Source organism: Macrotis lagotis, chromosome X (genome assembly GCF_037893015.1).
Source record: "Macrotis lagotis isolate mMagLag1 chromosome X, bilby.v1.9.chrom.fasta, whole genome shotgun sequence".
Classification (NCBI taxonomy): domain Eukaryota; kingdom Metazoa; phylum Chordata; class Mammalia; order Peramelemorphia; family Peramelidae; genus Macrotis; species Macrotis lagotis.
Window position 1 is genome coordinate 468,788,756 of NC_133666.1, and position 136,630 is coordinate 468,925,385.

At 35.3% G+C, this 136,630-nt stretch overlaps 1 protein-coding gene, 1 long non-coding RNA gene and 1 pseudogene across 2 annotated transcripts; 2 read left to right on the forward strand and 1 right to left on the reverse strand.

Annotated features, from left to right (window-relative positions):
* The first annotated feature begins 49,709 nt into the window (after positions 1-49,709).
* APCDD1 (APC down-regulated 1) lies at positions 49,710-108,843 on the forward strand. Its single transcript, XM_074208161.1, has 5 exons — positions 49,710-50,400; positions 64,342-64,525; positions 71,952-72,483; positions 99,037-99,358; positions 102,070-108,843. Exons 1-5 carry the CDS (start codon positions 50,343-50,345, stop codon positions 102,519-102,521), a joined length of 1,548 nt encoding a protein of 515 aa, XP_074064262.1. The 5' UTR covers positions 49,710-50,342; the 3' UTR covers positions 102,522-108,843.
* An 8,645-nt stretch (positions 108,844-117,488) lies between these two features.
* LOC141503038 (uncharacterized) lies at positions 117,489-123,796 on the reverse strand. The gene is made up of 4 exons (XR_012472749.1): positions 123,582-123,796; positions 123,194-123,341; positions 118,303-118,453; positions 117,489-117,690 (listed from the first exon to the last, which is right to left on the reverse strand). It is a non-coding gene; the product is annotated as an uncharacterized LOC141503038 (long non-coding RNA).
* Positions 123,797-127,697: 3,901 nt separating this feature from the next.
* On the forward strand, positions 127,698-128,449 carry LOC141497878 (cyclin-G1 pseudogene; annotated as a pseudogene).
* Positions 128,450-136,630: the final 8,181 nt, after the last annotated feature.

Here is a 136,630-nt window from a genome sequence, read left to right on the forward strand (position 1 = left end):
CTTCATTCTAAGAAAACTACTTGGTAGAACCAAAAGTTATATCTTGGTTGTCAATGATGTGTACAACTTGGAAGTTTATTTGAAAATCTGACCCAAGATGCAGATGAGGAGGAGCCAGACTTCCAAAGATTTTCAAGTTGGTTTCAATACAAATAAGAAATCTGCCTTTCAGAAGTTTGCAGCTTCTGGTCACTATCTGAATATTCAGACACCTAATTCCAGCTCCACAAGCTCATTCCCACTTCATGATCTCTCTCAATCTTTCCCTCTGCAACTCTTCTAATTCCTTAGACAAAGGTCTATTCTCTCTACCTTGGACTATCCCCCCTCACCTCCCCAATTCTGTTAATTCAATTCCTGCTCTGTTTATGGCACTGAGTGTGGTCTATCTTAACATCCTACCAGGGGAACTATTTGTGAGCTTCCATGTGGGCTCCAGAATATTTCCTTTTATTCAAAAGAGCTGGGTCTTTCATTCAAATTTGATTTGTTTAATTGAATATACATATATATATATATATATATACACACACACACACACACACACATATATAATTTGTTGAATTTAATATTATCCAGGTCACCCAGTCCTAAAATACTTCATGAATAAGATTCAAGTGGAACTATTTAGAAACTAAGGGAGTAGTAATATCTCTTCAATAATGAAACTACAGATGAACTGAAGTGCTTGGTTTTCATATATGTACCAGGGATGACAGATCACTCTAATAGCAGAATTCATTCTATTATATAGCAGTCTTACTGATTTATTTCATTTTTTGTTGTTGGAAGAATATATCTTGAAAAAACAAAAGAATATATCTTGGCACAGTTTTCTTCTTTAAATCATTCCAAGCTGCTGTTTCAAATTCCCTCTTTCCTCAGTTTTAAATTCTCCTGAGAACTTCCACTATCATGTCACTGACTGTATTTTCCCAACAAAGTAAAATATGGAATTGAGATAATTATCTAATAATTAAAAACAAAAAAATCTTGACCCTGATGACTTGGAAAGTCCTGTGAAAGTAGAGTTTTTCTTTAATGGAAATTCAAATTTCTCTTTCTTTTTATAGACATAATTAGCAGGAATTTAAAAATAGCTTAAATGATTGTTTTCTCTGAAACATTATTTGGGGTCACCATTTGGCATACCTCATTTCAATGGCTTAGCCATGACAACAGAGTTAAATCACAATGCCTGACCTGGTTGATTATTATGAGTAGCTGCCAACTATCTCATCATTCTCCCCCACCCCAACATATCTAGTACAGGACTCCCCTTATTCTGAACTCCTCAAACAATCTCAAGATTGTTGAAATAAAAACAAAAACAAAACCCTGGTGTTTTCCCACAAAAAATGCTGGAGATCCACTTGAATTAATCATTTACTTATCCCAGGTCACTGACTCATTCAAAAAAAATACAGGAAGAAGTTAAATCTGGGAAAGGTCCCTAAAAATCAAACCCCCAACACTTACACTAATCACAAGCTCAGAATCCCTGACACTATTGCATTTTAACCAGTTACTGTATCTTCCTTATGGTTTTTCCCTAATAGTGATTGTAGTCTAATATGAAGGAATTATTGCAAATCTACTCATACTTTGACACTATCCATCATTCACATGCAGAGGAAGAGTTCTCATTACAGAAGGAGCTTGGAATGAAAGAGGATATGAGTAGCCTAATGTGCCATGTAACCTAGAAGCATTTGGTGAAACTGATTTTCTATCACCAAGAGGAAACAGATTATAGTAACCTTTAGAAGAGATATTCCCTTGATTCAACTAAGAGAAAGAGAATGGACCTCTATCATATTCTTGGGCTTGCGGGCTATGTTGAATAGTCTCCTTAATCCTTTTCTTTATTGATCAAAGGATGATAGCTCTATAGATGAAGGCCACTTTAAGATTATCTGACCTAATTCTCTCACTTTTCAGATGAACAAAGAGATCATGGAAGATTAAGTGATTTGCTTAAGTAGCACATTGCAGAGCCAGGATATGAATTCAGGGCATCTTTCCTCCATCCCTTCAAGATGTGGAAGACAATCCTCTATCATGTTAACCCAGAGGCTTATGACTGTAAAAACATAGTTCTTGAACTATTAAGCATCAATTTGACTTTGAAAAATTTGCACAGAGGAGTCCATTTTGGAATGTCCAATGGTAGTTCTTCAACATATTTCTAATTCCATTAAATTCCTTTCCATTTCTTTCATCCATTCCTTCCTATTACTGCTGCCATTTTACTAATCCCAGCCCTTACATGTCAAAATTTGACTATTAAAACTGATTTGCCTAACACCAATCTCTGCTCACTCCAATCCATCCTGAACATATCATCTATAACTGCCTAATTAATCTTACTAAACTATTAGTTACACTGTATTATTCTACTATTTAGAATCTTCAATGGTTCACTATTACTTAAAATAATTCCAAAGTGCTTAGTTTATCATCGTTTCCCCATGAATCTGCAATAATCCTCTACTCTTGGGGGATGTGACCTTGGCAAAATGGAGTCAGTCAGAAATCCAAATACTCTTGTTTAATACTTTAGTTTTACTATCTCCATTCAACCCTCTCTTACTTTTCATTCAGGTTTTTAGTGGCACAAACTATATCACTTTTCCTTGAATCTCTTCTAATCTATGAATTGTTGAGAGTGGAGAAAAAGTGTATTTTGTGTAACAGTTAAGTCAGTGCACATGGAAGAAATGAGATGGAAATTTGAAACAATTTTCCAGACCACTTAGACAAGAGAATGAATTCTTATAGGAAAAGAATAATTCTGCAGGTAGTTATGTCCAGATTGATCAAATACAACAGTTCATTTCAGCAAACATATTGCATTTCTTTTGTGAACAGAAGAGTGTGCTAGGGACTGATGGAGATACAAAGTCTTACTAAATTCCTCCCCTCATGGAATTAGGTTCTAATAGAGACAACACTGATATAACTGACTATAATATAAAATATGCAATAAGTAAATCAAATATGTGTAAGGTAAGACCTGAATAATATCTGATGATGAGGAAAAATTATTATTGACAACAGCCATCAGGGAAGTTGACTTTGGACTTTAAATACTAATGATGTTTGTCCTTCAGTCTTGAAGAAGACTATGATATAAGGGAGGTGAAAAATGAAGGAGGGTGGCAGTGGGAATGAAGAGAATACAGCAATACAGAATTGTGTAAGCAGAGTTATAGATGTGAGAAAACAAAGACCTTGTGCAAGGGGCAAAGATTGACTCTTTATAGTAGTTCACAAAATGTGGGGCTGTCTCAGATCTTGCATGATCCCCCAAAATTTGCATAATCCAAAAAAGTACAAGTGATGAATTGAAAAAAAATCAAGAAAACTTGCAATTTGGTACATAGTGAAGTGAGCAGAAATGGAACAATTTATGCAATAATAACATCATTATAAACTTGAATTCAGCTTTGAATAACTTAAAACTTAAACTTAATTCTGATTAATCCAGTGACTAGCTATAATTCTAGGGGACTGATAGTGAACTGTGTAAGTGATTGAAAAGATTGAAAGATGAGGACTTCAAAATGTAGAGTAAGACACATTTTAGACATGGAAAAATTTCTATTGGTCAACTATGTACATTTGTTAGGTTTTTTTTATTTGAGTATGGAAGGAGGAGGAAATGGATGCCTATTAATTGAAAAAATAAAAGAGGAAAAAAAGTTCAAGGCAAAAGAGATCCACTAGAGTATTTTGAGCAGATGAGGGACTGATCTTATCAGATCACTGGATAATCACCAAAATTCTTCTACATTTCACTTTGCTTATACAAATGCACTTCAAGGAAGATGTTTAATGCATTCACAAAAGCAAGAGATAATGTGTCATTGAGGAGACTGTTTGAAATAGTGAAAATGGATGCTAGATTGAGAGTCAGAAAGTCAGGGTCCAAATCTCAGTTCTCTCATTTACTCCCAGATATAAATAATTTTCTTTATTGATAATAGTAGATACTTAAGGAAACTCAAAAGGATAAATTTCTCTTTTCTTTGGACCTCTAACTTCTCCTACCCCTCCATTTTCTAGCTCCCTTTTATAGGTTCTCTTCCTCCTTTAGAATGTAAGCTCCTGGAGGGCAGGGGCAGCCTTGTTTATATTTGTATCCGTCATACTTATTACAGTGACCAGTATACAGTAAACTCTTCACTATTGCTTGTCAAGCAATTGATTAGATGCTTAAGAGATGATTTGGAGATTTTGAGAAATTCCTTGAAATGATCCTCACTTTTTTCTCAGCAGTCACATGATCTGTACCTTATAGCATAACACCCACTATAGTACTTTGAGATTTACAAGGTGTTTTCAACATAACATCTTTGGGAAGTAGATAATGAAAGTATTACTATTCCCATTTTCCAGGTGAGACACATCAGTTAAGTGATTTTTTTCCAAAGTAATACATCTAGTAAATAGTACTACTACCTCCTCTAACCCTCCTCTGTAGAGCTAGCAAGCTTCTGAAGGTTTAGATATTGATCAGATAAGAAAATCTCTGAGGTCCCTTCTAATTGTGATATTATGTGATTCCTGGTCCAATGTTCTTTCTACTTTAGCAGTATCAGACAGTTGGAAAAGACAAATAATTTGACCATATTCTTCTCATACCATCTATAAATACTTTTTTGTGGTCCTCTATGCCCTTTTTTGAGTCTTTTGAAATAAGGCACCTATTCTCAAGTTATTCCTCCTCAAGAATTAGAGGTGTAGTGAAATAGATTTGAAAATTATTAAAGCGGGAAGCTGATTTAAGGTTCATCTAGCATAGCATCTTCATTTTTAGATAAAGAAACTGAGACCAAGAGAGGTTAAATTATTTGTCTGTGTTATAAAGCTAGTTAGTGACAGAACTGTTTCTCAAATCCATGGAAAGACCTGGTTGCATTTTGAGATGGTCTGATATTATCCATTCCCCTGGAGTCAATACAGGACCCAACTTGTTTTGATTATTTCTGTTCATCTATGTGCATTGTTAAAAGAGAAAAAGTTTATTCTTTTCTCTCTAAGGGCCAACTTAACTTAGGTCAATTAAGCAGCTGCTTGTGATGTGCATGCTGAGGGGCACGAGGACAAATCTCTCTAACCCCAAATATCTTTGCTGCCAATATGATATAAGGGACCAACATAAAGGAAGTATATTCACAGACTCTTCTATATTAGAGCGAGAAAGGATTTTAGAGATGATCTGGTTTATTTTGTCCTTTAATTTTTTCAGGTGAAAAAAACTGAGGATAAAAGAGATTAAGTAACCTACTGAAGTTCTCAGTGAGTTAACAATCTGGGTTTCTGCCTCCTTTTCTGCTTTATACTTCTCAAAGAGGTAATCTAGTATAACTCAAAGAGCACTGTACTTGGAGACTGAGGCCAAGATCCTGGCTCAGCTACTTACTACTTTCATGACTGTAGAAGGCAAGGCATTTCACCTTTTTTAAAAATTTAATTTTAATTTATGAACTATAACAAGAATTTCCATAATATAGAATAAAAGATTTATTGTGTATAACTTGTGGTTTTCTCCTCCTCACCTCAGAGATGGTTACCATAAGATACAAATATTTGTGTGTGTATGTATGTGTGTTTATATATCTTTATGTATAGAAATAAATCATTTTACACATGTTTCTATTTAATCAGTTCTTTATCTGATAGATGGTGTCTTCTTTCTTAGTTCCTTTATAATTTAGTTATTATAATAGTCAAAATGACTTATTTGCTTAAAGTTGATATTAAAACAATACTGCTGTTTTGTATACATTTCATCTTTCTGGCCCTCAGTTACTTCATCTTGAAAACGAGAGGGTTGATTTAGACCAGTGGCATCCAGCTCAAATAGAAAACAGGGCAATTTGTATATAAGTATCCCTGCTGAGCATGGGCTGACTTAGTTTTAAAATGTAACATAATTTATATTTTATTATATTTTTGTTAATTTTATTAAATATTTCCCATTACACTTTAATATGGTTCAGGCTACATGTGAGAGCATCATCAACAACATCCCTAGGCCACTTGTCAAATCTCTTTGGTCTAGAACAGGGCTGTTCAAAATCTGGCCTATGGTCCACATGAGATCTGATTTATGTAGCCTGTCTGTGGGTTTTAATTTTAATGAGTGAAAAAAATAAAATGATAATTTGCATAGAATGCATATTAGATTTTTAAATTCCATCACTAATAAATAATCTCATTAATCTTATCACTTATCCACTTTGGACCTTGGCTTCCTCAATTATAAAATAAGAGAGTTGTATTGGATGGCCTTCAAGTTTTCTTCTAGTTCTAGATCAATGAGAAAGTGACAAACTACCAAAAGCAAACCTTTCCTGTTTCTACTCCTGGACCTATTTGACTTTAATGAAATATATTCCCAGAACATGCATTGCTACTCACCAAAAGGAGAGCCCAAGTCTAAAGAAATTCTGATACCTCTTGATGTTATTCCCTTTCCTCTGTTTATTTTCTCCAAGTTATCAAATCTGTCTTGTTTTTATAGAATTATTTTCATTCATGTTCCCCAGTTTTATTCATTCCCCCATTGAACATTAAGCCACTAGAGGATAGGGATTGTCCTTTGTTGGCACATGGTAGTCACAAATAAATACTGATTGATGGACTGATTGATAAGAGGATGGATGAGTAAAAATTCTAAGAAAAATGTTATGGGAAGAAGGAAGACCAGAATCTTTTTATTACCCTCCTTTTGAGATTGGAGTGCCTGTACTCTTCACCTTGCATTCCTTGCCATTCCCAAGAGGCTCCCTACCCACTCACTGATTGAGTTTAATATCAATTTGTTATGACAGGAGGGGCAAAGGGAACTCGATTTGGTATAGCAAAAGTTTGCTTGTAAGACCTATATTAAGCCCTCTTTAGGCAGTTAGCTGACTCATAATGACACCCCAAATGTATTTTCACTCAGGAATGATGTAAAATTGTATGCATTTCTCAGGTAAATAGACTCAGAGCACCACCCCTGTGCAAACAGCATTCATAAAGATCATGGAGAAAAGACAGTTGGCATCATTAAACTCTAAGTGGAATAGGGATTAATTTCAAACTATAGAGATTTTAAAATCAATATTAGTTATTTTAGAATAGTATACCCAAGGATTGATTAGTAATAAGTATTTAGTTATTAATATAAAAATGTCAAAATTAGAGCACAAACCAGATGTACAAGGTCAGGTCAGCAAAGAAAACAAAAGGCCATCTTTACATCTCTTCATCAGTGTTTCCATGTCCCATGACTTAAATATGGTATGAAGTATGCTGTTTTTGAAAATGGTTCTTTCTACCACCACCATCCTCACTTCTCTGGAAAAGTTAATTATGGCCAGGCATGTATATAGATCTGCAATCTCTGGTACTTGGGAAGTAGGAGCTGATGAATCATTTGAGTTCTGATTTATAATAGCTAAAACTGATCCAATATCTGAATTACATACAGAACCAATATGATGGTTCTTCCCTCAACTCCCCACTTCTCCCACCCCCATCTCCACCCTGCAGTGAATCAACAGATCAAAGCTTCCAAACAGATCAACAGTGAGCTTAGGTCTGAGAGGCTGCTGCATTTCAAATCTGGGTGAGATAAACTCAATCTCAAAAAAAAAAGATAAAATAAAATATAATAAATTCCAAAGACAATAAATTCTCAGACCACACAAAGTTAACTAAATTCTGTCTCCTCCCTATTTTTCTGTATTACCACCTTCATCACAACTAATGCATGCATGAACATACATCTACCTACAGGAACAACTTTGTTCTCCAGGGCAGTCTGATTCTAAGTATAAGAAATGATTGATCATCTGGAGACAGTTATAAAAACTTATCAGGAGACAGGAGAGACAATGTCATCTAACAGTACTGCATTACATTAGGATAGATTATTTGTAGTTCCTTTAATGTGACAAGAGATCCTGGTTCTAATTCCTTCTTTGCACTTTCCTAATTATATAAAAGCAGTATAATTTTGTGAGCAGATTATGGGCTTTGTACTAAAAAAGACATGGGTTCAACTTTTGGCTCCTCTAATTACTATCTGGGGGATCTTAGGTGAGTTCTTTTGTCTCTGAGTTTCAATTTCCTCACCAATAAAAAGGGCATGTAATGGATGACTGACACATGCACAGGACACTATTGATAAAATTTCCCCTATGAAAGAATCTTGGGGGAGCTTGCTTCTAGAAAAGTTGCAATGATTCTCTTAGAATATAATGAAAATGCTTTGAAGAGACTTTGGAGAACACATAAGTCATTCAGTATCTTGCTCTGGTCTGTTAACCATGTGGTCAATGGCAGCTTCTTTCATTGGCTGCAGCTGTGGAATCAAAACTGAGGGAACCTTCAAAAGGCATTAATTGGCCTAGCTACCACTTCCTCCACCTAAATTTGACCCAGCTGCTGAGACTCCTAACTATGACTCTGTTACACAAATCTGTGCCTCTCAACAGCACAATCTTATATGGAATTCATTCAGCTAGAATCCATTAAGTCCTACTATGTTCTCTATACCTAAAAAGTATAAGAATAACTTGGGCTTTTGCCTTCTGAAACAAAGTTGTTCATCCATACAAGGGAGCAAAATCATTATTAACAAATCATTCCTGGGGTGGCTAGGTGGCACAGTGGATAGAGCACTGGCCCTGGAGTTAAAAGTACCTGAGTTCAAATCCCGCCTAGCTGTGTGGCCTTGGGCAAGCCACTTAGCCCCATTGACTTGCAAAAACCTAAAAAAAAACAAAAACCCAAATCATTCCTTACTTTTCAGTGTAGTTAATCAACCCAACTGTTTCTCCATAGAAGCAGAATATGCCAAGTCCTAGAAGAGGTGCTCCCTAACATTGTAACATGGAAAAACTGTAGTCCATTATGGTTCAACCAAAAATTATAGTTGAGGCAATTATACCAAACCACCACACATGTTGACTTGGCCCAGGGAGCTCCAAAAGGTCCATTGACTCCAAAATTCCTTCAGAACATTCAGTGACCATGCTTTCTCAATAGTACACTCCAGGACTGAAATTGAATTCAATTAAACACTTATTAAGCATTATTATATGCAGTGTTAAATCAAACTAGGCCTAGAAGAAACTACAATCGTAATTGAGAGGAATTAAAAATTAGCTATATTACAGTGGAAAGTACACTATATATTGTAATCGGGAAACTTGAATCCAATTCTCACATCTGCTAATGGGTATAACTTTGTCACAGGTAACTTAGAGAAAGTGAGTTCTTGGCAGGGTCTTATTTCTTCATCTTTATAACCCTAAAATTCTCCTCATCATTGGAAATAATGACTCTTTATTGGTGCCTATATGAGACAGTGATGTTGGCAAAAGAGCTTGGGAGAGGAAAGACCTTTTTCCTGCTTTGAAAGAACACACATATGGCTCCAGACCCTCTTTAGGGAGCTTTACTGAAAGAGAACATATTCAGCAAAACAGATATATAAGGGAAAACTGGTTCCCTAACATGTCCCTAATTTCTAGAGTTGGAAGGAAGAAAAATGTCTTGCGTCTCCCAAGTTCTCCCATCAACATCACTGCCTCATGCCAGCATGAAGAATTGAATATCTTCTCTTCATCATTGAGGGGAATCTTATACAAATGTCCAGTCTTAATCTCAAAATCACATCTGTAAAATGAAGGGATTAGGCTAGATTTTCTCTAGAATTCTGGATCCTATAATACTGAAAAGGAATGTTTAGGCTTTTTTCCTACCCTAATTTTTACACAATGCCAGGGGCTCAGGACTTACTGTGACTCTTCTTACTCTAAGTTTTTTTTTTTATCCAAATACAAAAGCCCATACATCCAATCTCTAGGACTAGCACACTCTAAAATTTATCTCCTAGGTTTTAGAAGGACTATCAGGGGACTAAGTTAAACCTTGAGTAGATATCTTACAGCCTTTTACTTTGCACCAGGTTTGATCTAATCTGGGAAGAACCCACACTTGTGGTCTCAATTAGCAATAGCACATGTCTGCTATTAATAATGATAGCAATTTACTTCTGTTGAAACTGAAGGCCTTCAATTCCCTTTGAAAAACCTAAATGCATTTCACATGGCTCACATACATTTTTCTAAGCTTTCCCCTTTGCATTTTTTCTTTTGTTTTTAAAATAAACTTCATCTTCAAAGCCTATGACTGTCATTTGGGGCTCGAAGATGATTTTTTTTAATATGTATTTTGTGTTGTGGTCAAATAACTGGTTCTGTCTTCTGGGGTAACTTGTTAGTGTTCATGTGGATATAATTTAACTGTCTTTTTTCCTTGAATTTTTATTTGACATTTTAAAAGACAGTGGAATAGCATAAAAACAAAGAAAAATCCTTGCAATGAAGAATCATAATTGTTTTCAGGAAACCACATGTAGAATTTTAAATCTATGTTGTGGACTGCATTGTATCTTGCAATGGGGTTCAGTTGAGAAGAACCAAAAACTCCATAAAAAACATTAAGAAGAAAATCTGAACAATTAACTGGCATTTACCAAATACCCAAGAGAGGGGATTGTAGCCACATCAAATATTTCCATTTTCAATAGTCCAATTGAATACATTGAACCTCTAAAAAGACAAATTTTGTCTCAAAAGAATCACCCAGAGCAAGTGCATGTGGAACAAAGAAAATTGAAATCAGTAAAGAAAGGGAATATTGGTAAATCTGAGATTAAGGAGAGTACTTTTGTCCTCTGCCTAGTATTTCCAGAAGAGCTAAGTAATTTGATGCAAAACATGAAGTTTGTTTACATAAAGGCAAACTAGAGAGTTGAAACAATCATCTGACAATTTTAGACTAAAGGAAAAAAATCTTATCGTAGCCATTTAGAAAAGTCAAATTCCCTGAATATTTGCTTTTCACTTTCCTGTAAAGGTACAGGATATGCTCCTTGTGATCACTAAATTATACAATTACTTTAGCCAAGATGACTATCATAAACTCTGAAAGACAATACAATGAGAGCATGTTTGTAATAAGCACTTGCTAAAGAATTGAAGATGGGATAAAATGAACAAATTGATCATCAAATCAAATCAATGAATAGTTTTTAAAAGATAAAAAGACAAATAGGGTCCATTTCTTTTACCCTAAATGAAAATATTCCACCCATCTAAAAGAAAAGTGAAAACTCATAACTATTCCACAACCCTGAAAAGTAAATTATTATGACCAAAAGATTTTCCTTGAGATTCCTATCTTCATACCAGGTAAGAAGGTAAAAATCAATATGAAAGTGTTCTTTTTCCTTTTCCCCTTAAACTTTGTTGCCTGGATCATTGATTACAAATGACAGATTGTTTAGCTATCCCTCTACAATTAACTAAACTTTCTTAGACTCTGAGGACATCTGACTTGAAGATCATGGTAGACAGTTGTACATGAAAGGTAGAAGGAAAAGTACATTTACCTGCAAGCAATAATTTCCTTTGATATCTCTGTGGTCATTGTTTTCCTTTGAAACTGGCCAATGATGCAATGGCAGAGTGATGAAAACTAACCCCTGGAAGTGTTTGTACAAAGATGATAGTAGTTCTTGATTATACCTGTCACCATGGCCCATGAATTGGAGTTGGTATAGGCTTCAAGTATCCTTCATGAAGTCACAGAAGTTACTGAACTTCAGGGTTAGTAAAGATTTTAAAGGCTCCCAAGACTACCCTGTACCTAAAAAATAACTAATTGCAACATACATAAAAAATGTGCTTAAAGACTTTCAGTTAGGGAAAGAACTCATTACCTCCTGAGGTATCCTCTTAACTTTGGGGTACCTCTAATTATCAGAAAGTTTTTCCTTAATCAAAAGTAAATGTGGGGGTGGCTAGGTGGCTCAGTGAATAGAGCACCGGCCTTGGAGTCAGGAATACCTGGGTTCAAATCCGACCTCAGACACTTAATAATTACCTAGCCATGTGGCCTTGGGCAAGCCACTTAACCCCATTGCCTTGAAAAATCTAAAAAAAAAAAAAAGTAAATGTGCAGGTCATCTAGGTGGTACATTGGACAGAGCACTGGCCCTGGAGTCAGGAGTAACTGAGTTCAAATCCAACCTAAGACATTTAATAATTATCTAGCTGTGTGGCCTTGGGCAAGCTACTTAACCCCATTTGCCTTGCAAAAAAAAAAAAACCCTAAAAAAATGTGTTTCTAAAAAGTTTCACCCCTTGCTCCTTGTTTTATCTTCAGAGATAAAGATGAAATAGTTCAATAGTTTTCCCAGGTATCAACACTTTAACTATTTGAAGTCACCACCACATCAACTTCAACCCATTCTTAGCACTTGACCTGATTTTTAACATTGGATTCAATCACTCAATGACTTGTATTTTTAAAAAAAAGCAATTTTTTTTTTGTCAATCATTACACATATTAAAAGGTCTTAAATCCTAAAACATATTAAATTTTATATGTATATTATTTTTTACAAAATATTTTTATAAAAGCATTGTGTAACATATTCAAAGTTATACAGAATATATTTATTGTATTTAAATAGTATTACTACATCTCTCTCTAGGGCCTAGGCCACAATCAGATTGGCTGCTCCCAGAACCTAGTACAAGTAAATGTTTTGTCAATCAAAACAAGTTGATTAAAAAAATGAAAACTTTAAGATAGATGAAGAATTAGGCATTCAAATTACTGACTATTCATTTATCAACAAACCTTTATAACTAAAGTAGGATCATACAAGCCTAGACTTAGAACTAAAAAGGACTTTAGAGTTAAGCCAGCCCAACCCTCTCATTTTACAGATAGAAATGAGATCTCTAGAGCTTAAGTGATTTGCCTAAACTCACACATCGGGGTGGGATTTCAACCAAGGAATTCTGGTTTCAGAATCTACATGCTTTCTACTCTATTACTCCATTATTGACTGAATTCAGTTGAAAGTTAAAAATGTGGTCCATGTCAAATTGAAATGGTGACTCAAAATGAATAGCTGAGAGATTATCTAGTAAATGTGTATCAATATTTACAACCAGAGTGGCAACAGATTGAGTATAAAGCCTCAGGAGAACTAGATTTGGATTCTAAACCTAATACTAATTGCTAGGTGAGATGGAATGGAATACCAGGCCTTAAGCCAGGAAGACTTTTTCCTGAGTTCAAATCTGATCTCAGAAATCTACTACTATGTTAAGGGCAAGTCACCCCTGTTTGTCTCAGTTTCCTCATCTGTAAGATGAGCTGGAGAAGGAAATGGAAAAGCACTGCAGGATCTTTGACAAGAAGCTCCCAAATAGAGTCATCAAGAGTTGGACATGATTGAGCAACAACTGAAGCCTTATCAGACTATTACTCTTCCCTAAAAGTGATACACAATCTCTTGCTTCTGGTCTTTGGAACAATCCATCCTTCCATTTTTGCATACACCCTTCCTAATTCTTGCCTTTTGGAATTTCTTTTGCCCATTTAGCTTGGGTGCCACATTTTTATGAATGACTTCTGTGACCCTCCCAAACTAGTCTTTCTTTCTGATCCTCCTCTTCAAACATTCCTCTAGTATTTTTTCTGCCTGCTTGGCTTCTTTCATTTCTACCTTTTTAGTATTTCCATCCACAGTCAGAACACAAGCTCCTGAAGGACAAGGATTCCTTGTATTGCCTTTTTTTATCTGTCCGTGCTCAGCATAATAATGTATTGCATTTTTTCTGACTTCAAGACCTGGCACTCTATCTACTATATCACCTCACTGCCAAGTTACAAGTTAGCAACTTCTATGTAACTTTGTCTTTGAGAGTTGCCTGAGGTGCTGAGATATTAAGTGATTGCCTCACTGTCTTTGTGGGCCCATTTGGGGTTTTCTTGGTTAAGATCTTCTCCAGCTCATTTTTCCAGATGAAGAAGCTGAAGCAAACTCTAGGATTAGCCAAATTTGAACTCAGGTCCCCTTGACTCCAGGTCAAGCACTCTATCCCCTGTGTCACTAGTTGCCCGACTCAGTTACAAATCTGGTTTGTGACAGAAGCGGGCTTTAAACCTACATCTCTTTGATTGAATAATGTTACTTTTCTATTTGTACAAAGTAGACGATTAATAAATATCTTTTTAGTAAATGAGAAGTGAAAAAAATTCCTCTTATGGAATATATACTATTAGAAAAAATACTTTATGCTTTTTAATAAAGAAAATCAAGCATAAACCCTCATGTAAATGGCAAAAGACAATAGAACAGATCAAGAACAAATCCATGAATGAATAAAACATTCATTGAGTGATTACAATGTACAAAGCACTGTTCTAATACTAAGAATACAACTAGAAAAATAAGATTATTTCTGCTATCAAGGAGCTCAAATTTTTTTTAAAAAGAGACATGCATGCACATATATACATAATAGATCTCTCTCTCTCTCTCTCTCTCTCTCTCTCTCTCTCTCTCTCTCTCTCTCTCTCTCCCCCTCCTCTTCTCCCCTCCACCTAACTCTTTTTATGGAAGGATTCAGTTGCAATTCAGATGGAAAGGTCACATGGTCCTTAGAGTACAATAGGAAAACAGATGGTAATAGCAATATATCCTCTTAGTATTCTTTCCAATAGTGGAATAATATCAGTTTCTGAGAGTCATTTGACAGTGCCAAAGATTTTGGTGACAAGTAAAAAAAATGATGTTGGATCTGATGCTTCCAGAACTCAGAAGATCTGAGTTCAAATTCTGTCTCTGCTACATGCTATTGGCATGACTTTGGGCAAATTACCTCTCTTGGCCTCAGTTTTTCCATGTATAAAATGAGGAAATTGTACTCTTCTGTAGTCTTAAACAACATTTTAGCTTCTACATTTACAGTGATAGGTCAATATAATTATATATGAACTGCATCAGGGCCAAAGCATATTATTAATTCATATCACTTAGTCACATGTGCAGTAATACAATCTATTAGAAAGTTGAATAGACCAATGATAGTGTCCTAAAAGTCTTACTGCAGATTATAGTTTTAATAGCTTAAAACTTTCTGCTTAATCCTTTTTGCACTAAGACTTTGGGAACACCCCTTATTTCAGGACCATACAATTTGACTGATTCAACATTCTTGAAAAAGCAGGAATTACAAATATCTCCCTCTACCTCAGGACAGGTTTTTCCCTCCATTTATAGAGGTTATTCCTTCATTTTCAAAGGAAACCAATGACATCATGGGGTGATTTTTTTTGACTTGCCTGTAAATTGGATTTAAGTGAGGCAGAGTTGCACAGTCATCATTCTCACTCTCTCTTCCATAGTCATGGAAGTCCAGGGACAAGATAAAAGTCAGAATGACTGGTGATGGCCTGGGATGTAGTAAAAAACTTTGGCATCTTCCATGTCTGACCAAGCTCTAGGTATTTCACAGCTCCTGCTTCAGTCACCCTCAAGACTGTTGTTCCAACACTTTTCAGGATACTCTACCTTTGGTAGATGAGTCCACCTTTCCATTCCATTTTCACTGGTGGCTCCAAGAAACTATAGCATGCTTAGTGGCATAGGTAAAACTTAACAAAGGTACTTATACTGTAAACAGCTGATTCTCTCCCTAGTCTTTCCTCCACCCCTCCCTTTTGGAAGTTATCTGCAATTTAGCCTTAGGATAATTTGGAAAATCAGCCCAGGTGCCCAGAGAAAGATAAAAGAAAGTTAAGGGTGGAAAGGATAGGAATAATCATTTAAATCCCAAGATTCATTCAATAGCACTGTCCCTAAAGAGAAGCACACCACCCAGGTGTGAGAATAAATGAGAAAGCAAAAGAAACTAAATTACCATAAGATAGCCAGGAGTATTTTTTTTTAAAAAAAAGATACTCCTTCAAGTGACCCAAGACTTGAGTAAGAGGACAGAAAAAAATGACAACTGGATTTTCAAACTGGAGTATTAAAGAGACACAATAATAATGAATGACATTTATAGGTTAAACACAATAAGTAAGCAAAGCATTTTCATAGTAGTTAGAACCCTGGATTTGGAATGAGATCTAAGTTCAAATACCGTTCTAGGTATATTTGAAATGTTGATTTAATAATAGTTGGGCAGCTAGGTAGTAAAATGGATAGCTTGGCAAGACTGCAGTCAGAAAGACTCATCTGAGTTCAAATCTGACTTATAACACTGGATGTGTGACCCTGGGTGAATCACTTAACCTGTTTGCTTCAGTTTCCTCATCTATCAAATGAACTGAGAAATGACAAATTGAATAAAAATATTAGGATATATTTTAATCTTCTATCAATTCATTGAAAACATCATCATCACCATCATGACTGAAAAATAATTATTTTCATCTTGTTTCAATTGAGTTCATCTATCAATGATTCTGGGGCAAGTTACTCTCATTCTCTTATTTCTTTTATGTTTAAAGTTGTGGAATAAAAGCATTAAGATATAACTTCCTGTAGGCTTATCATATATGTGTGTGTTGTGTGTGTGTGTGTGTGTATACATATCTATACATCATTGTATTCTTATGAGGTCAATTTCTTTTGCAAATATTTCTATATATTAGAAACTTTACCATCTGTTTAGTTTTAAGATTGTGAGTATTTTGTATGGTGTCAACAATTAGACATTTTTTAAGTTTTTTTATCTAGGTAATTATAGGCAAAAGTTCAATTTGTCATAATGCTCTAGCTCCAACGAAATTTATAGTTGAATTCCCCAGAATATTTTGAAATCAATATTTATAGTATTTGTTATCTACCAATCCATGAAAAATAGCATATTTCTGATGAATAATTCTAACCATGAGGTTATGTCTAGCTAGCTATTAAATTTAGTTAGGTGCTAAATTATTGTAGCCTACAGTGATGTGTTGTAATGTGTTGCATTTTCACTGTTTTTCTTAAACTTCCTACTGCTTTGATCACTCAGTTTGGGTTCCTTAATAATAATCTTTTTCTAATCCCTGGAGGTATTGACCTGGACCTGAACTGCTACCACAAATACATCCATATGACTCATCCATTTGCTCACCACTATTTTGTCAATATATGAGTTGGGGATAAGTTCATTTAGATGTAGCCCATAAGGGGCTTTTTGAATCTACTCTTGGACCTTAGCTGTTTGATGACTACATCCAGATTTAAAACACTCAGTCACAGCTTACAAATTCAGTAATATGTCTTGATACCAACCTTTACTAGTATTTGGTGAAATGATGTTTGCTTGTTCCATTTATCATGTTCTCTGAGAACATCTATCAATCTCCCTTCTACTTATTGGCAAGGAAGAATGAGAAACCTGTTTTTTTGTAATATTGTATCGTTTTTGGCTAGGATATCTTCCAAATCTTTTATGTTTTGTGCTGCAGTTCAATGATTATGTTGATAACAATGTTGATATCCCAGCCAAAAATATTGATGCAATCTGTATTAATAGAGATAAAGTGTCTAATAGAGAGATTATAGTATCATTCCATTCTGCTTTAGTCAAACCTTATTTGAGCTAATATATTACATTTTGGGTACCATATTTTAGTATAAAAAGATTTCCTCTAGGTTGTCACCAAAGAAATCAGGATACCACAGAAGGATATCTACTGGTTTCAACCATAAATCTGTCCTCATCTTTATTTCTTCCCTGAATAATTTTATCCTAAGTTCCTATTTGAGGAGAGAGTAGGACCTCTTCAAGGTATACTTGTTAAGAATATTGCAGAAGGAATTCCTGTTCAGATATGGATTGGAATGAGGATTATATAATGGAAAGAGTACTGACTGTCAAATCAGAAAAGATCTGGTTTAGATTCCTGTGACTAGTACCTACTAATAACCTTGAGGAAGTCATTCACCAGTCTGTTTCATTTTTCTTAATTGTAAATGAGGATTGCTCCCAATTGCATATTTAGATTTACTTACTGTAGTAAGTTTGTCAACATAAAAATCCCATGCTAATGCTCTGCTTGTCATTATTGTAATGCTGTGGTGCCTCAATGACATGGGAAAGATTTATATCTAAAAAGCCAAGGTCTCCCACTGTATCCAGACTAACACCAGAAGTCCTCTTTCCTATACTATCAGGCCACTGGGTTAAGACAGTTCTGGAAGAGACAGTGAGAAGGATGTCCTTGCACAAAATTCCCCTCACTTTAATCATCTTAATGTCATCATTTACTTGATGTCATGATCTTCTTCAAGTACAACAATTATCATTAATCAACTCCATACTGGAGTGAATCAACATGTGTCTCAAAGGGAGGCAGAACAGATATCTCTAGCCTTTGCTTTCTACTCTCTTCTCTAAGGAAAATATAATTTCTATCAGGAGGGAAAGCAGGAGGTTGGGATCAGAAGTTTGGCTACTGTGCTCTCCTCAGAACAATATGGTATCACACAGGAATTATATCTGTTTCCTTAAATATAATTCATCTAGGGAATGTGGTTTTCAGTTTCAAACTAACTTCTGATCACTGTTAGTAATATAGGGGTAAGCAGGGCTCTAAGCTTTATATGCACGGCTTGTTGCCCTTCTCACTAAACACCAGTTCCACAATGAACACACTTAGCATGTGGCAAAACAAAACAAAATAAAACCTTATTAATCCAATTACATAGCAAACAGAAATCAGAGAAAGTATACATAGGAAAATATATACTTTGTGAAGGAACTCTGTCTTTGAAAATAAGAACTAAGCTCAATGAAAAGAAAGTCCTTGATCTCATCCAAGAGAAAATTCCCAAAGGAATCTAATTTAGGAAGCTGGAGATTGTGACATAATAAAGATTATTGGTTTCTTTCATGTTGATTTTTTCTGAGAGTCTTTTCCTTCAGCAAACTAAAATAAGGTTGGCATTGTCCATCTTTTACCTAAAAACTGGAAACTAGAAGTGTCCAATGCCCAAGAGTCCTGAAAAGACTCAAGCTCAAAGATAACTAAATAACTCTCCTCTCTTCCACTATTGTTAACTCCACCTTTCCCCTCATGTAGGTACAGGGCATGGATTGCCACCAATGAGCAAAGAGTACCATACTAATTGACTTTGGGACTGGGGTGACACTTTCAGGGCATAGATCTCTTTTTTCTCTGCATCATGGGATGCTTGTGAGGCTCAAAACCTCAAAGCTTATACATATTTTAAAAGCACCATTATTTTTTTTTTATCTCTGAGATAACATCCAACTCTGAAATTCTGACATCTACCACAGCTTTAGGATATCAACTAAATAATTCACAATCCTTGTCTCTTTTCTGCTCACGGAGATTAGAAAAGATCAGAAGTTTGTAGCTAAGAGACTCCACTTTCCAACTACAAGGTCCTCCAGAAGAAAGAGTTGTAGTTTGGGTGCTGCCATACCTTAAAGAGGTTTCAGGGATTATTTACCTATCTACTCTTAGATTCATCATAATGAAGTGGTGCTTAATCTCTTGATCAAACAAGTACCAGAATGTAAGGAGGCATTATCATGTACATGAAATATAAAAGAACAGTGGAATGATTCTGTCATGTGAATGCACCACTATGAATCTAACTAGCTCCCAAACTGATAGAACTCTAGAAGACTGTGTCTATCATATGAAGAAAATACTCAATTTTAGGGACATTGACTGTAGTATTTCACTTAAATTGGGTTTTAATACAGCTAGAAGAGGAAATTCTTAACAGGACTAATGTAGAGATTTTTAACCTGAAGTCCATGGACTGCTAAAAGGGTACTTGGTTAGATTTCAGAGGGGTCCATGAACTTGGAACTTGTAATATTTTGATAACTGTACTTTAATATAATTTGTTTCTTTTGCAATCCTATGTATTTTGCTTTATCCATTTAAAAACATAATTTTGAGAAGGGATTCATAGACTTCCAAAGGAATCCATGACAACAACAAAAAATTAAGAACTGATGTCTTATTGGGAATGGTTTTCTTCCTTCTGTCATTTTCAAGGGCTTAATTAGATCTGCTTTTGTGTGAAATACTGAGTTCACAGACAAAGAAACTGCTTGTCCCAAAGCACCTCTCTCTCTCTCTCTCTCTCTCTCTCTCTCTCTCTCCCACTAAGTTAGGATGTTTTAGGAGAATTTCAAGAGTGTACACCTAGGTTTTATAGATGAGACCCAATGCTATAGGTGTAGACAACCAATATCAGAGAACAGTGACATCACAATTCAAAGCATGGCCCTGCTTTAATAACTCAATCGGTCCTTTTATAGATACTATCACCACATCTTTTTTGTTTCTCCTAGACCATCCATCATTTGCTGCCATAATGATCAGCAGAAAATTTTGGATCATGAACAAAGCCTGCAATCTGACATCAGCTTATAGTCAAAGAAAAGAAGCCAACTGCTAACTTGAGATTCAGGGCAGCTGGGTCTCTACTAGGTAAAACACTGATTGAAGAAATATAGTCTCTCTCTGTACTAGCCAATTTCAGATCACAGCAGGGATCCCAATGAGCCCAGAAGATATGATACAAAGTGACTGGAGGGGAAGTAAAAAAAAATGTTTGCCTGAAAAAAGGTTAATGGCTGTGTGTGGGTAGGGTACAGCTTCAGTGACAATTAAAATCTGTATAAAGGTCTATGGGACTGAAATTTAAGGATCCTTCTGTTTCCTCTGAACCTGGCTGAGCATAAAAACTGGCCATAAGGGCATACTTCCTTAGAGAGGAAAAAAAAATCAAATAATTAAGGCACTCTCTCAATCTCACTTATTTGAAACACTATTTAAATCTTTAATAAACTACTGATCATTTACCTCCACCCATTGCAATCTGAACTCTAGACACAATCATGTTATTTGACCTCCTTATTAGAGGAGAAACAAACATTTTAAATAGGAACAATAGAAAACACTGTCCATTGAATGTTCCCTAAATGCAGACACAATCCTCAGCAGTGCCTTCTCTTGAAATAGATGGTTTACTTCAATTGTTACAAAGTTGTCTAATCTGATGACACCATCTATACTTTATTCATAAAGAAAACTCATTCTATAGTAAATGGTTTTAATTTTTTTTAGTCTCTGAATTTAGTTGAATGTTAAAAGTGCTCAAAGGAGTTCATAGTTGGGCTGGTATTATAAATGTGATGCCAGCTAATTTTTTGTTCCCTGGTATTTCTGAGTAACTATATGTCCTTCATCTGCCTATAAAGATTACTTTCCCAAAACTACTTTAATAGCTTGCTGGTCTGAGTATAACTTCATTTTAGTAATAGGATATAAAACTAACCATTATTTTTCTTTTTCCATATTCAGTACTCAGTTCTTTTCAGTGATTTTTTATGAAATGCATTTTATGCATTGCATTTTATGAATTGCAAATGAATCCCTAGACTCTTGGTAAATAATAAGTTAAAATAAATTTTACTTCTGACCTATAAGTACTTTTGCCTTTTTTTAACAAAGTCAACAGCTTGAAGATGCTACATTTTTTTTAAAAAAAGCTTTTCTAATTTGAAAGAAGCAATAAACAAGAGTGACTTGTTTAAATAAACATGAACACACAGATCATCACTTGGGACAGCTCAGGAAATCCTTTGCTTTTCTCATCAATTAAATCATCACAAACCTTCATGCATTCCAGAGTACTGTTTTCCCATTTAATTTTTTTATCTTTTTTTTTCATATCCTATTCACCCTATTTTTAAAATACTCAAGTCAAATTGATTAGCAGGTGTGAAAATTCTTTTAGAACTGCAGTAAGAATTTTCTGCTGCTCACCTGCAAGAGCTTGTTTATCAAACCCTTTTCAAAGGTTCAAGGAGGTTAGACTTACAGATCAGGTGTATGTTACAATTTTCAAGTTTATATGTGCATATATGACTTCTATTTGCAATAATTTTCACAATGAACTTTAAGACTTATTTTAGTTAAATATTTAACTATTAATATATTATACTTAGATATGTTCATTAAATATTAATTATATTAATGAATAATTATATGAACAGCACAAAGATTGAATAGATAAGAGAAGCCATTTTCTCTTCCCCCAAATAACATTTGTTATTGTTTAGTTGTTTTGCAGTCAAGTCTGACTTGTCAAGTCAAATCACTTAGCTGCTTGCTTCAGTTTCCTCATCTGTAAAATGAGCTGGAGAAGCAAATGGCAAACCATTCCAAAATTTTTGCCAAAAAAAGTCCCAAATGGGGTCACAGAGAATTGGAAATGGCTGAGAAAGAAAAACTACTTACTAAACTGATCCAACCATTTTAGAGAATAATTTGGAACTATATCCAAAGAGTTATAACTGTTCATATTCTTTGATTCAGCAATCCTATTGTTAGGTCTATATTGCAAAAATATTTTTTATATGTAAAAGGATATGCTTGTACAAAAATATTTATAGTAGCTCTTTTTGTGATGCCTAAGAAGTGGTAATTGAAGGGATGCCCATCAGTTAGGGAATAAACAAGCTGTAGTATATAATTGGGACAGAATACAATTGTGCTACAAGAAATGACTTGCAGGATGATTTCAGAAAAACTTGGAAATGCTTGAACTGAAGCAAAGTGAAATGAGCAGAACCAGGAGAACATTGTACATGGTAATAGCAAAATTGTACAATGAAAAAACTATGAATGGCAGCTATTCTCAACAATACGATAATCCAAGACAACCTCAAAGAGCTCATGAAAAGTCTACTAATTTTTTTTAGAGTTTTTTTTTTTTTTTGCAAGGCAATGGGGTTAAGTGGCTTGCACAAGGCCACACAGCTAGGTAATTATTAAGTGTCTGAGGCCGGATTTGAACTCAGGTACTCCTGACTCCAGGGCTGGTGCTCTATCCACTGGACCATTTAGCCACCCTGAAGGATACTATTTTACACTTTCTTTTTTTTCATATGAGTCTTCTTGTAAAAAAGACTAATATGAAAATATTTTACATGATTGCACATGTATAACCTATATCAACTTGTCTTGGACATAATATGAAACTCAAAACTTTAAAAAAAGTTTAAAATTGTTTTAACATGTATTTTGGGGGAAATAAAATATTATTTAAAAAAAGAAAACTACCTTATTTCATGTCTGGCACTGTGCTAAATACTAGGGATTAAAAGAAAGATGATAAAGTTCCTGCTAATGATCTGAGCAAACAAATAACTATGTATTTCAAATAATCTATATACAAGATAAATAGGAAATAATATCTAGAAGGAAGATAGTAGAATTAAGAGAGATTGGGATAGGAGCGGCTAGGTGGCGCAGTGAATAGAGTACAGGCCTTGGAGTCAGGAATACCTGGGTTCAAATCCAACCTCAGACACTTAATAATTACCTAGCCTGTGGCCTTGGGCAAGACACTTAACCCCATTGCCTTGAAAAAGCTAAAAAGAGAGAGAGAGAGAGAGAGATTGGGATAGATTCCTGCATGTGATCTTTTACTAGGAATGTGTAGGAAGCCTGTGAAGCCAAGAGAAAAGGATTATGAGACTAAGCATTGCATGCATGGGAAGCAATCAGTCAAATGTCCAGAGGTAGGAGATAAGAATATGGCATATGAAGAGAAGGAAAGAGATCAGAGTCATTGTACTGAAAAGTATGAGTTATGTAGCACTAGAGTGAAGAATAAGAAGACTAGAAACTTAGAAGCACAGATTATGAATGAGATACTAAAGCAAAAAGGAGGACTTTATTGTCAGAGGACCAGTCTAGTTAAGACTGGAATCACATCACCCAAAATGTGATAGCAGGGTAATGAAATTTTTGGCTATAATAATTTGTAAAGATCTTGTACTGACTGAGTCCTAGAAAGGGGTTCTCTACAGTCCTGGAAGCTGTATGCTGATGAAATCTCAGCTCCTTGAAACATAGAAATAAGTTTATGCATACCACATATATCTCATGCTCTTAACTAGAGCATGAGCTCTTTGATGAACACTTTGGTAAAATGTAAAGGGTTCAGCATAAAGAGTCAGAAAACCTAAATTCAAATTTCACCCTCTTAGTTTGTGTAACCTTTATTGACCTCAGTTAGCCTTCTTTCTAAAATGAAGGTTTAGGTTAAATGATCCTTGAGGTCATTTCCAACTTTAATTCCATATGAAAATAAGACCCTATCCTTCTTCATTTTCTAAAGCTCTTCCACTTCCTTGTACCACTTAATCTGTGAGAATAACAGAAACGCAATCTCCCTCCTTGAGCCTCAGGAACACTCAACCATTCTTCTTTAATTCTTCAAGATTCTTCCTTAAGATGAGCTGACATGATTTAAAGGTGAAAATAACTCCTCTAGAGAAGGAAGATTCAACTGCCCCAGGCAATACACTTTCATGTATGGCATTAAAAGAAGCATAAGAAAATTGCCTGTCATAAGTGGTCACCAGGGGAATCCCAGGCAGTTGCAGAAAATTAACCATTTCTAAATCCCCAATCCCTATTTTTTTTTTTACTTTTGAGGGTTATGCTGATAAGTTTAGTTCTGGCATAAAACCACTGCAATTCCAGGTAATATCTCTGCCCCCAAAACCCCTAAAAATCCCCAGGTCTGATTCACTGACAAAGTTAATTCACTTAACAAGGATTTGGTTCATTTTTAAATGGCTAGTTCTAGAGTCTTATAGACAAAGCCAAACTGTCACCTTTTCAAAGACACCATTGGCAAATTACTATCTTATACCAAAAATGTCCCCAAGATTAGTTAGCTAGAAAGGGAGTTAGGTAGTCCTTATCATTTCAAAGGCCTGTGATACACAAAGACCAGGTTTTAAAGTTCACAGAATAAACAACGTAGAAAGGCAAGAGTGTTCTAGTATACTACCTTGTATCTTGTGCCCCTGCCTTCCAGAAACTGCTAAAGAAGTTTACCAATTGACCAAAGGTTAACAGAAAGAGGATAATACCATGGTATTATTGTATCCAAAACAAGTAAGGAACAGTACCACTCATAAATTGACAATAATTTAAACATCTTTCAAAATGGGTTTCCATTTTTTTCCAGAAATCTGCCTGTCTCCCTCCACACCCTCAAATTTCTGATTTATTTTCACTATAAGAAAGAGAAGAATTTTGCAACCTGATTCATGATTCAGAGAATTTAGATACTGAATTTGTTACACAACCACAAAGACTGCAGAGAGTTAGATTTCAAGACTGACAAGTTAAAACAGAACTTGAAAGCAACTGGCAGGGTCCCCACACACCCCATTTAAAAATAACAAATAAAACACCCAGTATCATAATGTAAATTAAGAAGGTTGGTTTTTTGGCTTGTTCAAAATAAACAGAGAACCCAAATTTCTGCCACTCCCTCCCCACCTTCAATCTTTCAATAGATGACACCAAGTAGTTTGGCATGTACTCTATGTATGCTAACTCAAAATGCATTTGCAAGAGGAGGAGGAGAAAGAATGATTCCCTCCAGATCTTCTTCCTACATATGGACATTGGAGCCCCGTGTGATCCTGCTGGCTTTGTGAATATGGAATATATAATTGTATAATGTTTTCAGTGACTTAGGGGAAAAATACTTCCCTCACCCACTAATACCTAACAATTTCACCATCATGTCTTTATTTGTAAGCCTGCCTAGATACAAATAATAGAAGAGAGGATAACACTTTAAGGCATGTTAATAATTTGTACCTAAATGAAAAAGGAGTTTGTTCAATTCTTTCTAAAAAATATTTTGTTGCTGAGAGAAAGCAATATGATATCCTGGTGCTGTTCTGTGGACTAGGAATGATGGGTAGGGAAGAAAAGGCAGAGGAAAAGATGCAGAAAGGAGGAGGATGAGATCAGAAAAAAATCTTGCATTTATTTCCTAAATAAGCAGGGAAGAGGGAGAAGAAATCCTCGGAGCAGGATAATGAAAGAGTGGGAAGGACCCAGGATGACTTCCATTTGTTTCAATGGTTGGGAAGTAACTTTCATTTATAGATTTAAAGCAACCTAAAAGATCCTTTCCCTAATCCCATTTTCTATATAAAATAGAGCTAATAGAAGAAACATGGCAAGGTATTATTAGGAGAATAGAAGAAGAAAGTTGAAATATTCCCCTCCTCATGGCCATCTTCAAACTATCCCCATCTATTGCATTTTTTAAAATTTATTTGTCTACATAATTGACTTAGTCTATAGATTAGAGAACAGTTTGATTCTGGTCTGAATTACCCAGATTGGTAGTTTAATTCTACATTTTTTTACCTGCATAGACTCAGATTAAGTTAAGAATGACCTTTTTTTAAACCACATCCTCTCATGGACCTAAGTCTTTGTTGGTAAAGGAGTGAGAAATTGCTACCAAATGTTCACTGCCCTTCTGCAGAATTGTATCTCTTTCCCTTGAAAAGGCCTCAGAGACAATTTGCTAGACTGCTAGGAGTATTTTTGGAAACTTCATGGTTTTCAAATCAGTAGTGTATCTTCCAATAGTAAACCCCACACAAGATGGTCTATAATTGTAACTTGTGATCACTCATTTTCCAAAATGTTCTCTTGGATGTACATTGTAAATATGTCTAAATACACATTCATATAAACACATAAAAATCAGAAATAGATTTGTATATAGATGAGACCTGGATCTATGACCCTGTAATCCTCAAACATATATATTCCTATTTATTGTTCAGTTATGTCCAACTCTTTGTAACCCCATTTAGGTTACAATGATACTAAGATCTTTGCTAAGATACCACAGTGGTTTTCCATTTCCTTCTTCCGCTCATTTTAAAGATGTGAAACTGAGACAAATAAGTTCAGGTTATTTGCTCAGGGTCACACATTTAGCAAGTGTCTGAGACCTGATTTGATCTCATGAATGTGAGCACACACATTGACCACTTAGCTAAGTTTTTAAAAATGACTTTAAAAATTCAGCAATTCAGCAATTCAGCAATTCCCCAAAATATCTGTTAAATAGCTACAATATGTAAGATACTATGATGAACATTAATATGTCAAGATAGAAATAATAGTACCTACCTCTAAGGTTTTAATGTTTGTCCTTCATTCTTGAAGAAGACCCCAATATCAGGGAGATAATGCCATGACAAGGACATAAATTGAATTTGAGTGGAGTGCTGTGCTAAGTTACCAGCCTCACTTTCTCCTCCACAGCCAATTGGGTCCGTGGCCAGATATGAATCAGGATGACTGGAGATGGCCCTGAATGCAAGGCCATCAGAGTTAAGTGCCTTGTCTAAAATCACACAGCTGGGAAGAATCAAATATCTGAGGCTTGATTTGAACTGCTATCCTCCTGACTACAAGACCAGTGCTCTATCCACTGTACCATCTAGCTGAGGGGATGTGGGAATGACATAGTCACAAATGTATGAAGCAAACTGAATGCTGGGAATAACCCTCCATTTATGTGTTGGGGTCCTAGAAAATGACCTAGATTTAAAATTATTGATTCATATCCTTTCAAAATCCATATCTCAGTTTCTTCTGCCAAAGACATTTAATTTCACTAACCTGCCAGAGTGCAAAATAAAGGCAACTAATGAAATAACATATTAAGCAAAATAGAAACAGCTGATTTCCTCCAAAAACTCCATAACACTTAAATCATAGAAGCAAAAATGGATAAAGGTGGGAAATGTATGGTATATGGCTACCTTAGAGGCTGAAGGTAGATGTTTTAGGAGAGAAAGGTAGATTGAGGAATGTAAAAACTGCATCAGAAAAACAAATTTGGATTTCTAAGTCATTGCTTAAAATAGAGAGGTTATTGAAAGATCAGTGAGAAAGTACACTTAATGAGAATTGGTTAAAATATTTTTGCCTGGAGTCTTGTGAATCTGATCAAGAGAGCTTTAAAATGTAGAGAGAGGGGAAGAAGAACCCATCTGCCACTTATCTATCTAATCAGATAGCAAATGGAGTTGTAGGTAAAGCTAAATAGAAGACAAATTGTAGAGAAAACCATTAACTCATAAAAGAAAACATCTTAGAAGAAAGTTCATAAAAACTAAGGCCTTCAGATGTCTAAAAACAAGTACATAAAATTGATTCTATAATTCATTGAATTAGAAACAAACAAAACTGCAAGATAAAACTTTTATGAGATAGGGCTCATGTCTGGAATGTGACTTTGAAGGTTATAGTTTATTCAAATGGAATAGAATAGGAAAAACAGGAAAGTGAAATAGTATTATACACTGACAAAATATACACATAAATGGAAATCCAGAAACTGGAAGCAGTAATTTGAATGGGGACTAAAGAAGGGATAAACAAAAATAATTGATTTTATTAAGGAAATATGCTCCAGAGAACCTAGATAGAAGGAAGGAATAATTGAGAAGTTCGGGGAATATGTTATAAAACTATCTTGGGAAAAAATAATAATAAACATCAACTATCCAAATAATCACTTGAGTTCTTTCTACTCAGAGCTCCAAAATACTCAAGAAATTTGTGAAAATCTTGTTCTTCAATAAATGGAATAATAAAAGGGAATTCTGTCTAGATGTAATTATGAAGAACTGCTACTTGGTGGTCCAGTGAATATAGTGTCGAGCTTGGAGACAGGAAGACTTGAAGTCTTCAGATACCTATGTGACCCTGGACTTATCTTTTTTGCCTTAGTTTCCTCATCTGTAAAATGAGGTGGAAAAGGAAATGGAAAACCTCTGTAGTATTTTTGACAAAAAAATCCCAGAAGTCAAATATAAGTGAAAAACAACTAAGCAAGCAACAAAACAAGAGAGAATAAATTGTTGAGTAGAAATGATGAGAACCTTGAAGGGAAGTGATCATTGTACTTTAGAATTAATACTAGGAAAATAGTAAAAAGACAGTCTGAAGTAAACTCTAGCTTTGGGGAGAATGGGTTTCAAAGAGATCAGAGAAAGATTTGATAGAATCTCTTGACCTAAAATGTTAATAGTAGGAACATGCCAAGAAGGGTGGGGAAACTCTTGAGAATGAAATTTCTGAAAATACAAAGAAAAACAATTCAATTAGATAACTAATAGAATAAATGTGCTATAAGAAATGATGAATATGGACAATTCAGAGGAAATAGAAAGCTTTATATATGAAATGAACTAGAGTTTAGAAAGCAGAGATAATCCCTCCCCAATATATAATGATTATAACAATGTAAAAAAAATTGCTGAAAGGCAACGAAACTTGTAACAAACATACAATGTTAGTTCTGTACTATCAAAATTAAAGCATATATTCTTCCTTTCTGTAATTACAAAGGAGTAGTTACATTGTAATAATTGCTGCTTTGTAAGTATCTATTATTTTAAAACAAAATGTATCTATTCTGAAAAAAATAAGAGGAGCAATCAAAAAAGAGACTAATAAAGTTGTGTGGGAAATTTACCCATCAATTAAGATATTATACATACATATATGATATACACTTATTTTACCCATCCTAAATATAGGCCATAAATGCACATATATTTATGTAGATTATTTGCAAATAATTATAAATACCATACATATAAATATATAGTAAATATTGTAACATTATACATAAGCTATGTAATAAAATATATATAATGAATAAATACATCTACATATATACATATATATTTCTAGCTAGCTAGTTATCTGTCTAAAATTTATGTGTATATTAAATTTGCATAGGGCAGCTAGGTGATTCAGTGGATAGAGAGGCTGAAGTCAGGAAAACTTCAAATTGAGTTCAAATGTATTCTTAAGCACTTAATATGTGACTCTAGGCAAATCATTTAATCCTGTTTGCTTCAGTTTTTTCATTATAAAATGAGCTAGAGAAGGAGGTAGCAAACCACTCTAGTAACCTTGTCAAGAAAACCCCAAAAGGCGTCACAGAATTTGGATATGATTGAAACAACTGAACAAAAATAAAATACTTTCTGTAAATATAGACATATATAATGCATGTGTATGATGTACCAAATAGGTATATATATAACTACTTATACTCACACACATATAATATGTTTTTAAATTTTATTTATTTTTGAATTTTACAGTTTTTTCCCCAATCTTGCTTCCCTCCCCCTACCCCCCACAGAAGGCAGCCTGTTAGCTTTTACATTGTTTTTATGATATTCATTGATTTAAATTAAATGTATTGAGAGACAAATCATATCCTTAAGAAAAAAAATAAAATATAAGAGATTGCAAAATTACATAATAAGATATTGTGGGGTTTTTTAAATTAAAGGTAATAGTGTTTGGCCTTTTTTCAAAATCCACAATTCTTTCTCTTGATAGAGATGGTATTCTCCATCACAGATAGCCCAAAATTGTCCCAGATTGTTGCACTGATGGAATGAGCAAGTCCATCAAGGTTGATCATCTCCCCATGTTGCTGTTAGGTTATACAATGTTCTTCTGGTTCTGCTCATCTCCCTCAGTATCAACTCATGCAAATCCCTCCAGACTTTTCTGAATTCCCATCCCTCCTGGTTTCTTAAAGAACAATAGTATTCCATATATATATATATATATATATATATATATATATATATATATATATATATATGAATACAAATTGTTCAGCTATTCCCCAATTGATGTACATTCACTTGATTTTCAATTCTTTACCACCACAAACAGGGCTGCTATGAATATTTTTGTACAAGTCATATTTTTGCCCTTTTTCATGATTTCCTTAGGGTATAGACGCAGTAGTGGTATTGCTGGATCAAAGGGCATGCACATTTTTATTGCCCTTGGGCGTAATTCCAAATTGCTCTCCAGAAAGTTTGGATGAGTTCACAGTTCCACCAACAATGTGTTAGTGTCCCAGATTCCCCATATCCCTTCCAACATTTATCATTGCCCTTTCTGGTCATATTGGCCAGTCTGAGAGGTATCACGTGGTACCTCAGAGATGTTTTAATTTGCATTTCTCTAATCAGTCATGATTTAGAACACTTTTTCAAAAGACTATGGATCACTTTGATTTCCTCATTTATGCCTCAGCATATCCTTTGACCATTTATCAATTGGGGGATGACTTGGTTTTTTTATAAATTTGACTCAGTTCTCTATATATTTTAGAAATGAGTCCTTTGTTAGAAATACTAGTTGTAAAATTGTTTCCCAATTTGCTACATTTCTTTTGATCTTGGTTACATTGGACTACATTTCTTTTGATCTTGGTTACAATGGTTTTGTCTGTGCAAAAGCCTTTTAATTTAATGTAATCAAAATTATCTAGTTTGTTTTTAATGATGTTCTCCACCTCTTCCTTGGTCATAAACTGCTTCCCTTTCCATAGATCTGACAGGTAAACTATTCCTTGATCTCCTAGTTTGCTTATAATGTTGTCTTTTATATCTAAATCCTGTATCCATTTTGATCTTATCTTGGTATATGCTATGAGATGTGGTCTAATCCAAGCTTCCGCCATAGTAAATTCCAATTTTCCCAACAGATTTTATCAGAAATAGAGTTTCTAACCCCAAAGCTGTACTCTTTGGGTTTATCAAACAGATTACCATAACCATTTCCTGCTATTGAACCTAGTCTATTCCACTGATCTACCACTATATTACTTAGCCAATACCAGACAGTTTTGATGACTGATGCTTTATAATATAATTTTAGCTCTGGTGAGGCTAGGCCACCTTCTTTTTTCATTAAATCCCTGAAAATTCTTGACTTTTTAATTTCTCCATATGAATTTACTTGCAATTTTTTTCTAACTCACAGTAATTTGGGGGGATTTTGATTGGTAGGGCACTAAATAAGTAGTTTAATTTAGGTAGAACTGTCATTTTTATTATATTCCCTTGGCCTATCCATGAGCAGTTGATATTTGCCTAGTTCTTAAAATCTGGTTTTATTTGTAAGAGAATTGTTTTGTAGTTGTTTTTCATAGAGTTTCTGAGTCTGCCTTGGTAGGTAGACTCCCAGTATTTTATGTCTGAAGTTATTTTGAATGGGATTTCTCTTTCTAGCTCCTGCTGCTGTATCTTGCTAGTAATATATAGAAATTCTGAGGGTTTATGAGGGTTTATTTTATATCCTGTGACTTTGCTAAAGTGGCTAATTGTTTCTAGTATTTTTTTAGATGACTTTTTTAGGATTCACTAGGTATACTATCATGTCATCTGCAAAGAGTGAGAGTTTTGTCTCTTTCTTCCCAATTCTAATTCCTTCAATTTCTTTTTTCTTCTCTTATTGCTGAAGCTAACATTTCTAATACTATATTGAATAATAGTGGTGATAATGGGCATCCTTGTTTCACCCCTGATCTTATTGGGAATGCCTCTAGCTTATTCCCATTGCATATAATGCTTGTTGATGGTTTCAGATAGATACTACTAATCATTCTAAGGAACAATCCATTTATTCCTATGCTCTCTAGTGTTTTTAGTAGGAATGGGTGCTGTATTTTGTCAAAAGTTTTTTCAGCATTTATTGATATAATTATATGATTTCTGATAGGTTTGTTATTGATATAGCTAATTAACCTAATAGTTTTCCTTGCTCCTCCTGCTGCATCTTGCTAGACATATATAGAAAAGTTGAGGATTTATGAGGGTTTATTTTATAACCTGCAACTTTGCTAAAATTGCTAATTGTTTCCAGTAGCTTTTTAGATGATTTCTTGGGATTCTCTAGGTAGACCATCATGTCATTTTCAAAGAGTGAGAGTTTTGTCTCTTCCTTCCTAATTCTAATTCCTTTAATTTCTTTTTCTTCTCTAATTGCTGATGCTAACATTTCTAATACAATATTGAATAGTAGTGGTGATAATGGGCACCCTTGTTTTACCCCTGATCTTATTGGGAATGCCTCTAGCCTCTCCCCATAGAGTATAATGCCTGTTGATGGTTTTAGATAGATACTTCTAATTATTTTAAGGAACAGTCCATTTATTCCTACTCTCTCTAGCGTTTTTACTAGTAATGTGTGCTGTATTTTGTCAAAAGCTTTTTCAGCATCTATTGAAATGGCCATATAATTTCTGATAGGTTTGTTGTTGATATAATTGAGTATACTAACAGTTTTCCTAATATTGAACCAACCCTGCATTCCTGGGATAAATCATGCTTGGTCATATTGTATTATCCTAGTGATAACTTGCTGAAATCACTTTGCTAAGATTTTATTTAAGATTTTTTGCATCTATATTCATTAAGGAGATAGGTCTATAATTTTCTTTCTCTGTTTTGATTCTTCCTGGTTAAGGTATCAGCACCATATTGATGTCATAGAAAGAGTTAGGCAGAGTTCCATCCTCACCTATTTTGCCAAAGAATTTATATAAAATTGGAACCAATTGTTCCTTAAATGTTTGATAGTGGGGGGGGGCAGCTAGATGGCGTAGTGGATAAAGCACCAGCCCTGGAGTCAGGAGTACCTGGGTTCAAATCTGGTCTCAGACCCTTAATAATTACCTAGCTGTGTGGCCTTGGGCAAGCCACTTAACCCCATTTGCCTTGCAAAAACCTAAAAAAATGTTTGATAGAATTCACTTGTGAATCTATCTGGCCCTGGAGATTTTTTTCTTAGGGAGTTCAACAATGACTTGTTGAATTTCTTTTTTCTGAGATAGGGTTATTTAAGTATTTAATTTTCTCTTCATTTAACTTGGGCAATTTTTATTTTTGTAAATATTCATCCATTTCACTTAGATTATCAAATTTATTAGCATATAGTTGGGCAAAATAATTCTACATTGTTGCTTTAATTTCTTGCTCATTGGTGGTGAGTTTACCTTTTTCATTTATGATACTGGTAATTTGGGCTTCTACTTTATTTTTTTTTAATCAAATTAACCAGAGATTTATCAATTTTATTGTTTTTTTCATAAAACCAACTCTTGATTTTATTTAATATTATGTTTTAAGAATATTATTAAGTATATTAAATATATATATATATATATATATATATATATATATATATATATATACTTAGAGAGAGAGAAAAAAGCAAGAATAGGTTTTTAATTGACTTCCTTTCCTTTTTTTGACAAAGTTACTAGATCAGGGGCAATATTGGAGACAAGATGTATTTAGATTTCAGAAAAGTATTCAATTCAGACTTCCCTCCTTTCCTTATAGAGAGTGTAGCAACAGGTATACTTAGTGATAAAACAGTTCAGTGAATTTGGAACTGGTGGAACAACGAAATGGGAACAGCAAAAATAGGTGGTGCAGTGAATAGAGCACCAGTCCTGGAGTCAGGAGGAACTGAATTTAAATCCAGCCTCAAACACTTTCTAATTACCTAGCTATATGACCTTGGGCAAGTCACTTAACCCTATTGCCTTGCCAAAAAAAAAAAAAGAAATGGGTCGATGTCATTCAAAAGGAACATTCCAGGTCTAAACTTCAGAATTCAGAATCTTTGATTCTTTTCTCAGTCTCATCTCACCAATCTTAGAAAATCAATTGGCAAAATCTGTCACCCTGTTCACACAACCCCCTGTACCTGATCCCTTCTTTCCACTCTAACCCACAACCCCTCTGGTCTAGTACCAAATTTTATTACAGTCTTTGATCTGAATAGACTCGACATGATTTTTTTTTCAGTTAGTTTCTCAATGAACATTTTCTTTTTTGGAGATTCAACAATTATATATCTTTAAGTGCTCATCATTTCCATAGTACTGTACTAAGTTCTGGAACTACAAACAACAAATATAAAGCAATATGATCTTAATGTGGTTGTTTGGGTTCCCTGGTATTTTGAGTCTTTTGAAGGCACATTATTCTATAGTTCATAATCATATGTGGTATTGATGGGACAAATACAACTGTAAAAAAGAAAAGAATTGACTTTCTACAACAGTGAGATGTTTTAAATGTTCCATCATTTCCCTAATGCAATCCAATGTGCTTTCCTCCTATTCAGTTCTGAGTGTGCTCAACAATCATTCATGGTGCTTGTTAGAGATACTTGTACTAAGGGAATTACTTGCTGGGTTGCCTATTCAAATTTATGTTAAAATCTGGTTAGCAGACATTCTCCATTGTTTTTACTCATGCTAAAATTTGTGTAATTGAGGATCTTATTTAGGAGACCCCAAAACTTTCTGGAACTTGGCACAACTGACTGTGATCCCACAAACTGGAGCACCTAAAGAATGTCACCTAATAATGGAAATCCTTCTAGGATTTGGAATTTATACAAGAAATCCTTCAAGATGCCAATGAACATTTTGATGAACTTATACCTTACTGATTTATACTTTGTGAATATTTGTATTCATCATCTCCTGGAAGAAAATGTGTGTCTGAAGGTATATGTCAAGGAGTAATAGAGTGGAAAATGGAGGTTCTCCCTTAGTAATTTACTTATTGTAGGATGGGGACAAAAGTTAAATTTATATCTCAAGTTTATGTTGTGAACTAAGTTCTGGATCTGGAACAACATGCCCTCAGAAGAATCAAAATATCTGAGAACCCAAAGGACCACATTAAGATCACATTGTTTTATATTTGTCTTTGAAGTTCCAGGACTTAGTACTATGTTCTGGATCTGCCTTCTTTTCTGTGTATCTGATACCTTTTTAGCAAAATAAGTGGCCTCATTGCTTGTGGTTTTGAGTCAGTATGTTTTGACTGATATTGTTTTCCAAACGTCAATGATAGCGGTATGGTTGAAGTTGGGGGCATGGAGGTTCAAATAGTGGTTCTGAAATTTATTACTAGTGTGAATTTATGCAAGTCATTTAATATCTCCAGACCTCAGTTTCTTACTCCATAAAATAAAGAGGAGGGTGGATTAGATGATCTCTAATATTCTATTCAGCTAGAAAATCTGGAAATTTTCTGATCCATGCCAAACTGAGTCTGGAATGGACTTGGAAAGGCATTAACAATATTAACTTTCCCCTTACCCTAAGGCTTAGAACTTGCTTTAGTTCCTTCTCCAGGTTCTTTAAGGTTCCAGGATTCATCTGAATTCTACAACTTCAAGACTTTCAGTTGTGAAAAGCTCCTAGTGATTCTCAGATTTGCTTTACATTAAAATGCCACTTTACAAAGGAAAGACAAAAGAAACCAAGGGATTTCTAAGTAAGAATTAAGATGCTCTTGCATTGTTGCTATTTCTATATTTTGTTCTACAGTCTTATCTGGGTCTGTTCTGTTTTTAAAGTAACCTTAAAAGAATGACGCTCCTGAGAATGATTATCAGGATCAGAGTTGGAAAAATCTTGAGAGAGAATAGATCTTATGACTTCTGGAATAGAGATGATACAATATTGTTCCAGAATCTCTTCAGAGAGAAGTCTCAGAAGGAGAAAAATCTAATATGTACACCTTAATCAAGGTAATATCATGAATTATTATAACTATTATCATTAGCTAGGATTCTTATTATTATCAAAACTTTTTAATTCTCCCAATACCATGTCTTCTTTCCTCTCTTCTTCAATCAATTACTAGCTATGTGACTTGGCACAAGTCATTTAACTTTTCTAAATTTCATTTTCCTTTATCTATAAAATGGGGATACACCATAGGGTTATTGGGAGAATCACATGAAATTGTGTGTTTATGTTTGTAGCTTTGTGAGCCTTCAGATATTCTGGAACTGTTATTATTGTCATTACTACCCTGCATGGAGGCTATTTCCTAAAATCTATACATCAAATTGATCAATAATTTATTAAGTGCTTATTAGGCATTAGGCATAGAAAGACAAAAATGAAATCATACTCCTCTGGGAGTCTACATTTGAATGGAAGTAGAAAACACGGACACATGTAAATGTATAGAAAAATAAGATTGTATATTGTTCTATTAGAAACCAGGAAGGTTGGGAATTCAGAGAAGCCTGGAAGGATTTGCATGAACTGATGCTGAGTGAGATGAGCAGAACAGAACCAGCAACATGGGGTTGATGACCAATCTTAATGGACTTGCTCATTTCAATAACACAACCATCAGGGACAATTTTAGGGTATCTGTGATGGAGAATACCATCTGTATCCAAAGAAAGGATTGTGGAATTTAAACAAAGACTAAAGACTATTACCTTTAATTTTAAAAAAAAGTTATTTTATTATGTAATTTTGATCTCTTATATGTTATTTTTTCCTTAAGGATATGATTTCTTTCTCAACCCATTCAATTTTGATCAATGTATAGCATGGAAACAATGTAAAGACTATCAGACTGCTTTCTGTGGGGTGGGGGGAAGGAAATGAAATTGGGGAAAATTGTAAAATTTTTTAAAAATTAAAAAAAAGAAAGAAAATAAGAATATACTCAAGATCACTGCAGTCAGATTGGGTCGAACAATAGTTTTGTCCATTCTACTTTTGTCAATTCACTTCAGTTCAGCACTTTTATGAATTCTGATATTATTGATCTTCATTTGCATTTTCAACCAAGATTAACCATGAGATGGTGCCTTTTATTTGACTTATTGTATCTCTATATCTAAAGAATACAGAAGTTCAAATAATAATTACAAGAGATGCTATTTCTTATATATGTAGATTTTGGTCCATGATCTCAGAGGTAAAGATCTGGTTTTGTCTTTCAATGGGAAATCACAAATGAAACCGAATATGTTTAGCTTTTTTTTTTTGTGGTGGCAAAGAATTGGAAATTGAGGGAATGCCCATTGATTGGGGAATGACTGAACAAGTTACAGTATATGAATATTATGGAGTACTATTGTTCTATAAGAAATCATGAATAGTGGGACTCTAAAGAGGCATGGAAAGAATGAGAGGAATTGATTCTGAATGAAGGGAGCAGAACCAAGAGAACATTATTCACATTAAAACTTACATTGTGATTTGATAAACTTTGATGAATACAGTTCTTCTGAGCAGTTCTGAGAGCTAGGTCAACCCTGGATAAGCTTCTATGGATAATGCCAGCCACATCCAGAACCCCCCCCCCCCAAAAAAAAATAACAAAAACAAACTACAGAATCTGAATGAACACTATGTTCACTTTTTTGGGGGGGGGTTGCTAGGCAATGGGGTTAAGTGGCTTGCCCAAGGCCACACAGCTAGGTAATTATTAAGTGTCTGAGGCTGATTTGAACTCAGGTACTACTGACTTCAGGGCCGATGCTCTATCCACTGCACCACCTAGCCGCCCCATGTTCATTTTTGAAAAATTTCTCCTATGTTTTCCTTCCTATTCCATGGTTTTCTTCTTTTTTCATTAAATGTATTTTGTGTAAACACAAATGTACGTGTTCAATGTTCACGAGACTGTTTGCTGCCGAGGGGAGGGTAATTGTATAACATAAATATTCATGTGGATGAATGTTGAGAAACTTTTATAATATATAATTAGAAAAGCAATCAAATCTCAATAAGAAAAAAGAAACTGAATGACTTTCTAATTCTAGCTTTTTAACTATGTTGAAAAGTGTGCTCCTTTCTTGAGTATAAATCTATCTTGGGCTGTTCTAGAGCTTAATACCATTTGATGTAAGTTGTTGAGGAAATTTGTGTGACTTGAATTTCTTTTTCATCCCTTGACAATTTATGTTACAATATAACCTGACAGTTTTCATTTCCATATCCCCAATGAACTTCTTTAGTTTAGCATAATATCAAGCAAATAATTACCATAATGACAACAAATGAATTCTCACTATGTGTAAGATATATATGTGTGTATATATATATACATATATATATATATTTCTATTACCCCCACACTGCCTTTAAATAATATATATATATACATATATATGTATATTAGGATGTTTGTTTATTTAAAGATAAAACAAATGAAGTTCATCATCTGCTTTTTAAATTAAAAATCTTCTTTAACATACTACCATAGGTTTTAGAAACTAAGAAAACAATATGGGGCAAAGCGACTAAGTGGAGTCAGATCTAAAACTATATTATAAAGTGGTAGTACTAAGAAATAGTTATGAATTAGATACAAAAGATACAAATAAATGACCAGTAATCTACTATCTGAAAAACTCAAAGACTCCAGTTTTGGGGATAACAGCTCACTCTGACAAAAACTGATGGAAAAACTGAAAAATAGTATGACAGAAACTAGGCATAGACCATCATCTCACAATCAATATCAAGATAAGGTTGAAATGGTATGGGATGATTCCATAAGCCAATCAGGAGAAAAAGGAATAGATCTAAAGAGAGAGAGGAGGAGTTTATGATAAAACAAGAGAAAGAAAACATTATAAATTGCAAAATAGATAATTTCAGCTACATTAAATTAAACAAGTTTTTGCAAATAAAACCAATACAACCAAGATTAGAATGAATGCAGAAAGCTGGGATACAATTTTCATAGCTAATGTTTCTGATATAGGACTCATTTCTAAATGAAAACTGAGTCAAATTTATAAGAATACAATTCATTTTCTAGTTAATATGGTCAAAAGATATGAACAGCCACTTTTCAGATTAAGAAATTAAAGCTATATTAAAAATGCAAATTAAAAACTCTCAAATACCACTTTGCACCTATCAGACTGGCTAGAATGACAAAAAAAATTTTTAAAAGAAAATGATCAATCAAACCATCAAGAAAATAGGGGAAAACTGGGACTCTAATGCACTGTTTGTGGAGTTGTGAACTAATCCAACCATTCTGGAGAGCAATTTGGAACTATGTCCAAAGGGTAATAAAATTGTACATATCCTTTGATTCAGCAATATCACTACAAGGTTTGTATCACAAAGAAATCATAAAAAAGGGAAAAGGACCTACAAAGTACAAAAATATTTAAAGCAGTAATGGCAAAGAATTGTAAATTGAGGGGATACCCATCAACTGGGAAATGACTGAATAAGTTATATGAATGTAATGGAATACTATTGTCCTGTAAGAAATCATGAGTGATTGGCGTTTAGAAAAATCTCTAAAGACCATGAACTGATGCTGACTGAAGTAAATAGAACCAGGAGAACTTTGTATACATTAACAGCAACATTTGGATATGGACTCAGCTACTCTCAGCAGTTCAGTGATTAAGGACAATTCTGAGTGACCCATTATGTAAAATTCCATCCACATCTAGAGGAAAAAACTATGGAGTCTGAATGCAGAGCAAAACATACTATGTTCATTTTTAAAAGCTTCTTTAATTTTTTTCTTTCTTTCTCATAGTTTTCCCCCCTTAGCTTTAATTTTTCTTTCAGTACATGACTAACACGAAAATTTTTTAAACACAATTGTACATGTACAACCTATATCAAATTGTCTGCCATGGGGAAGGGGAAAAGAAAGGAGGGTGGTAGAAAAATATGGAACTCAAAAGTTTGCAAATGTATAAATGATGGAAAATATTTTTACATAAAATTATAAAAATAAATTTAAGAATTAAAAAATAAATTTAAAGAAAGAAAAAGAAAAAAGAAAGAATACTAGTTTTGGACTCAGAAGATTTAGGTTCCTCTATTAGTTTCTAAAATTTAAAGGCAATGTGATCCTTTTTAAAAATTGATACCACAAGAAATCCATAGATCTTGATAGGCATTATTGAATCATTTATCAATTTCCAGATGAAATATTCTGGGATTTATTTAGAAGCACATAGGTTATTATATACATAGATTCTATTTCTCATAACTCTTGCAATGTAGCTCAAGATTAACAGCTGATTTCTACACCGCAGCAACTTTGTAAGAGGTTGATGTCTACATAATACTCAGCATTTGAATGACAAATGAAAAATGTAAGTATTCAAATATTTCCAAACATCCACTTTTTAACACAGTTGTAGGCAGGACATAATTTATCCCGGTTTTAGGATTAGAATAAAATGAGACAATTATAGGTCAACCAATAGTTCATAAAAGTAAGTTTACTTAGTCATTGAAAAGAAAGAATAATAAATAAGGCTACAATATTGGTTCAGGTAGATATGACTCCACCTTGTTTCCATCAGAAAACCTGTCTAGTTAGCAGGGTGTGTTAAATATGGTGAGTCAGATGGCAGTAGGGTATCTGCCAAATCTGAAGGGCAACTTACTTCTTAAAGTCTGACTTTGATACCTTAGGTAACCAGAAAGCAACATAAATTACTTAATCCTTAACCTCTTGGACCAATAAAGTATCAGGGCAGCTTTTCTACCTTAGGTTCCATTCCATTCACATATGGAACCTAAGCTAAATGTCTGATATTTCTATCATAGACATTATAAAGCCATCTAGATGAATTATTTTTTCTTTTTTTAAGAAAGATTTTATTTGAGTTTTACAATTTTCCCCCCATTCTTGCTTCCCTCCCCCCAACCCTCACAGGAGGCATTCTGTTAGTCTTTACATTGTTTCCATAGTATATATTGATCTCAGTTGAATGTGATGAGAGAAAAATCATATCCTTAAGGAAGAAAAATAAAGTATAGCAAAATTACATAATAAGATGATTTTTTTTCTAAATTGACGGTAATAGTCTTTGATCTTTGTTCAAACTCCACAATTCTTTCTCTAGATACAGATGGAATTCTCCATTGCAGATAGCCCAAAACTGTTCCTGATTGCATTGAAAGAATGAGCAAGTCCATCAAGTTTTATCATCGCCCCCATGTTGCTGTTAGGGTGCACAATGTTTTTCTGATTCTGCTCATCTTGCTTAGCAGATGAATGATTTTTTTTCACAAAAAACTTTGTCATTAAAGGTAAAAACCTCAAGTGATGATCTGAAGGAAAGAATATTATATGTCATAATTAATAAATTATAATAAATCCCTTAACTAGACTATGCTTCAATTTTCTCATGTTTTTAAAAGTATTTTGAGGTCAAAGGAAATTGTCTAATAAATAGAATTTTTAAATGAACATTATCATTACTAGTTAGAGACTTAGCCTTTGTGAGAAAAGTACTGTCAGAGATAATATTAAGGATATATTTGACTGGAAAAGGAAATGTACCAATAATGTGTAAGGAATAAGGGAAAACAGAAGGAAAAGCCTGAACATTATAATGGTATCTTTAAGATTTTAAAGGACACTGAAGGGGTGTCACTCAATTTGAAAATGACTGAACAAATAATATCATAATATGTGAATGGAATGGAACACTATTATGCCATAAAGAATGACAAAAGTTGCAGTTATAGAGAAACCTAAGAAGACATTATGAAATGATAAGAGTAAACTGAATAGAATATTGTTGTCATTACAAAGGCAAATTATTTAGAAAATATTCAGAACTCTCTTCAATGCAATGATCATGATTTCCAGTGAATTATTAATGAAGCATGCTATACAGCTTCTGACAGGATTGTGTCTTAATTGATTCTAGAAGCACAATGAACATAAATTTTTCTATGTCAATTTGAGAATTTGCTTTTTTTGACTATGTATATTTCCCCCTCCTCAATCTAGAGAAAGTGGTGGGTAGGAGAAAAGACATGTCAATTAAGTGAAAAAAATTAAAAGCAAAACAGAAAAATTATTAAAGGAAATCCTCCCCCCAAAGTCTCCAGAACATTGAGGTATTAAAGTCTCTCTTGAATGTATGTGGAAAACATGGATAAGAGTTACTCATGAGCAGACATGATTAAATTGTGGTATGTTCATTTGGAAGGACTACTCACATTGAAAAATGAACACGTCTATTAAAGCAATGAAATATTATGGAGGCAAACTGTATTGTATAAGATATCTCTATTAGTTCATAAACTTGGGAAAAAATTATCCCTATTTGAGTGTTTCAAAGTTAGCTGTAGAAAGTTGATTTCTCTGTCATGCTCATAGGAACCTTATCATCTTGGCATTTAGATTTATCTGTACTATCTGAATGAAGGGAACAGTGAAGTGATCCTCTCAAAACTTCTATTTAAGAAGTGGGCCTAGGCCAGTCATCTCTCTTTTCTCACCTAGATACAACTCCTTTGACAGATACCTTCCCTCCCTCTCCCTGCTTTTCATCTCTCTTTTTGTGTCTTAGCTTTTCCTTTTAGATTCTTAAGTCTTTCTTTTTCATATTTATATCCTTTGCACTTAATACATCCCATCAATTAATAAGTATTTAATAAATTTTATTTACTGACTGAAAAAGATCCTGCAGAATAAGAATATAACAACTAAAAAATAAGAGTGGTAATCTTTGCATCAATCTTTGGAAAAAACATGTATAATGTATGTATAAACTGATATTACTTAACTATGGCTCTGAATTATCCAGGGCAATTACCTAGACCAACTGTTAGTCCTCAAATATGTTTATCTGTACTACATTACAAATTATATAACAGTAAAATTTTAACTATGTGGATCCTTTTTGGGTGAATTTCCTGGAGATTTGAATATGTACCTTTCAAAACAACAGACTTAAAACATCTTGATGGAAATATTTCTAAAATAAAATACAACCCTATTTGAAAATAAGTTCATCAAATGTTAGAGAAAGAAGGAATCAAAGATGATCTCAACTAATCTTTTCCTTGTACAGATAATGAGAACTATAGTGGTAAAATGTACACTAATACATATAGTGGTAAAATATATACTATATATTTTATATATACTATATATATATATATATATATACTATGATATATATATAATATAAAATATACACTAATAAATAATAGAGTGGGAAGGCAACTAGGTGGTACAATAGATAGAGAGCTGACCTTGGAGTTAAGAGGAGTTTGAATCTGGCCTCAGATACTTACCAGTTATATGACCTTGGGTAAGTCACTTAACCCTGATTGCCTCATATATATATCTGGTCACTGGATCCAGATGACTATTGATTTAGCACAGCACTCCTTCACTCAAATACAATTTAAGTGCTTGTCATGGCATTACTCCCCTGACAAAATATCATCAAAGGAGTGATAATTCCACAGTTACCAAGGTTCTTTTTACTCTGAATGCAATATCTCTTTTTGGAGATATCTCATTTTTTACTTAAGTAGACTATGCCAAAAATAATTTAACTTTTTCTGGATAATTCAGAGCCATAGTTAGGAATATCAGTTTATACATACATTATACTTAACTGCTTGTCTTATGAACTGTGTTCCCAGATTACTATGATTAGAATTTATTTGTCATTTCCCCCCTTTTAAGTAGCTTTTCAGTATACTTTTTCACAGTCATGATATCAGCTATCACTTCCCAAGGCTGTCAACATGTCTACCATTATCAACCCTTCTAATGATGTATGGTTTTGGAAAATAGAGCACCAAATGTGTAAAATTTGCATGTAAAGTATGAGTGAATTAGCAGTGAATGAGACCCTGAGGGATTCTCCATTATGCAAAATTTATGTGACTATTATGATTTCTATTTTGACCATTCAGAAACTTGACTTGTGACCTTCTGGTTTTTCTTTATTTGTTTTCTAACTAGATGAAAAACAGAGTTTGTGTTATCATCCAAATATTCAGAATTGGCCTGTACATTTGCTTGAAATTTGTGTATACATACATTTATGTATGCAAATGCATACACATACATTAAGATAAAACACATTAACCAGAATACATACATTCATGCAAACATATGCTCAATGAAAACAAATTATAAAAATTTAGAGGTCACAAAAATGGAGCTAGAAGCAACCTTAGAGATCATTTGATCTCATCTCCTAATGTTATGTTATTATAAATCTTGAAATCCTTTCCAATCAATTAATTAAATAGCAGCAGTATATTTTGATGCAGAAACTAAAATAGAAATCCAAAATTCTTATATTTGCTTTTAGGACCTTGGAAGATTTTTAACATGTTAGGTGATTTACTAAAGGTCTCACAAGGTAGTAAAAATTAAAACCCAGGTTGCTAGGAACTCCAAATACATTGTCCTTCCTTTTATACCATATTATCACCCTCCCACATGTCCCTTTTAATCATCACTATTAGCAGAAGAAGTAGCATAGGCATTTATTTAAGATTTACTACAAACTTGGAAGGTGGGGAATGCAAATATTATTCTTTCCATTATACAAATGAGATAACTGAGACTCAGAGAAAGTAAGTTATTTGTCCAGGATCATCTAGTTAATAAATGATTAAGATATCCATTTAGATCTCTCCTCAATCCAAAACCAATGTTCTTTCCACTACAATGAGCATCTAGTTGTTTAGAGCATTAGTGTAAGTACATATAAAGTTCACAAAAATTAAATGTGACTTTTCCTCCAGGTTTACTGTCAATGAACTAGAGAAAGATCTCACCAGAGCCCTTTCTTAAAACTGGAAGACAGTAGCTCTTAGAGGAAAAAAAAATGAACATTTTATTTTTGGAAGATGGTCTAATCAATCTAATTTTCCCTAAGCAATTTTTTGAAGTATTCAGTAAGTCATCCATCCATCCATCCATCCATCCTTCTACTCAGGAAACATTTATTGATCACATTCTATGTTTAAGGTACCATAAAATGTATAACTGAGAATAATGCCACTGATTAAAGAATACTAATTATTCTGGCTAATTTTATCTCAGGGCTATCCGAAATGCAACTGGTGGCATGCCACTTGCAGGGCAATTTTATGCAGTTCCCTGTTGGTTTACTAAATACTTTAGTAAACAAAACCAAGCTATCACAGAGCTCTTGATAAACTGGCAAATCAAGATATATTGTTTATTGTTTCAATAAAATCTTTTAAAAGTAAGGTTGGACAGTCCTGTTTTATCTGATGGATTCCATGGAGATTTGAATAAGCTAGTTTAAAATAATTTTGCCAGTGGTTTAGCATCAACATCCGGTCAGTTCAGTTGTTTTTTTAAGGATCAGCCCTTTGCTTTGTTCTGTGACTGAGAATATAACTGGTTGCCATGCCTTGTTTTTTGACATGGGGTTCAAAGTCTTGTAATGCTTTTACTTAAAATAGGTCCATTCTTCATAAATCTCTTGGGCTCTTTTTTTCTTTAAATTTTATTTATTTAAGCCAATGGGATTAAGTGACTTGCCCAGGGTCACATAGCTAGGCAATTATTAAGTATCTGAGGCTGGCTTTGAACTCAGGTCCTCCTGACTCCAGGGTAGGTGTTCTATCCACTGTGCCACCTAATGGCCCCTTGGGTTCTTTTTAAATGCAGCTAATAACAATTCTTATTCTTCCAGCTTCCCACCACTCACTATTGGAACTAAGAGCATGGAGTCTTCAAGTAGTTTTCCACCAGTTTTGTGCACCTATAGATGTCAAGCTAGGACCCTAGTTGCAAGGTCTCTTTCCTTCCTAAGTGTAACTCAGTAGACAGAGGATTTAGGGACAGAGAACCTAGGTTAAAATCCTAGTTCCCCTACTTACTTCCTGTGTGACCTTCCTGGTCTTCCATTGCTTATTTTTAAAATTAAAGGGTTAGACTAGTTGGTCTTTAAAGTAATAACTAGTTCCAAATCTATATACTGGTGATCCTTTGGGATCAATTGATTGCCACTTATGCTTCTCATTGTGACTAAAAAGGAAAATGTTGTCTAAGGAACATAGATTTAAAGTTGGAAGAAACATGAGATGCAATCTAATCTGAAGCCCCCATTTTAGCATTGAGGAAACTAAGCCAAAGAGGGAAGTTGCATTTCAGATTAATGCTTCCATTATGTACAAATGTAAATAATAACGATAATAGGTCACACTTTATATAAGCTAACTTATTTGAACTTAACAACAGCCTGTAGGGTCAGTATTATTATTATTATTACTACTTTCTTTCTTTATAGAGGAGGAGGCTGAAGCATAGAGAATCAAAAGAATTTTTCCAGGGTCACTCACCTAATATCTGAGACAGAATTTGAATTCAGCTCTTCCTACTTCATACCCAGCACTTTATCATTACATTACCTATGTTGTAGAACATCTCATTATTGGTATTGTGTGAATTGGTTAATAATTCAATAACACTCAAATATAATTTATAATACATGTGTGGAGGCAGCTTATATGACTCAATGGATGGAATCAGGAAGATGATCCTGAGTTTAGATCTGACCTTAGACACTTACTAGCTGTGTGACTCTGGGCAAATCACTTCAGCCTATTGACTCGGTTTCCTCATCCATAAATAAGCTGGAGATGGAAAGGCAAACACTCCAGTCTCTGCCAAGAAAGCCCCAAATGGGGTCACAGTTGAAGAGAAATAGTTTTAATACTCTGATAACAATTTAATTCAACTCAGTTCAACACAATGAGCAGATGGGAATAGATAAGTGAAAATAAAAAATATGTAAAAAGTTTACAACAAAGGGAATTGGGGACAGAAAGATTTAACATGCAATAAACAGGTAAATTTCATAAGAAAATTTAAAAGATGCATCTATAATCACTTTAGGAGACTAACTAGGCATAAGGTTAAGAATAGGAATTGGACCTTTGATATTGTTGATAGGTGTACTATCTACTACTTCTTCTTGGTAGTTATTTTCATATTTTACTAAAAATGTCAAAGTAGGTCACATTTGAAGAATAATCAGTCCTTTGCTTTAAATAAAAATCCTACTTAGTTCTGGAGGAATATTCAAGTGCACAGACTATAATCTGCCTCCAAAATCTAACAATTCTCCTGAGCAAATTATCAGGAACAAAGTCAACCCCAGAATGTCTTAGCAGAACAAGACTAATTTAAAGTAATGCTGATGCTAATAGGCATTATTATGATTACCATCACTATGTGCACACACTGGGGGCCTTTCATCTTCAAACTTTGCAAACATTAAAACATTAATCCTCATAACATCCTTGAGAATAAGACAGATAGCAAGTTTTCACATATTTCATATCATAGATAGGAACATTATAATGATAGTTATAATAACAACAACAACAATACATCAAATAATCTCAATCAGCATCATCTTACTGGAATACCAGGAAAACAGGGAGAGGTATCTGGGTTGGGTCTGCAAGAGACATGCATTTTCTTAATGAAACAAAGGGAGTTAAAACTTTTTTGCCAAAAAAAATTTTTTTTTTACTGCTTTCATTGTGTGAAACTACTGGGCTGTCACTGAAACCCAGATAGTTTTTGAACCCTAAGGAAATTAAGGCTTTGAGTCATAACCACTGTACAGAGAGGCAGGCATTATCACACTGGGGAAGCTGGTACTTTAACAAGATGTTCAAACTAATGTATTTATTTGTGAAAAGGACTCGGACCAGTTGAGTCCGATGGGTAGATTCTAGCAATGATTGTTATGTTTCCTGGTAAGGCAAGTGACTTTCTTTCCATATAACAGGATAGCAAACAAGCAGCAAAGTGAGAATGCAGGATGGCTAAGCTATCCCAGGAGCCTGTCACTAAGTCAATCACTTGTTATAGGATCGTAAATTTACAGTTGGAAAGGACCTTAAAAGGCCAAAGCTCCAATCCTTTCATTTTATAAAAGAGGAAATTAATGTCCAGAGAGGTTAAGAGATTTACCAAAGTCACCCCAGCAATAGGTAGCCCAGATGTTTTTTGAACCCTCGGTATTTTGACTTCCACTCCACTGCTCTTTCCACAGTACTTTTGCTCTTTGTCTGTCAACATTTACTGAGCTCCCTTTGAATATTCAGCTTGGTATTCCCATCTGCTCATTAAGTGTCGAACGGAGTTGAGTTGCTATCAGAGTACCTAACTGCTGGCTCCTGCAAGAAGTGGTGCTCTGGGGAATTACGAAACATGTAGAAGATATTGTTCCTGCCCTTGGGGCTTTTATGAAATGGATCATAAGTAGAGAGCCCCCGAATGCAAATAATGTAAATACAAATTCCATTCATTCATTTAGCAAATATTTATAGGGAGGGGCGCTTAAAGTAGAAGGCACTAGCCTAGACAATGTAAATGGATCTATTGGGGATTTATGCAGGAGACTGGTGAGTTTGTCAGAAAAGATTTCCAAATGGACTTCAGAAGGTTCCACAGTGAGGTTTTTCAGAGCTTCCAATTGAGCTTCAAAATGACAGATCTACGGCTTCAGGAAGGGGAAGGAATATAACAAAACAGGCTCCTGCTGCCTACACCTTTCCCTCCACAGGTTGGGACCTGTGACACGGGCTCATGTGCTTACTGGAGGAGCCGAGGTACTAACTTGTGGAGGATATATTTAGTTAAGACATGCTTGGCTCCTGCTAGAAAGTCTCAGAGCTTCAGCAATCACCCTTCTGAGTTTCTGTCTCTTGACTCTCTCTGTCTCGTACCCAGCCCCCACCCCCAAACAACTTTTAATAAAAATAACAAAACCTAAATGCCCGCGGTCAGGTCAGATTTGCGATTTTCAGCTTTGTTAAGTCAGAGTGGGACTAGGCTGAACCACCTTTCTCCCACGCAGAACACAAACCAGCATCCTGCCACTGCTGGGATGGGAGAGAAAGACAACTTGGAACTTAGGTCCCCTGCAGAGTCCCAAAGAGAAAAGGAGATGGGAGGAGAAGGGATTCTTAGAATTTTGAGCTGGAAGGGATGTTAGGGAGGGAAGACAAACTTTGCTTCCTAGAACAGCGGGGCTGGGAGTGCCCACCAGCTTCCAGCAACTGAGGGGGGGGGGGGGGCTCGGGGGGGGCGGGGCGGGCAGCCCTCAGAAGCTCCGCGGGAGGCTGGACAATCCCGAGACAGGAGAGGGGAGAGGGGAGAAGTGGGAGGGGAGGGCCCGCCCAACCCGCCCTTTCAAGTCCCTCTCCCTCCCTCCCTCTCCCTGGCGGCAGCTGGGGGAGATGAGTGGCGCTGAGTCGCCTCTTCCCTGACCCCTCCTCTCCCCCTGCCCCTCCTCCCTCCCCCTGCCGCCGCCGCCGCCGCCGCCGCACGGGAAATATGAAGAGTAGGTGCAGCTGCAGCGGCGGCGGCGGCGGGACTGGGCTCAGGGCGCAGAGCCGGGCATTGCTGGCCAGGGGAGGCTGCTGCCGGGGGGTCGGGGCCGGGCGGGTGGGCAGCAGCGCTGGCCGCGGCGGCGGACTCGGAGCAGTGACTCTCTGAGAGCGCAGTCCATCCCCTCCTCAGCCAGGGAGCGGAACCCCGCCAGAGCGGGGGGCTCCCGGGTCCCGCCAGACGCTCCGCTGCGGCCCCCAGACCCAACCGCCGGAGGTCCGCCAGGGCATCCTCCAGTCATCCCGCTGCAGGGCGGAGATGGAGTGAGGGGTTCCCTCGTGCCGCCGGCAGGCAGAGCTTTCTGCAAAGCCCCTGGCCCGAACTGAAAAGCCAAGTCTGGAAGAGGAAAAGGAGGAAGAGAAGAAGGGGAGGAAAGCCACGGAGAACCTCGATTGCACTTGGGAACCCACGCACCTCCTTTGTCCACAGCCACTGCCTCCTCTGCAGCCGTGAACGCAGCCCCCCAAAGCAGCGCTGGATCCGGGGACCCCCCAGGGGCTGCCACTGGTGGTCGGAACTCTTCCAGATCACTTTTCATCTGACTTGTCAAGTTCACCCAGGAGGGAGTAGTGGACTTTCCTTCCGGCGTGGGGGTGGAGGGGAGGGAAGAGAGTAAGAACTTTAGCATCACTTTGATTGGAAGGAAGCCCAAAAGTTGCACTGGAAGAGAATAGCTGCTGACCATCAGAAAGGGAAGAGGACGTCTCCTCGGCGCCTGGAGAAGGAGGAAGAAGTAGAGAAGAAAAACTGGAAATGTCCCATCCCTACAGCAGCCTGGTCAGATACCTGTTCCTGGCCCTCCTATTACATGGTGAGTGAGCGCTACTATTCCCCTCCCCGCCCCCCTCCAGAGAGCAGAAGTGCTGGCAGATAGAATACTCATTTATAATAATTATCCATGTAACAGCGATAGAAAATTTAAGACAAATATTTGGGAATGAATCACGAATGTCTTGATTTTTCCAAAGCACTTAACCTTCCTGGACCCCAGTTGCTTCTACTGTGAAATAAGTTGGGTGGACTTGGCCTCTGAGAGTGCTCCCATCTCTAGCTCTATCCATGATCTTATGATAGCTCCGAAAGGTTCAGAGGGAACCTCCAATTTCTCAAACCTCAATTTCTGTCACTCCCTAACTTTTCTTAGACGCCTGGGACCCCTTTTATCATTCTTACCTTTGCCTCTATATGGGAAGACAAGTTAGCTGACTTTTCCCTTTCTTTTACAACCAGGGTCAGTGTATAAAATTTTGGCAAATGTTTTTATTACTTCTTTAGTATTCCCAACTATAAACAGAGATGCTATAATTAAATTATGTGTTTTGTAGTCATTTTTTTAAAAGATTTCAAAGCCCATAGAGTGACTTTTGATGTGGTCCAAGTCTTTATGGGACTCTAAAAGAATGACCATGATCTTTTATGAAAAAGAGTTTCACTTGTGTTTATCTCAATTTCTTGGAAGAGTTTTGGTTAGGTAAATTATTTATTTCAACTCTGAATGATAGCTGTTCATTGATTCAATTCTGTAATATTATTGTTTGAGATTCCCCTGCATAAGCATTCCTAAGTCTTTGGATGCATTCTAAAAGTAGCAACAAGTAGCTTATCAAAGATTTACTAATCCAAAGGAAGTTCTCACAGGGTTTATCAGAGTTGAAGGTGTGTTTGATCTGATTTGACTAAGTTTTCCAAAAACTCAACTGAGCTTTGGCAGAGCTCAGGAATATAACTTGCTTTTGGAGGTTTTGGAATATCCCTTGAGGAAAATTGGAGAGATAAAAGAAAGGTCAGGGTAATATTATAGCCCACAAGGTAGCTATTAGAACAAGATTGCTTGGCATAGCATTAGTAGCGAGAAGTATTGATAATACATTTCGATAAAGCAGCTTGTGGTAGAGTCTTTGCTGATGAAACACATTGCTTTTGACATTAGAAACAACTTGCATTTGTGTCCAAATTCTGCCATTTAGTAGCTAATGACCTTTAGAAGTCACTAATTCTCCCAGCTTTATCATTCTTCTGCTGCTTCATCCATAAAATGGGGATAATAATTGTAATACCTGCCTGACGGTGTTTCATATTGCAAAGTATGTTTCATAAAAGTCTAAGTTAATATAATTAGAATCAGTTGTATTGTTGTTTCAGATAAGTGCAAAATATTTTAGTGAAACACCCTGACTTGCTGCAAGATGCATTTCTGGGTATACTCATTCTTCTTCCTAGTTAGCAGCTGAGTTACATCACTGGTGATCACTGAGTATATGTCTAGGTTATGATCATCCCAAATGAATAATTTTTCTAAGGCTCAAAGAAGAGACATGGATGTAGATAAGGTCTAGAATTAGTTTGACTTCTCCTTGAAATCATAGGACAGTGCATTTAACAGAGTAGGTTGATGCTTTCTTTATAGTCATCCTGCAGGCTGCTCAGCTACCAAAGCCATAGGCTGTGTCAGCCTGCCTACTTAAGCCAGACAGACCCTCCTTATGGCCAAGGTGTACTTTCAGACCTAGTGATTTGGGAGTTTAAAAGTCAGAATGGAAGTCTTGCAGTTAGAGGGCAAAAGAGAGAAGGTATAATTATAGGGTTGGACTCCCAGGCCCATCTGCTTAGAATTACAGAGCAGTTTTAATCTTTGGCTGAAACATGAAACAAATCAGAGCCAATGAACAGATCAAAACAGCAGCTGCCACCAAAAGACAGAGAGAGAGATGAAACAGGGGAAATTGTCCATTTTTTTCATCTGTAGTTATATCTTGTGAAGCAAAAAAAAAGTGTTCTAATGGGCTTAAAACAAAAGAACATGAAAAGCTGCCTGGAATTAAGCATCCTTTTTTTTTTAAAAACATCATTACCTCTTGAATTAGAAAAGTAATGAATGACAGAATTCTTAAACTTGCTGCCTCATGCAATTAAGGCAGAGCATCATTTCCCTCCCACAATCATTAAGAAGTAAATATTCTTAAAGTTACCTCATTTAGCCAATCCATGTCGAGGACAGAATAGTAGCCTGAAATTTCTATGAGCCAATTGAGTGACCATAGGGGAATTCAGGTGGCACCTCAGATTGGTTATGATTCCCAAATTTTGACCTGAAAACTTATGCTAGCCCTCATGGTCCATATCATGTTTCTTAGAGTCAGAAGATGTTAAGAGAATCTTAAAGTAGGATGAGTATAGTGAGTGGGAGATACTCAAAGGACCTGGGGGTTAGAAAAGATCATATAGTTCAAGAGTTCTTAACCTTCAGTCCATGAATTTGTTTAAAACTTTTTTGTTGGGGCAGCTAGGTGGCATAGTGGATAAAACACTGGCCATGGAGTCAGGAGTACCTGGGTTCAAATCTGGTCTCAGACACTTAATCATTACCTAGCTGTGTGGCCTTGGGCAAGCCACTTAACCTCTTGCAAAAACCTAAAAAAAAAAATTGTTCACTCTTTCAACATAGTTTGCTTTCATTTGTAAGTCTCTCTCATTTTCTTTTTGCATTTGAAAGCATTATTTGTAGGTAAGGTCCATAGATCTCACTAATATGTCAAAGGGGGTCCATAATACAAAAAGGTTTAGAACTAATCTAATCAAATCCCTTTTTGTTCGGATGGGGAAATAGAGGCCCAAAGAAATCAAATGACATGACTTACTGAGATCACATAGTTAGTAGAAGAGATAAGATTTAAACCCTGGTCTTCATATTATAAACCTAATGTTTCTCTTACAGAAGGCAACTGGAGGAAATGTTTTGAGAGGGGAAGCAGTACTTAGAGTTGTTGCTATTTTTAAGAGGGATAAAAAAAATAAGAACTGAGAAACTATAGTTAAATGACAAAGGAGATTCACAATATGTCATCCAATTTCAAAGGGAATACACTGTGGACAAAACTTTACAACAATTATAACTGATCAAATAATACTGTAGCTATATCAAGAAGAGTTGGAAGAAGCCAGTACCAGGAATTTGCATGGTTTCATGTCTGAAATGAAAAAGAAAATGATCACAATTGATTATAAGCTAAATACTTTCAGAGAGTACTGAATAATAGTCTAGATGCAGTAAGAAAATGGAACTCAGAATTTTTTATTTCTATTTGATTAAAGTGTTTTCATACACTTGAAGGTATTCAGAGTGCTTATATATAGTACATTATCTCATTTGAGCCCCATAATAAAACTGAAGTAGATACTATCTACAGATAGGGAAAGTGGGGCTTAGAGATTTGCACAGATTCACATGGCTAGTTCAATAGGATCTGAACATAAGTCTTCCTGACTCCAAGTCTTGTATTCATTGTATCATACTCCATTATCCATTATATCTTGCCTCTCAATAATAGTCATACTTCACCATCTCATTCATTTTTCAGTTGTTACAAAATCTGTAGTATATTGCCTACAATCATATAATGGTAGATGAATTTTTAATAAATTTTCTCTTAAATGCTTTGTGAAGAAATGCATTGGGAAAGTTGGGCAACACATTCTTAACTGAATTCAAACACTTTCTCTCTAAATGTTGGTTTTCTCTTATTGTTTTTGAGAATTGTTTCTTTCAGCCCTACAACTTCAGTTGTGAGAATTTGAAGATAGGTAGAAGACTTTGTGAAGAACAAATAAGAAGGTCACAAAGACCTTACATTTGGATGCATGGTCTTAATTTAAAATTACTCTCCCATGACTAAGCCACTGATAGTCATAGGTCACCTTATGAATTTAATTTTTTAAGGAAAAATTAAAACATGTCTAAAAGATCTTTCTTGCCTAGAGGGCAGTGAGCTTATTGAAATGAAAAGATTAGAACTCTTTGTTCATTTTTCTAAAAGTTTTTTTAATTTGAAAACTGCAAATTTAAGACTCAACTCCAATTTGTCAGATGTAGTCTTCTACATCTGGATATGGATATGATTATGTGAGCTAATTTAAGTCAATTCATAGAATATTAGAACTGGAAGAAACTATAGATTATCTGGTTCAGTTGTCTCATAATCAGATGGGGAAATTGAGATCCAGAGAAGCTGAATGACTTCTCTAAGATTGTGCAGTGATATAATCAGGACTGCAGTTTAGATCTATTGATTCAGAGTCAAAAGTTCAAGGAACTGAATGTCAAATAATGCTGTTAGAAATTGCTCCATTTCTCAGTTAGCATTAAAAGGTTTCTAATGTAAGTTTCTAAAATCATTCAGCTCTAGGAACAAAGATTAGCGTGAACAATCCTAACATAATTGGTTTATATATAATGGAAATATCTGATTCTAAGATTTGGTGCTGATATTGTGTCTCTTTTTTTTTAAATGAAGTTTACTAGTTACTATTGATAGAGTTGTTTGACTTTTTCTGGGAAATGAAACTCCTTTAGTTTCATTCAAATCAATTGTGTCCAAACTTTTAACTATTTCTACAATGACAACTTGAGTCTGAAAAAAAATATATATTTTTTTAATTTTAAGATAAGTTAGCTAGTGAGATCAAAAGCAACTATTTGGAACTTGAGAGTCTGAGTTTAAATCTTGTCCTTGCTAATTATGATTTCTGTATTTATTGATCAAGTCAATTAAGTTCTGAGTCTTAGTTCCTCATCTATAAAATAAAAGCTAGGTGATCTCTGCCACTCAAGATCCTAGATAATTGCCAGAAAATATAATTTGATGGAAGAATTTCATGAAAGTAAGGTGTTCTCTTTCCATTCTCTGACCTTTTTCAGAGCACTAGGGGAAATAGTATGGGAACTTTACTTAAAAAAAAAAAAAGAATCAATTTGGGGCGGCTAGGTGGTACAGTGGATAGAGCACCAGCCCTGGAGTCAGGAGTACCTGAGTTCAAATTCAACCTCAGACACTTAATAATTACCTAGCTGTGTGGCCTTGGGCAAGCCACTTAACCCCATTGCCTTGCAAAAGACTGTTTTTACAAGCAAGAAAGCAAAAAAGAATCAATTTAATGAAAACATCCATGTCTTGCATATGACCCAGGAAAATCAACAAGAGAACTAGAGATCTCTTCTCTTTTTTCTCTCTGTAAGATGAAGATCAAAGCCCAAGTGGCAAGTGTATCTCATAATTACATACTGTTTTTGAGCAGAAAGCAGAAGTTGGATCAACTTGACAATTGACACAGCCAATTAAAAAGATCAACGGTTACAAGATAATCATTTAAAAGTATATTCTTGATTTTTTATACCTCCCAAATAAAGGCACATATCTTTGCCTTTATATAGATCAGAGAAATGGAGAGAAAAAATATAGATGACTAAACCAAAAATCATCCTTTGAGTGAGGGAAAAGCAGTACTTTGGATCTAAATTGATCAATATTCAACCTATATTTGCTTTCCTTAGTTCTCTTTTCAGTTAAGTGGTAATGAAAAGTCACATGTTGTTTCTCCCAGGGATCCCATATAAATGATGGTTCAAAATTGTTAAGCCTTTAGATCACAAATTCCCACTTGGTTTCTGAGCAGGATCTATTTTTTTAAAATTTCCTGAAGTATTGCAGTTGCCATGGGGGGACGGAATTTGGGAAACAGTAAAATTCCTGGAGGTAGAGTTTGTTGACAGTAAAAATTCCCATGTAGCAAAGAGAAAAGTAGGGGGAATATTGCTCCTCCCTTCCCCCTGCTGGAAGTCCCAGAGAACCACAGCAAGCTCTTTTCTGGAGGGTTAGTGCCTCAAAGAACTATTTTGAAGATTTATCAGTAGAGGCTTAGGAATCTAACAGTACATCCTGATCTCCAGATTATATTAGAAAATAGTGACCAAAAAGCACCTGATGTTCAACCAAAATCAAAGTAGCATATGATTAGTATAATTTCTTTTTGGTATTCTCTTTAGCAAAAGAGGAAAAAAAACATCTTTAAGCATGACTTCACAAGAAATGTGTATTCCATTCTTACCCCCAGACACAAAGGGAGTGGGGGGAGGAAATAGAGAAAAAAATTATGTTTGTCACTGAAATGATGGAAATTAAAAATAATAAGTAATCATAGTTAACTAGTATTATCAAATCCACTATTGTCTATTACACCAAAAAATGAAAAGGCCTCCTAGTATTTATCTAACAATTACCACATCAAACAGTAGTTTATGGTAATGACTGTTTATTTAATTGGGCAAAGCAATTGCAGGGATAAATAATTACCTATATTTAGGCTAATCAGTTGCATTTTTACCTGCTAGAAAGTTTTCAAGTTTCAGACAAGTTTTAACTTGAATTATAGCGTGATTATAGTAGAAATAGAATCATATTCTTAACAGATATTATTTACATTGGCATTTCCACAAATGATAATATGTTAAAATTATAGTTCACATCCACAGATTTTTTATTAGCTTTTTTTCCCCTCCTTTTATCTTGTCTGTTACATTTTAGGTAACTTTTTTTGGGTTTTCAGTTTTCTAGCCAAGTAAATAGAGGAAATGAAGAAAATTTGCACCATTCAGACACTAAAAACTGCTATTCAAAAAAAAATTGAGATTAGAGGGTAGAATGATCAAGAATGTAGGTCCATATTAATCAGACTAATCAGATTGATTAGACCTTTCTCCACTTCTTGCTTGTAAAAACAGTCTTTCAGAAATACCTGCCCTCTTTCCCACACAACTTCCTCCCTCCATCCTTAGCAAAAAAGTGAACACAATCTTTCTGGTGTCAGTTTACTCCTATCATGGATGAGAGCATCACAAGTAGGGAATAGTGTTTACAATTGCTGGTGTAGATTAAATAGAAGACTGCATGTGTATCATTTATGGAGGTAGTATGCTAAGATCAGCTCTCCACAGCCATCATCTGGTGAATTTAGGCAGTGTAGACAGCCCAAGTAATTCAAAACGCAGTGTTCATTTAGTTCACGATTTTATGACTAAACAAAAATGAACTCTCCTTTTCTTTTCTTTTTATGTGTAACTCTGTCTTTAAAATTGTTATTACTGAGAACTTCTGCTCCAAGAATAGAAAGTTGATTTTTGTGATCCTAATTGAGATCATTTTGGCAAAATTTAAGGCTGTTGGCAAGAATAATCTAATCCCTAGAAGTAAATCACTTGTTGTGTAAAGTGAAACAAATGTATCAGAATGGAAAAGTATCATTTACCTCCTTGAAAGTGGTAATTTGCAAAGTGGTGGATTCCCTTATGCCTTAAAGACTTCATTTGCTTTTCACAGATTATATGCAGTCTGCATCCATGCTCACTCCCCATAAGAGCAAGCCTATTACTTATATTTCAAAGTTTCACTATGATTCTCAGGATTCATTTCCTGCAACTTAATTGTGTATGAGACTAGTTTTATATCTAGATTGTTTGGTTAGTTGGATGGGATCCAAGAGGAACCCTCCTTGGACCAAATTCCATTCTATCATAAAATGTTTTGTAATTATTGTTTAGTGCTTGTATAGTACTTGACATTTACAAAACATTTCACCAGTATATTTTATTAATTACTGCTCACCACACCTATAACATAAGCTATTATTGATTATCTCACTTTATAAATGGGAAGAATCATAGGAATAGGAAGGATCCATTGCCCAAAGTCATGCCTCTTCTTTAGCTGATTATTACTTAATCCCTTTCCTTCATCAAGAATCATCCCTACAGTAAACCTGAATCAAATATTAGCAGTGATAGATCTAAATTACCCCTTTAGTCTGTGCATGTGATGGTTTTCCTCCCATATTCTTTACTATCATCATCATTGTTGTTTGTCCTTAATTCTCAGAGAAGACTGTAACATCAGGAAGGTGACATGCAAATGAGGTGGACTTAAGTGAGGGGATGCTGTGCCAAGTCACCAGCCTCACTTTTTCCTCCATAGCCCTCTGGGTCCAATGTCCAGGTATGGATGGGGCCAACTGGAGATGGCCCTGATTGCAGTGGGAGACCTTAACTTTTTAAAGCTAGGTAGGTCCTTCCCAGGTCACAGTCTGACTGAGGCAACAACCATTCAGTCATTAAGGTTGGGTAAAAGAGTGATGAGTCAATGAGACCAAGACTGACCACTTCCAAAAAGGAAAAAAAAATGTAGGGAAGGTAAGACTGTCACAATATAGGCAATAGGAAAAATAACATTATATTAGATTCAAACAAACAAACAAAAAACTCAAGCTTGGATATGTCCTGAATTTGGCACAGGCAGCCCAAGCTCTTGTGCTTTCTGCATACAAAGTGCTGTACAAGGAGAATTAATATTCAAAATGATGAACCTGAGGCACAGCTGGATTCCTGAGTCATCAAAGAAAGACATTCACTCCAAGAAGGCAGTTTGCTTTCAATAAGCAAACTGAATAGAGTTTTCAGTTAACTGTTAGTTAACAAAAAAATTTCAGTTATCCACAACATCCCATTCCCTGAATATTCCATCTAACCATTAAAAAAATTGGATAAGTATATATATATATATATATACATATATATATATATATATATGAACACAAAGTTACTTCATTACTCTCAAGTATTCTTTTAAAGATATGAAGATAAAGAATCTAAAACTCTTGGTTTAAAGCTATGTCTTTCAAGATAGGAGGAAAGAATAAACATTTATTAATTACTATTATGTGCCAGACACCCTTCTAGCCATTTTTATAAATATCTTATTCCTTACAACAACCCTTTACCCTGATATTCTTATCCCTCTTTTATTCTGAGAAAAATTGAAGCATATGAAAATTAAGTAATCTTCCCTGGGTCACTCAGCTAGTAAATGTCTAAGGCCATATTTGAACTCAGGTCTTCTTGCACCCAGACCTAGTATTCCCTCCTTTGCTCCACCAGATACTTCTATCATTCATGGATTAAAAGAACTGAATACAGAGATAGGAAAATAGATGAGATGGAATGTTCATATAATGAATTTATCTATTTTATTCTTCAAAAATCTATTTTTACCTAAATGCCTTGTTTATTGGAAACCTTTCCTCAAGTGAAATCAAGAGGACTTAGAATTAGATGAAATAGGGGCAGCTAGGTAGCATAATGGATAGAGTATCAGTCCTGGAGTCAGGAGTACCTGAGTTCAAATCCAGTTTCAAACATTTAATTCTTATGTAATTCTATAACCTTGGGCAGATCACTTAACCCCATTACCTTGCAAAAACAAAACAAAACAAAAAAAGAATTAGATGAAATACATTACTGATATGATCTGTAAATACTTCATTATCTGATTATTCAGAGCAAAGTTTTCCAAGTCCAAGGATATTATGTTGCTATGCTTGACCTCCAGTGTTGCCTACAGGAATATTTTTAAATGAATTCTCAGTTTCTTACACTTTACAAGAAGTTTAGCAAATCCTATAGGTGCTTTCCATGTTTTCCATACCACAACAACCAAGTGAATATTTGAAGAAAGATGTTGATGGCCAACTGAAGATTTAAAAGTCAATCAGGGAAGGATACTTCATATGCCATATTATAAGTAGCCTTTTTAAATTTGAATTATTGATTTCATTCCCTTACTTGTTAAAGATGTGGACTTTTTAAATTGAAAGACTTAGAAAATCCCATATTTTTTCAATTTACTTTTTTTTTTTCGGTTTTTGCAAGGCAATGGGGTTAAGTGGCTTGCCCAAGGCCACATTTAAGTGTCTGAGGTTGGATTTGAACTCAGGTACTCCTGATTCCAGGGCTGGTGCTCTATCCACTACTCCTCCTAGCCTCCCCTAAATTTACTTTTCTAGCTTCATAGTAGGCATCTACTTAGCTCAGTGGATAGAGTGCTGGACCTGGAATCAGGAAGAGCAGAATTCACATTTGGCCTCAGACACTCATTAGTTCTGTAACTCTGGGCAAGTCACTTAACCTTTATTTGCCTTAATCTAGTAGACAAGGAAATGGCAAATCCCTCCAGTATCTTTACCAAGAAAACTCCATGGACAGGTTTGGCATCCATCAGGTCACTAAGAGTTAGAAGTGACTTAGCAGCAAACAACAAAAATTTCCTAATATTTATTTGATATTGTCCTGTCCTGACTATTAAATTTAGATTATTTACTTTGATGTTATTGTTATGTTGACTGGATTTTTGTCCACATTTTTGGAATCTCTGAAGAGGTAAAAACACTGCTCCTCTCCCCTCCTCTACCCCCCTTTCTTTCTCTTCCTCCCTCTCTTTCTTTTTTTGAGTTTATTTGTGATTCATTTACCAAAGCATTCCTGAGGAAAAAAATATAATAATCATATCTGAGAAATTTGCTTTAGAGATTTCATTTCCCCAATTAACTGTTTCCCTTCTAATTTTAACTGCAATCAGATTTGTTTGTACAAAATTTTCTTAATTTTATGTATTTCCTCCCATCTTATTCTCATGTACTTTTTCATCTCTTTGCTCCCTAATATCCCTTCTTCATAATAACATGGATGATCAGTGTGGAAAAGGAGTGTGCTAAGCACTAATGCCTTTTTTGTAACCAGCTTCTGTTCTTTTCTACACCTCTGTCCATTCCCTCCCAGGTAAAATAAATTGCCCAATATCCCTGAACATCTCTTTCTCAACATCTTTAGGATCAGTAAGTAGAAGGATAATAGGCATTTTAGAATCACTCTGCTTTTCAGATGCCCAACTTTACTCTCTAAGCTCTGCACCCAGGTTAAAAGGCAGCTAGGTGATAAGATAGAGTACTGGACCTAGAATCAGGAAAATTGAGTTCAAATTTGATCTGACACATGTGATCTGTGTAACCCTTGGGCGAATTGCTTAACCTCTGTCACCTTCAATTTTCTCATCTATAAAATGGGAATAATAATAACAACTACCTGTCAGGGTTGTGGTGAGGATCAAGTGAAATAATATTTATAAAAAGCTATGCAAATCTTAAAACACTACACAAATATCCAAATACATCCAAAAGAGCAGATAGGATTTATAATGAATCAAGGTATATATTTTAGAATTCCAGGCATGGAATGAATGTCTCCTTGCCATTCATTTTTCCTTAGACTATACTTGCAGCCAAACCATTCAAGATGCTACAATAATCAATTCTCACTTGCATATATTTACTTGGCATCTTGTTTCCACTGTGCTGCACTAAATGACCAAAATTAAAAGATAACTTATTTCACAAAAACTTTACAGAATTGTAATGGTGGGAAACTTGGAATTTGATTCAGTGGGCATGCCCTTGAGTCCTGATTCTTATTTCCTCATTGTGTGGTCTCTAGCCTCAGAGTTAGTTTTAGGGAAATTATCTCTGATACAAAACAACTAGTGGCACAGTGAATAAAGTGCTGTAGTTGGTGTCAGGAGAAACTGAGTTCAAATTCTTCTATGATCTTGGGCAAGTCACTTAACCTCTCAACCTCAGTTTCCTCTGTAAAATGGGTAAAATGAAAATAATGCCTATTCACAGAATTGTTAGCAGTATCAAATGAAACAATACCTGTAAAGTACTAAATAAGAACTTTCTGTAATTTTCTTTAGCCCATCAATTTTTCTTTTCTTAGATTTTGTTAAATGCTATTGATCAGTCATTTTCAGTTTTTTTCTGACTCTTCATGAACCCATTTGGTGTTTTCTTGGCAAAGACACTAGAATGGTTTGCTGTTTCCTTCTCCAGCTCTTTTACAGATGAGTAAATTGTGTCAAACAGGGTTAAATGACTTGCCCAGGGTTGCACAATAGCTAGTTAGTATCTGAGGCTAAATTTGAACTCATGAAGATGAGTCTTCCCAACTTCAGGCCTTTCACTCTATCCACTGCATCACCCAGCTGTTCTCAAGAAATAATCGTGATGGACAGCAAATCACTTCTCTAGAGAACTACATTAATTGTAAATGTTAATGCAGTGTTAAATGAAGCATATTATGTAAAGACTTATAAGTGTGACTATACTGAAGTTATTTTTAAGGAAGTTTTTGAGTTTGTAATAGTCAAGAGTAAGGAGGGAGCATTGTTTTATTTTTCTCTAGAAACTCCTGTTATACATTTTACAACATTGACACCTTTAATAAGTTTCATATTTATGTCACAAGCCTTATCTTGACTCCTAAACTTTTTAAATATCTATTTTTTTACTTTTATAAAGTACCTTGATATGAGGATAACTGGAATTACTTTCAGTATTTTAAAATTTGAAATAAACACCTAATTTTGTTTTATAATGAAGTATTCTCAAGACATTCGTTTTCCCATCTGTAAAATAAAAGGTTTAAACTAGATGATCTCTAAAATATCCTTCCTGCTTTAGATTCTAAAATCCTAAATTTTAGATTGCTACATCATTGATTTTTGAGTATTAAATAATTAGGGTATTGAGAATTCGAGAATTTTAGGAGGATCTCCATTAGGATCATCAGTTTACAAGCAGTTAAGAGAAAGCTGGGATTCTAAAACACTGATTCCAAAATCAATTCTTTTTATATTTTCTTTATTATTGGTAATAATGTTAAAGTTACTCTAAGCTTTTAGTAAAGATAGAAATTTCACTTGTACTCAACTCACACATATGAGGGGATAATACTATCCTACCTCACTGCCACAGAAGTCAGGTAAAGCAATGGTTTCTTTTAAGTCTCAGCCAATGTCCACCTTTTCCAAGAAACTTGTCCTAGTCTTCCTTAATCTCGGTGCCTTCTCTCTGAGATTATGCATATTTAGTATATGTATTTTGTTCAAACATTGTTAATTGCATGTTGTCTTCCATACTGACTGTAAACTTGAGAACAGACTGGTTTTTGCCTTTCTCCTCTTGCCCCCCCCGTATCCAATATGAAACTTGGCACATAAGAAGTGCATAATTCATATTTGTCATCTTGACTTGATTTGTCATCTTCCAAAACACTATTGACATCTATAAGCGGTAGATTTCTACTCTACTTAGATCCTATATCCCCTGCCAAAGCTGCAGCTATCAGATCCTATACATTTACCCTTACCTTGTTCCCAGACTCAGGAATATGAGTTCAAGCCTTTTCTCAGATACTTACTAGCTGTATGCTCTGGGCATGTCACTTAACCCTATCTGTCTGGACTTCTTCAACTGCAGAATAGGGATAATAATAGGTGTGTTACAAAGATCAAGTGAGTTAATAATTTTTAAAACACTTAGCACAGTAGTAGGTTCTTAATAAATGCTTGTTTCCATTTTTCTTTCCTACTGTGGCAGTCTCTGTATCTTATTCTAATCTTCTAAATCTATATATAGAACCAATCTCTTGACTATCCTCCTATTTCCAACCATCTCCTCCCCCATGCTCTCGACCCATCTATGTCATATGGACTATATCCTCCTATTTGACTCCTATGTCTCTTCCCTGATGACTTTACTCTCAACTGATCTCGCCCTCTAATTATCTTGTCTTCATGTGTATGTAATAGGGATCAGCTCATATTCATTCCTCTGTAGTGCATACAGTTAACATAATAGTCACTTGTCAATATTTATTACTATAGAATTGACTTTTTTTTACAGGACAGGAGGGAGTATAATATTGCCTCAACAGCCAAGCAGTGTCTGGATTGAACAAGGAGAAGGCTAGGTTTCCTAGAGATTATAGAGGAGCAAAGAGAGGCTTGTACCCTGTTGAATACAGGAAAAAACTTTGTTGAAACTGCACCTTTGAGAATCATTAGGAAAAAATAGCAATAAAACTAACAGAAGAAAATATCTTTTTACCAGACTGATGAGATCAGATATTATAAACAAAATGTTTTGTCAATCCGTACTGTTTTCTCTGAACAGATTGTTTCAGCCTGATTTGTGTAGATGGTTCTTGAGCTCCAGGAGTCTTTTGATCTCCTTTTTTCACTTATTCTTTCTTTCCCAGGGCTAGGAGAAGGTTCCGCCCTTCTTCACCCAGATAGCAGATCCCATCCTCGATCTTTGGAGAAGAGTGCTTGGAGAGCTTTCAAGGAATCTCAATGTCATCACATGCTCAAACACCTCCACAATGGAGCACGGATCACTGTGCAGATGCCACCCACAATTGAGGGCCACTGGGTCTCCACAGGGTAAGAAGAACCAAGGTGGTGATGGGGAAATCCCACAGAGCTCTGCAATTGAGGGGAAATGAAAAATATTGTTTTTTATCCATTGTTTGATGCCTCAGATGTACAAAAACTGCCTATAATAGTTAATGAAACCTCTGCTCCCTTGTTATCTATATTTTATCCTAGAAGGCATACAATTATAAAAAAAGAGAGAAGCCAAAATTTTCTTCCGTTAAGAAACAGAGCTAAATACTGTTGAAACCTTATGCTCAGAGAGAGATTATTCTGTAACACAGTTGACCACATAGAGTTAGTGAATGGAACCTTGTTTACTGAACTGTATCGTACTGCTTGTTTATATAAAAAAGTCATTAGCAAGTGAAATTAAGTATCTGTATTTCCCCAGCCCCTGAAACATAGTTAGCTCCTTATGGTCTTAATACTGTAGTCATATTCAACTAATCCAAGGTACTAGATTTACCTCTACTAGTCAAGAATACATTTCTATCCTACCACAGATATGAAATTCCTCATTAGTTGAGCACTAGATTATCAAGAGTCTAAGACTGGTGGCTTTTGTTTCCATTTAACAGTTCTGAGTTATCAAGCTAGACCTAAGTAGGCTGATTTCTTCCTTCCTGAGCACCATAGGTAACACCAGGTCAGAGGTAGTGTCTGAAGAAATGGTTTAACTTCTCTCACAGGTGGAGAGTGAAATCAATATGTGATTCAGCTTTCCATACTTTTTCTGTAAAAACATGTTGCTATTGAGATGGCAGTATAAACACAAACTAATCTAATCTTTAACTAATCTTTAATAAATAAATTAATATAATCTTTAATTAAAAACACAAAGTATAAAATTGGATATTTTGAGAGATGAAACCTTTTTCTCTTTATAATAAATTTACTTCCTAATAAATCTTACTCTCTTATACTTAACCATCAAGTATTTATTAAACATCTTATATGTTAACTGATGATATAAATACAAGATTTCATTAATAATAAATTATAAATACAAGATTTCATTAATAATAAATACATATATCTGTGTGTATATATATATATATAATATAAGATAAATTTGAGGTAATTGAGGGAGATCTGAGTAGCTGGGAATAATTCTAAGGTGACTGGGAGCAGTAACTTTTGACTTTTCCTTTACTTTTTGAACATAAAGGTATGATCACAGATCTCAGTCACATACATGATGTCTTTCCTCTGTAGTTAAGCAATAGCTGCTGTTTTATACAGTTTTAATTTCCCAGGACAGTTCTTTATTTCTTTTTCTCTTTTGTCAGAACAATAACCAAAAAAAAAAGAAATATTAGTCTATATAGTCTCAGTATTTCTGTGACTGTCTTTTGTCCAATCACAAAAAGTTTTCTTTGACAACCTTGATTCCATGGCCTTGACTATACTGCCTAGAATCATACTATTCATCAGTGTTATTCTATATAGAATGACTCAAGATTCTTATTAGATTTGACTTTCAGATTTTTTCAAACTTCCCCAAGAGACTTTGCCATTCTTTTTCTTCACAGTGTTTTAGAATGAATAAATAGAAAATGCTTAAAGTGTAGTTTAAAGTGATCTCTTCATATGATCCAACTATTTTAGATGTGTTTCAGTTGTAATTTCTTTTAGATTGGGAGGTAAGGAATTGTTTGGGCTAAGTTAGATGTTTTCTACTATTAATTCTAGACATATTATTCAATAATTTTGATTATCTGAAAAAATAAATTATTCCTCCCTTAAAATATTCTTTTGGTTATTTGTTGGTTAAAGTTGTAAGCATTTAAAAAATTCATTGATGGTTCATATTCATGCTTTTCACAATGAAAGACATGAAAGTTCTTCATTATCAAACAGAAAAAATATTAAGCAGTGGAGTGTATAATATCACAGTTTAGTTTTAATAGAAGTAATTATAAAAGTAGATTAATCCACATTCTTTAATTTAATAATTTCTTTTGAATCAAATGATTTTTGCTTTGTTTTTGTCTTTTTTGATTCTATCAGATTACAAAACCCTTGCACCACCAATGCAGAAAGGCAGTTCTGTTTTAATGTATTGCCTTATACAATTGCCCAAGTTGTGACTATTTTTTTCCTGAAGAAGTTTCTTATCACATTAATTATGTATGTCACTTTCTGCTTTTATCTTTTAAAAAAATCTTCGTCTGTTCAAAAAAATTTCTCTTTTCTATGACCAATTCCTTGACATATATTACAGCAGTATTCATGATGCTTATGAGTTGCATGAAAATTGTTGGTGGGTGTCTTTTTTGGGGCGAGGGGCAGAAGGGTTGATTCAAATCTGTGATTTCACTGGCAAATCAAATTTCCAATTTGAAAACTCCATCAGCACAAGTCCACAGCTAGTCTATAACTTACAGCTTTAGAGAATTATCTGGAGCACTGAGGGATTAAGTGAATTTGGCTATGATCATATGCACAATATGTATTAGGTGCAGCATTTGAACCATGGTCTCTGGACTCCAATAAGAGCTTCACTATACCATATTACCTCTGAAGAATAATGAACATAAGGTACAATTAGAAATTCATCAAGACTTCTAAAAATGGGACAGCTAGGTGGCACAGTGGATAAAGCACTGGCCCTGGAGTCAGGAGTACCTGGGTTCAAATCCGGTCTCAGACACTTAATAATTACCTAGCTGTGTGGCCTTGGGCAAGGCACTTAACCCCACTGCCTAGCAAAAACCTAAAAAAAAAGACTTCTAAAAATGGAAGAAATGGTTTGGATGTTCAGTTAGACTCCATGGAAAATATGTTGCAGAAGATTTTGTTCTTTGAGAGTGTCTAAGCAGCGAACACTTCTGCTAAACATTCTTCCCTTTGCACACCTGGTGCCTCCTAGGTAAAATGACACACTTTATACTATTTTATACAGTCAATCAATGCATAGTTAATGAACATTCTCTATGCGTTTGATTCTAAAAGGGGATTCAGAAAAGTAAAAGGCATTCCTATACAGTTTAGCTGGAAGGAGAAAAGTTAAAGAATAAAAGGTGACAGCATAAAAGATAGCATAAGACAATCAAAAACATTTCATTTATGTAATATAGGCCAGTAGTTCTCAGACATTTTGGTCTCAATATCATTTACCATTATTACCATAAATTAAAACATTATTATTACTAATTTGTTTTTGATCTCTTTTTTTTAGGTTTTTTTTTTTTTTAAGGCAAATGGGGTTAAGTGGCTTGCCCAAGGCCACACAGCTAGGTAATTATTAAGTGTCTGAGACCGGATTTGAACCCAGGTACTCCTGACTCCAGGGCCAGTGCTTTATCCACTGCGCCACCTAGCTGCCCCAATTTGTTTTGATCTTATAGAACCCCTGAAAAGATCTCAAAGATACCTGAGTCCCTTGACCACATTTTGAAAATGTTGATATAGGTAATAAATGCTATGAATTTAGAGAATGAAGTAAGATTTGAAATGGATCTTAATGGAGAGAGGGGAAGATAACTTTAGTTGGATAATATGAGCAAAATCAGAAAGGCAAGACAGCATAAGGAATATTTCAGGAGAAAGTAGTTTAGTTGAAATTTTGTTTATGGAAGTAATGGGAGATAAGTTTGAAAGATGGCCAGGATAAGATTGTAAAGGAGTTTGAATGAAGGCAAAAGGAATTTGTCAGCCATTCAATAAACATTTACTCAGAACCTGCTATGTGAATTTTATCACAAATATTAAGAAGTCATTGAAGATATTTGAGCAAGGTAATAAAATGTGAATTTTTTGCCTCAATTTTATTATTTTTGTTTTTAAAATCTTGTTTAATATTTTATTTTCCCCAATTACATGTACAAACAATTTTTTACATTTTAATTTTTCAAATTTTGAGTTCTAAATTCCTTCCCTCCTTTTCCTCCATTGAGAAGATAAGCAATTTGACATAGTTTATACATGTGTAGTCAAACAAAACATGTTAAAAGGGATTTTAGAAAGATTAGCCTGAAAATTATGTGCAAGTTAAAAGATATGAGTTAACAGCCCACATATAAGGTGATGAGGACTCGATGTCAGTGGGAATAGAAAAGAAAAGATGGATAAATTACTTATGGAAACATGCTTCATGTCCTTCCTCTGGACGTAGGCACAATAGCCTGGCAGAATATCCTAAGTAATTTTATTTCCATTTGGAAAACCAAGGAAAACATTTTTTTTCTATTGCTTTGGAGATGATGGTACTGGTAGTTTTTAAAAACAATATATCAGTGTCATAATTAGTTAGCACATAATTGTTATTAACCACAGACCTAAGACACTATACTATTCTTTTGGAAAGTACATTCAAAGATAATTTACCCTTTATCTGCTGTCAAGTATAATTTCATATATGTGAATTAATCAAATTTTAGCAGCATATATAGCACTTAACTAAAACATATTAAAATGAAATAATTTCTTGTTACAGTAAAGGACCAAACTATATATTCCTCTTATCATATCTTTCAAAGAGGTAATATTTTTCCATTATATCCTTGCCAAAATAAGAGGACCTTGCAGTTGACATTAACATTAGTTGGTATCTCCTTTTTTACTTGCTAGAGAGAACCATGTTTTAACTGACTGGTGATTAAACTTCCACTAGCAACTAATTGTGATGCTTTCAGATAATACTAAATAAAATTGACCTACTAGGGTATACCTTGTGTCTCATATATAAAAAACTGGACTTGAGTATTCTAAACTATTGTCACTAACTTTAAACCGAGTAGGAGAGGAATAAAAGGTTGGACAGTATATGAAAGAATGTTTTGAGAGACATTTAAAGAGAGGAAAAAGAGGGACCTTCTGCAAAGAGGAGAGAAGTAAAAATAGATAGCTTACTGGGTGATAAAATGAGATGCAAAATAGGTTGAGTGAGCCAAGAAAGGGAGAATGGAAAGGAGAAAAAATAAGAATAATAGCCCCAAGAGGAATGAGAGAGAAGACAAGCAGATTAAGAACTTGTAGCCACTACATAAATTACAAAAAGTTATTTAACCAGGGCAGCTAGGTGGTGCAATGGATAGAGCACTGGCCCTGGAGTCAGGACTACCTGAGTTCAAATCCGGCCTGAGACACTTAAAAATTATCTAGCTGTGTGGCCTTGGGCAAGCCACTTAACCCCATTGCCTAGCAAAAAACCCTAAAAACAATTGTTTAACCAAGTACACTAGCTTTGGAGTCAGAAGACCTGCTGTTTTCTACATGTGTAATCTTGGATAAGTTATTTCAACTCTCTGGGTTCCAGTTTCTTTATATCTAAAATGAGACTGTTAGACTAAAGAATCCCTAGGGCTCCTTCAAATTGTAACTCTGTAAAAACTCTGTAAAGCTGTCAATCAGTAAATATTCAAACAAGAACCTATTGTGTGTGCCAGGGAGTCAAAAAGAAGCAAAAGAAGTTCCTGCCTTTAAGGAATTTGCAATCTAACATCAAAAAAAGAAAGGAAGCAAAAAATATATACAAATAAAAGGGGAGCAATTGATTATGTCAAAAGAATGAATAAACGAAAAAGAAAAAAAATGGAATCCATCATATGCCCATGCAGGGAATTTTCCCTTTTCCCTCACTTCCCACCCCATTGACACATTCTAATCTTGCTATGATCTGGTCTGACTTTCTGTAATGTCTCCCACTACTTCATAGGTACTATTGAAATCTCTTTTTTCATGGCCTAGCTCAGCTACCACTTCTTCCATGAAACTTTGCTGATAATAAATGGTGATTCAAATGAATGAAATTCTTCCCAACTTCCCAACAGATAGAAATGAGTTTTTTCCTTCACAGATTTATTTTTTAATTTTTTTTAGGTTGTTTTTGCAAGGCAAACAGGGTTAAGTGGCTTGCCCAAGGCCACACAGCTAGGTAATCATTAAGTGTCTGAGATGGGATTTGAACCCAGGTACTCCTGACTCCAGAGCTGGTGCTTTATTCACTACACCAACCTAGCTGTCCCTCTTCACAGATTTCTTAATGAACTTTTTAAATACCTTTTCTTTATCTATATCATATCTCCCTTTGTAAATACTAGTATTATGATGAATTCCCTTTCTTTGTAAATATTAGTAATATAGTTAATTCCCTTCTTTTGTAAATACTAGTGTTATAGTTTAACAAAAATACTTTTAATGTTAATATTAGCATTTATCTGGCACTTAAAGATTTGCAAAAGACTTTATATGCATTATCTTATTTGATCCTCATATCCTATTAGACAAGTGCTTTTATATCACCACTTTATAGATGAATAAATAGGCTGAGAGAGATTGTGACTTGCCCACAGTCATTTAGCTACTAAATGACTGTGGCAAGATTTGAACTCCTATTATTCCTGAATTTTATGCCTAGTGCTCTTGATACTAAATTATCCAGTTATCTCATGGTTATTTTTTGTGCATGATTTATTGTACCATTTTTACTGTAGGCTCGTCCAGTTCAGATGATTGTGAATTCTTTCATCTTTGTGCATTTGGCTGCTAATACAATGCCATAGACATAGTAAGCACATGATAGTGTTAGTTGAGCCGAATTCAACTGACTTAGTATAATAATGTAATATAGATAGACTCAAGGACTTCTTCAATCCTTTATAGCCTTAAGATTTCATAATTTTAAATAGAGAATGAAAGAAGATGTACTTTAGAGAAAAACAAAGTTTACTTCTACCAAGGCTCCAAGACAAGTGACAAAATCTTCATACTGTCTCCTCCTACCACACAGAATGATAGCAGTCCCATTTTTTAAAATCTAGCTGAGAAGGAATAGTTTATCAATTCTCAAATACACTATGCAAGTGATGCTTTTTGTCTTTTATATTTTACCCAGCAAATACCATTTAAGTTTAAGTGAAGGCAAACGGGAAAAGCAGGAATTGGTCCATGAACGATGACTTACATAACATAGAACATCTTACATAGAACATACATGTTCTAAGATGACTTTGCATGGAGAATTAGGTTCATGCAAAGGATTGTTTGAACCTTTACTTTCATAGTAGGAAATGTTTCCATATTTCTAAAATTAAAATATGATTGATATTTTTATTTGTAACTAATTGGAGAGTATAATTTCTTTCTGATCCAGAGAGGATTTTTTTATACACAAAGTATGAGATTTAGTGGAAAAAAAGATTATGCCTGAAAGTGATGATTCTAATACCCTGACCTATTTGTAACCTGAATAATGCCTATCTAGAGGAATAGCTTAATGGAGTAGAAACAGCCTGGATCTGGATTATTGAATTGCTCCAGGGCTCCCTTTTATAAACAGTAAGAAGAGGGACTAGATGATTTTTTAACATCTCTTCTATCCTTAAATTATATTCTCCTATGGTATTTTTTATTTTAGAAAGCTATAGTGGTCTCCATTTCTCATGTATTTTTTTTATTTTTAAAAAATCTTCTTCCTTTCCTTCTCTAGATGTGAAGTGAGATCTGGTCCAGAATTCATCACCAGATCTTATCGATTCTACCACAACAATACTTTCAAGGCTTACCAGTTTTATTATGGTGGCAATCGTTGTACCAACCCTACCTACACTCTAGTTATCAGGGGTAAGATACGACTTCGTCAAGCATCCTGGATCATCCGAGGAGGGACTGAAGCAGACTACCAGCTACATAATGTCCAGATCATCTGCCATAGTGAAGCTGTTGCTGAAAGACTTAGTCAGCTGGTAAATCGCACATGCCCTGGCTTCATCCCCTCAGATAATCCCTGGGTACAGGATGCTGCTTATGACTTATGGCGAGAGGAAAATGGTCGTGAATGTACTAGAGCAGTGAATTTTGCTATGCATGAGCTTCAACTGATCCGAGTAGAAAAACAGTACCTCCATCACAACCTGGATCACCTTGTGGAAGAACTGTTCCTTGGTGATATTCATACTGACTCCAGCCAAAGGATGTTCTACCGGCCATCCAGTTACCAACCACCCCTACAAAATGCCAAGGTATTGATTTCCTTGCATTATTCCAGAACCCCTATGGATCTTCCATTTTATATTTAAGATGAACAACAAGATCCAGTAGATATTTTTGTGCCAAAGGGTTAAATCACAATTGGACTTAGAATATGGAAGCCCAGCAGGGAGAGTAATGATGGCAATAGTTTAAAAATGGGTTGAATCATGTCAGGGAAAATGGGCTGCAAAAATGAAGGAGAAAAAAACAAAAATAGAAGTAGTAAATGAAAATTGTAGTGTCAATAATAATGGTAATGATAAAAATAATAATAGCTAGCATTTATATAGTGGTTTATGATTTGCCAAGTACTTTATCAATATTATCTCACAACAACCTTGGGTAGGTCATTCCTGTTTTGCAGAGGAGAAAATTGAAGAAAGGGGTTAAATGACTTTCCCAGGATTATATAGCTGTTAAACTTCTGAGACCAGATTTTATCTCAGGTCATACTAAACTCCAGGCCCAATATTTTATCTACGGTGCCATCAAGTTGCCTCTAGCAATGAAAATAACTCACTTATGCTCTTGTGTGACCTTGGATAAGTCTCAATTTCCTAAATTTTAGCTTTCTTATCTATAAAATAAGAGACATGGACCAGTCAGACTCTGAGATCCCTTCCAGAACTAGATATATAATTCTATGTAGATTGTTACAACACTTTTTTTTTCTCACAACAGCTTTATGAAATTATTATCTCCATTTTACATATGTAGAAATGGAGTGTCAGATAGGTTCAGGGAGTTGCTCATGATTCCATAACTAGTAACTGGTGGAGCTAGGAGCTGCTGGAAGCTTAGGACTTTTAGTTATAAACCTAATACTTTTCCCCTTTACTCTATGATATCTCTCAGAAGGCTTGTGAAAAACAAATCCAGTATGATAGTAGTAGTAACCCTAAAGGGAGAAGAAGAGGCAGAATGGAGAAAATATTAGGGAAGTAAGAAAGAGTTAATTATCAGCCATGAAGAAGACTGGGTAAGTAATGACTCTAATATTAGAGTTCAATGACGACAAAAGCAATAATATCACACATTTACAAAGCATATCTCTCTCTCTCTCTCTCTCTCTCTCTCTCTCTCTCTCTCTCTCTCTCTCTCTCTCTCTCTCTCCAATTTAATGCATGTCATTTAGGTTCCTTAGAGCATAGACTCAAAAAGTCAAGTGCACAATATGTTCAATATCATACAAAAGTAAATAGAGATTGTCCAGCTAAAAGGGATCCAGGTCCTTTTTGGGTGTTCTGTCTCCCATGGGGCAGTACAAAAGTTTTACTGTATGCCATCATTACCCACTTGCAGAACACTGATTGCATAGTTTGGAGTTATAGGTCTGACTATAGACAATGGAAGTATTAGAACTTGGAAGACTGGGAAGCATAGCATCTATGTCTTGAACCCTAATTACCTATAAGTATCTAAGAATGGAATAGCTAGAAGTGGAATCAGCCAGAATTAGAAAGATTACCCTAGTAAGCATCAACTTAACTAGAGTGTTGTTGACATTTCTAGGGTTCCTTACTCAACCATTTTTGATTTTCTAGTTTCTTTGGTTATATCCTTTGGGGAATAGTGATTCCCTAATTGAACAAATTCATTTTCTATCTAAGGGTTTATGAGTATGTGTGAATAAATCAGAATGATTTTTTTCTCATGCTCTGAGGCAAATCACAACTGGATGAGATAACACAGAATATTTCCTTTCTCAAAGACTACTCAGTACTGGAGGTTGTTATTTGAAGCTATTTTATCATGAGTTCACATAACAAAAGCACTCCCCTTCTATTATATTTTATAAAACATTCTGAGAAAGTTCCCTTTGGCTAGGCATATTTCCTCCAAATGAATCTTGTCATGGTGATGTCTTAGTTTATGTAATTAAAACACTTCTGATGAGCCAGTGCACTGAGATGCAGAGCCACTTAGAGATCACTCTGAGTTGACTGCTTGCCAGAATGATGTCAAGGGCTATTTGAAATTTGTTCCAAGGGGAAAAAAGAGCCAGAATTGTTAGTTTCTGGCCTCATCTGTTTCAAACTATCTGAAAATAAAAAAGGGGAACTGAATATGAGGAAAAGGGAAGTCTTTAATTCTTGGTCTTGTGGTTGCATTGAGAAAGAGTTTCTCCATATAAAATCTCTGAACCTCCAAAATGTTCTTTAAACTCATAAAGTAGGAATTTCTAAAGGTTATTCCTTTCAGTAGGCTGATTCCTTAGAAAAGAAAAAAAGAGGAAATTGAACAAAACCATGCTTCCAAGAATAATGGGCAAGTCTTCAATAAAATCCTCCACGGACACTCATGGAACTTTTGTTTGGAGGTCTTGATCATAATAATTCAGTCCTCTGCTTGGATAATGTAACTTTAAGACCATAGTTTGGATGGTACCAGGAAAAACAATAAGAGCAAAAACTTCTTTCTAGGTACTAAGTTTCATCTTCATAAGTAAAGCCATTGTTCAAAGTAGACATGGTACTAAGAAGATAGAAAATGAATCTTTGATTTCACTGGTATATCATACTGCCAGGTAAGAGAACTCTCTATCAATGCTGGTTAGCATCTTCTCTACAACTGATAACTTTTTGTCTTAGAGAATTGCTTAAATCAGTGAGAAGTTAAGTGAATTGCCAAGGATCACACAGTTAGTTTGTGGCAGAATGTCTTGGACTTAGATCTTTCTGACTTTGAGGTCAGGTCCACTATGTCAAACTCCCTTATTATATAAAGAGAAATATGACAAAGAGGATTTAGGAAATGTAGAAAATTGGTATTTGTCAAAGCTTCAAACTCAACCTCACACTTACCCCTTGCTGCCCTTCATTTTCCAAATATTTAATGTGAATGCTAACTAGTATAGAAGTAACATTAGAGGTAGTAGTGATAGAATTGAATCAGGAAGAAGTATAATCAAATATTGTATTTCATACTTCTCAACATCTGTAGGGCTCCATATGCCTTAGGCAACACTCTAGGACAAGTCATGATCCAAATAAGGAGTTGTACAATGAAAAGTTTGCTTCTCGATTCAGAGGCAGAGGGTCTGGGTTCAAATCCCATCTCTGATGCTTACCTTTGCATCTCTGGGTCTCAGTTCCTAGTTTGTAAAGTGAGAAAGAATTGGACTAGTTGGATTCTGCAGTCACGGATCCTTTGATCTGCATTGGTAGAGCTCATTCCCTATCATGCTTAAATCATACATCCTCGCAAAATGACTAATATATAGGAAAATTGATTCACTTAATTATTTCTCTTCCAGATTGGCTGGAAAAATAACCAAATTGTAGGCCAATGAGCAAGCTCTGATTAAGTTAGGTTATGTTAAATCTTAGTGTTACAAAGAAGTGCAAAAGCATAGGTCATGCCCTCAAGGAGCTCTCCTTCCAATGGAACCATGCAAACAACCATGTACATATAAGATCTATGACAATTGTGATATTTGTCCTTTATTCTTGATGAAGATTATGACATCAGGGCAGTGATGCCTCACTTTTTCCTCTGCAAGCTGTCTGGACTCTGGCCAGATATGAATCAGGAGATGGCCCTAGTGACTTGCCCAAAGTTACTCAGATAGTATTTGAGATTGAATTGAACCCTGACTTCAGGACAGGTACACTACCCCACTGTTTCATTTAGTTGCTCATCTGTTAAAATCAATACACTGTAAATGGATGGTTATGTTAGAGAGAACATTGGTAGAGTGGGGAGAGGTTCCAGGAAAGGCCCTTTACAGAATGGAGGTTTGCAGATGAGTTTTGAAAGAGATCAATGATGCCAGAAGGTGGAAATGAAGAAGAGGAACATTCTAGTGTTAGAAGATAGCCAGGAAAAAGACAAAGAATCATGCGATGGAGTGTTGTGTGCTGAAAGCCAATATCATTGGATTATATAGTATGTGGAGTGGAGTTAAAGTATAAGAAGACTGGCAAGGGAAGAAGGGACCAGGTTTGAAGGGCTTTAATAGAATATTATATTTGGCCTTGGAAGTAATAGCAAGCCATTGGAATTTATTGAATGAGGAAGTTGGGTTACATTGTCATAGCTAAGCTTTAGGAAGATCACTTTGGCAGCCAGTTAGAGGATACACTTGAGTGGGGAGAGACTTAAAAAAAGGAAAACAACTGGTGATCCAGCTATCACATAATAAGGAACTGTACCCAGGAGACAGTTGTGTGAGTGGGGAAGAAGGGACATAAACTAAAGACATTGTAAAAATAGAAATAGCAAGATGTGACCAGAAATTGGTTATGTGAAATTAGTGTTAGGAGAGAAGAATAAAGGATGATGATACAGAGATAGCAGAATTAAAAATGCAAATCAAAACATTTAGATAACTTATGGAGAATGTTTATGATTGAGACACATTAGAATAGAATGAGCACTGGTCAGAAGATCTGTATTCCAATTTGATTTTTACTTCTGTACCTTTAGACACATCACATAATTTTTTTAAATCTCCTAATGATTTCTGAGGTTCTTTCTAGTTTTCAGATTCTGAGATGAAAGGAATTAGTGTACCATCACATTTTTTTCCCTTTTAAGCTTAGATTTGCCTCATTTTCTGTTCCTGTCTTAAAGTTCTAGTGGTGTGACTTCTCAGATGGGACTGGGGAGACTAAAAATCAAAGGATTTTTCTAAGTGTTTAATAAGGCTTCTGGCTTCTGCCCATTCTCCCCCACCCTCTTCCTCCTCCCCTACTTTCCTATCATTTCCTTTGAACTCATAAGAGGGATTTTCATCTTGGTCAGTGTCCATCCTCAGAACAGAGCCCATCTGTAGTGAGAACAGAGACATACAGAGTTCTTTGAAAACATCTGAGGCTTAGGAATATTTTTTTTCAGATCCTTCTGATTAAAATATGAGGGTTGGCTGAAAAACAGGGTGACTTATCCAATTCATGGCACCGCCAAGCTCACCTCAACTAACTCCCATTGCAAGCACATACACTATGAATGTAAGGGGATCTCAAGCACCTCTAAGTTAATTGGCATTAGCAGAAAGTAATTTGGTAATTTATGTGTGTTGATGTATGCCCCCCCCAACTCGTACCATATCAGCCACAGAAAATTTCCTGTTAGTGAGGGTCCTTAAACATCGGTAAGAGAATTAAGGAAGATTGTATGATTACCTTCTTTGGCAATCTATTTTAAAAAGGGATAGATTGTTCTGGACTGGTGCAATTTTTTTCCCATCCAAAGGCAAAGGAATGGATTGCATGATGTCCATAGATCCCTGTGATTCTGTGAAAAGCTAAAATGACAGCTGCTCAGGGAATATGGTATTTATCTGAAGCTTGACTACAGATTTTCCCCTTAATTTTTCCCTCTACCTAAACTGGCAAAGCAAATCTAGGGAGCATTAAATGGTTTGCACATCTACTTTAAAATCTGAAATGAGAATTCAGTTTCCCCAAAATAGAGGAAACGGGGTTGTCTCAATCCTGAAGTTGATCCTTCCAATCTCACTGCACTTCCTAAGGGATATCAGTGCAGAACAGTATAAAATGGAAGGCACCACAAAGGCAGAAAGTCCCCAATTCCAGGCTCCTAGGGTGTTCTTGCATCTTAGGCAATTCAAAGGGATCATTCTTTTCTTATTCTCCTTGTACCTCTTGGCCCAAACTTTGCAGTCAAGTCATCAGGATGTTTTTAGATCTCTTCCCTAGGACAACTAGGAATAGGAATAAATGGACTTAGAAATTGGTATCTTTCCAGATGCAGCCAAATGAAAAACCACAGTTTTTCTATGCCTGCTTCAGGCTGCCATACCAGCAGGTTGTTAACCTGGTTGTGGGTTGCGGTGTTTGCTGAATACAGGAAGAAAGACTGGAGAAGCTGCATTTTAAAAGACCGCACAAGCATGCCATTGAAAGGTTATAACCCTTCTTCTTTGAACTCTTTGCCTTTCCTAATTGCTGGTCCCATAGAGACCCAGCTGAAAATGAGTTTAAATGCTAAATTGAGTTTGAAACCACTAGTCTCAGACTCTTCTGGAAACTGGACACCATATATAAATAGAAACATTAAATCAACTTGTTATTCTAAGCTTTCTACAACTTCTCTGTGAGATTCCAAAAGCTTTGGCAAGTAAATTACCTTTGGGAAGAATCAGGTGAGCTGGGTAGAATCCCTCATTATGAGGTTGGCTTCTCTTCCTTTAAAAAAATGAACCTGCCTAAAATATATTTCTAAGAAGATAGTTCGTCTGAATTCTAATTAGAGTGAGGGCCTCCTAGAATGGGGATCAATTCATTCTACATATTTTTCAGAATATTATCAGTTGATGGAATAACCAAGTTCATTATTTCAGATATAGAATTGAATATTAATTAAAAAAACAAATGATTACTGAGTAAGTTAGAAATGCCAAAGCCACAGGACCAGTCTTTTGAACAAATAAAACTGAGCTTTCTCCAGACTCCTGCAGTGACAGCCATGGAATGATAAATCAAAGGGTTTGTCTGAAAACTAGACAGCTTTCCCCCAAGCTATGAACCATTACCATTTTATTCAATTATTTATCAAATAATGGTGAAAAATTCTAAGAATTAGCAATGGTAGGGAAAAATAAGTTACACCTTTTTGAGAAAACTTTGTTATTTAAAGGGAAAGAGGTACTAAATGTTCTTTGTCTCATGAATTAACTGTGTAAGTGCTTCCATGAGTTGGAATGAGGAGCAGTATCACAGTGGAAAGACTCCTGCCTTTGAGTTTTTCTGTAGAAAAGACTGTCAACTATCAATAAGCATTTCTAAGCACTTATTATAGGACAAGCATTGTGCAGTGTTGCGGGATACTCCTGCTCTTGAGGAACTCAAATATAATAGGGAAACAGCAAGAAAATGAATGTTGCATACAAGATTAATAGGAAATAATTAACAAAGATCAAACAGTAGTAGACTGAGGGAAGGTGGAAAAGGTTTTCTATAGAAGGTAGGATTTTATCTGAGTCTTGAAGGAAGTCAGAAAGACCAAGAGACAGAGATGAAGAGAGCAAGCATTCTGAGTATGGTAGACAACCAGAGAAAATGTCCAGAGGAAAGAAATAGAATGTCTTGTTCATGGAATAATAAAGGAGGTCATTTACTGAATTGGAAAGTACCTGGGGGAAGGGTGCAAGGTGTAAGAAACTTGGAAAAGTGAGGTGAGAACTTTGAAAATTGGAGGATTTTGTATTTGATCTGAAATGTAATGTGGGGGCCACCAGAATTTGAGTATGGGGATGACATAGTCAAACCAATGCTTTAGGAAAACTTTGTGGCTGAAAGAAGGATAGTGTGGAATGAGGCAACACTTGAGGCAGATTTACCCATTAGCAAGCTATTGCAATAGTTCATGTGAGAGGTGATAATGGACCTCTATCAGGGTACTGGCGATATCAGATGAGAGCATTTGAGAAGTGAACAACAGACCTTGGCAACAGATTGCATAATGGGGTGAGGAGAGGCAAGAGAGAATGAGGAGTTGAAAATGAAGTCTAGGTTGTGAGTCAGGGGACTAGAAAGATGATATTGCCTTCTACAATATTAGGGAAGTTGAAAGAGGGGGAGGGTTTGGAGGAAAAGATGAGTTCCATTTTTGATATATTGCATTTAAAATGTCTGCTACACATTCAGTTTGAAAGACAGATGGAGATGAAGCAGGGGAGCAAACATTCAAGTAGATTTGAGAATCATTTTTCTCCCAGGCCATCTCCCCACTCTAATTACTCTCTCCTTCTTTCCATCTTAACCTCTTGGTGAACTGATTCAACTTTATGCTGTCCTCTCTTGAGTTCCTTTATATCACTAATTAAGCCTCAGACTTTGATTATTTCCACATCTTTTCACCTTCACTTCTACACATGTGCTGCTGAATATGTGGAGAAAATTATGCAATCTCTCTGACTGGGTGCACTATAAATTTATTTTATGTAATTTCAACTGTACCATCACTGCTGTTAGACAATCTGGTAATACTATACCTTCATTATTAGCTCATTATCTCACTCTCCAAGTGACTCTATTAAACATTTTCCTTCTCAAATCTCCCATGACTCCTTTCCTCCTACTCTTTCATCTGAGAACCTTGCCTCTTAATTTATAGAAAAAAATAGAGACCTTATCATTAATTCCCCTTTCTCCCCTTTTCCTTATCTCCTTAATTTTATTCCTTCTGCCCCTCTCTCATCCTTCACTTTTTTTTTAAGTTTTTTCTAAGCAATGGGGCTTGCCCAAGGCCACACAGCTAGGTAATTATTAAGTGTCTGAGACCGGATTTGAACTCAGGTACTCCTGACTCCAGGGCTGGTGCTCCACCTAGCCACCCCACATCATTCACTTTTGCCTCACATTGATAAAATGGACCCTTGTTCCTTACCAAAGCTAACTCTATTACTTGTTTAAGCAATTTGATCTCCTCCAGCAGATTGCCCTCTCTATTATCCCCCTCTTTCACTTATTTTCAATCATTCTGACTGTTGATTTATTTCCTATTGCCTATAAACCTATCCACATCTCCCCATCCTTGAAACAAAACAAAGCTAAACAAAAAAATTCTCATCTGATCTTTTACTTCCTACTGTCTTTTCTGACCTTGGTAGCTAAGTCCCTCAAAAATCCATCTACACTAAATGCCTCCATTTTCTCCTCTTTTTGATTTCTTCTTAAATTTGACTTCCAACCTTATCATTTGATATTCTCTGAATATAAACTGTATATTTATTTGTTTGCATTTTGTCTCCCCCTTCAGATTATAAGCTCCTTGAGGGCAGAAACTGTCTTTTGTGTCTTTTTGCATCCCACAGTACTTAAAATTATGCCTGGAACATAATAATTGTTTATTCGTTGATTAAATAGTATAGAATGTATACACCTTAGAACACTATTTAAATATAGTTATTATCATTATTACTTTTATTATTATCTCATCTTTTCATATTTTTTGAGAAAGTTAAAAATATCCCAAGGATGAATTATTATACTATTATTACTGTTTTATATTTGATATAGCTCAGGTGGATAAAATGATTTTTTTAAAAAACTAAAAATTTAAAAAACAATAGTTTGAGTATCTAAACTTTTACTCTGTAGTTTGACTTAAAACATCTTTAGAATATTTCAGCATCAGAAGAATATTAGTGAACATTTTTATAGCACTAACTATATGTTCTCATCTAATTCTCATAGCAAGGAAACTGTGATAGATAGAGTTAAGTAACTTGCCAAGGGTGACAGTTAGTAAGCATCTGAGACTATATTAGAACTCAGGTCTTCCTGATTCCACAGCCCTCCATCCACTGCATTATCTCATGGCCTCTGAAAAGAAAATACCAATATGATTTACATATGTGTGCTGCCTACCTCATCCTGTTTCCATGAAATTTTAATTTTTTTACCCACTTCTATATTTTGAAAAATTCATAGTTAAGAAATTGGGCATTCTGCATGGTGACATCTATTAAATACTTTTTTTGTAAATGTTTATGGATCAATATTATGGATTCATCATCTGTCAATTTATAAAAGATATTTCTAATATGTAAGTCCAGCTAACCAATTTTTGTCTTTTTAAATATTTGTATCTAGAAATTAGGTAGATTCTAAATTTTTTCAATCTTAAGTGATGTTTTATAGTTTTCACCATTTCATAATCTACAACTGGTCAACCAATCCAAGATCTCTATTATAGTTTATTATTACTATATTATCACCATATGGTTTTGTGGTGGATGATATCTCAAAAAACCTTGATGGCAAAAAACCTCAAACTAACTCAAAGTGAAAAATCTTTAGGGATATTAGATTTCCCCTTTATACAGTGAAACCATTTATCCAATTAAAAATTATATTAGAGAATGGGATATAGATACTGATACTGTAATTTCACTGGCATAAAAAATTCCTAGACAAGGGAATTTCCTCTATCCATAACATAATCTATAATAAATGATTTCTCAGCAGATTCTTTTGAAGGTATGGGTTTTTTTGAAGCAGACGAGTAGGGAACAGTATGCTGAATACAGAAAAAAATATGCTTATAACCACTGATAAGTAATTATCCAGGTAGTTGTTGACATCTGACTCCATTAACTTGGCTACAGGGGAATATGATTGCCTTGATGATTGTGGCAAGGGATGGTAAAGGAAGATATGGACTTGTATATGGGGTTGGCATAATTCCCAGGAATCATTGGATGTTTGCCATTGGATTGACCATGGAATATGGCCAAAGACTTGTGAGAGAGTTCCAGGCCCCATTTTCTTCTACCAATGGGAGACAGAGGAGAAAACTTTTGGGAACTAGGGGGAAGAGGCAAACTGCCAAAAAGAGTTGGAGCTCTAAGTAGCTGAAGGGGCAGTGGGTGAAGACAAAGTTAGATGCCATTTTGGCAGCATTGATTGGCTTTTAAAAGTTGTTTTCTACTTGTTAGGAAATTTTTCCTAGAACCCAGTGGAGGTTTCATGCTCTATGGAAATATTGAGCTGAGTGTTGGGGTCATCAGTTGACAAGGGGCTCTGCTTTGGGAGTATACACATCATTTGTTTTTATGGACATTAGTTTATTTGGGGTGAGATATAATGTGTTGCAGACATTCTGCTCTGAAAAGACTTTTGTTTTTTGTTTTATAAAGCTTCAAAACTCTTTATTATCGGCTAAAGTCACCTCTGATGTCTCCAGTGTCTCAAGTAGAAAAACAAATGTGAAATTGCTTATTTAATGAGTTAGCAAAATCAAGAAGTGTATTTCTGTGAAAGGAAACCTATAAATATTCATTTCTTCAAACATTTATTAAAAACATACTTTAGGCAGAGCACTATAAATGAGATTTTAAAAAATTATTTCACCATATTTAGGTAACAGTACTAGGTCTGCCTCTTGTCCCCAATACTGTTTTCCTCTCTGGGAAGCAAGAGAAGTACAAATTTATTTCTGAGATTATTACCAACTTTAAGACTGAATAATATTAATATTACAGTAAATTAACCCTTATACTATTTCTCATGCTTTCTGTACATCCCAAAAGACTATGGTGTAGTTCTGTTTTACTTGAATTTGGATGGAAGTTTAGATCTCAGTTTATGATGTCATTTTCTAATTACAAGATAAAAGTGAGAGAGATTGATTTTTGAAAGTATTCATGTAAAACACTTGCCAAATTAAAATAAAGTAAGTTTGATACTTATAAATCTGTTTTATCAGTTTCTAAAATTCAAGCTACCTTTAGACTAGCTGATATTATTGTTGTTATCAGGGACTTGATATTTTATAAAATAAAAATATGAGAAATTGATTTGATGAGAAATCTATTTATGATCATTGGAATGTATAAACCAAATATCATCCTGGGAATCTTGGGAATCCCTCAGGAAAGCACTTGACCTTCTCTAGAAAACCCAGATATATGATGCTTGGTAATTTTTTTTTAAAGTTTCCTTATATGTCATCTCCCCTGTAAGAATTTTAAGAATTAATGTTCAAATCAGTTCTATTTGCCTTGAGCAAAATGTTATTTAACTGAGTAGTTATTGTTAATGAAGTCCCTGGGGTACCATAATAATGTTTTCCCAGGACTTCATAGAAAAAGTGTAAAATATTTGAACTGCTATGCAACACTAAAGTCAGTTCATCAAATAGCTGACTCCTTTGAAATGAAATTCTTTTATCTTCTCCTTACAAATTTAGACATATTGCAAAAGGACATTTACCCATTTTGTATGTTTTTCTGCATTCATTCTTTCACATCACTAGTTCTTTCCCTCCCTGTCATCATTATACAAAAAAATGAGCTGACAGATGTGAAAAGGACATTGTAGAGGAGAACGATCAGCTTTCATGTTCATGAAACATGTCATGTGTGAACATAGATCTCCTACTGAAGAGAAACTGAAAAGAAATTTATATCAACAACTATTGACCTATTTTCCTTCTCTCACATTCATACAAAGTATTTGTCCAGGTCATCTGTATATAAATTTAATAGCAATAGACATTTATTAAGCAATAAACATTTAATAGCAACAGACATTCATTCAATATGTGTGATGTATTTTCTTTCCCCATTCAAGCCTCAAGGAGCTTAGAATCTAATGGGGAAAGAAAACACATACACACAAATATTGAACAGTGTTAGGGGAGGTGGCATGGTGGAGAAGTCTAGAGGTCCAAAATGAGTATAGACAGATGGGAAATGAGGAGATATTTGAGGAGTGAGGATATGCTCCACAAGGATATTAGTAGGAACAAGTAAATGTTCTCAAACAACATTCAACAAAGGACTTTGCCATCTCACAGTTGGCTGAAGGAAGTGGCTACTTTAAGATTCCATCATGTTTATTCCTTATTGATTATGAAAGAAATATACAGAGAAGTTGATAGAACCAGACACCAGCTGAGGTTTTTACAACATGGTCTGTACCATATATGCATCAAGGTTGTTCAAGATTCTTTGGAAAAATAAAGCATTTGAAATAATTCCACTCAGTGACTTCTGATTATAAATACCAGGCAAGACATAGAAAAGGGAAATGTATATTCACCAAAAATAATTGTCACCTTGATGGATTTGGTGTAGATTCCAGGTTGAAGAAAGATTTCCTATGACTGGTGAGGTCCTCCAGATAATCCTGTTTGCAGAAGTCATCAGAGGTAGCAAGCCCCAGGACTATGTATAACATTCTGAAAAAGATCTGAAATCAGTCAAAGGAGTTTGCCTATTCATCCATCCAGAAAAGACCAAAGGGATGAGGAATGTCTACTGTCCAGATTTCAAAATGCCTATCCAACAATATGCATATTTGGGACAGACAATATAAATAGATAAGAAAATAGGCCCAGAGCAAGGAAAGCAGGTTAGACATCTTTCTAAAAGTTCCAAGCACTGTCCCTGATTCTAAGTTTCACATACCAGCAAATACTTTGCTGTGCAAATTTTCACTGATTTTGTCATACAAAAGAGAGACCCACATTGCTACTTCACTGCACTAAGGGCAGTGAGAAGGTATATGGTGGATGTGAGTAGTCTGTAACATGTAACCAAGGGAGAATTGAAGAATAGGAGTAAAGGGTACTAGTATTAAGCAGTTTTAGGACAGAAAGAAAAGATTTTTCTGGTCATGGGGCAAGAGAATAGCCAGAGTCCAAGTGTTCCAGTTTTCCTCAAGGAAACCCTCTAAGATGGGTCCTGTTCCCTACTTCCCTTCTTCCATTCCATGGTGGACTTTTGAGAAGAAATGCATGAGAATCTCATAGTATGGGTAGGCATTGATGGAATATAATCTGAATCATTGGAGGGAACTCCCAAATTGTTGGTATCATAGATTCATCTGAATTACTGGGGGTTGGAGATGGGAAAGTGCAGGGATGAAGGATTAGCAGTCATGTTCATGTCACCTGCATAAGATCATGGTCTAGAACTGTAAGGGATTTCAGAAGACATATAGTCCCATCTCTTTATTTCCCAATTGAAGATCAAAGAAATTGTGACCTGCCCAAAATCGCAAGATAAAATGCATCAGAGGTAGAACTTGAACCATGATTCCTCCTTAGATCCCAGTAAATTGATTCCATATTGAGTCTTTTTGGTTGAAATCTATATCATGTCTTTATCTTGAGAAGGACTCAGAAGAAGGGTTCAATAGGATCATAGATTTAGACAGGGGAAGGATGTTAAAGGCCTCTTTTTATAACCGAGACAACTGAGTCTCAGAGAGGTAAAGTGATTTGCCAAAGGTTACATAGATAATGCTTCCCTTTGCTTCTAGGAAACATCATAGGGGCTAGGGTGAAGTTATGCATGTAGGAAAAAGCAAGGCAGTCAGACAGAGAGAGACAGAGAAAATCTGAGGCTGCAAAATATTTTCAAGGCCTGAAAAAATTGCCATGCCTCCTAATGCTAAACACATTTCTGTCTTCTAGGTCTTAGTAACTTTAAGAATGGATTATAGTCAGGAAGTAAGAAATGTTATATGTTGCATTTTTAGAACTATATTATAAGAATATGACTGCACTGAATCTTCTAGCCCTACCCCCCTCATATATACACACATATCTGTGTGTGTATGTATATATATATATATATATATGTATATATATATATATATGTTAGAATATATGAGAGAGAGAGAGAGAGAATATCTGAGGCTGAAAAATATTTTAAAGGCCTGAAAAAGTTGTCATGCTTCCTAATACTAAACACATTGCTGTCATCTAGGTCTTGGTAGCTTTAAAAATGGATTATAGTCAGAAAGTGAAAAATAAAAGAGCCAAAGCTTTATGTTGCATTTATAGAACCACTAAGGTTATTAGAGCACTGAGACTTCCAGCTCTGCCCCCCATATATACATAAATATTTATATATATATATATATATATATATATATATATATATATATATATATATTTAAGAATATGAGAGAGAGAGAGAGAGAGAGAGAGAGAGAGAGAGAGAGAGAGAGAGAGAGAAAGAGATTACCCTGTAATTCTTTAATGAGGTAATGGGAGCAAAGACACTTTTCAAGATGTCTCGTATTTACCACTACCTAGTGGCCCTTTGGAATAACTTGAGACTGGCATTTTAAAGACCAATAAGAGTTGTTCAGGTCCCAAATGTCCCTCTGTTGCTGAGAGATGATATGGGACAGTAGGAAGATCATTGATTCTGGAATTAGCAGACACCCGCAAATTCTGGCACTTATTGTCTCCCCATGTGCAAGCTACTTAACCTCTACAAAAACTTCAAAAACTTCAATTTTTCTGAATTGTGAAATGGAAATAAAACTTTTAATACATGCCTCACAAGAAAACTTGTAAACCTAAAGTATCATTGAATTGGTGGAGTGGTAAGATGGAATACTTTTCCTGAAAAAATTGAGAACTCTAGAATCCATGTTTCATTTCATTCCATTTAAATTGGTGAGGGAACAGGCTTGAGGTGACAGACTGGGATGCAAAGACAATTGCTTCCTTTTTACATCAAACTAAAACTGAAATCAAGTGGAAACTCATTTAATCTTAAATGCATTATTCTTTTTTTTAAAAGTAAGATTGACCCCCCACCACTAAAGATTTCATTGAAATTCAATTTAATGGAGCGGCTAGGTGGCACACTGAATAGAGCACTGGCCTTGGAGTCAGGAGTACCTGGGTTCAAATCCGACCTCAGACACTTAATAATTACCTAGCCGTGTGGCCTTGGGCAAGCCACTTAACCCCATTGCCTTGAAAAATTAAAAAAAAGAAATTCAATTTAACAAGTATATATTCACCTCTGAATATGAACACAGAGCTAAAGTAGAGCCTAAGAGAGAAAATGGGTTGAGTAACTCCTAGGAAACTTCTTGGGGAAAGAAATACAAAAGTTAAATAGTTAAATAGTTAAAAATGGCAAGCAAAAAAAAATTAAATACTAGAACAAATGGTTGGACAAATGCTATAATAGGAATTCAGGAAAGGAATCAACATTTTTACAAATATTATTTTGTTTGATCCTTACAACTTTGACATACAGTTGAAGAAACTGGGATTCAATGACTTGCACAGAATTGGGACAACTTGTAAATATCCAAGGTTGGATTAAAAACTCAAATCTATCCTGATGCCAAGCCCAGTGCTCTATCCACATGAGCCTTCAGCTACCTCTGTAGGCCCCTCTATAGATGCAGCTAGGTACGTATAGAACACAGAACCTTGAGTCAGAAGGACATGAATTCAAATCCAACCTCAAACACTTGATACTTACTGCCTGTGTTACCTTGGGTAAGTCATTTGACCCTATCTTGCATCTCTAATTGTCCTGATTCAAATTTGGCTCCTGGACTCCTCTGGAGGAGAAAGCGAGACAGGTGACTTATCACAGGTTCCCCTCACTCAAATTCAATTCACTTGTGTGTCATAGTATCCCTGATGTCATGTTCTTCTTTGAGAACAAAGGACAAACATCATCATCATCATCATCAAACCTCTATAGGAGACAGGGAAAGCTAAGTTATTGAGTATAACCTTGTTTCAATTTGGTGAAGTTTATGAACCCCTTTCTCAGAATGGAAAATTTTTAAATGCATAAAACATATTGCATAGGATGACCAAAGGAAGAAAATCAAACATACTGACATAGTTATCAATATTTTTAAAAAATGTTCATGGATCCTAGATTAATAATCCCTGATACACTGTCCTTTTCATCAGTTCTCAAAGTGTGGGCTAGGAACCTCTGAGGATCTCTGAGATATTTTTAGTCAAAACTATTCTCAAAAAAGTTTTAAGAAATTATTTTCACAATAGTACTAAAATGTTTAAATTTCTAAGAAGCAAATATTAAAAGATATAATCCACATAGACACAAGCACTTTGGGAGATCCTCAGTACTTGTAAAGTATAAAGTGGTTTTGAGACCCCAAAGATTTGAGAATGATTTAAGCAGGGGAAAATTGAAAAAGGATCACCACCTGAAGAAGGTTCTCACTTTTTAAAAAAATCACTGATGATTGACTTTGAAACAGAAAGGGAGAAGGGAGGACAGCTTCTAATTCATGCTCAACTTTTTTCATCCGTGTCCTTAGAAAATCAATAACCTATTTAAATTGGATCATTGCTGAGATGATCCAACCAATTTTACTTCTTTCCTTTGGAGTACAAAAGGAGCCTTCAATTGACTATCTCTGGCTCTGCCTTGCTGTCCAGTATTCCAATATAAAATCCATAGAATCAGCATTCCCGTTATTCTTTGTCTCCTCCCTCCATGCTTTTAGGTCTAGCCCCCTACAGGGCCCTGTCTGTCGCCATGGCTAATCTTAACAGACTTGTGGGTTGCTGTGCATTGTTCTAGTGCAGTTCCATAAATCCTTCTGTGCCCTGAGGAACAAGTGCATTCCATCTGGCATCCTCCTTGTGGTCTGAGTTCTTGCCATGAGAAGCAGCTGTACTTTTTCTTTAATATTCTTTCTTGACTCTCCCCACCATACACACATTCACCTCTTTTTCCCCCTTCTGCCTCACAAACCATTGCCTGTTTTCATTTAAACTTATTTTTTTTAAAAAAATTATTCTCTGTTGTTTCATACAAACAGTGATCTCTGAGAGTTCTAGAATCTATATTAAACTTGGGCTTACTATATATATATAATATATATTATATATATGATCAAGTTGAATATTGCTCTATTTTTTCCTTATTCTCTCTATACTACAGCTCCTTGTCAGTCTCATTTGCTGTTCTTTACCCAGGGCAAGACCTTATAATACCCACAAAATCATTTGATCTGGCACTGCCATGGCAACCATATGTGGGACTCAAAATTCAATAAATCTAGGAAGTTTTTAGGGGTGAATTAATTAATTGTTTGCTAAATATATCAGGCTATTTTTTTTAGGTTTTTGCTAGGCAATGGGGTTAAGTGGCTTGCCCAAGGCCAAACAGCTAGGTAATTATTAAGTGTCTGAGGCTGGATTTGAACTCAGGGCCTCCTGAATCCAGGGCCAGTGCTCTAGCCGCCCCTAGCAGATTAATTTTTAAGTTGATAATTTTGTATGGTCCTCGAATGACATTTTATCTCTCCTTGTCCCTCTCCCTCTCCCTCTCCTTCTTCCTCTCTTTCAAATTTTCCCATTATGGTTGAGGACACTGATATTCTCACCTAGGTTTGAAACCTTGATGTCATCTTCAGTCACTCACTCTCACTCCCCCTCCCCCATAGCCTATTGTAGCCAAATATTACTTTTACCTTCACAAAATCTCTCATACATTTATTTCTTCACTTATTTAGCTACAGCCCTGGTTCAGGAACCTGTCTCCCGGACTTTTGCAATAGCATTCTAACTGGTTTCCCCGCCTCAGGTCTCCCTGCTTCAGTGCATTCTCCAATCAGTTGTCATGGTGATTTTTTTTTTAAGTGTAGAGCTGAGCAAAGTAAAATTGCTGGAGCAATGAAATGTGAACTGCACAAATTTAGAGACATTTTCACTTCAAATCTTTATGTAGACTATTTGTGCCTAACCTGTAGTAGAGTTTTCCAAGCTTATGTTGATCTGAATCTTGGTTCCAACATAATAGAATCATTTTGGTCTTCTTTAAAAATGAAGGAATGTTCAAAAAATTAATTTAAAAAAAGAAATGAAGGATTATAATCAACTGAGATCTATGTTACCCTTTCCCAATAAAGGAGCTCCAATGAATCTGTTTTCTTCAAGATCTTTTTTTATTTTTTCAAGGCAATGGGGTTAAATCACTTGCCCAAGGTCACATAGCAAAGTAAGTATTAAGTGTCTAAGGTCAAATTTGAACTTGGATCCCCCTAACTCCAGGACTGGTGCTCCACTATTGCTCCATATAGCTGCCCCCCGCTTCAAGGTCTGTTTGTCATCTCAAGCTCTTCACAATCTGGCCCCTTCCTATCTTTCCAAATTTATTTTTTTTAATAAGATTAAAGTACATTTATTATTATTATTATTATTATTATTATTATTAATTCTATTTTTTAAATTTTATTTAAGGCAATGGGGTTAAGTGACTTGGCCAAGGTCACCCAGCCAGGCAATTATTAAGTCTCTGGGGTTGGATTTGAACTCAGGTCCTCCTGAATCCAGGACCAGTGCTCTATCCACCACACCATCTAGTAGTCCCCCTTTCCAATCCTCTTATACATTCCTTTCCCTCTAAAGATTCTGTGCTCCAATAATCTTGGCCTACTTACAGGTCTAAAACACAATGCTCTGTCTCCCATTTCAGAAGCAGCTGATGCTGGACACAGAGTCAGGAAGACCTGATTTCAAATCGTACACCTACTAGCTGTGTGACCTTAGGCAAGACATCTAATCTCAGTATACCTCAATTTCTTTAACTGTTTTTAAAAAAAACTACCTCCCATAGTTGTTGTGAGGATCAGTATATAATAGATATTCCTACCCCAAGGTGATAATATCAAATCAATTCGCAAATCAGGTCCTTCTCTAACAAGTGCCAAGTTATTTATAAGCTATCTCCCCATCTGAATATAAACTCCTAGAAGGCATGGATTGTTTTTTTCCCTCTCTTTATATTCCCACACCTTAATACATCACCTGAAATATAGTAAGAGCTTACTTAATAAATGATTGTTGGCTGATTTATTGAGCTTTCTTATATAGAATGCTAACATAAAGTTGTTTTCTCACTTGGTTCTAAATCTGTTTTGTTTGTTTGTTTGTTTTTTTTGCTTCTGGATCATTTATTGAAAAATTACCATCATGCTCTCTAAAATCACTTCACTGAAGGGCCAAATCATGTGCATGCGTAATAGAATTTCTTTTTCACAGAAACCCTTGGTTTAAAAGCTATATAAACAAGTTGTATAGTAGAAGGTGACTTGAATCTTTTAGTGATTGAGAAGAAAATTGACTGAACAATGGCCTTGGAACATCAAGGAAAGATCAAAAGCATCAGCTTCTATCACATGGCTTACATTGAAGTTGAGAATTTAACTTGAGGGAGAGGAATAGGTGCTTCTCATTTATTTACAAAAGCTGGATCCTGACAGTAAAGGAGGGGATACCAAGGGGAGTTGCCTGGTACAAACTGTGCACTAATGAAGCATATCTAGCAATGTATCTTATTGCTGTTGTTTGTTATTGTCCTTCATTCTCAAAGAGAACTGATGACATCAGGAGACTGATATCTTGACTTGCAAATAAATTGGATTTAAATGAGGCAGAGCTGTGCAAAGTCATGAGCCACACTCTTTCCTCCAGAGTCACAGGAGTCTAAGACATAAGTAAGCACAATTGACTATGGTCTGGGATACAGTGGGAAATTTTTGCCTTTCTAATCTAAGGTCTTTCCCCAGGTTTCACTTTTTTTCCTGAAGCAATGCCTGTTCAGTACTTAAAGGCAAGATAAAAATTAGAGGGGAAAAAAGATGACCTAGTCTTCCTAAACAAAAGAATATATCTAACATAGAAATAAAGAGAACTCCAATTGTTTAGAACCATTTCAGTCACTGTTACAGGGATATACATTGTTAAGTCCTCTATCCATGGTAACAAGGTGAAAAACCACCAGAGGAAAAACAATACAAAACATTTTCAATTTATTGGCTTCTTTCTTTTCTTTCCTGGACAATTTTTAAAGTATCTGTGTCCTGTACTTATTTGTAAATAGCATAGGATCATAGCTAGATCTGGAAATTTCAAAAGCAATCAGGTCTAACTCCCTCATTTCTATAGTTGAGGAAACAGAGGGCCAAGGTCATTCCCAGAATATTAGGAGCTCCTTAGAAGTGAATTCCTCTGATTCCATAACCAGAGTCTTTTGGACTTGGTCATGTGCCTCACTAGCCTCCCAAGTAGAGTATAAACTTCTTAAGGTCAAGGCACTGTTTCAGTCCTATCTTTGTATTTCTAGGCAATGACACAGTGCCTGGTCAATTGTAGATTAATTAATGTTTGTTGTACTAAATTGAATTGAGCTATATAGCTAGAAAGACATTGTCTTTGACATTCCTGATAGAAATTATATGTATACATACATACACACAAACCTGTATGCATGTGTACATATATGTATATATGTATATGTGTATGTATGTTTGTATGTATGTATATTTCCCTAGTGGAACTTCATTGATGGTTATTTATTCCATTCTGGGCAAGAGTTTTTTTTTTAATTTTTTATTTATTTAAGCCACTGGGGTTAAGTGAATTGCCCAAGGTCACACAGCTAGGCAATCATTAAGTGTCTGAGGTCAGATTTGAACTCAGATCCTCCTGATTCCGGGGCTGATGCTCTATCCACTGTGCCACCTAGCTACCCCTGGGCAAGAGGTTTTAATGAATGTCACTGACTATCTAGAAAAATGGAAGATGCCTTTAGAACCCCTGTCATCTAAAGTTGATACTTTCAAGTGGCTTGAGACTTTGACAAGGAGATATTTTATTTCTCATAATCATATTCTTCCTGATTCTTTCTTGACTGATTTATCTGAGCAAAGTTGTTTTGCATTTTTCAGTACTTGAGGAATTCATATGTAAAATGTTTCTATGAACCCTTCTGAGAAGTTACAGGATAATGTCCCTAATGTGCTTAAACTCTGCAAATGAGTGTCACAGAACTCAGCTTTCCCTGATATTTAGGGGCTTTAAGGAGTTACAAAGAAACAAGAAATTATGACAGATGAAAAGTGATTTCTCTCCAGAACATTAGGCCTGTGGTTTCTTTTTATTTTTAGAAGACAATTTGTTTTCCACAACCATTCGTGGAAGGATTTTTAAAAATTTAAAGTTTCTAAAGTTGATGTCATTTTTCTTTATTATGTCATCAGGGTGATGCTAAGTACTTTGATGGATTTGGGGAACATTAAAGTGCTTAATAAAAACTTATTAATGTTTCATGGCATAGAGTGCTAGACCTGGAGTCTGGAAGACTTGAAAGTGAAGCCCATTCCTCCTGCCACCACCATGCCCTCTAATCTCCTAACCCTGGGGAAGTCACACCCTCATGGAGCCTTGTCTTTTTCATCTATAAATTAGAACATAATAGCACTAAAACTAACCTAACAGTATTATGGCTGCTACTGTGAGAACACTCTACAGATGCCATTGTTGGTATCCTTCTCAATGGATACTGGCAAAGCACAGTCTACTGACCAATCCTACCAAGCCAGAAAGGTTTGAAATATTGTCTTGACAATGGACTTGTTTTGTCATCTGAAAACCAGCCCAGCCATACTTCAAGAGGTCATCACCATAAGGCTGACCAGCAGGTGATGATTTGTTTTGGATACCGGAACACATGAAGGCTGTCTGCTAGGGATTAGTAAAATTGGATTTTTGTTGAGGAACAGATGAAATCACCCAAACTTGATGTATTGAGGTGTGGTTAGTATAAAAAAATAGCAACAAGGAGATTTTTTTCCCTGATCCCTCTGCTTAAAAGCCTTTAACTTATCTGGGCATAGAAATCCAAGTTTTATATAATCAGTGTCAAATCCTAGAGAAAAAGAAGCTAAATCCTTAGACTTGGAAAAGGATGAAATGTAAAATGAGCCTTATATGACAGAAGGAAAAAACCCTGTACATTAGGAAAGAAAATAAGGAAAAAAATAATTTTAGTGAAAATGATACTTAATGAGATTCATTCTTCTTATTTGAAAACGTTAAAGCTGCATATACATACAAAAGCATATTAGAGAAAGGAAATCCTAGGACTAACGTACTGTGTAGTTAACATTTCCTACTTTTATTGGAGCTAGTTCTTTGATCCAAGGCAAGAATAATGGAAATTTGAAAAAAAGAAGCAAAACTATTTACCCTAAGCATTATTAGTAAAGTATTTACTTTGGTACATGAACTACAAATTGACTTATGATTGATGATAACTGGGAAAAAGAATGTAGAGAAAGTATGATGAATAACTCTTTTAAAGAACATCTATATTTATTTAATGACAGCTTTATCTTTACCTAATCTTTAATATTCTAATAGTTCTGAATTCTATTATTCAAAAATTTTCAGTGTCTCCTCATTGCCTAATGAATAAAGCCCAGACCTCTAGGTATTCCAGGCTTTCCATAGTTTAGCTCTATCATTTTTCAGTTTTCTCTAGCCCTGTTTTGCATCTTACCCTATCAAGTGCTTTCCATTGCCTCTGCTGTATCCCAGACTTCCTTACCATTGTTCATACTTCTCCAGGCTTTATCTTCATCTCTGCCTGTTGAAATCCTTCCTTTATTACCATTCAAGGTCCTTATAACTCTAAATTTTATAATTTTCTATAGTTACTTAATGGAACACATGAATTTCTCCATTGAGAATTTCAAAATTCTCTGTGATTGGTGACTTTTGTGTTGGCCCAACATGTTTCTCATAATGACCATTATCCATTCTGAGAATATAATGTAGTGATTTAAAAGGCAGAAGTGACAGCTTGTTCTGAGGAGGAAGGTTCTCCCTTGAAAACAAACATTGTCATGGACTTGCTCATTCCATCAGTGCAACAATCAGGGACAATTTGGGGCTGTCTGCAATGGAGAATATCATCTGTATCCAGAAAAAGAACCATGGAGTTTGAACAAAGTTCAGGGACTATTGCCTTTAATTTAGAAAAAAGAACAGATATCTTATTGTCTAATCTTATTATCTCTTATACTTCTTGTTTCTTCCTTAAGGATATGATTTCTCTCTCATCACACTCAATTTGAATCATTATACAACATGGAAACAAAGTAAAGACTGACAAATTGCTTTCTGTGGAGGGGGAGAGGAAAGTAAGATGGGGGAAAATTGTAAAACTCAAAGAAAATCTTTAATTAAAAAAAAAAAGAAAACAAGCATTGTCAATAGTCAGACAAGTTGAGTAGCTCCTTTTTGAACTTGCTGATTTACACAGCACAACCAGGAGACTATGCTTTTATCAGCAGACATTTTCAGAAAGGAATCTCTTATCCAGAATATACAATAGGACAATTCCTAAGCCTTAGCACTTTGCTGGTATGCAGTATTTTTGACAGTAAAATCTCCTGGCTTGGGGGTTGGCAGGCAAGAAAACCTACAAATCTAATTGCCAACTTAAGGGTTTAAAGAGAATTCCAGTTATGTCCAAGTCTTATCCTGGTGGTAATGTGCTCATATACTCTGATTAAAGATAGTTCTAATAGGCTGTGTATAGGTGTTCTACTCTCCCATTTAATCATTGTAACTTGTAGATAACAGCACACAAATCCTGTAGAATACTCCAGCCTTCATTAGACCAGAACTCCCCAGGCAAACAGGAGGCCAACAAATACAAACCAGATACGTGGGTTAATGCAGAGGGCCGCTTTCATCTCACCCTGTTATAGCCCATTTGATTCTGTTATTTATGAGCCACAAATTATGTTGACTAAGGGAACATTCTCTTTCATAAATTGCAGCCTTATACTCATTTAGCAGAAGCGGCAAGGGAACAGAGATTTTCTCTTTGATGGGGAGGGGAGGAGGTAGCAGTTGAAAATCTCAGTTCCTTTTACCCTTTTTTCCTTCTATCCCTCATTTTATGAAATCAAATGAAGTCAATTATAAGAAGGTCTTGGTAGTTCCATTTCCTGGTATTAGAATTAGAAGCCCAAGAAATAATGATTAATAATAATAATTACTAGCATTTATATAACACTTTAAAGTCTGTAAAGTTCATTATTTATAGGCTTCATTTGATTTTCACAATTCTGTGTGGTAAAATACTATTATTTATCCCCCTGAGTCTAAGTCTGAGAGAGATTAAATGACTGGCTAAGGGTTACTCAACCAACAAATTCTGAACTAAGGTCTTTATTCCAAATCTAACACTGTCTCTACTGCACCACCTAGCTGCCTAAACAAATGCTTCCCTGGCAAAAACTATGACACAGTGACATTCCCTTCTTGGGAGGAAAAGAGTGATTGTACTGAATCAATACCTGTAGAATGATGTGTCTCTACTACCAAAGAAGTCTACTTTAGAGATCATTAAGCTAGGCTCTCCATTGTGTGTCTGTCTGTCTGTCTGTCTTTTTGTGTCTGTCTCTCCCTCTCTTACCCTCACTCCTCCCCTCTCCCCCACCCTTTCTCTCTCCCCTCTCTCCCTCTCCTTCTCCTATTTATCTGTCTGTCTGTCCAATAATAATAACCATGTGCATTTTTAATCATGCTTTTATCCTCAAGATGTGCTTTATTATTTGATTTGCTGTAGAGGCCTATTACTTTGTGGGGGTAGTAAAGACATTATTATTCCTTTATATAGGTAAGGGAAATGGTGCGGAAGTAAAGAAATCAATCAATTTGCCTACTGTCATATCTATAGTTAGTGGAAGAGCTAGAACTGGAAGCCAAGTCTTCTTAACTCCAAACCAAGTCCAAATCAGTTTAGACCATGTCTGTGACTCCCCCAGGTCAGATAATGGACACTTATTTCTGTATTTCTATATGCACATTCCAGTTCATGAAGCTTTGCAGATAAAGGTAGGAAGCTCTTGTCTAGCAGAGTTAGGTGGCAATACTCTAAACAGGCACATGCAAAGAAGATCCTTTTAAAAATATATCATCTGCTTTTTTCTATTAATTCAATTGCCTAAAGAGATAAAAAGCATAGTAAGTATTGAAAGCCTATAAAACTTCCAATTTACCAGCCTGATAAAAACAAATGGATGTTTTATATACATATATATACATTTGTAATATATATGTATATATATATATATATATATATATATATATATATATATACTCTGATATCTTCAATTTGACCTTCAGTCATTTTCTTCTTTCAGACATTTTCCTTAAATAGATATTTATGAAGGCAAACAATTCACATTTTGACCTCTTCTTTATGTCCTTCTATTTTGACATTTGTTTTTTCTTTAACAATCAATTCTGAATCCAGGTTGGGAGGAGGTCTATACTCAATATATATCCATCAGATTTCTAGGCAGGTGCTACAGTTAATGGTAATATTAGGTACTACAGTTCAACTATTTAGGATAGTCCAAGATACCATTAAAAGAGATACTTCATACAGGATAGATCATGGTCAGAAGGCCTTTTCCAGTCTCCCCGGTACATACCCTCTGAGATTATCTCTCATTTATACTGCAAACATCTTTGCAGATCATCTTTATGGTTAGAAAGTAAGCTTCTTAAATCAGGGACCATGTTTTTGCTTTAATTTGTCACTTGTCACCCACTAGTTGTTTCTCCAAGGATAGTATTGTAATAGGTGTAGCTAGATTGGAGAGCCATTGGATGGTTGTTACTTGATTTAACAGGAAGCTAATGGGTTTGCTGTTGTTTGCAATTTCATTGGCAACTTCAATTCCTTACTCTTCTTTACCTTACAACATTCCAATCAGTTGTGAAATCTTGTTGCATCTGCTTCTACAACATCTGTCGTATCCATCCTTCCTCTCTCCTCATACTAACAAACAACTTTATATCCTCTTAGCCTGCTGCGGTATCCCTATCCACAAGTCTTTCTCCACTCCATTTCATCTTGCCCACAGTTGCCAAAATGATTTTCCCAAGTCACAGACCTTGTCACACCTCTATTCAATAAAAACTAGGTAATTTAACCTTCATGGTTGAATAAAGATTCCCTTTGGAGCATTTAAAGCCCTAGCTCCAACCCATCTTTCTAGCCTTATTATACATTATTCTCCTTCTCACACTTCATAGTCCAGCCTAACTTGACCTTCTCATAATATTCTAACACCATGTCTTTGCTCAGCTGTCCTCCATTTCTAGATACTTTCACCATCTTTTAGAATTCCCTAGTTTCTTTCAAAGCTTATCCCCAACTACTCTAACCTAAAGTCACTCCTAATGCCCTACCTCCATTAACTTTTGTGTGTATACAAATAAAACTTTCTGCTGCTATATATATTTGCAAATATACATATATATGTATATGTAGATATGTGTGTGTGCATAACAAAAATAGAAGTTGGTAGATAGATCCTGAAGAAAGGAACTTTTATTTCCCTTTGTATTCTTAGTGCCTAATATGATGAATAGCAGTGGAGATTTTTAATAAACGTTTGTTGTTTGAATGTTGGCTATCTTTTAATGAAAAATTTCTTCTCTGATTTCAGAATCATGACCATGCCTGCATTGCATGTCGAATCATCTATCGTTCAGATGAGCACCATCCTCCCATATTGCCCCCAAAAGCTGACTTGACCATTGGCCTGCATGGGGAGTGGGTGAGCCAGAGATGTGAAGTACGCCCTGAAGTCCTCTTCCTTACCCGCCATTTCATATTTCATGACAACAATAATACCTGGGAAGGGCATTATTACCACTATTCTGATCCCATTTGCAAGCACCCCACCTTCACTATTTATGCCCAAGGTCGCTATAGCCGTGGTGTACATTCTGCCCGAGTCATGGGAGGCACAGAGTTTGTGTTCAAAGGTAAGTCACATGTCATGAATCAAAATTTCTTTAGGAATTGAGTGATAATGAGCAAAACTTGACTATTTCTGCTGTGGACTACTAGAGAAGGGATTGAGGCAAGAAATTAGGGGCGGGGTGAATTTACTGTTGGCAAAACTGGTCTTGCATCAGTTAGCAGATGCTGAAAGTTTACAAAGCAATGCAAGCTTTATATATTATTGCATGATTTCATAGGTTTAGGAATCCTGACTGCTGGTATTCACTTTAACAAGATTCAAAGCCATAATGTAGAATGTAAATACCACTAGGAAAGGTAATAGATTTACATAAATTCTCAAAAAAGTATAAATGGGGGCAGTTAGGTGGCACAGTAGATAGAGCACCAACCCTGGAATCAGGATGACTTGAGTTCAAATCCGGCCTCAGACACTTAATAATTGCCTAACTGTGAGCTTGGGCAAGTCATTTAATCCCATTGCTTTAAATAAATAAAAGAAGTTTAAAAAACAACAAAAAAAGTATAAATGGCTAATAGATGAAGAGGCAGTTTCATAGGATAAAAGCATCAAGGCACTTATTGCCTGACATTATGGGGGAAAGCTGTCATAGAATGAGTAAATTGTCTAGAACAGGTGGAAGTTGTTTATTTGTTTTTTTTTAAATCCTGGTACAGAACATTGCTTTATACCAGAGGTTGCTAACTTGTTTTGTGTTGTTCATCTCTTTGGAAATTTGATGAAGTTTATTGATACCTTGTCAAAATAATGTGGGTTTTAATAAATTTACTTTAAGAGGAAATGTTAAATTTCAGTTAGACATTAGTGAAAATAATTTTTCCCATCCAAGTTCACAGACCTCCTGATATCTATTCACGGAGGTCCATGGCCCTAGTTGATTTGGGGTATAGAGTGCTAGTGAAGAGGTAATGAAAACAGAGGAAGTGATTCATATAATTAGAGAGCTTAAAATCATTTTTGATAAAGATTATGAGACATTGGGATATATTTTCAAGAACAGTCATAGTCTCCTCTTAGATGTTTTAAGAAATGTGGCTACATTTCTGAGATGGTAGGGATCATAAAATGACAGATCTAGAAGTGAAAGAGATTTAATGTCATCTGGTCCAATGTCTTCATTTTAATAGCTAAAGAATCTCAAGAGAGGTTACCAACTCAGAGAGATTAAATAACTTTCTCCATAGTTGCACACTATTTTAGGAGAGCTAACATTTGAACCCAGGTTCTCTAACTACAAATTCCAAAACATATTAATATCCATATGGGAAGGATGACAAGATGTGGACCAGCCTCTGGATAGTAAAGATTATATAAACAATTCATTTTATCAAGTCTCATTTATCCAAATAAATCTGAGATCAACTGGGGAGCCACATAGAGGACTCATATTATAAAAACTGAAAACCTAAGAGTAATAAGGGATCAAAAGTTCATTTATTTCAGCTTGTAGAGGGATTACCTGTTCAGGTATAACATCTTTGACAAATGATCATCCTAGGTATTTGAAGATTTTCCATGACTGGTGAATTCACATCCTCATTAGTGATGTCATTCGAATTATAGATAGTAATTTTCAGAAGAAATTGCTTATATCAATTCAGAATCTTTCCTTCAATAATTTCTAAAATCTGTTGTTCCTAGCTTTTTCTTCTGGGGCTAAAGAATTCCAGTCTCTCTGTCTCTCTTGAAGACTCTTCAAATACTTGAAAATAGCTATCAAGTTTCTTTCTGAGTTTTCTCTTCTGTAGTATACAAGTCCCCAGTAACTTTAGGAGATCCTTTTATGGTTTGGTTTCCAGGACCCTTATCAGTTCTTCCATGGACATGATTCAGTGTAGCAGTTTCTTTCTTCAAATATGGTACCCCAATCACAGAACTTTGTACAATCTGACAATGGCAGGGTACAGCAGAATTCTTTCTCCTTGCCTTATTTGTGGACACTACCCTACTACTAATGTAAATTAAGATGGCATTAATTTTTTGCCTACAACACAACAATGTTGACTCTCATGGTGAACTTTGAGTCCACTAAAACCCATATAATTTTCCTACAACTCCCCTAACTCTTTGAAATTTGAGGTTCTATGTGAAAAGAACTGGGGACTTTTCTTGTCTCTTTATCCTCATTTTGTCTTACTGCCCACAACCTAATTTCTTTCAGACTTGGTCTTGTGAACCTGGATTGATTTACGGAGTATGGAGAAGTAGTTGTTGTTAAATCTATTAAAGACCTCAAAACATTCTATTCCATTAAAAAATTCCAGTTTTATCAGTATCTTTAGCACACATATTTTCAATGTGATAAGATTAATTCACATTGTATAATAATGTAGAAACATTTCATAAGCAATTGCTTTCTAAGGCCATGAAAATCATAATTAACTGATGATGCCTACAGTTGATAGAACTACCAGAGCCCAACCTATTTCCCAAATGAAGTGAATTTACCCAGTCATACTCATAATTCATTCAGTGTGACTGCCATTCAAATAAAAAGGTTCAATTAGTGCCAAAAAAGAAGGTACTGGTCATATAGGGAGGGGAACAAGATGGAGCTTTTTTCCCCTCTCCATCATCCCTTTAAAAAAAGAAAAAGAAGGAAAATCTAATAGGTATAATGTATTGATAGCATCTGCTCTAGAGGACTTCATAATCATAAGCTTGCTTCTCTGGAAATAATTAACATTTTCTTTTTATTCTTTTTCTCCATAGTGAATCACATGAAGGTCACCCCCATGGATGCAGCCACAGCCTCTCTCTTAAATGTGTTCAATGGGAATGAATGTGGAGCTGAGGGTTCATGGCAGGTTGGAATTCAGCAGGATGTGACTCACACTAATGGTTGTGTTGCCTTGGGAATTAAACTACCTCACACTGAGTACGAAATCTTCAAAATGGAGCAAGACACACGGGGTCGATACTTACTGTACAATGGCCAGAGACCCAGCGATGGATCCAGTCCTGATCGGCCAGAAAAAAGAGCCACGTCTTACCAAATGCCATTAGTCCAATGTGCATCTTCAGCACCCAGATCAGAAGATTTAACAGAGGAGAATACAATAGGCCACTATGGGAATGGGGCACCTGAAAGGAATTTCTTTACTGTACTCCTGACTCTGAGTGCATGCATTTGGACTGTTCCACATTGGAATATCTTCAGCTAGATTTCTTTATGCTTTTAAAAAATATATATATATATTTTTATTTTCAAAATTAGAATTCCTTGGGTATAGACTTCCCTCCCAAAAAAAGGATGTTTATTCCCCCAATGCACTCAAATGTCTAAGAATTGTTGTTCTTTCCCCCTCCCCACCCTCAAATTCGATTCCCAGCCCCAGAATCATGACTAGCACTTGTTTGAAGTTTCTGCTTTGAACTTCATCCAGTCTGTTCCTTGGCCTGAGTGACTGCACAACAGTAATTGCACTTTAGGACTGCAGACAATTTAGTAGATTCTTTGGGGGTTAGGATTAAAAAAAACAACAACTATATTATCTGGCCACATTGACCTTTAATTGAAAAAAAAGATCCAGCTACATTTTCACTGCCATTTTCCTTTTGTCACTTTCTTTCCCATCTCTGAACTTGCCTCTCCCATCTTGAATAGCCCTATGCAGTATTGGGTAAGTGCTGGGAGAATGATGTCCTTTTACTTTAAGAAAATGCTTTGGTGTAGATATGTATATATTCAAAGACACAAGGATTTATCTAAATGATCTTAACAAGTTTTATACAGAGGAGAGAATTGAAAGCCTTCCTTTCAGAAGTACTGAATGGAAAATATCTGTAATTAAAGTATCAAAGTAATTTAAGCTATTTTTGCATATAATTTTTAAAAATTTTTTTAAAGAATACACTTAGTGGAGCATATGTGGCACTTTTCTCTATTCATGGTTAAGAAGAGTCAAAGAGGACCTTAGAGGTCAATTTAGTCCAAACCATAACTCTGATTTTGTTATGTTAGTTTTCTTGTTGCATCTGTGTCCTGTATAAATAGATAATTTGCTGGAATCACTAAGTAGAAAGCAATGCCATTATAAATTGTATCTCAGAGGATAGACAGTAATGTATCTGGTATGTACTGGTCTTGCAAAGTGCCACATGAATGCTGACAATAATATGGTCCTTTTCTAATATACCATTTCCTTTTCTTAAAACTTTCATTCTGGCTTGTATAACATTTTGTTACAGGTAAGCAAAAGTATCTAGATTTGTAATATCTCTCCTACCAGCAAAAATACATTTTTAGAAGAAAGGTACACAAGGGAAAGGGCATGATATTCAGAGAAAATATTAAAAAAACCAGTATCCTGTGGGATTTGTAGCATCCCTTTCATGCCATTTTATCTTGTCTCTTGAATTGTCTTTCTGTCATATAGACTTAACTTGGAATCAGATAACTAGACTAATCCTTCTAATCAGCAATTGACCTAGTTATACACCATGGAAAAAGTCAGTTTCTTCATTCGCCTCTAACCTTGTGCAAAATCTGACATAATATTTCTGCCCCCAATTCTGTCCCACTGAGACACTGGAAGGGTATAATGTTTGTAAATGTACTTTGAATTCTTAGAAATGGGTCTGTGTAGACTCCAAGTATTCCTTTTTTTTTTTAAAGTTTTTGTTAGGCAGTGGGGTTAAGTGGCTTGCCTAAGACCACACAGCTAGGTAATTATTAAGTGTCTGAGGCCGGATTTGAACTCAGGTACTCCTGACTCCAGGGCTGGTGCTCTATCCACTGTGCCACCTAGCCACCCCTGACTCCAAGTATTCTTAAGAATAGAAAATAATGAAAAAGAAATGAAACAAAAAGATAACAATTGAAAATCTAACTTTAAGAGAGGGCTTATAGGATGAAAAAAAATCAATCAGGATTAAGACATTATCCTATTTAATATTAACATTAAATGCTAATAGTATTGTCTGTGATTTAAATTTTTAAAGATCATGTGGGTGTTTATTATTAAATAAATATATTTAAATTATAGTTCTAATTATGGAGATTATCAAGATCATACATTCAGCATAAAAACACTAATCTGATTTGCCAAATTTACTACATAGTGAAAAAAACTGGTCAAGTATTAATATGCCTATAAAATTTCATTTTTTCTAAGGAGCCATCTAACAAGTAGTATAACCATTCTATTATCACAAGCCATAACAAGTCATATGAAGCATATAATATTTACTATCTTATAGGCTATATCAACTATTTAACCATGAAAGTGACAGACTAATTGAAATTAGAGACTAAGTCTAACCCATAGGTCTGGAAAATTGTTTCCATGTTATATACTTGCAATTTTTAGAAAAAAAAGTATATTTTTATATAATTTATTTTTAAAGTTGCAAGTATGACATGAGATTTATGCATATAAATAAATATGTATGTATGTATCTGTATTAAAAATGAATACATACAAACATATGTGTCTTGTTGCTGAGATCAAAATAGAATGTTGTGGATACAGGTCCAATCACTTTAGCATTAATGTAATTTATTAGAAAGTTAACACATCGAATCATATGGTTTGGATACATTGATGGGTATCTTAGTTCTTCATTTATATATATGTATATTTATCACTTGATAAATATATATATATATGTATACACATATGTGTATACATATATGTGTACACATAGGTTTGGACTTAATGTGTTTCTTACAAATTTATGTAGATCTAAAATCCTAATAGTATGGGATCACTTAGCCCTTTTTAATCTCTTATTTTGTACAATTTTTGTCGATATCTTCCTGTAAATTATATAGATGGTATATATGACACACTAGAGGCTTTCCTTTAGTATTTTTGATATTTTGTGGGTACCAGTGTGATATAAATTGTCCATTTTTTAGTACTTATGTACTTCCATTCAGGACATGCATGGTCAGATAACATGTATCTTATTCCACGAATGGGGTGAAAACTATCATAGATAATATACTATAGTCTACTTATACCCACCATATGCCTTTCTACTGCCCTCTAGGTTACTTGTAATTCTGAATATTTAAGGTCATGATGTTTTATAAGTCACAACCATATACCATCACCAGAAGAATATTATGATTAAAGAATTTTTTTCTGACTGCAAAATACTTGAGATCATTCAAAACGTTGAGGACTTTCTCAAATGCAATAGAAATCATTCACCTCTTACTCAGTTTAGGATGCAGTTCATTTTCCATTGGCAACATCTACCCAATAATTCAATAAACAAGTATTGAGTTAGTTCTTATAGGCACTGTTCAAGATGTAAATGTTGGTGGATTAACTAAGTGGGTCTTCTGTTCGGTTGAATATCATCATCTTGACATTTTTCATTTTTCATTTCTTTGTTCTTCTAATGGTGAAAATCTCTTTAAATGTTTGTGGATTTCACTGAAGTTTTTAGGATACAGAGGTTCATTGGAAGTTCTACAGTGGCATCTGTAAATAAGAACATTTAAAGAAAACCTTCATTAATAGAAAATATTTTGCTTGAACTCTGCATGGAACATCTTCCATGCTACAAGTCAAATATCTTAAATGAGCTGATGTTTTGTTGTTTTATGACTAGCTTGATATAGAATTGTTGAACAAAATTTTCTCACATTATTTTTTGTAGCATATGCAGAAGAAAAGGATCTTCAAGGTTGTCCTATCAAGGCCCTTAAAAAATCAACAGACAGAGTAGGAGCTTTTGCCATACCATTTAGTTATGAGAATGTAAAGAATTTTCAGTTACCTTTTCATACATTTACCTATAACATCTTTGATACATAAATGGATGATTTTCATCAAGGCATTATGTTTCTCTGAAAGTAAGCATATTAAGTAAATAGTTCTCAGTACCTTCATTTATGAATAGAATTTTCTAAAGGTGGATGTCCTTCACCAGATTGCCTAGATATGCCACTGAATCACCATTCTTGGAAGAATATGGTTATGATATTCAGGAGAGTTCACATCAAAGAGTACTCAAGAATTATAACCTTAAATAACTTTAAGATGGTTATTAAAAAAGGTTATATTAATTTTCTGCCTCAAACTTTCAAATCTCTCTTAAATTCCCCCCAATTCCAAAGCAGGAAATAAGGTGCTAACCAGGTCCACAGGGTTATAAGAAAAAGGGATTTTGCTCCAAGAGTATAGGTGAAAGAAATGTGACTTGACCATAATGTGCACTTCCATGCCAGAAACCCTCTTCTCATAACCTCAGCACAAATGATACCTCAGTTTTGTGTATCTCTGTGTGTTTTTGTGTGTGCGTGTGTGTGTGTGTGTGTGTGTGTGTGTGTTGAGGGGCAGGGGGTCATTTCAATTCCAAGTGTTTACCTTTGGAGCTAGTTTCAGTGCCATGTGGTTTCACATGGAATCTGTTACCACAAGTGACCTGAATTAGGAAGAGTTTTCTTTTTCTACATGATAGACTCAGAAAGGATAACTTGATCCAACAATGGTCTCAGAAAGTAGGTAATTGATATTTATAAAATCTTAACTTCAAACTGAACCTACTGAATAGTAACCATAGGCTTCCTAAAAGCCCATGGGAGTCAAAGAACACATTTGTTCAAATTGCTTGATACAATAGGAAGTAGTAATTACATCTGCACCTTAGAAGAATCATTCTCTACATGGGCTGCTCTAACAAGGAGAGAAATTTAAGGTAATTTCAATCTCTACCTTCTATCAACTAAAACACAATTCTGCCAACATTCTTGACAAGAGCACATAACAATCTATGGGAGATCAAACTCTAAATTCTGAATATTATGGAGGCAATTGGATAAGACTTAGGGTTTTGAACTCGACCAAAAACGTATTTATGTCTCCTCTGACAGAAATGAACTCAGATAAATGATTTCCAAAAGGAAGACTTTCCACACATGTGCTAGTAGGCATTAGTAGAATATCTATCAAATTACCTTTCATTCTGTTATGAACAGCAGGTCCTGAAATTGCAAACTGAGGCAAGCTTCCAGAGAAGTAAAGTCTTAGGAATTTTAGGAATGGGAATTCTTCAAAGTACAGTCTTCCAGGTGTTAAGAAAATAATCAAGTGGGAGAAACACTTCCAAAGGTCAGCTCAATATTACAATTAATGAGGTGGAATGATTTACATTTTGAGTCACTATTAAGAAGGATAAAATACTATCAAATCCTATTTCCTATATGAAACATAGGTTCTTACTGCCTGGAATGCACTACAGAGCATCTTATTTATGTACAGATTGTCTCTTCCACTAGCATGTGAGCTCATTGAGAGCAGGAATTATTTTTTTGCTTGTTTAAGTTTTTTTGTTTGTCACTTTTTTTTTGTATCAGTAGTACCTGACCTATATAACAGCTACTTAATGTATATTGTTGATTTAATCAATATTCACTTTGGAAGTAAATTGGAAAAAGGATCAATTTTGTAGAGGATGCTTCAGAAAATTTAGAGTTGGTTGATGAGAAAAGATTTTTCACAGTGTGAATTATTTGGGAAATACTGGGAAAAGGTATTCTGCATTATGCTCTTTAAGAAAGTGACTTAATAAGCTTCATAATAATATTTTCAACCATCATATCATACTTGTAATTTTTTTACAGTGTAAGCTCCTTGAAGGCAAACAGGGACTATTTCATTTTGTTATTGTACATAGTGGCTGGTACATAGAAGGTGATGAATAAATGTTTTTTGATAGCTTGATTGTGAGAGAGAACACTGAAAACACCCTGGAGGTTACTTCTGATATGACCCATTACCTGGGTAAAAGCAATATTAAGAGAAAGATATTGCACAATATACATAATTTGGAAGCAAAATGGCATTGAAACAGGGTTAGAGTAAATAAAAGAATCTAGGGAAAGGATTGTAAGAAAATTGCCTTGTCCTACTATTACTACTATCATAACATACCAAGAGTAAACAGGCCTTAGCAAAAGGTGAGGACTGTTTATCTTAGAAGTTATTTTTTCTTAAACTTTTAAAATGTAACTTCTAAGCAATAAAGGTAATAATACACAATACAATACTGTAATCATTTTCAAAGCAATAATGTTTCTTGTAGATGTCTTATCATTTGCATAGAAATCTTTTCTCTTTTTCATGAAGCAATATAATTTTAACCCAAAATCTAGACCTTTTGTTTTCCCATTTCCAGTGCTTTCTAATGTTGGGGTCTTTTTTTCTATTTTCTTTACCATCTATGTTTTTGTAAATATACAAAGCAATTCTTCTCTTTCATTCTATATTCCAGATTACATTGCTGGGGAAATTTGAATAATTGTTAAAAGATTGTCTAAAATACAAGCTGTTAAATAAAGTGCTAACACTCTTCAAGATAGTGTTACATTGAATTATTGCTTCTAATCAGGTGAAAAACCAAAACCTGAAAACATTTGATTGTATTTAAGATTTCCTGTTAATTTGTTAGGTTAGGAAGAATGGAAACAGGAAAAAAATAAGCAATAAATATATTTTATTTTCAAGTGATATTTAATATCAGGTCACAATGGTTCATTTTATTTTACATAGATATATATTTTAGTTCATGTCAGTAAGCATATATCTAGTGTTCTCACTAAGATAAAAATTTAAAATGTGACATTGATATTTGCATAGTGATTTCCTTAGAACAATCTGGGGCAGGTAGTGGAAATGTGCTTGTCCCTTTTTGAACTCATCTTGAACTCTCAAGGGAGAGAAAATACTAGAATGAGACTAGAAGGATTTGAAAGAGAATAGAATTTATAGACTATAGGTGCAGGCAACAAGAATCTGTTCTCAGTCACCATCACCACTACATCACGCATAGCAACCCAGGCTCCCAGCTATTACTACTAATACTCAGTTGCCAGACATTAGCATCATGCACATTCAGAACCAAATCAGGAGTTCCCCCTATCATTTTCCAGAGTGCATATTCATTTCCTGGAGATGTGGTTCAGTATATCAGGTCATTTAATGATGTTATAATCCCCTTGCTACAAAAACAGCACCTCATTTTTTATGTGAAGAAACTGAGTCTCAGGCTAAATGATTTGTGAATGGTCATAACAGCTAATGTCAGAAGTAGGTCTCAACATCAGGTCCTCTGATTCCAAATATAGCATTTTTTCTACCAGGAAACATTGCTTCTTAACTTTTTCAATTTTTCATGTGTCTCCCCCCTCCTCCACTGTCAAAGTCTTTACATTTTTATTTACTCATTGCTATAAAGAAGCATGGCACAGTAAAGTGTTATATTTGGCGACAGGAAGCTCTCAGATCAAATGTTTCTGACTTTTAAGCCTGTGATGATGGGCAATCATAACTTCTCTGATCCTCAAGCAACTCTTTAATATTTATCTAAATAAAGGGAATACTGATAGTTTATAGTGGTTAAAGCAAAAACCTTAGAGACAGAAAGATCTTAGTTCAAATTTGAACTGAGATACTTGATATTTAACAGCTGTGTAATCCTGGACAAATAATTTTTTTCTTTTTTTTTATTAAAGATATTATTTGAGTTTTACAATTTTCCCCCAATCTTACTTCCCGCCCCCCCCCCCACGAAAAGCAATGTCAGTCTTTATCTTGTTTCCATGGTGTACATTGATCTAAATTGAATGTGATGAGAGAGAAACCACATCCTTAAGGAAGAGACAAAAAGTCTAAGAGATAACAAGATCAGACAATAAGATATCTGGTTTTTCTCCCCTAAATTAAAGGGAATAGTCCTTGAACTTTGTTCAAACTCCACGGCTCTTTATCTGGATACAGATGGCACTCTCCTTTGCAGACAGCCCCAAATTGTACCCAGTTGTTGCACTGATGGAATGAGCGAGTCCTTCAAGGTTTAACATCACCCCCATGTTGCTGTTAGGGTGTACAATGTTTTTCTGGTTCTGCTCATCTCACTCAGCATCAGTTCATGCAAATCCCTCCAGGCTTCCCTGAAATCCTGTCCCTCCTGGTTTCTAATAGAACAATAGCGTTCCATGACATACTTATACCACAGTTTGCTAAGCCATTCCCCAATTGAAGGACATTTACTTGATTTCCAATTCTTTGACACCATAAACAGGGCTGCTATAAATATTTTTGTACAAGTGATGTTTTTACCCTTTTTCATCATCTCTTCAGGATATAAACCCAGTAGTGGTATTGTTGGGTCAAAGGGTATGCTCATTTTTGTTGCCCTTTGGGTGTAGTTCCAAATTTCTCTCCAGAAAGGTTGGATGAGTTCACAGCTCTACCAACAGTGTAATAGTGTCCCAGATTTCCCACAACCCTTCCAACAATGATCATTATCCTTTCTGACCATATTGGACAGTCTGAGAGTTGTGAGGTGGTACCTCAGAGAAGGTTTCATTTGCATTTCTCTAATAATTAATGATTTAGAGCAATTTTTCATATGGCTATGCATTGCTTTGATCTCCTCATCTGTAAATTGCCTTTGCATATCCTTTGACCATTTGTCAATTGGGGAATGGCTTTTTCTTTTAAAAATATGACTCAGTTCTCTGTATATTTTAGAAATGAGTCCTTTGTCAGAATCATTAGTTGTAAAGATTGTTTCCCAATTTACTACATTTCTTTTGATCTTGGTTACAGTGGTTTTGTCTGTGCAAAAGCTTTTTAATTTAATGTAATCAAAATCATCTAGTTGGTTTTTGGTGATGTTCTCCAACTCTTCCTTAGTCATAAACCACTCCCCTTTCCATAGATCTGACAGGTAAACTAGTCCTTGATCTTCTAATTTGCTTATAGTATTGTTTTTTATGTCTAAGTCCTGTAACCATTTGCATCTTATCTTGGTAAAGAGTGTGAGGTGTTGGTCTAATCTAAGTTTCTTCCATACTAACTTCCAATTTTCCCAGCAGTTTTTATCAAAGAGAGAGTTTTTATCCCAATAGTTAGACTATTTGGGTTTATCAAACAGCAGATTACTATTATCCTCTCTTGCTTTTGCACCTAGTCTATTCCACTGGTCCACCACTCTATTTCTTAGCCAATACCAAACAGTTTTGATGACTGATGCTTTATAATATAATTTTAGATCAGGCAGGGCTAAGCCCCCTTCTTTTGCACTTTTTTTCCATTAAGTTCCTGGAAATTCTTGACTTTTTATTTCTCCATATGAATTTACTTACAATTTTTTCTAACTCATTAAAGTAATTTTTTGGAATTTTGATTGGTAGTGCACTAAACAGGTAGTTTAGTTTTGGTAGAATTGTCACTTTTATTATATTAGCTCTACCTATCCATGAGCAGTTGATATTTGCCCAGTTATTTAAATCTGATTTAATTTGTGTGAGAAGTATTTTATAATTGTTTTCAAAAAGTTTCTGAGTCTGTCTTGGCAAATAGACTCCCAGGTATTTTATATTGTCTGAGTTTACTTTGAATGGGATTTCTTTCTCTAGCTCCTCCTGCTGCATCTTGCTAGACATATATAGAAAAGTTGAGGATTTATCGGGGTTTATTTTATAACCTGCAACTTTGCTAAAATTGCTAATTGTTTCCAGTAGTTTTTTGGATGATTTCTTGGGATTCTCTAGGTAGACCATCATATCATCTGCAAAGAGTGAGAGTTTTGTCTCTTCCTTTCCAGTTCTAATTTCTTCCATTTCTTTTTCTTCTCTAATTGCTGAAGTTAACATTTCTAATACGATATTGAATAGTAGTGGTGATAATGGGCACCCTTGTTTCACCCCTGATCTTATTGGGAATGCCTGTAGCCTCTCCCCATTGAATATAATGCTTGTTGATGGTTTCAAATAGATACTGCTAATTATTCTAAGGAACAGCTGGACAAATAACTTAATCACAATTGTCTCAAACACACAAAAAAAATCATTGAGGGTTTGTGATCTGAGTTAGAACAGAGAACTCAGGAAATCATAAAGCCTTGACCTATTTGTTTATATCAAAAGCACTGAAAAGTGCATGACCTTTCAAAACATCAGATTATCTAGCATTGCTATAATTCTTAATATGGAGTCTCATCAACTTTTGAAATTTTTATTTTGATAACTGCATTTAGATATAATTACTTTGCAAACCTATATTTTGTTTTATGCATTTAAAATGTTTTTTTTGAGAAAAGGTTCATGACATACCAGAAAGGGTAAGAACTCCTCTAGAGTGTACTCTTTCACTGAATCTAAATACATTTTTCTCTAAAGGCATGTGTCCATATGGTAGGAACAGTGCCCCACAGTCTCATATTGGTCTTTCATGGTTCCTACCAATTATCACAGTCAAATGGATTGCCCAGTGATCATCATCTACTTTCAAGATATAGTAATACAATAGTCCAGTTATTCCCTGCATGTAAAAGAGCCAAGGAAACTGAGTCACCAAGTGTACCAGGCCAGGTTGGCAACATGATTATATCCATGAAGTTGTTTTGTATCAAAGCAGAAAAACACACTGGAAGTAATTTTTCCTAACATTTGAAGAATACAATATTCACACATTCCAGGCCAGCAGGCAAAATAGAAAAAGAATCTATCAATCACCTAGTGAAAGAAACCCCAAAATAAAAGCTCTCAGGCAGATCATAGCCAAAATCCAGTGTTTCCAGAAAAAATACTACAAATATTCATAAATAATTCAGATATCAAGTAGTCAGTCAGGATCACACATTTTTTTTAGCAGTCACTACTATAGAGAAGTAGAGAACATGGTTATGATATTCCAGAAGGCAACAGGCACAGGCTTATTGCCAAGAATAACTTACCTAGAAAAACTGAATATAATACTATATAGAAGGGGAAGAGGAGAATGGATTTTCAATGAAACAGAGGATTATTATGACTGCTCAATACCAATAGATATTGTTGGGAACAAAGCATGAAACCTCATCAGGGCCATAAGGGAACATTGGAGATAGGTATAATCTAATACCCTTCTCTACAACCTGGGGTTAAGTTGGCTTGCTCATTCCTGCAATACACCCCACTTGAATATTTGAGTTATGTATCAAATCCTATGCCTAATGAGAGTGGGATGCTAAAACTCTAAGGCTTTAATCTTATAACCATACTATTTTTCCTCAAAATGTTTCATTGTTATTTAACACACTGCCTTGTCATGTGAATAGAATAACAAGTGGACATTTTCTTTTTATTCAAATTCTTTATTTACATTATATTATATAAACTTTATTTGTATGGAGACTACCTACTACTGAATCCTTACTTTCTCTTTTCCTTCTTGTAGGGAGACTAGACTTTTAACTTCATTGGCATAAGGAACTCCCTCTATCAATGTAGGTCACATCTCTGAGAGAGCTACCTAGACAACTGAGAGGTTAAGTATCTTCCTTAAGGTCACACCAATATGTGTCAAAGAGAGGACTTGAATCCAGCAATTTGAGATCAGATCTAAATACACACACACACACACACACACACACACACACACACACACACACACACACAGAATCTTTGTTATAAATGAGGTGGGGAGGGAGACAAATACAGGAACAAAATGTAACTGATGTGAAAACAATCTGAATAAAAATATTTAAAAAAAGAAAAAATCTTACTTTTTAGCATAGATTTTTGTATGTCTGTTCTGATATTTATATCAGTTCATGATATATTTTCTTAGTAAAATGAAAGATGATATTCATTATTTAATGGGTGAAACAAAAAAAAACAGAATTTGAGTTGCTCACAATATTCAAGCTTCCATATTTGAATGTTTCAAGAATCTATGATTTTTTCAGAGGAGTTTGATACCCTCCACAGGGGCATATTCACACTCTTAATAGGTTAGAAACAGAAACTTAGTAAGTGGTATTCGAAAATTCTTGTGACTGAAAAAAAAATTCATGACCCCATGACTAACCTAATAATGATAACCTAGTGATGTCTGAACTTAGCAAAGTTGGCCCTCTGATGACATACATATATTCAAATTCCTTGTAGTGGCTTCATAGACTATCAGTATAGCTGATCCCACATGGCCTAATGATGGATGGTGATTGATCACTGGGGCAAATATTGTGACTGTGATAATGGGTAGGAATCATGATGAGAATTTATTGCATCATGTGATCATTCATAGCTTGTGTTAGACTGACAAATCCTTGGACAATCCAGGGTCGCTTCAATAACATGACAAAGTACCATAGGAAGATATAGAAGATATTGATAAAGGTGTTGCTTCCATAATGCTTTTTAAATTTATTTTTAAAAATGTATAGGCTCTCATGTCCACTCTTATTTTCCATATATATGCTTCTAATAGACTCTCTTGTATGCAAATTAATTGCAAAGGAATCATATTAGGAATGTTTTCTCCTAAAATTTTAATTTCCTGATATGTCTCTTAATAACAAATAAAAATGAACTATTGTGACTTTTATGGCATGGAGTGGAGGAAGAAAAGATGTAGGAGGGACTTTTAAACCAAAGTTTGAAATACTAAAATTTTATGTGAGCATGAAAGTTCAGAAATATTTTTCATATTAAGTGAGGTTTGCTTTTCATTCTGGAAAAATACAGTATTTATAATTGAATTCAGATTGGATTCCAGATATTTGCCTATGGATATTTCTAATTTACAAATGTATATCACCAAACATCCTACATATGACCTATACTGGCTACTACAACTTTGGGTAAATTGATTTTTAAAAGCATATTATTTATAAAACACTCAAAACAAAAATAAGTGTATTAAAAGATATTTCATTTTTTATCATCTCTTGATCACTTTTTTGCCATGGATACTATTATCATATGCTGTTGGATGATTTTATAAACAGAATCTCAGGAATATGTGTATATATTATACAAACACACACACACATACACACACAAACATATATATCATAATAGGAAACATAAACTCAGGAAAGGAAGGAAAAAATCTTTTTATTTCCAAATACAAATAGCTTCAATAATAAGTAAAACAAAGTTACCAGAAGAGTAAATTTCATTCTTCAAGAACATTCTATGAATATGTTCTGGGACACAAGCCTTGTCTAAGATATTCTTAGCAATCTGAAGCCCAGCTCCTCATTTCCTTCATAATTTAAGACTAAACAGAATAAAACACCCAAGGGCACCTTGAATACTTGTGCCAACTCAACAACTGGGTAGACAGCTCAACAGAGCTGTTTTTCTAATGCTTTTAGAAATTCTTTTAGAATGAGAGATAAAGTTGAAAGGAAAATATTTCTGTTTATTAAATAAAAATCAAAGCTAGAGTTGAGCCAAACATGCAAATGCTGTCATTTGTGGCTGTTGCAGTAATAAAGATGTAAATGTGAATGAGAATTAGTTGTAATCGTGCAAAATCTCTGTGCTTTTTATGCCTGGAGCAACCTTCCTCCTAACAACAAGAGGTTTAGAGCAATATTCTTATGGCTACATTTTCTCTTGGGTCTTGATTTTGATCATTATTTTCCGGAAGATAGAGAGCCAACCAGAATTTTAACTATCAGTTTCTCTTTGTATATAGGTATCAGCTTATAGAATCACAGAATTTGGAATTGACATAAACTTCAGCAGGGGATTTGGTTCAAACCAAACCTAAACAAGAATCCTCCTTTAAATATATTGAACATGTGCTTATATAGCCTCTAAATAAAGACCTCCAACATTTCCCTAGATAACTTTAGGAAGGCACTATTTAGTAGAAGTTTTCCTTCAACATTCAACTTAAATTTACCTCTCTATAATTTCCACACATTGCTCCTAATTCCTCCAAAAAGAACAAGTTTAATCTCTTCTCCACATGATAGAAAACTATCATGTCTATCTCATATAGAAGAGACTCCAGGTCATTCACCAGACTGGTTATCTTCCCCTTCTCCAGCATTATCATTATATTTCCTAAACTGTGACATCGTTGTAAAATTTGCAGTTTTTGGGGGGAGAATTATTATTTCAATTTCCAGAAACTTGTATGAAAATCCAGACATCACAGAACCATACACAAAGCTCTGGAATACTATATGTCCTTTTTTTCCCTTTGAAGAGTTTTTTTTGAAGTTTCCTTTAGATGTAGTTTTCTATTGGGCCCCAAAGGCATAATTCATAACCATTACTTCTCTTTGCTACTGTGGGGTCTTATTCCCTAAAGCTATTGCAGTCTTCTGCGGACCTTTTGTGATTACTTGGGGTTGGGGTCCAGCTCCTATCCATAAATTTTTATAATTTCACAAAACACTTCATGTATATAATTTCATCCGATTTTCACAATAACTCTGTTAAGTAGTGTGGTGAGAATGAGGGATAAGGGAGTTTAGGGACAGAGGAAAAAAAACTCAGGCTTAAAACTAACATGGAGTAGTCACTGGCATTCCAACATAAGAAGTGTACATAGCATAATTCTCTCCAACTGTAGTATATGAACTTATTTTTATATTTGAAGATAGCACTCAGCAAGGTCAGGATTTCCTGAGTTATACTTGTTTATAGAAATAATGATTCATTTAAGTTTTGATTCCAAGGCTCAGTAGCCTCCAAAATAATTCTGGCAGGAAATCAAATATATTCAGTTTCATGCAAGGCTCTGTACTAGGTGCTGGGGAATATACAAATTTTAGTAAAACAGTGCTTGCCTTCATGAATGGCATAAGAATTGGTTTATAATCTTGAGAAAGTCAAGTCTCTCTACAGCAGTTTAGACTGGTGTGCCATTGTGTCCTCTTAAAATCCATACCAGGAAGCAAACATGACAATGAAAGATAAATGGCATCATCTTGATTCAACTTGGAAAAAAATCCCTCTTTCCCTCTTTCTTACTAACTCTTGTATCAATAACCTGAACAAGCAGTTATAGGTTCTGGCATTTCTTAGTTTGTGAGGTTGTTTAAGGTGAAGGAAAGAAAGGAGGATTGTGTGTGTGTGTATGTGTGTGTGTGTGTGTGTGTGTGTTAAAATCACTACCTAAAATGAAACCTACCTGGGTCTAATGGAACTTCACCATCGCCCCCCCACCATGGAAAAATATTTACATTATAAAATGAGCTGAAATCCAATGGGAACCCCTTGTTATTATTAGATTTCCTCTTGAGAAGCATTTTCAAATTAAAACATTACTTTCTATTTTAGTATTTTGTTTTTTAAAGAAGAAACAAGCCTTTCCTGAAAATAGTTTTATAGAAAAGTGGATGATCCATTTCATGAACTTGTTTATTTTGTTTGTCTGGCTAACAATCTTCTTTTATCTCTAAACTTGTTTGTTTGTGAAGGGTAGTTTTTCCTCTTTCAGAGACAGAGGAATCTTTTCATAAACTCAACAGGAAAGTGCAGCATCAAATATTCCTCATATTCCTTTTGGGATCTTTTTTTTTTTCCCCTTTTGAGACTGGGCCCAGAGCTCCTCATAGTGGTGGGATCTAGGAAGACAGCTAGAGAGAGGAGATTATCCTGTAAGCAGTTTGTGGATACTCAGATGAACTGTAAGGGGGAGGGGGTACCTCTCTGGGACTGAAGTGGGTGCTCTATTATTGTATTTAAATATCTGCTGGCAGAAATCATGTACTTATTTCTTTTTTAAAAAATCACATTTTGGGGATGGCTAGGTTGCACAGTGGATAGAGCACCAGCCCTGGAATCAGCAGTACCTGAGCTCAAATCTGGCCTCAGACACTTAATAATGACCTACCTGTGAGGCCTTGGGCAAGCTACTTAACCCCATTGCCTTGCAAACCCCCCCCCCAAAAATCACATTTTTTGTTATCTTCTGTTTTCATATTACCTTTATTTCCAAATATATCATCACTGCAAATCTTTCAAAACATTCATTTTAACAAAGGGGAAAATCAGCAAAACCAATGACCTCATCCTATGGGCTGACAGTATATAGTATTGAAGTTCCCTATTTTTGTAAAAAAGGGACAAGGAGGAGCATTTTCTCAACTCTTCTCAGGACCATGCTCAGGACCATTGGATTCATCTACCGCATTGAAATTTGTTTCATTTATTCATTTGCATTTATTATTCTTTCCCTTTATACGTACTGTTTAGGGCAGCTAAGTGACTCTATGGACAGTGCTGGGCCTGGAGTCAGGAAGACTCATCTTTTTGAGTTCAAATCTAGTTTCAGACACTCACAAGCTGTGTGAACTTGGGCAAGTCACTTAATGCTTGTTTCTTCATCTGCAAAATGAACTGAAAAAAGAAATGACAAATCACTCCAGTATCTTTTCTAAGAAAACCTCAAATAGGTGAACATGATGAACATGACTAAACATGAACTAAACAATAACAATAATAAAATTATATTGTTGTCCATATTAGTTTCCTTTTTCTGCTTTTTCTGCTTACTTCCCTCTCAATAAATGGTATGTAACTTTTTCCACACTTCTCATAATTATCAATATTTGTTGTTTCCTATGCCAAAGTGATATGTCATTGCATTCAAGCACCACAAATATTCCTTAATCAATGGACACCTGTTTTGCTTTCACTTCTTTGTAACTGCCACCTGCTGATTTTACTGGACATATGAGCAGCATCAACAGATACAGAAATGGTCTAGAGTGGTTACTCCAATTCCAAATAAGATTCTAAAACCTGTGCTCAGTTTAACTTCCCCTTCTCTTTCTTTTTTTTTTTTTTTTTGTTTTTTTGCAAGGCAAATGGGGTTAAGTGTCTTGCCCAAGGCCACAGAGCTAGGTAATTATTAAGTGTCTGAGACCGGATTTGAACCCAGGTATTCCTGACTCCAAGGCCAGTGCTTTATCCACTACGCCACCTAGCCGCCCGACCCTTCTCTTTCTTTATGAGTCATTCTAAGAAATTTTGTTGTAAAAATTTTTATTTTTATCGAATATTTACAAGATTAGAATAGACTTTCACAGTTTAGCATTTACTTTGGAGGAAGGGATTTCCAAAATTTAAGAAAAGCAAGATTCTAGATACTAGAGGCCTGGGTTATTAATGTAATAGGTATAGAGCCAGAAGAGATGTTTGAGGGCAGGTATCAGCATTTTATAGAGTAAAGAAATTGAAGCCCAGAAAGGGGCAAGACCAAAGATAGTTATTTAGATAGATCCTGTTAGGGCCTGAATTGGCTCCCAGGTCCTTTAACTCTAGACCCTGCATTCTTTCTACTACTCTGTACTGTTTCCTTGGGGGTAGCTAGATGGTTCAGTGGGTAGAGCTGGTCCTAAAGTCAGAAGGACCTGAATTCAAATCCAGCCTCAGATACTTCCTATGTGGACCTTGGGCAAGTCACTTAACCCTGATTGCCTCACATTCAGGACTACCTCCAGTCTTCCTGATTCATATCTGGTCACTGACCCAGATGACTCCAGAAGACAAAGTGAGGTTGGTGACTTAGCATAGCATCCCCTCTCCACCAAAAATCCAATTCATGCACTTGTCATGCTATCACTTTCCTGATGTCATGGTCTTCTTGGAAAACAGAAAACAAACATCATCATTGTCATCATCATCACTATCATCATCATCATCATCATCATCACTTTCTCCTTTGAGATCCCTGTTATTGTTAACTTTGTTTAGTCATTCTGACTTTTTATGACCCCATTTAGAATTTTCTTGGAAAAGATAGGATAGTATTTTGCCATTTCCTTTTCCAATTCATTTTACAAATGAAAAAAGTAAGGCAAACAGGGTTAAATGATTTGCCCAGGGTCATACAGCCAGTAATTTTCTGAGTTCAAATTTGAACTCAGGTCTTCCAGACTCAACTGGCATTCTATCAATTGTATCATCTAACTGACCCTAGAAATGAATATTCTACAACTTTCCTTTAAAAGAGAATCATGTCAGGCAGAGCCAAGATGGCAGCAGAAGAGCCTCTCCTAGGTGCTCTCTCCAAAATATTTTTTAAATCTTAAAGATTATGACTCTAACTAAATTTTCGAGAGACAGAACCCACAGAAAGATCCAGTAAGGCAATTCTCTGGTCCAAGGTAACCTGGAAAATAGTGTAAAAACTCTGTTCCATGGGGTTAGAAGGGCAGCCCCACCAGAGTAAAGGAACTTCAGCCTCCTGGGAACAGCCCCAGAGAGCCTGGGAGCTGTGACTCCCGGCAGCAGAAACAGTTTCCTGACCTGTACCCCAGGGAGCACCAAGCACAACTTGGAAGATCAGCAGGAAGACCTCTGCCAGAGCAAGGGCAAAGCCCAGGCCCTTAGCTGAGTGCCATGGCAGCCCAGATCCAGGAAATGGAAGCAGACTGGTGGAGCCACCCAGCAGGAGCCTCTAGGCAGCTGTGCCCTGAGTGCTCAGTCCACCAAAGGTAAGGGAGTGAAGCGAAACTTCTGAAATCTGTCCTCTGTCCCTGGAACAGGACTCTGGGGCTCTGACTATAATCAGATCCTGATTGCAGTCTAGGCCCCCCATGAAACAGGGGACCCCCCCCCACCTCAGCCCTGTGGCAGAGGGGGGCGCTTGTGCTCATTCACAGACCAGGAGAGCAGTCAGAACCTCACATTGAGGTCCTTGTGAGGGTGTCCTAATAAAACTCAAAATTTAAGGAGGCACCCTAAAACCAGGCACAGGCTGGGGAAATGAGTAAACAGGAAAAAAAAAAAAGGAACCTGACCATTGACAAATACATTGTCTATGATCCCATGGAGGATCAAAATATTCAATCTGAAGATGAGGAAGTCCAAGCTTCTGCATTTAAAGACTCCAAGAAATATAGAAGTTGGGCTCAGGCTACAACAGAGTTCAAAAAAGATTTTGAAAATCAAGGGAGATAAAAGAAAAATTGGGAAGAGAAATGAGAGAGATGCAAGAAAAAACATGCAAATGATATCAGCAGCTTAGCTAAGGAGATCCAAAAAAAAATGCTGAAGAAAATAACATATTAAAAACCAGCTTAAGCCAAATGGATAAAACAGTTCAAAAAAGTTATTGAGAAGAATGCCTTAAAAAGCAGAATTGGCCAAATGGAAAAGGAGATAAAAAAGCTCTCTGAGGAAAACAAATCCTTCAGATGTAGAATGGAGCTAAAGGAAGATGACGATTTTGTGAGAAATCAAGACACAATACTTCAACGCCAAAAGAATGAAAAATTAGAAGAAAATGTGAAACATCTCATTGAAAAAACAACTGATCTGGAAAACAGATTCAGGAAAGATAATTTGAAAATTATTGGGATACCTGAAAGTTATGATCAGGAAAAGAGCCTTGACCTAATTTTAAAAGAATTCCTACAGGAAAATTGCCCAGATATCCTAGAAGCAGATGGCAAAAATAGAAATTGAGAGAAACCACTGATCTCCCCCAGAAAGAGATTCAAAAAACAACAACCCCCAGGAATATTATAGGCAAGTTCCAGAACTCCCAAGTCAAAGAGAAAATATTACAAGCAGCCAAAGGGACACAATTCAAATATTGTAGAACTGCAGTCAGGATCACACAGGACTCAGCAGCAACTACATTAAGGGCTCACAGGGCTTGGAATATAATATTCCGGAAGGCAAAAGAGCTTGGAATGCAACCGAGAATTAGCTATCCAGCAAAACTGAACATCCTCTTCCAGGGAAAAAAGATGGACTTTCAATGAAACGGGAATTTCAAATGTTCCTGTTGAAATGACCAGAGCTAAATAGAAAGTTTGACCTTCAAGTACAGGGCTCAGGTGAAGCTTAGAGAGTGGAGGAGAAGGGTAAATTATGAGGGACTTAATGATGATGAATTGCATATATTCCTGAATAGAAAAATGATACTGATGATGCTCATATGAACATTCCCATGTAATAGAACAGGTAGAAGGAGCTTTTATAGATGATGCACAGGAGAGAGCTGAATTTGAAGATATAATGTAAAAATGGAGTCAATGGCTAAAAGGGAAATGTCCTGGGAGTAAAAGAAAGGAGAGGTGGAATAGGCTAAGATATTTCATATTAAAGATTTTTTTTTTGCAATGAGCTTTTGCAATGTTATGGGAGGGGGGAAGGTGAGGGGGGAAATGAAGAAACCTTCACTCTCATCAGAAATGGCTCAGAGAGGAAACAGCATACACACTCAATAGGGAATAGGCTTCTAGAGAAAAAAGGGCAGAAGGGGGCGAGGAAAGGGGGGGGATGTGGGTGATAGAGGAGGGGTTAGATTATAGAAAATAATAGTCAGATATAACACAATTTCTTTTTTACTTTTTTCAAGGTGCTGGGATTGAGTGGCCTGTCTGGGACCATGGGGCCGGGTGGTTACTGGGTCTCTGGGGGTGGTATGTAGGCTTAGGGCCTCTTGGCCCTAGGACTAGTGCTCTGTCCACTAAGCCACTCAGCTACTCTATAGCACATTTTAGAAGAGGGACAGAGTGAAAGGAGAGAAAATATAATAGATGGTAGTAGGGAGGAATGGATGGAGGGAATTACAATCAGCGACAGCAACTATGGAAAAATATGGAAATAACTTCTGATGGACTTATATTAAAGAATGTGATCCAATCAATATAGAGCTGATGGTATCAGAACACAGACTAAAACACATTTTTTCTCTTTCTTTTACTTTATTTCTCATGAGGTTTTATATTTTCATGGTGGAAGGGGTATTATGTTTACTCTTAAATAAGAATATTTTAGTTATAAAAAAGAATATAAAAATAAAAGAGCTATATTCTAAATATAAAATATATCATTTATCTTAAGAAAAACTATAGCATTTGTGGAAACAATGGAGATAGATTGTCTATGAATAATCTGAAAGGTTTTTTGAAATATATTTGACTAGTGGTTCTCAATTAGGCCTTTCTAACTTGCCCCTGTAGCACTTAACAAAACCTGATTTTACAAATAAAAAAAGGAAAGGGAAAAGCAGCATTTTTGTATGAAAAATTTTGCAATTAATCTAAAACTATGCACTGCTTGAACAATAATATAATTTCTTTTTAAGAAATACAGTAATAATCTCAGGCAAGAATTTACCTGGCAATTGTGTGTGCATATGTCTCCCTCTTGTGCTTACATTTGTGTACTACAAGCTTCCAATAGCAAAAATTTAGACTGGGAGGTCTAAGTTACTTTTGGAAAATGTTTTAGCTAATACCACAGTAGAAAGTTTGTTCTGTAACTCCTGTGAAAGCAAAGAAAAAGTTAGAGAGATTAATACAAATAGAGTCTAGAATTGACAAATAGGAATACGACAGATTAGAGTAATATATTACAAGTCAAATAACTTTATTGTAATTTCTTAGAAAAAGAATAATATTATAGTTTTCATGGAAACCTTGCTTCTCAATATTTTAATCTTTTCCATTTATCAAATTTCCTCTATTTTTGGTACTGTATTATTCAGGGGTACATTATTACTTACACTATTAGAAGTTGGGAAAGATCATATCCTGAGTCATTGTCATTTGTCTTAATGTTTGTTTTGTCACTGGACTGTGATGACTCAGGAAGAGAGTGAGGCTGATGACTGAGCAGCTCCGTCTCACTTCAAGATACCATTCGCATGGTGTTCTCTTTGAGAATGAAGGGTGGATAATGACACTAGAAGACACATAGTAGGCACTATATAAATGTTAGTTATCATCATCCTTATCCTCATCTCATTATCCTCATTATTTATCTTTAATTTTATTAATGTACAATTTAACCATAAATTCTCTATTCCAGGAAGTTATGCCTCTATTAATACAATTAGTAGGGTTTTTTTTTTACTGCCTCACCATAGTGCTAATGAACATTGAGCAACTAAGTTCCCAATTTTTTTATAGAACAACTTCTATATAGCCATGCTTCCCATCTTGTGGTGGTGAAACTGATAGGTTTTTGTATCAAAGGGTAAGATTTTACATTTATCCCTATAAGATTTCATCTTAGTGGTTTTAACCTAATGTTCCAGTCTATCAAAATTCTTTTGGATCCTGACTCTGTTATCCAATGTATTAGCTGTCCCTCCTCAAATTTTCTTCTGTAAATCTTATGGGCCTCCAATCAATGTCCAATAATAGTAATTACTAAAGTGTGTGAAACAGCACATAGTCCAGCACAGATCCCTTAGAAAATTCTTTAGAGGGGTGGCTAGGTGGTGCAGTGGATAGAGCACCGCCCCTGGAGTCAGGAGGACCTGAGTTCAAATCCGACCTCAGACACTTATTATCTAGCTGTGTGGCCTTGGGCAAGCTCCTTTTTAACCCCATTTCCTTGCACAATTCTAAAAAATAATAATAATAAAGAAAAGAAAGAAAATCCTTTAGATATGTCTTGCCAGGCTGACACTGAACCATTAACAACTTCTCCTTTAGTCTGGCATCTGATCAATTATTTCACATTGCTCTATTTTCCCCATAAGATAATACATCAATTTACTGACTCATGCCTTCGTATTGAGTCAAGAATTCTGCATCTCTCTAAACTTCACCTGTAATAGCTACCAAGGTGATAGAGAAGACCATAGTTCAAACTCAGAAGACAAAACAACTTCCCAAAAAGAGTTATTCTAAGAACTTAAAAAGGACTTTAAAAATCAATTAAGAGAAGTTGAGGAAAATGTGGAAAGGAAATGAATAATGCAAGAAAGGCAAGAAAATTATGAAAATAAAGTCAACCAATTGGAAAAAGAGATCCAAAAACTTATCAAAGAAAATATCCCCTTATACATTAGAATTGGGCATCAAGAAATAAAACAAAATCAAAAGAAGGAAAAAATTGAAGAGAATGTGAAACATCTCTTTAGAGTAACAACTGATTTGGAGAACAGATTGAGGATAAATAATATAAGAATTGCCAGGCTATCTTCAAGTCATGATTTTTAAAAAGCTGTGATAAAAAATTCAAAAAATTAGTATAGAAATTTCCTTGAAGTTCTAGAACTAGAGCATGGGTGTCCAACCTTTCAGCTTTTCTAGGATGCATCACCCAACAAAAACTTGTCTAGGACTGTATATAGAATTTAACATTTATTTATGACTACTTCATATCTCATATTACTAATGAGTATAATAATGAAATGTTAACATAATAAATTAAATATAATAAAGTATAATAATAAAATATTGAGTATAATTAACATTTACTTTTTAAATTAAAAAAATAAAAGCATGACATTTTAAATATGAACATTGAACCTGCTTTTTCAATACCAAGGCATCTATATAGAAGCTGTAGTGGTACAAAGACTATTTTCAAGATGCTTGTCTGAAATTTTTATTCTATTTTTACTTTTTTGTATGCTTACAAAATGGGGAAAATGTTGCTCACAAATATATGTACTCACCAAAAGAGATGTCATGAACAGGGAATGTTCATGAAATGCTGGATAATGTTTAGGTACAACTTATAAAAGTCCAATAAGGATATTTGAATACATTTTTATAAAGTTTTTATTTATTTTAAGTTTTACAATTTTTCCCCTGATCTTACTTCCCTCCCCCCCACCCCCCACAGAAGGCAATTTCTCAGTCTTTACATTGTCTTCATGGTATACATTGATCCAAATTGAATGTGATGAGAGAGAAATCATATCCTTAAGGAAGAAACATAAGAGATAGCAAGATCAGACAATAAGATATCAGGTTTTCCCCCTAAATTAAAGGTAATAGTCCTTGGTCTTTGTTCAAACTCCACAGTTCTTTCTCTGGATACAGATGGTATTCTCCATTGCAGACAGCCCCAAATTGTCCGATTGTTGTACTTTTGGAATGAGTGAGTCCATCAAGCTTGATCGTTGCCCCCATGTTACTGTTAGGATGTACGGTCTTTTTCTGGTTCTCCTCATCTCACTCAGCATCAGTTCATGCAAATCCTTCCAGGCTTCCCTGAAATCCCATCCCTCCTGGTTTCTAATAGAACAATAGTGTTCCATGACATACATATACCACAGTTTGCTAAGCCATTTCCCAATTGAAGGATATTTACTTGATTTCCAATTCTTTGCCACCACAAACAGGGCTGCTATGAATATTTTTGTACAAATGATGTTTTTACCCTTTTTCATCATCTCTTCAGGGTATAGACCCAGTAGTGGTATTGCTGGATCAAAGGGTATGTACATTTTTGTTGCTCTTTGGGCATAATTACATTTTTCATTAAGTTGCATATATGATTACAACTCTATATATTTCATTTGTATTTTCTGAGGGAACACATTATGTAGATTGTAGGATTGTACTTTTTATTACCACATTATGGAAAATACATATAAATGTATATTACTTTTTCACTATATAAAATAACATATAATAAAGTTGTCTTTTGAAATTATGATGTCATATAATATTTTAAAGTCAAGATCCTAATTTACATATAGTTTAAAAAATCAAAAAATATTTCCAATGGTCCATGAGACTACATGAGGCAAAGAACTGGAAATTGAGGGGATGGATACAACTCCTCTCAGAAGTTCAGTGATCAAGGACAAATCTAAAAGACTTGTAATGGCAAATGCAATCCACATCAGAGACAAAACTGTGGAGTCTGAATACAGTCTAAAACATACTACACTCATTTTTTTTAAAGTTTTTATGTTTTTTCTTATGTTTCCCCCCCCTTCTTTTATAACATGACTAAGATGGAAATGTGTTGGACATAATTGTACATGTATAATTTATATCAGATTGCTTGTTTTCATGAGGAATGGGGAAGGAAGAGAAAGTGCTAGAAAAACATGGAACTTAAAATTTGTAAAAGGATCAGTGTTGAAAACTATTTTTGCATGTAATTGGAAAAATAAAACAAAATAACATTTAAAAATGTGAGTTATATGAAAAAGTTGAATTGTGCTAGTTAAGGGTTAAGTTGGTCTGTGATGTTGCAATGCTGCCTTGTGCACTCACTCATTTCTTCTTTTTCTGGTTGTGGACCATATGAATGAGTTTTGAGGGTCACATATAGCTTTCAGGTTGAACATAACTGAACTAGAGGGTAAAATAGAAACTGAAAAAAATTTGCCTGTCATTGCCTGAAAGAGATTCCAAAATGAAAGGTCATGGAAACATTAAAGGTAAGTTTCAAGAAGAAAATTTAAGTTTAAGAAGAAAATATTAAAAAGCAACTAAAAGAGAGAATTTAAATATTGTGGCTCTATAGTCAGCATAACATAAAATTTAGTAGTTTCCACATTAAAAGAACAAAAATGAACTGTGTTGGCAACAAAGAATAACTTCCCATCAAAATTGAGTGTAATCTTGCAAAGGAAAATATGAATATTTAATGAACTAAAGGACTTTCAGGTATTCTTGAGGAAAAAACCAAAAATTCAACAGAAAATTTGAGTTGTTATAAGAATTAAGACAATGTAAGAAGATAAACATGAAAACTAATAAGATTAAACCATTTACTGCTTAGCACTTCATGTCCTGGGACTGGCATAATTCTCAGCTCACTGGGGCTATTATCCCCAAAATCTTCTTCATCATCTCCTGTATCTATTCTCCCCAATAAAGTTCCTATGTTATTCTAACTTTTCAAGATGGGAAGATGATAGGTCTTGGGGGCGACTGAGGGAGGCTTGCTATAAAGGAATAGCTGCTATGAAGGGCTCTATCAAAATGAGAGAGGTACTGGTAACAACAGAAGCTCAGTAACTGCTGAATTAGTTAAATGTTCTATTTGGAACAGGAGTCTAGATGTTAGCCAAAGGTCTGTGGCTTGAGACTAATTGAATCTGCTCATGATAATGGCTTTCAGATGACTGCAAGATGGAGAGACTAAGAAGTAAAAGACCTCTTAGAATAACTTAGTTCTTTGATTTTGATGCAGAGACTTTTTTCCTGTGAATTTATTGAACATTTTTCTATGCAGAATCAAAGTACAATCCCAAATACCTTGGATGTGTGGGATTAAATTGCTTCTATCTAGCTCTGAAATCAGCAAAGGGAGAATTGTCCCATTAGCCATAGATTTGATGCAGAGAAGCAATACAAATTCAGTTTCTGACCTGATAAGAATGGAAAAGATTGTATTAGAAAAGATGTGTTGGCAAGTCAAAACTACTACAATCTTTCAATTCCCACAGCTCCATTATTCACTCATTCATGAAAACTTCCCTTTTGAAAGGAGAAAGAACCTGAGTTTTGAAAGACTGTAAATGTCTTAGGAAATGTCAGTGTAGGGTTATGTTTTCTAAAACAAAGCTTTCTGTATTGGCATTGTCTATAATTGCATGGGAAATTCAAGCACAACAAATTTGTAGAACTGACAGAAGGAGTAGAGTGTCTTCGAAAACATTCCAAATAAATTGCAGAGATCTGACCCTCTGGCAGAAACTTGTAGCAAAGTGCCTACATGAATATTCATCAAATAAGTGCTCTAAACCAAATATTCAGAAGTTGAAGTGGATTGCATCTGTAAATACTGCACATAAAGAATAATTATTAAAAAACTCTATCATCTTCCAACAATCCCTAAACTTGGCCTTAATAGGATTTTTATGGTGAAGAAACTCAATTATTTTGAATTTTATTTCACATCAGAACTTGTGGTCTCCAAAATTAGAATGGATTTAAATTGTGAAGCCTGAAATATAATAAACATGTTTTCAGACTTGAGGGGAAAATAGGTTATAGTCAGAAATTGATTATGTGTGCTGCAGTTGGAAATGTGTTCAAGACTAAATTATGATCTTCTTTGAACTATGTTTGTAAAAACTAAAACTCAAATGTGTGAAACCCTAATGCAGAATAATGTTGGGAAACTATACTGTGAACTGACAGTTAATACTGACCCAATCTAGTAGTAAAAGCTCTAGAGTGTTTAAATAAAATTTACCATTGGTGTGAAACTGGACCTTTAGTATAGAGTTTTGTATTTAAAAGCAATACTTGTATGGGGTATGCTATTGGCATAATGCTCCTGTAACAATTCAACTTAGAAAGACTAAAGTGGTTATCTGCCTAGATTTAAGTAAGCATCAATTTAATTAACTAATTCTGCAGTAGCTGAAACACATAAGACTAGCTGTAGGTTAATGAATCTAAACTGACATAGGTTTGGGAAAGCATATAGTCCCTTGGACAGTTAGATGGTATAGCGGGTAGGGTGTTGACCCTGAAATCAGGAGGACCTGATTTCAAATCCAGTCTGAGACACAAGTAGCCATGTAACCTTAGACAAGTCACTTAACCTCAACTGCCTTGCATCCAGTCGTCCTGATTCATATCTGGCCACCAGTCCCAGATGGCTTGGGAGGAAAAAGTGAGGTTGGTGACTTAGCACAGCACCACCTCACTCAAATCTAATTCAAGTGCTTGTCATGGTGTCTCTGAAGTCATGTTTGCCTTTGAGAATGAAGGACAAACAACAGCTAAGCAGCATAATATATAGCTTAGCTTCCACAATAGCTATAATTAGTTCAAATTTTCCTTAGACAACAACCTTCCCTTTAAAATAAAGCAAAGAACTGCAGTATGCCTCATAAGTCTTATGATTCAGTAGTGTTTCACAGATGCAGTTTTCAGTCACTCCTAAAGACCTGATTCATTGAAGAATTTCCATTCTAATTCATCAGTGCAAACTTAAGTTGTATGAAGTAACCTAACAAAGTACCATTATGTTCTGATACTAAGAAAGTGACCTTTCAATAAAATGATTGAAATTCAAAAAACAAAATCAAAAAGCAACATTTACATCCTCTATGGGAAAATTATATTTATAAATCTAAGAATGTGGTAATTACCAGAGTAGTTTGAAAGAGTGCATATAGACAGAAGGTTTAGAGGTTTGAGTTGATTATGACAGTATAATTATAAAAAATAAAACTGGGAAGGGAAGAGGTAAATGGAGTGAATTATCTCATACCAAAAAATGCATGAAAGGAAGAACTATTACAATGAAGGGCGTATAATGCAGCTCTTTGTTTTTGTTGAAACTAGATTAGGGGTGGCTAGGTGGTGCAATGAATAGAGCATTGGCCCTGGAGTCAGGAGCACCTGAGTTCAAATCTGACCTCAGACACTTAATAATTACCTAGCTGTGTGGCCTTGGGCAAGCCACTTAACCCCATTGCCTTGCAAAAACCTTAAAAAAAAAAGAAACTAGATTAAAGAGGGAATAATACATACACAGGAAGGTATAAAAGTCTTAGAGAAATAAGAGGATAGAAATAAGAGAGGGACTTTTAGAAGTATGTGCAGATTATGGAAGAAGTGGAAATATTAATTAAACTTCTGAGGAGAGATTGTGTAAGAAGAGATAGAAGGATAAACAGCGAGGAAAAAATAGAATGGAGGGAAATATGCAACTAGTATTTGCAGTTTTGGATGTAGATGGGATGAACTTACCCATAAAACAGGAACAGATAGCAAAATGAATCAAAACCCAGAACATGACAGTATATTGTTTATAAGAAACATTTAAAATGACATACACACATAGAGTAAGAATAAAGGGTTGGAGTAGAATTTTTTATGCTTTAGCTGATGTTAAAATAAAAGCAGGGATAGCAATTATCTTAGACAAAGTTAAAGACAAACTAGATTTAATTAAAAGAAATAAACAGGGAATTATTATTATGGGAAAAGGTACCATAGATAATGAAGTAATATTAATGTTAAACATATACACCAAATACAATAGCAATCAAATTGTTAAAGGAAAATATAAATAAATTTTAGGTTGAAAATGATAGCAAAATTATAATACTGGGGAGTTCTAACTTTCTGCTCCCAGAACTAGATAAATCTAATCAAGAAAATAAGAAAGAAATCACAATGTTTTTATCCTTCATTCTCAAAGAAGACTATGACATCATGGAGGTGAAGCCATGACAAATACATGAAGTGGATTTGAATGAAGGGGTGCAGTGCCAAATTACCAGCCTCACTTTTACCTCCAGAGCCATCTGGGCCAGACATGAAGCAAGAAGACTGGAGATGGTCCTAGATGCAATCAGGGTTAAGTGACTTGCCTAAAGTCACATAGCTAGTTGTCAAATCCCTGAGGTTGGATTTGAACTCCTGTTAGCCACTGTGCCACCTAGCTGCCCACAGAAATAAATCAAAGAAATGAATAATAGATAAGCTAGATATGATAGGTATCTGGATAAAATGAATAGGAATAGAAAGGAATATAAATTTTCTTCAGTATTTCAAGGCACTTTTGCAAAAGTTGACCATATTTTAAGCCATAAAACCCTTATAATTAAATGTGGAAAAGCAGAAATATTAAATGCAAACTTACTAGCACCAGGATGGCAGAGTAAGGAAGGGACCCCTGAGTCCTCTTCTTCTCTAAACAATTAGGCCATCACCTCAGAATTGATATAGGAGCAGGGAAATAGCTTAGCAGCATCACAAGAAAGTTCTGTCCTTCTGGCTTGCTAACCAGCAGCCCACTAGGCAAGTGGGCAATCTGTGTAGTGCAGCAAGTCCCCAACCCAGCAACCCCAACCCCAGCATAAGCCATCAGCAAGTACTTGATCCCTTTGCTAAACATTAGTGAAGCCCCATCCCAAGGTTGGCCAGCAGTGATACTCTGTTCCTGGGACCAGACCCAGTACTAAGAGCTAGAGCCCAGTTCTCACATAAAAATAATGAGTCACAAAAAAAGGCAAAAACATAGGCAAAAGCCAAAACAAACAAACCAAAAAAAAAAAAACCCAAAAGTTTGACTATATAAAGTTACTATGGGAGGATGAAGGTATAAACTTAGAAAAGAACAATGTCAAAATGGGTACATATGAAACCTAAAAGAAAAATGTAGTTAAATTTCAGACTCCAAAAGAATTATTGCAAGAGCTCAAAAAGAATTTTAAAAAGTAAACTAGAGAAGAAAAAAATGGAAAAAGAAATGAAGGAAATGCAAAAGAATCACAAAAAAGAGTCAATAGCATGGGAAAAGATATACAAAAATTTACCAAGGGAAAAACTCCCTAAAAAGTAGAATTGGGGGCAGCTAGGTGGCGTAGTGGATAAAGCACCGGCCCTGGAGTCAGGTTCAAATTCCATCTCAGACACTTAATAATTATCTAGCTGTGTGGCCTTGGGCAAGCTACTTAACCCCGCTTGTCTTACAAAAACCTAAAAAAAAAAAAAGTAGAATTGGCCAAATAGAAAAGAAAATACAAAAGCTCATTGAAAAAAAAAGAATTCCTTAAAAATTGGAATTGATTAAGTGGGAATCAATGGTTCTATGAGACATTAAGATATGATACAACAAAATCAAAAAGTAAAAAAAAATTGAGAAAGTGTGAAATTTCTCATTGGAAAAACAGCTGATGTAGAAAATAGATACAGGAGAGATTATAAGAATTATTGGACTACTTAGAAAATCAGGATTAAAAAAAATTGGAAAAAAAATTTATCAAAGAAAACTGTCCTGATATATTAAAGGGCAAAATAGAAACTGAAGAATCCTTCAACCTGTAAAAGATCCCAAAATGAAAATTTCCAGGAACATCACAGCCAAATTCCAGAATTCACAGATCAAGGAGAAAGGATTGCAAGCAGCCAAAAAGAAACAATTCAGATATCATTGAGCTGATTTTTTTCCCCCTTTCCATTGGATATATTATATACTTGCCAAATTCCTTTTACAATACAAATATGGTGCTGATATCCAAACTAGGAAGAGCCAAACTGAGAAAGAAAATCATAGATCAATTTCTCTAATACAAAAATTTCAAATAATATACTAGAAAGAAATCATAGCAATTTATTATAAGGATGATAAATTATGATCAGAAAGAATTTATATCAGGAACATAGACTGGCTCAATATTAGCTATCAGAATAATTGACCTTATCAAAAACAAAACCAATAGAAATCATAGGATTATCTCAATCGATGCAGAAAAAGTCTTTGACAAAATACAGTACCCATTCTTATTAAAAATACTGAAGAACATATAAATAAATGGTGCTTACCTTAAAATAACAAGTAATATTCACCTAAAACTATCAGCAAGCATTATCTATAATGGCATAATCTTAAAGTCATCCCAATACAATAACCATTGTCATTTTTATTATTTAATTTTGAACTAGAAATATTAACTATAGCAATAATAAAAGAAAAAAGAATGAAAGAATTAGAATAGGCAATGAGGAAACAAAATTATCACTCTTAGCAGGTGGTATGTTATACTTAGAAAATTCTAAAGAATCAACTGACTTTAGATACCTGGCTCCTGGCAGACATATATAAACTTCAGTTGCTGAACTTCTGGTGGCTCCTTTGACTTTTTAAAGCTCATAAGATCTATTTCATTCATTAATATCCATTCATCAATTTTTGTCTTTATTCATACTGCAAATCTAGGAAACTTGTCCTCAGACCTCTCAATCCCAGTGCCTTCCTTTTTTAGTTATATTCTGTTTATGCTGAATATCTTTTTGTTTGTTCTTCTTGCTAGTTGCCTCCCTTTTTTGAGGGCAGAGACTTCTGACTTTTTTTGTTTCCCCATTGGAACTTAATAAATGCGCATTGATTGACTTTTCATTATCTTTCCCATTCATTGCTCCTTCAACTCCTCATTTCCTCTTGCTCAGACTTCCTGTGTTCAGGTACAACAATCTTCCATGTGAAATCCCTACCTTAAACCTCTTACTACTTGAATCGAGCTTACATTGTGTCAAGTGGAAGCAATGTCCGTTAGTTTTCTTTCTTCCCTAAAAGTCAAGGAACCTGTCCTTGAGATTTGGTTAAATCAGAGGCCTGAATAGCTTCCTGATTACCTTCTGCATAAAAGATTACCCCTTGAATGAATCAATGTCCCACATCATTTTTGTCACCATACTCCACATGTCCTGCTGATCAAATGCCTCTCCCTATGGAGACTGGGATCTCTGAAATCATGTAGTAGCCTTGCTAGGTATCCTTTCCTTTTAAGGCTAGATTAGTCTTTTGTTAACTGGTCTAGCAGTGTTTTATTTCATTCATTCATTTATTTCATTCAATTATTCATTTACACCTTGAATCAGTCCCAGTCTATAACTAGTTGCTAACATAATTTTCTTAAAGTCTGATACTCCCACTCTATTCATTAAACTGCAGTGGCTATTACCTCTGGGATCAAATTTAAATTTTGTTTGGCATTTAAATCTCTTCACAATTTGACCCTTTCCTACATATCCTGTCTCCTTACACATTTGTCTTGTCCAAGAACATCCTGATCCAGTCAAATTGGTCTACTAACAGCTCACATCAACAATGCTAACTAAATTTTCTTTCTTGGTTGCACGAACTGTCCTCCATACCTGGAATATACACCTTCCTCATCTTTTGTGTTCTCTTTAAAGTTCAAACTACTACATGAAACTTTTTTCCCCCCTGATCACCAGAATTGATCATGAACTAACTCTCTCCTATAACTTTGTATTTATTTTGTAGAAGAGTCAGTGGGGAATAGTGGAATATCTCTAAGCCCTCTCTAACATATATTGATTGCGTGATCCTGGGGAAATCTCTAAGATCCTATAGACATCTAAGATGTCCCTCTGCACTGGTAAAAGGAGTTTCCTCATTCTAGAGTTCTCTATAACAATAAAATCACAGGTCCACTTCTTATCCTGTCCTATATGCCAGTTAGTATGCTAAGTATTAAGAATGCAAAGACCTGCTCTTAGGAACCTCACAGTCTAATGGGGAGACACATTCTAACAATTCTGAACAGAAAAGATAAATACTGAGAAAGGGTCCTCACATTAAATATGGATTAACCTTAAAAGTTTGTCCTAATAAGGGGAAAAAAAACATTAACCTCCAGGCAATACATAATAGGGAGGGGAGGATAAAATGGTAGGGACTGTTGATGGAGGAAGAAGAGGGGACTTTGGGGAATTAGTGGGAAATCCTCAGCCCTGAAGAGTTAAAGCAAATAGCTCACCTCAAAAGAGCCAGAGAAGACAGTAGCAGAGTCCAAGTTTTTAGGAGGAGTTGGGGGGAACAGGGGCATGACAATAAGGATGGGATAAATCTCCAGATTGTTTTTTAGATCTATATCTCAAAAGAAAAGCAAGTTCAGGATCTCTGGAAATTTTGATAATGGGAATTAGGTCTGAATGAAGGAACTGAATAGTGTTAAGGAGGTTGTTGGGGCTAATGGCAATAAAAGCAAGGGAAGGGAGTAGATGTTTAAAATTTTCTTTTTCCCAGCTCCTTGTCTCCACCTTTTCTATCTCATCTTTAAGCAGTCCTATTTTCAGTCCTGCCACTTACTACTTTATTTGATTTTGAATAAATCCTTTTACCTCTGGACTTGTCTTATTTTTCTGGGTATGGATAGGATAGTAAGTTGCTTGCAGGCAGATAATTTAAGTTAATTCAATTCAATTTAAATTGAAAGTGGCAACATAATTATAAATGGTGTTCATTTCAAATGCTTTTTTTTTTTTTAGGTTTTTGCAAAGCAATGGGGTTAAATGGCTTGCTCAAGGTCACGCAGCTAGGTCATTATTAAGTGTCTGAGGCTGGTACTCTACTCACTGCCACCTTGCCGCCTCTCAAATGCTTTTTAAGGACTTACTAAGAATAAGGTCTGCCCCTAGACACAAGGTTAACCAAACAAAAATAGCCTTTTTCAAGGATTAAGTTTTACTAGATTGAGTAACAATAGCTCCCACAGCACTAGAGAGCTGGTTAGCTCTTTACAATGTTATTTCCCTTAGTTATTTACTCAAGAATTTCAAGATTATATTATATATATTGTATACTATATATATATATATATATATATATATATATATATATATATATATATATATGTAGTTCAAGAAGACATAAACGTCTAAAAAGTGAGGGCAGCTAGGTGGCTGACCTAGTCCAAAAGTATCCTCTTCCTGAGTCCAGATCTGTCTACAGATACTTACTGTGTGACCCTGGGCAAGTCTCTCAACCCTGTTTGCATCTGTAAAATGACCTGGAGAAGGAAATGGTAAACCTCTCCAATATCTCTGCCAAGAAACCCCCAAATGGGGTTATAAAGAGTTGGACGGGCCTGCTCAATAAAGTACTTACTACTTTTCATTCATTCTTAAGTGTGATACAAATCACTTATACTAAGTAATTTCAAAAGAAAAAAAGCACTGACAACTTGGGGTGCTGCTGGTGGTGGTGGTGGAGGTAGGACAGGAAATGGGACAGGGGGGTCCCTGCCCTGCACTTTGAAAGAATCTCAGGATTCTAATAGTAGTGGGGGAGGGGAGGAAGCATGGTCTTTTCTGGCCCCCTTAGCTTTTGTGTTCCCCCTCCAGCGCCAGCACTCAGTAGTAGGCAAAAGGAAACTTTCAAGATACTAAGGGGGGGGGGGGCGCGGCTAGGTGGCACAGTGGCATAGTGGATAGCGCACTGGCCCTAGAGTTAGGACGACCTGAGTTCAAATCCAGCCTCAGACACTTAATAATGACCTAGCCGTGTGACCTTGGGCAAGCCACTTAACCCCATTGCCTTGCAAAAAAATACTAAGGTGGGGTGCACTACAAC

What these genes read in the sequence shown, in the direction of transcription:
- APCDD1 (XM_074208161.1), top strand. Translation starts at nt 50,343, where the DNA reads ATGTCCCATCCCTACAGCAGCCTGGTCAGATACCTGTTCCTGGCCCTC. An exon ending in CCTGGCCCTCCTATTACATG is followed by an intron (nt 50,401 to 64,341) that starts GTGAGTGAGCGC and finishes TTTCTTTCCCAG; the next exon opens with GGCTAGGAGAAGGTTCCGCC. An exon ending in CACAGAGTTTGTGTTCAAAG is followed by an intron (nt 99,359 to 102,069) that starts GTAAGTCACATG and finishes TTTTCTCCATAG; the next exon opens with TGAATCACATGAAGGTCACC.